At 49.1% G+C, this 142,888-nt stretch overlaps 2 protein-coding genes across 6 annotated transcripts; one reads left to right on the forward strand and one right to left on the reverse strand.

The window, feature by feature from the left end:
* Positions 1-35,262: 35,262 nt before the first annotated feature.
* On the reverse strand, positions 35,263-72,196 carry Sfxn1 (sideroflexin 1). 5 transcript variants are annotated; one of them, XM_076856324.2, is made up of 13 exons: positions 72,117-72,159; positions 64,319-64,581; positions 60,805-60,976; positions 51,797-51,967; positions 50,538-50,636; positions 49,030-49,105; positions 48,397-48,482; positions 47,360-47,487; positions 45,014-45,063; positions 40,927-40,999; positions 40,080-40,129; positions 39,494-39,541; positions 35,263-37,327 (listed from the first exon to the last, which is right to left on the reverse strand). In XM_076856324.2, the coding sequence occupies exons 3-13, from the start codon at positions 60,966-60,968 to the stop codon at positions 37,298-37,300; spliced, it is 975 nt and encodes a 324-aa protein (XP_076712439.1). In that variant the 5' UTR covers positions 60,969-60,976; positions 64,319-64,581; positions 72,117-72,159; the 3' UTR covers positions 35,263-37,297. The 5 variants fall into 5 exon arrangements, with proteins under 5 accessions (XP_076712439.1, XP_076712436.1, XP_076712440.1 ...); XM_076856321.2 differs by lacking the exon at positions 64,319-64,581 and having other exon boundaries at positions 72,117-72,196; XM_076856325.2 differs by lacking the exon at positions 40,927-40,999.
* A 24,971-nt stretch (positions 72,197-97,167) lies between these two features.
* Drd1 (dopamine receptor D1) lies at positions 97,168-98,505 on the forward strand. Its single transcript, XM_076855664.2, has one exon. It carries the CDS (start codon positions 97,168-97,170, stop codon positions 98,503-98,505), a length of 1,338 nt encoding a protein of 445 aa, XP_076711779.1.
* The last annotated feature ends 44,383 nt before the right edge of the window (positions 98,506-142,888 follow it).

The following is a 142,888-nucleotide window of genomic DNA, read 5'->3' on the forward strand; positions in this document are numbered from 1 at the left end:
CTATAAAACAGAGACTACAGCAACACCTACCCCTGGTGTGATTGGAGGACAGGGTGAGATAATGTGGCCAATTGCTTGTAGCGCAGGGTTGGTACACAGGACTGGCCCTGGTCAGTGATAAGAGTCCCCTTCACTCAAGGAGACAAGGGAGGAAAAGAGGAGAAGCAGAACAAAGAGCCATGTGACCCCACATCTTCTGTGGTGACCAGGAGAATAGAGGGCCTGCCAAGAGCTCAGAATTCCCGAAGAAAGTGGAAATGGCGGTGGGGCGGTTCAGGGAAATCTCATTTAAAATGTAGCTCAAATTCCTTGGAAACACTGTGGGCATCGAGCAGAACACATCTGCGTGAATCTGCAGTCCAGGCCACTGGTCAGCAACTGCTATCTGAGAAAACACCGTCCTGCTGGGTGCAGTGGCACATGCTTGGAATCCCAGCGCTAGGGAGGCTGAGGCAGGAGGATCGCCAGTTCAAAGCCAGCCTCAGCAATGATGAGGCCCTAAGCAACTCAGCAAGACCCTGTCTCTAAATAAAATACAAAATAGCGCTGAGATGTGACTCAGTGGTTGAGCACCCCTGGGTTCAATCCTCAGTACCCCCACCTAAAGAAAACAAAAACAGCACCCTGAAACCTGGAGGCGTTGGCTGCCTTGAGGAGCCCCGCTGGCTCCCTCCCTCCACCTCTGTCTCTCCCTTACTCTATGTCAGTGGCTAATGCTGAAAGATAAGGACTCTTTAAAACCTAGCTGCAGTGACATTATCACACCAAATGTCAACGTGTTTCACCACATACTCAGATTTTAACACTCCCCAGTGGTCTGTCTTATGTATTTTACGGTTTGCATTTTAATTCTGTGCTTTCAAACCTTTCTTGAGATTTTGGCCACCCCAAGGAGATTTTCTTATGCCTTTCCCCAAATTACAATTTTGCTTCCCCTGTGTAATTTTGGTATCATGGATGTGCTGTAAAATCGGTCCTCTGTATCCATGGGTTCTGCATCCACAGACACCACCCCCAACTGTGGATTAAAAATATTCTTTAAAAATCCATCCATTGGAGCTGAGGCTAGGGCTGGTGCTGGGGCTGGGGCTGGGGCTGGGGCTCAGTGGTAGTGCACTTGCCTGGCATATGTGAGGCACTGGGTTTATTTCTCAGCATCACATATAAATTAATAAAATAAAGGTCCATCAACAACTGAAAGAATTATTTTTTTAAAAAAAGTCCATCTTTTGAGGGCTGGGGATGCAGCTCAGTTAGCTAGCCTAGCATGCACAAGGCCCTGGGTTCTATCTCCAGCAAGAAAAAAAAAAATCCATCTATTGAGCATGTGTAGACTTTTCTTGTCATTATTTCCTAAAAAATACAGTACAGTGTCTACTTACATTGTATTTACATTGTATTAGGTGTCATAAGATGGTTTCCAGTCCCTGGGAGGGTGTGCGTAGGTTACAGGCCAACGCAACACCATTTTATGTCAGGGACTTGAGCGCCTGTGGATTTTGGTGTCCTGGGCCCAGGTGAGGGAGGGTCTTGGAACCAAAGCCCTGCAAATACTGAGGGATGACTTGCATCTCTTTGTATCCCGTGGTCCTTGGCAGGGCCACAGACAGTTAGACAAGCTCAGAATTCCCACTCCCAAGAAGCAGCGTTTGCTCGCTTGGGGTGATTGCACCCCCAGGTGTATTTTCGTGGGATCCAGATACGCTCCATATAACAATCGCTGAGGTGTTTTCTCAGGGTTTTTTGTTTGCTTTTTGTTTTGAACGTGCTCAGTCCTGGTCTGGAATTCCCTGTCGGAGTTTTCCGGCCGTGTATCCCAGGAGCTGTTTGGCTTGCTCCTCTGACTCCTGTGTTTCTGGAACCTGGTGCTGGATGCGGTCAGGACTTGATCTGGGTGAGGATCGCAAGGAGACCCCTGGATGGGAGCAGAACGGATGGTCCAGGCTGCATCCATCAATGCCTTAGGAATTTCTCCCCCTTAAAACTAGGTGGTTGCTACCAGCTAGTCAATTCCTCGGATGCTGGACATTTTGGCATTTCCTAAGGGCTGACTGAGGGCACTCCTTGCAGAGTCTATTTTAAAGCCCCTCCATCTAAACACGAAGGTGAGAATGAAAAGTTCAGCACTGGTGGCTTTTGAGAGGCCAGCCGTTTACTAGGAGAAGTGACATCCATGCATCTCAAGGCCTGTCTGTAGCATGGGGTGGGGGCATGACCCCCAGGAAGCTCTGTGCTGGGCCTTCCTTCTTATCAAGCACTCCAAGGCCTTCTGCCCCAGTGTTTGGGACGCAGGGTTGAGCCTGCAGGTGGGACTTCCATTCCAGAAGGACCTGCCCTTCCCCGCAGCTTTGACTTCTCTTCCTGCCTCCTTCTGTGGCATGACCAACAACAACATCGGGCTGTTGGTTGGCCTGGGACCCAGGGGCCTGTTTCACAGAGAGCCCTGGAGGACAGAGGCTGAATTCCTGCTGGGACCAGGAGCCTGCACCTGGCTCATGCACAGAAGCCTGAACGAGGGGTTCCTGGGGCCAGCTTGTGGCTTTTCTGTACCCCCATGGGGCAGTTAAGCCATGCAGGCAGATTTGACCAGAGAGGAAGGGCCTGCTGCCCCTGCCTCGGGTCCACTTCTGTCCTTCAGAGTGAGTGTCTTCCAGGGCTGCGAAGTGGCTGCTGGAGACGCTTCTGCCCTCATTCCTGCCACTTTCAATGTCCTCCCTTTCCCTGCTGCAGATGCCGGGTCAGGGCCCAGCTTCCTGCCGTCTCCCTGCAGGGGTGGACACTGGGCCAGGGTAATCTCTCTGGGGATGGACATTGGAGAAGCAGCTTCAATGTAGTTCCAGGGGAGGGGAGAGAAATAACCTCTCTAAGAGCCAAGTCCATTGGAAGGGAACAAAGGCCATCTGAGCATACAGCAGGACTGCGGGGCTGGGCGTCCAAGGCTGTCCTCCAGTGCTGGAGGAGCAGAGCTCCCCGAGGGGCACGGCAGAGCCTGGGAATCCAAGTAGAGCTCAGAGCAGGGCTTCTCCCTCTCTGGCTGGCATCTCTGTCACCCAACTCCGCAGTGACAATGCACAGAGGAGCCTTTGGGTGATCTTCAGAGGGCTGTGACCCAGTGAAACAAGGCTTCATTAGGGTGGCTTGTGTGGGGCAAAGGACACAGGGAGGGCAGGGGACGGTTCTGTGCCAGGCACTTTTGAATCATGGCTCTCGTTTGATTCCTGTAATACTTGCATGAAGTAGGAAGTCTTGTCCTACGATCTGCCAGACGCTGGGGATCCACTGCGGCTGACATACCCCACAAGCTGCCTATATTTGGTGCTGACACGAAGACAGCCTTCCAGACAGTTCTCCCAACCTGTTCTCTCTCCATGCACCCACATGTTCACACATCTAACAGGTGTGCACTGAGGTCTCGCCTCAGTGATGGTTCACGAAATGAGGATGTGGGAGGACGAGAGCCAAGCATTCAGCAGCTGGGTGACCTTGGAGTCCCTGCAACCCCGGGATGGCAGCTTCTTCATGTGTGAGATGGCGTCACTGCTGTCTCCAGGACTAGCGAGAGCCTGGCACAGAGCAGGGGCTCAATAAAACCCTTCCCTTACCTCGGGGCTGCAGAATCTCATCTGGATGGTACCATGCCTTGGGGGCATTATGAAAGTGGCAGGTGGCTTTTGTGTTCACAAGGATCATGAATGCTAGAACTATTGTGGTCACAGGGAAGAACCACCTGCCTCCCACGGACCTGAGAAGGTCCCAGCAGGCCAGAGGGCTGAAGTGCAAGTCAACAGCACTTCCACATGTTAATACGGAAAGTCTCAGACGCTCTGTGGAATCTCAGGAGTTGGGAGAAATTTCGAATGGAGGGAGGGGTCCGAATGGAGGGAAAATCCTGTCTGGAGGTGACTGACCCTTTTCTCTTTATGTGCACCTGTGTAACTCATGGTAGACCACCGTGTTCCTGTCCTGGATTTAGATGAACAGTGTTTCCAGACAGCAGTGCAGCTACTGCAAAAGCAGCCCTTCAATATTTGTTATCAGAGACTGAGAAATAAACCGTGTTCCTTTCCAGGAGATACAGGAAATGCAGACTCCAGCCAAACTGCATTAACAAAGATCGCAGAAATATTTGAAATGACTGCTGCTCGATACAATTTTAATTTTCTTGGAGGTTAATGAAAAGAAAACCAAGTTCTGGAAATCATACATGAACATGATTGATTTCAGATCTGTCTGCTATTTCCCGAGTTCACCCTGATGGGAATTTCAGCTGGCCACAGCTGTCCTCCAGTGTCCAGTTTGATTGCTCTTTTCCCTCCCCTGTGTCCTGTCTTCCCTCTAAGGGTCCAGATTCCCAGGGCTTCGGGACCGAATGTGTGCCTCTGCAAGGACTAAAGTGTCAGGTCGCAGGGCCGCTGCCCTGACGGTGTCACAACAGGGGGAACTGACCGGACGCGATGCTTGCCATCAGGCGCTCTGATGGGGACAAGCCACCTCTCCTCATCTTTTCCACTTGTCTTGCAAGTTAGTGGAGCTTCCCCGACAGCCATTGCCTTTCTCTTACCACCTGCGGACAAGTCTATCTGTCTATAGGGACCTGCCACAGTGTCGAGGCTGTCGTTGTTGACTTTGTGGAGCTGGACATGGAACCAGGGCTTGGCTGGGGAAGCGCTGGCCTGTGGAGCCACCAGGGCCCCCGGACACTGGTATAAAATCTCAGGTCCGTCCGCCTCCGCCCCTCTATTTCCCCGAATTTCTTGTGCCTCACGCACAGCATCGTATCCAGACTCACGTGTTAGGAAGCGGGATGGCAGTGGGCTCGTGGAACTGTGTCCCTGATATGTGACGCTGAGCCCCCACGTATGGAAACACACATTATCCAATGTGCTCGTCTACTTCCCATTATTACTGTGAAATAGGTGTGGCCAAGGGACGTAAAAGAAGCGGGGTTCGTGCAGCTCCCAGTTGGAGACACTGACAGTCCAGGCAGCCCTGGGGCCATTCTGGTGAGTGCCCCTGGCCATGTCACCTCATGGCCCTGCCGTGGAGGCAGGTGGGCCAGTGAGCAGAGCTGGGAGACAGGAAGCCAGGGACCAGGCTGGTTCTTCTGTAGTAACTCACACTGTCCTATTCTGTTTAAGGGCTGCACCCAGTGTCCCAGTCCCCTGGCACTGGGCCTTCCTTAATGCCACCTCCCAACACCACCATGCTGAGAATCAGGCTCCCCGAGGAGAAACCCTGGGACAAGGGTCCACTGTGCTTCTCTTTTGCTAGCAAAGCAATAAACCCTCTTTTTTTTTCTTTTCTCAAAACCATGTCCTTGGTGTTGGATTGGCAGGGACAGGGACCGAGCTTTCGGTAATACCATCAGGTCAGAAGGGCCGTCCGAGGTGAACAGCATGGACCTGTGATGTGGGGAGGACCCTGTCCCGGGTTCGTTTCCCACCTCTGTGCTCCTGGAGGGACCCAGGTGCGTGTGGGGACAGGAGGCTGGGAGGGAGGGTGACTCGCCTGGGGCCTCCCGAGCATGAACCTTTGGAGGGCCCTTGCCTACGTCACGGGGAGAGCGCTGAGATCATGGCTACCTGAGTTCACATCCTCCCTCTGCCACCTTCTGTGTGGCCTCGAGTAGGTGGCCCAGGATGGCACCTACCTTCAGGGGTTGCAAGCGCCTGACCTCCCGGGGAGCCTCGTGCCATGACTTAGAAACCTGTTGTTTACCCGACGTTTTTCTTGAGATCAGTTGCGAGGTTCAAATCCTCCCTTCAGCCTTGTTCGTCCGTGACAGGGTTTGCTCATTCACTTTCACATAAATGCATGGCTATTGAGAAGGGACGGCCACACTGTCACACCTTGAGGGGGGCGGGGATGACTTTGGGACCTACCACCCAGTAAGGAAGCCCGTCTCAGTCCCCAGCATCCAGGGAACACAGGGCGTCGTCCTTAAGTACCTGAGCTCAAGGTTGAGGAAAGAGTCCTGGGACGGGGCTGCAGCCCCGTGTCACCTCCCAGGCCTCAGGGGTGAGGATGCCTCTGTATTCACCGGCACTGCTGCCAGCGCTGGAGTCTCTGCGGGGAGACTGCTCTTCTGTTTCTGCTGAAGTCGTGCGTTCCTGAGCTATTTGGTTTCTTTCACACCCGCCCTTGCTAGCGGGGGTGGCTGCGATTTTCAGGCTCTGGCGATAATTAAAATTTCAAGTGAGTAAGAGCTGAGGCCGCATCTTCTGGGAGGGGATGTGAAAGGGCTGTGTGTGGGGGGGGGTCTGCAGCTGCTGGGGTGGGGGAGGGGCTAGGGAGGGGCCTGAAAGGACAAGGACACAGAGCTGCCCCAACTGTCCCCACAGGGGCTGGGCTGCAGCCGGGTTCCTCCTCCATGGGCTCTGTCTTTCCTGACAAAGCCCTTTGGTGGCCACCGGCTTCCTACACCAGTGGTTCTCAAAGTGAGGCCACCAGGTCAGGGTGCCTCCCTTGGGAGTTTGTTAGAAAAGCAAATTTAAGCTCCATTCTAGACCTACTGACCCAGAAGCCCAGGAAGTGCCCAGAAATCTGTTGACAAGCCCCCTCAGGCGGTCCTGGTGCTAGCTCAAGGCCCAGAGCCTCTGCCCCCACATAAGCTCCAACTTCATCAGCTGGCCAGCCTGGACCCTTGGGGTCTGGCCTGGACCTGCTTTGGGGTGGCAGCCTTTCTGCTCTGGACTTCAACCAGGGTTGAGGCAGGCCTCTGTGCCCTGGACACGGTCCTGCACCCGTGCTGGCATGCTTTCAGTTTGTACATGGGGTCATTGAGACTGTAAATGAGATGGCTGTGTGGTGGCCAGCCCAGGGCCTGGTACAGAACAGGTCAGCAGTAACTATAATGACCATTTAGCAACCCTCTCTGTGCCAGGCACTGTTGTGGACAATTAGGGCCTGACCTGGACTGGCCCCCAGAGGCTCCTGTGTGGAAGTCTCCATCCCCCATGCAGCAGTGTCCAGGTGGGGCTTTGGGCAGCGATCACAGTACTGGGCTGTTGGAGATCAGGAACAGGTCCTTGTTCCCCCGAGTGAAGATAAAACACTGGCAAGCGGCCGAGGAAGTACAGAGAGCAAGTGCTCTTTAACAAAGGGACAGAAACTGACTTCTCCAAAGACTGGGAGCCGAGACCGTGGGAGGGGGGCGACTTGCTTTCCAATAGACCCAGCACCCCTTCTTTCCTTACCGTCTTTCTCTCTTCCCCACATGCGTGAATAGGAGCCTGAGCGAGGAGGTTGACCGTTGGCGACCCAGAGTCGGAGGAGCACCATCAGGAAGTCGGCCATTACTAACCCGTCGCTCCTTCTTTGGTAACCAGGGGCCCCCTCTCTCTGGACCCCGTCCTCCCTTACCTTCACTGACTGCCTGGCCTTTGCCCTGCCTCAGCTTGCTGAAGCACGGGACATGGCCTGTCCACTTAAGCCGGGCAGGGCTGTAGGGGAATGGCTTTTTGGCAAAGAGAGTGTGTTGGGGCCAGCACAGGCCCGAGGCCCGGCGGCCTCCACCTAGAACTGAGGCTTGGCTCGTGACCCGGTAGCATCTGGGTCCTTACGCAGGGAGATGACACTGCTGAGGCTCAGGAGGGTGCTGTGCTGAGAAAGGCTGCCGGGCGGTGAGGGGTGGTAACCGGGCCCTTCTGCAGGCTCCTCAGGATCCACGCCAGGGAAGATGGCCGCCCGGGCCGAGCTGGGAAGTCACGCCCTGGGGACAACTCGGTGATGGCAGTGGGATTTTCTGGCAGATCCAATGCAGAAGGTGAAACAAGAGGAGGGTGACGGTGACGCCAAGGTCTCTGCCGAGCTGCTGGAGAAGGTGGAGGCCACACACGGACACGGGGCGCTGTGGCAGAGCCTGACTCTGAGGGAAGGCTGAGTGGGCACAGGCTGCCCCGCAGAAGCGGTGAGTGGACATTCAGGAGGCACCCTGGCCGTGGGAACCTGGGTGTGACAATGACACTGTCCAGCAGGCCCTACAGGACCCAGCTCTACAGGGGTCTGGCCCTTTTCATGGTCTTTAACTGAGTCAGTGACAAATGACGTTGTCCTAGGGATGCAAATGAACGTCACCCTGCAGAAGCTCTGACCCCTGCCGTTGGAGGCCAGATCGGCACTCACTGAGGACTCATTTCAACGTAGCCGATTGGCTGTTTCTTGGACTCTCCTTCACCCTGATGTCACATTTGATGGGTTCTTCATTACGAATGAAGTAAATAATAGCTTTGCCACTTTTCCATATTGTATTTGTACGGCCTCATGATCCTTAAAAACGATTCTTCAACAACCGTGACGTTTTCAAGGCCAACGTGGCCTGGACTGGGCCAGGAATGGGGTGGGGGTGGACAGAGGAGGAGCAAAGAGAACGCCTCATCTGCAAGGGGTGACATCCTGCCAGAGCGAGCTCAGCTGGAGGGAATTTTGCTGGAAGCCTCAGGTCCTCTGATGGATTCCAGCATGAGCAGAATCGCCAGCCCCAACTGAACCAGGAAGAGGGTTGGGGAGTAAACTTGGCTGTGCTGTTGTGCTGGTCAGGAATGTCCCTGAAGGGCCAAGTGTGAAGGGCGTGGTCTCTGGCTTGATGCTCTTGGGAGGGGGTGGACCTTTTAAGAGGTGGGGCCTCAGGGAAGTGAGGTCATTGGGCCCGGGCCCTTGAAAGGGGTTATGGGAACCTGTTCTCTTCATATTTTTCTCTCTTTGCTTCTCCACCATGAGGTAACAGCTTTGCTAGGCTGCATGCTCCCTGACTGACAGTGAGCTGCCTCCACATAGGCCCGGAGGCCATGAAGAAAACTGACCATGGACTGAAACCTCCAAAATTGTGAGCCCAAATAAATCTTTTCTCTTTATAAATTGATTATCTCAGGCATTTGTCATAGTAACAGAAAGCTGGCTGACACAGGCTGCATGTAATAGAATGAGCAGAAGTTTCTTTCTCCCTGTGAAAGAAGTGCAGACATCTGAAGCAAGCTCACGGCCAGCTTGACATCTTCTCAATGTCTTACAGGATGACAACCCCTCCTGTTTTCCTGCTTTCTTATACTCAGCAACCTTCTGTCCTCAAAGTCACCTAGATATCTATTACGGTTCCTGAAGCTCAAGACATTATTTTTGTATTCCGGGCGTAGGGAAGGATGAAGCAAAGGACATACTTCCTCTATTTGAAAGGAGTTCCAGGTAACTCTACATAATACTTCTATGGGGGCAGCTGTGGGATGCAGGCATGTGGCCAGCTTGTGGCCCCCCCAAAAAGGGACATTCTGCCTGCAAAGGAAGCCAATGTGGGAAAAGCAGGCTCAAGAGAAAGGAAGTCATAGAAAAATCCAAGTGACATCCAGTAAGTTCCATAAGGACTCCAGGGCCGGCCTACTCCAGGTAAGAAGCCCACAGACTCCTCCCTGTGCTGACGGGAGCCAGTGTTGGTTTTCTGTCACCGAGGGAATTCCGAGGGCCTCATGCAGGTGGTGACCAGCAATGAAGTGCTGTGCCCTTGGTCCTGGTCTAGTCATTTGAGCTGGATTTGCTTTCCCTTTGCTTCTGATAGCTTGATCCATGGCAGCAGCCTGCAGAGATCGACCCTCGGCCAGACAAGGCACGAGGCGTCCAAGAGTGTGTGTGTGTGTGTGTCCGTCTTTGTCCACTGGTGCCTGGAGTGTGGGGTTCAGAAGTCGGTGAGGAAGGGTGCTGGGCATGGCTAGCGATGTCTACCACGAGCTATGAAGAATGCAGGTGCCGTGCGACATCCCTGCCAGTGTGGATTCATGTTTGATTGATGCTCTCTGTTCCAAATCAATAAGAGGGATCATAATGACTTCCCAAATTGGTTTCCTAAATTGGTGCCACTTAGCCCAGTTCAGGAATTGGAGATGGAAAGACTTGTGGCCAGAGGTGCCTGAGGCCACTGGGGCCAGGGGAATCCACAGCTGGGGCAGGAGGCAGAGGTCACCTGCTCCACTGGGTGGTGTTGGGGGCAGATCACGTTCCTGGCCAGGGCACCTGTGGCCGACGGGCAGTGAGACTGAGCCAGAGGCCCCCTGGCGTGTCTGCAGGAGGCGCAGCCCATGCGGCCATGGGTACTCAGCGCTCTGGTGGCACTCATCTTCCTGTCCTCCCTGCATGGCGTTCTGCCCCGGGCTCTGCGGTTCTTGTCTCATGAGGGACGTTGCTATAACCAGCCTCCTGGCTCCCCGGGCCCTGGTGATCAGGCCCTTCCCCACCTGCCTTCTTCCCCGTCCTCGGGGTGAGGCCCTGTGTCCTGGCTGCTGCCCTCCAGGCTGGGAGTCCCCAGGCTGGGAGGGCAGGTCCGGGCTGAGGTGGCTCAGCTCAGAACTCCACACGGGGCCTGGAGACGTCTGTTGACTGTATTACCAAGGACCCCTTCACAGGGACTCAAGGCCTCTGGGAAATTGAAGGAAGGGTGGGATTCCGAAAAGCCATCCCCCCACCCCTTCCTCCATTTTCCTTACTCTTCCTCTCCTCCCTCCCTTCATCTCCCACAGAATTTCAAGCCAAGAGAGCCCTTGGGGCCATCACCCTTGGCTTTGGGGGTGACCCCTGCACGAGGCCTGGGCTGGGGCTGGGCTGGGGGTGCCGGGTCTCCTGGTGGACTCCCTCCCAGGAAGCTGTGCGGCCCAGGACGCTCTGAGTCAATTAGAGGCACTGTTTACATGCTAACGCCTGTTTTTCTCTGAACTTCCTGCAAATTGGACTGAATGTGCTAAATACATAATGAATCTGCTAAACTCTTTAATGCACTCGCAGTACTTATTGATTTCCTCGTTGATTACATATAATTTGCTGAACTGATTTGGCTGTGTGACTTGAAAGGCATTGGGGAAAAAAATCTCTGTAATTTGTCACTCAGCTCACCCTGGACTTTAAAATGAAATCCAGCCAGATACAATTTTTAAAAAGTTCCAGGGTTGTGATCTGGATTGTTTTCAATGGATGGCACCACGTTCAACACAGCACATTTTTTTTTACTGAGTCCCAATTACGTGCAGGCCCTGTGGGAGCTACTGGGGTTTCACTGATGAACAGGGGGGGTGTGTTTCCAACCTTGAAGAGCCCAGCATGGGGGTCCCTGGGGTAGGAGGGCTGATGGACAAGCCCAACAGAAGGAGGGCATGGAGGAGGAGCAATTGGTGAACACCAAATGTTTGTCTCCTTGTGACAGTGCCCTTTGTAACTCCTCATCATCCCTCGGAGCCTTGACCCTCCTCTTCCACCTGGGGCACCACCGAGTCAGAGCCCCCTCTTGGGTTGAGATCAGGTGTTAGCTGGGTCCGAGGGAATCTGACTTTCAGGTGGCTGTGGATCTTGGCCTTGAGCTGGTTCTCTGTGGAGTTCCCCAGGCCAGCCCCTGCGGTAGGTTCTGCCCTGCGTCCCTCCCCCCTCCCTTTGACCAGTGCACCAGGTTTCCTTTGAGAGCTCCCCTCCCGCCATCCTTCCATGGGTCCTGCAGGAGCCAGGATGCCCACCCACCCCCCCCAGCCGAGACCTGGTCCTGCAGCCTTGCTCCGGGAGCACCTCCATCAGCCAAGTACCACACAGGACAGAGGACAGGGAGGGGCCGAGCCTGCCCCAATTCCCTGATGCGGAGGTTCTTGTTCCCCTGGCTCTTTCCTTCTGCAGTCTTACCCAACAGTCCTTTTCGGGGTTGTGAGGCTGAAGCCCTTGAGGTCGGGAGACTCTGCCATAGAAGGGCTCACGGAGTTGCTAAGATGCTTGCCAGGAGGGGCCAGGGCCTGGGTCCATCCCTGCCATGGCCAGCAGCAAGGCTGGGAGCAGCCTGAGAGGTGGCCACCGACCTCAAGCTACTTCATAACAGAACTTGGGGGAGGAGGACGTGCTGTCACACTGATCCTACAGCAGCCAAGGGTCAAGGGGTGGACACACAGTCCTGGGGTAGGAGGACTCACTGCTTCTGCCTGGCTGGGCTGTGGACACCTGGGTGGGATGGACTCATTCAGGAGTGAGTGGCCTCCCTTCTTCTGGCCCTCAGCTGTTGTCCCATCAGTGTCTCCTGTCTCCTGCTCCCCATCCTCTGGCCCTTGGGACTATATTTCTGACTTAGGGTTTTTTCTCCTAGGGTCTAGGAGCTGCTCATAGCCAGGCTGGTTTCTTTTGCTCGTTATCCTGCATGATGGGTCCCTGCATGATGTGTTAGACGGGAAGGAGCTTCCTCCCTCCGGGCAGAGCAGTGCCTCCTCCCTGGCAGGACTGTGACTGCAGCCAGCCCTCCGCAAGGATGTGCCCAGGACTCAGATTCCAGCTCCGCCCCAGTCCCGCGCCGAGCTCTGACCCTGGACATCTAACCAACCCACTAACATGGCTGCTGGTGGACTGTGCATCCAAGACGCTGTCCTCTGTCTCCACTGTCCCCTCAATGAAAGGCATCACTGCCTGACCTTCATTCCAGCCACCTGTCCATCTTCCAGGGCCTCCCTGCCTGGCTGCTGCGACTCCAACGTGGTTTGTCCCCTCTAATGCTCGTGCTAAGTTAACCCCCACCCTGAGGCACTGAGGAGAGAAAACTGGGTCACTGTGGTCTTGAGCAGGGGCCTTTGGGAGGCGACTAGGATCAAGGAGGTCAATGGGTGGAGCCCCTGGTCGAGTCTCGGTGGCTTTACAAGAAGAGTCAGAGACCAGAGCACACAGCCTACTGAATGGGCAGTGTGCCCAGGGCCTGTCCCTCCACGTGGTGGCCTGAGCCTCAGGACTCTGTCAGGATGAAGGCGGCCAGCAGGCGCAGGACCCCCACCTCGCTCCTGCACAATGGGAACATGACCCCAAATCTACTGGGCACGTGGTGTTGTGCTTCTACTGAGGGAGACAGACTAGGTCCTGGCCACCCAGAGGACCCAAGGCTCCCTGGCAAATCTCCTCATGCCCCTGCATCATGCCCACCAACTCAGGGGAGGCATCTCCTGCCAGCGCCCTGCTGACCATGCTCAGGTGCACGCCCTGCCCTCCTCCCTGATGGCTGCCAGGGTCCCCTCTGCACTTGGGACGTGACCGGTGCCCCTGCTGCGTGCGCTGCTCCCTTTCGGTCTTCACCTCCCGCCCTCTTGCCCGAGTCCCCCTGGCCTGGCTGTCCTGAAGCCCACGGGCCCTCTGGGTCTTTCCCTGGGTCGTCACATGCCTGGAGTGTGCTTCTTGCCGGGACCCCAGGCTGCGAGGTTTAGTGGGACCAGCACTCCGGGACCCCTCGTGGGGCAACGCATGGCAGGTGTTTGGTGGCCGTGGGTTGGAAGAGCGCGGAAGCGAAGGGCTGGGGGGCTCGGGCGCTGCGCTGGCTCAGCAGACTGGCTCCCTTCCCCCGGGCGCCAGGACTGGCATTTCTATGGTGCTCAGAACGTGCGCCAAGGCGCAGGGTATTTTAGGTAAAGGGGGGCGCAGTAGAGTTCCGCTGGTGCAATGCTTAAAATAAACCCTCTTTCCCTTCCCAACAGCCCAACAGAAACGATTCCCAGGACCGAGTCCAGGAGGGAGAAAGGAAAGGTGGAAGTTGGGAATTTTCAAGCAAGAGATATGGTGGGAGAGGAAGTCGAGAGTTTTGATGAAGTCCAGATATTTTAGGAGTGCAGGATTAAAAAGGGACCTAGCCTTCTATGCTAGAGGTCCTCTTGTGTTCACCGCCATCACAAACCCCTGGGAGTTTGGTAAAGTTGGGGATTAGGTCTGGGCGGGTCTACACCTTACTAACCACCTGTTGGTGCTCTGACCCAGGAGGTCACCAGCCCTGACCATAGCCACTGAGAGACAAAGCAAGCCTTACTTGCTTCCTGGACTCGTCTCTGCAGCCTCCCTCCCAAAGGCGGCCATCCTCTCGGGCTGCCCTGGAGGTGGCCACTGGAAGTCTGAATATCCAAGGCTCAGGGGGTTTTGTGGCTCTTTGGGTGCAGGAGGATGAGAACAGCATTCTCGATGCAGAAGGTGCAGCACAGACCGGTGAGGACAATTGGTTTGCAGCTGGATGGTGTAAAGTCAGAGCACTGGATTACAGGAAGGTGTGAAGAACCTAAAACTCAAGTTGCCCGTGGAAGCTAGACCCTGGAGGCCTTGTGTGCCAGATGATGAGAACTTGTTGAATTTTCAGCAGAGAAAATATTAACCAAACCAGCATGGGGTGGAGGAGGATGATTCTTGTGTGGCATGGTTGATGCAGGACACAGTTTCTTTCTCTTTGTCCCCTCAGTCAGCATTAACTCCCTCATATCAAAAGATAGATGCAGCAGCTCCAGCCCCCATACTTCCCTCTTAGTCTTCTTAAATGCACAGAAAGGGTCAAAGGGCATATCATTTGCTATACTTGGGTCAGGTTCCCATGATGACTAAGGGAGTACAATATTTGATGGGCCAGGCTTGGGTCGCATGTCTGTGTAATCAGAGGCAGATTCAACTTTCCGGGAAACAAAAAGACTGATAGTGAAGGGCAGGGATCCCTTAGAAGGAGATTTACGAGTCAGTTTAGAATGATGTCTTCCAATATTTTCCAGTATCTGCTCTGCTCTGAGACGTATGTGTTGCGGGAGGAGGCCACAAGCCCCTGGGTGGCAGCGGCGTGAGTGCTGGGAGGGGAGGGCGGGCATGAAGGCAGGGGAGTAGCAGGAAAGGAACGTCTCGGAGAGAGGCCACAGTGCTGACGCTGGGCGGTGGGTCTTGGCTTTGCTACTGCCGCCTGCGTGGCCTTGGCCTATGCTCATTCTTCACCTGCACAGGGCACATTCCCTTCCGAGCGAGTGGCAAGTTTATGCACAGTTCCTGGTGTGTACTAACAACTCGATAAAAGAAACAGTGGCAATATGTCCTTGATGTGAGAGCAGCATTACTTGTAGATGAACCATTAATTCAATAAGTGGTAGGAAGGGAGGGAAGATAGTTATAATATCAATTGCAGGAAGTGCCCTGATTTCAGAAATGGTAAAGTGTGAAAAATAAAGTATCTTTGAACTGGGGAAATGGATGCTGATGACAGTGATGGTGGTGATGAAGTTGATGGTGATGATGATGGTGGTGGTGGTGATGGTGACGGTGGTGATGATGATAAGTAGGCAGGCAGGTAGGCAGTGGGTGAGAGCACAGACTAGACATTTTCAGAGTTGTGCATAAATCCTGGTTCTGGCATTCAGTAGCTGCCAATATCGAGAGATGTAAACTATGAAAAGAATCGAACATGTGGTCGCTTCCTTTCCTGTCTTCTCTGTGCTGTTTCCCTTTGACTCTCCTGTCGCGTGACACTCCAATTCACTATTTTTGCCTTCCTTTACGTAGGAAAAATACACACATTTGCATTCATTCACTTTTTTACATGTTTCATAATCCAATCGTTTTGCTATTTTGGGGAAATTGCTTCCAGAAAAGTAGAGGGAAAGAAATCATTCACATTTCATTCTTGTCCACTAAATATAACTTCTTTACCACTTTATTGCTTTTCTTCCCACCGGGTCTTTCTGTGTGTAAGATTTTCTGGGTGCTGCTGCTATAATCATCCTGGAGTTTTAATTCTGCATCCTGTCCGTGGTGCTGGTGATGACCGCTCTCCCTACATAGAGCTCTAATGACCGCATGGTGGTTCATCACGTGTCTGGAATCAGCTCATTTAATCATTTTCTATCTTGAGCATTAGGTAGTTTCCAAGTTTTCTCCAGGGGTTGATAACATACCCATGAAAACTTTTCTGTGGAAATTACTTCATATCTCTGAGAGCATTGCAGGGAGACAGTCTCAGATGTAGAAATGCTGGGACAAAGTTGGGACATGTTTTAGGTTCTTGATTGCCAGAGATGACTTTTCACGATGACTCCAGTGCTCTGATCTTGTAGATAGCGGTAAGTCTTCTTTGCATTGCTCAGCACGTCCACAAACACACTTGCAAAACCACACACGTGCACACACATTTAGCGTTTGCCATGAGTCACTTCTGAGACAGGAAGAGCGCTGTCTTTGTAACTGGGGAAACTACCCTTTAAGAACTTGCTGTCTCTGGAGCCGCATGAGCAGGATCTAGGCTTAAAAAGGAGCAGACTGGCAGTGGAGACGCTGTGTGTGTGTGTGTGTGTGTGTGTGTGTGTCGGGTTCTGACTCAGCCCCTGGATTTCAGTTTAACTCAGTGCTTCCCTCCGAGATCAGACACGTCCTGCGTGGAAGCTCTCTCCTCCTGTGCAGTGTCCACCCGGGCTCAGATGTTCATCCCCCAACACCTTCCATCCAGCCCAGCTCTTGCTGAGCCTGAGGCAGGTGCCTCTCTCAGGACAGTGTGCTCTAGAACTGCCTTTCACCGGGGGCAAGGGGACACCTGGGATGAGAGAGCAAACATTTAGATTTCTTACAGGTTTTTTTTTGTTTTTGGTACTGGGACAGAACTCAGGGACACTGAACTACTGAGCCTCACCCCCCAGCCCTATTTTTTACTTTATTTAGAGACAGGGTCTCATTGAGTTGCTTAGCGCCTCGCTGTTGCTGAGGCTGGCTGTGAAATCAAGATCCTCCTGCCTCAGCCTCCTGAGCTGCTGGGATTACAGATGTGCACCACCACACCTGGGCCTCTTATAGTTTTTATACTATTTAATTGTGAAAAATCGTATACATCCAGAAGTGGACACACGATGCCAATGAACAGCTTGATGAATTATTCTAAGGCAAACTGCCACGTGACCCCGAGCCAGGCCAAGAAATACGAACGGTCCATGTTGCAGAGCTTCCTGTGCTTCCTTTAACTGTGGCTCTCTCCATCTGGCTATGATGAGCATGGTCCTGACCACTGCAGTCATCACTTGATTTTCTTTAGAGCTGTTTCCTAGGTAGGTAACCTGCACACTATAGTTTAGATTTGCATAGTTTTGAATTTTCTATAAGTTAAAACAGAAGTATGCATATGACTTCTTTAGCTTAAAAATATGTGCTTAGTTTCCATCCAACCTGTGCACCATTTTCATTGCTGTATAGTGTTCCATTGTATAAATATATCATAACTAATAGAATCATTCTGTTTTTACAAATTGCGGTGCCTGTTTCTTTCTTTTGTAAATAAAGTTTTATTAGAACACAAGTATGCCCAATTTTTAAAAAAATGTTCTCTATGGCTGTTTTCACTCTCTGGCTGTTTTCACTCTCTGGCTGTTTTCACTCTACCATGACGATACTGGGTGATTGTGGCAGAGACTGAAGAACCCACAGGGCCTAATTGCAGTTGGCCTCTGGCACTGCCTGTTGGTGTGTCTCTGCTTATGAGTTAGATCCACCACAAAGGGAAGATAATTGAGAAAGATGTGGCGTCTGCGCTGACCACACGCAGACTTCTTTGTTATCATTATGCCCTGAACCCTGACCTGCACACCAAGGGCTGGTGTTGATTGCATTGTGTTAATCACTGTGAGCCTGTGGAGGTGACGTAAGGTGGGCGGGGGGGGGACCTGCGAGGCTCCATGCAGATGTGACACCACTCTGTAAAGGGACTCAGGCATCCACAGACCTGGGTGCCTGCAGAGGGCCCTGGACCCAACCCCACGGACACCACGTGGCGCCTTTGGGTATTTGGCTTTGGCAGAGAGAATCTCTAGGCCCCCTGACATTCCACAGTTGGTGGACATTGGGTCCCTTTCATTTCGGGTTTTTCCTCTGTGCACCGACCAATACCTTTCTCTTGTGCAGTTACCCCAGGGTTATCCAGGGCGTATCCCTGGAAGTGAGGCTCTCAGGCCCAAGGGGCTGACCCAAGAGTGCTCTTCCACCATGCAGGGCGTCTCCTGCTGCTCTTCATCACGGACTTCAGAGTTCATGACAAGGGACATCGGGCCTTTTCTGTCATATTTTGGCCCCATGTTTCCCCTCCTGTGAGTTTCACGTCCACTTTACCCAGCCTTCATTTGACTATCTGTCCCCATGAAAGTTGTCAGAATAAAAGTGGAGTCAACCTTCACATCAATCAAAAATAATACATGACTTTATGTAGGGACGGAAGGAAAGGACCTCATGCACCGTGCCCGATGACAGAAGGAGTCAGGAGACTCTCCCGGGACCACAGCCTCACACAAAGGCCACTGTGATCTTACAAGTAAATGATTTCTGCAAGAATGTTGGCTCAGCAATCTCCTGTCCAACCCTGGGCTGATGCCACCGTTGGAACTTCTCTCTGTAGTCAGGATAACTGGTATACCTGATGTATGTGACCCTTTCATTTACCTTTGAAAACCTTGGTCTTGGAGCTAGGCATGGTGGTACAAGCCGGAAATTCCAGCTACTCGGGAGACTGAGGCAGGAGGATCACAAGTTCGAGAATAGCCTGGGCAACTTAGTGAGCCTTGTATCAAAATAAAAAAATAAAAAGGGGATGCATGTTGTTGTGGAGCATTTCTACAAAAAAAGAAAAGGAAAAAGAAAAATCATTTCATCTCCCTTTGCCTCTTTGCCCACCTCTGTTCCCACCGCGGAGTGCATTCCTGGAGAGCTCCCTCTTTCTGGACCCCCTCCCCCTCCCCCCTGCTTTGATTCTGGTAAAGACCTGTTGTACTTGATCCCCAGGAGTCCTCTGTACTGTTCTGGGGTCAATCTCACGTCCTCCACATGCTTCATGAATGGTTTTTCCTCCCCTTTGACGATCTTTTCACTTCATTGTTGGTCATTTTTACTTAGAAATTTTACATTTTAATCAAACTGACTCCTTTCCCAGTGTTTTGCACTTTTTATATCTTATCCAAAAAATAATGTCTTACTCTGACATTAAAAAGTGTTTTTCTATAATTTCTTCTAGGACATTTTCTGCCAGATTCATTATAAACAGGCATCTATGTCCTTTACAGAGTTCTGTGAAGTGAAGCTTTATGTCCCCAGGTCCAGAGAGCCCAGTGACTTGGTCAAGGCAGCACAGCAAGTGAATGCCAAAAAAATGGAGTCTGATGAAGACCCCCTCCCAGACCCTGGCTCTGAGTCCTCTCCGGTCACAAGTTTGCCTCCTTCTTAGCATTCTAGAGGTGGAGCGCTCAGTTCAACTCTGTTCCCTAGCAGGGGGAGTTAGCTCTCAGAGAAACAAGTGGGCCCAGGGGACTTGGCCAGGGTCTAAGGGTGAGAAGTGCCCACCTTTGCTCCTACCTGTGCCTTTGTGGGGCAGGCGTGGCCAGGCTGGGAACCACGGCACACCCGGCTCCTCTGGGCTGTCAGAACACCATGCCTGGGTGCCAGGCCAGGCCAGCCTCATGATTTCTTGGAAACTTTGGCCAGATCAGCCTCCGGGCTCAGCCTCCCAGATCATTGTGTTATCACAGCAGGGCTTGAAGGCGGGGCCTTCCTAACAGTCCTCTGAGGGGTCCCCCAGAAGTTTGCATCCTGCCTCAGGTCTGCCTGTGCTGCAGGAAGGTTCCTGAACATTCCTAGCTTGCTCCCAGGAAGCCGTCCCCAGAGGACCTGGGTTTGAGGGGGCCTCTCTGGGACTGGCTGAGCGGGCCCCAGTGGCTCTGTAGGACACAAGAGAACCCATGTCTCTTGGACACCTCTGTCAGGGCTCAAGATCTGCCATGAGCCCCAACTCCTCAAGTGTCTGGGCCTCCTAACGGGGTTGTCTGTGGTCATGGGACTAAATCCAGACTTCCCTGTGGTGGTCCAGGATCCAAATATGTCTCTAAACCACAGAGAAGCTTCCCCTACTTGGACATTTCACCCCCTAAGGAAAGAAGCCACCATCATCATCCCGCAAATGGCCCCCCAAAGTCCCATGCTGGAGGTGCCAAACCAGGTGCAGCGTTTGTGACATTTCTGGAGAAACACCTATTCGAGTCCGTTTTCAATTTATTTACTTATTTCATCACTGTGACTTGAGTTTTTGGTGTCATTGATGAGAAATCATTGCCTCATTTTAGATCACAACAATTTACCCCTATTTTTTTTTTTTTTTTTTAATTTAAGAGTTTTATGGCTCCAGCGCTTGGGCTGGGTCTTGGATAGATTTCAAGCACGTCTTTGTGGATGGCTGGAGGTGGAGTTCCAATGTCACTCTTTCACACAGAAAACCAGAAGTTGTTGAGAGGGTGGCCCTTTCTCACCTCCAGGGCTCTTGTGAGGACGCTGAGCAGCAGGAGTGAAGAAGGAGGTGGGTTACCAGGTTTCCCTGGTAACTTGGCTCAGGTGGCCACCGGGGCCTGGGCTTCCTGTCCCTCAGTTCCTGCTGTGCGCAGAGTTGACCAAGGCGTAGCTCAGGGTTCAACAGGGAGTTCCTCGCTGTCCCAGAACTTCTGAAACGAGGTACCCAGAGATGGGAACAGGGAGAGCTGGCGAGTTCAACAGCCTCACTTTCTTGGGGAAGCGTCTGGCTCTTGGGGAGAGGCCATCTGCCTCCATAGCTAGCCAGGCTGGCCCCCGAGCAGCCTCAGCACTCTTTGCTGGGTCTCTTATGCAAGAACAGAACAGGCCAGGCCTCCCTTCTGGCCAGAGTCCCCAGGGCAGGCTACCTCCCAGGACTTGAGGTTGGAGGAGGAGCGGGCCACTTCTTTGGCACAGTCTCGGCAGGAAATAGAATAATGAGCACTTTTCTTCTTAAACTGAGCCTAATTGCAACATGAAAAATAATTACAGCTTGTGAAAATGCAAATGTTTAAGTCAGCTTCCAGTCGCTGTCTCTGTCCCTGTCTCCCGTCAGGAGCAGCTCTTGCTCTAGGCCACATCTTCCCACCCCTGCAGGATGGACGGAGCCCTGGCAGCAATCCTTAGGGAGTCATGCCATGAGGCAGGTGGTCACAGGTGTCTTAGGTGAGAGGGCTTGGGATGGGCCTTGGTAAGACAAGGTCCTTGCTGGAAGGACCGGGGAGCAGAACAGAGACAGGAGGCGCTCGGGAGGAGGGGACAGTGAGGGAGGAGAGATGGTTCTTCCATTGACCTAGGTCTGAGAAGTTCTCAAGAGGGAGAGCACCACCCAGGACGAGTGGGGCTCTTGGTAAACACTATAGAAATGGGCTCACAGGTGTGTCAATCAAAGACAGAGATTTATTTAGGAAAGAAGAGACACATTCAAGATGCCATTTCAAGAGTGAGACGCTTTTATACACTCAGGGGAGAATGTGGGCCATCTTGAGGGTGCAGACACTTTGGGGTTCTCAGGCTCTTCAAGGACACGTGTGAGGGAAGGCATGGAGGTATACGAGGGTGACCTCAGTCTGATGGTCACAGGTGGCTTATGGTGGTCTGGCCATTCTCGGGATCCTTAGGTGGATGTGGTTTCCATATCTGATGAATAGTAACACTGGAAAGTCTCCTAAATTGTAGGTTTCTTAAAACCTCACATCTGTCTTTGTTTGATTTATGTATCGTGTATGCTAATTAAGAAGGCAAGAAGTCATTTTCATAAGTGAGTAAATTTATAGAAACTCTAAGATTTCCAGATTTCCAGGAAGTGAAGGCGGGGGATGGGGGGTGGGGGGAAGAACTTAGCTGGGGAGCTTTCCACTTCCTCCTCTCCACCCATCTTTTATTTTTTCTGTCTCAGCCTCACTATCACAACTGAGCAAAGAAGGATCCGGAATCAGGTTGTAATCAGGTTGTTGCTAGAACCAGAGAAGGTGCAGGCCACGCCCCCGTTGTCCTGTGCTGCACGGTTGGTAGACCGCAGAGGGCAGCGATGTCGGCAGGAAAGGTAGGTTCAGAGCCAGGCCCTGGCCTGCCCAGGCTTGCGTCCTCCCACCTGGGGCAAGAGCGGCCACTGTCCTGAGCGGCTCAAGCTCAGCTGCACCTCTCCCCTGTGTCCCAGAGGCCACTCCTCAGGTAGGTGGGAGCCCTGGCTGCAGAGGCTGCGGGCGCTGGGGACGCAGCGGGCTGGATTAACCATGTGCCGGTCCTGCGTCCCTGTCCTGGGGTCCCGCTCTGCCTCGTTGCAGCTTCCAGGTGACCTCCCAGACAATCTGCCTTCATGGTTGCAAGACTGTGGTCACAGTTCTCCAGTCTAATGGGAGGGAGGACAGGCCACCAACAAGACGGCAAGCTCCTGCCCCGACTTCTGTTGTGTCTATAAAGTGTGAAACCACCCTACCAGTCAGCATGGCCAGCCCAGGACCCCGGAGCTCACTCCTCAGTCACCACCCCAGAGAATCTTGAGCCATTCCCCACCATGTCCATGGATGCTGACTCCAGTCATCTTACATCTTGTCCCCAAGCTGTGTCCTGTCTGTGTGGCGGGGTCTCTTCCCTGGCGATTGGGAGAACTCCCAGAGGACCTCAGGGCCACCGGGTGTCACTCCTGAGCTGGGACACTAGGTCACCTGGTTTGTTCCGATGTCGACTGAGGCTATCCTGTTATTCCCTAAGTGTTTGGGGGGGGGGGGGATGGGGGATTGAGGATGACACTCCATCATCTGTCTGCTCTGTGTTTGGCTTTGCCCTTTTAGACTGGGCCATACTGTCCTTGAAGCCGGGTCCTCGAGGGCCAGGTGGCTCCATGTCCTCAGTCCCTCACATTCACGTTCCCCAGGTTTCAAGCCTTTCATTTTCTGTCTGAGCCACTCAGCTCTCGAGCTGTGCATCTCACAACCCACCTGCTTATATTTTCCTCTTTTCCAAGCCTAAGAAGCTCTTCCACTCCTTCTCCTCCCCCGTCTGTCCCTCCCTCTCCCTTCCTGTGCATCCTTGCCTTTTTCCAAATCGCTTTCTTTGTGTCCTAGTAAACCAAAACAACAACAACAAAAAAAGACAAAACTGAAACATAGGATTCAATCCCTCTCCCCAGCCCTTCACAGGGATTTTCCTGAACCCTGCCAATCTCAACCTTTTCATCGGTAAAAACGAGAACACGTCAAGAACTTTGAAAAGATTGAATAGATGGTAGGAATATTAATCGGCATCTCTGCATCTCCAACATATGGTCATAACATTGAAACTTAAGTACATTTTCCAAGTATTTTTGCTTCCATTTATTGGATACCTTTACAGTTGGTTTTGTTTTTAAACATGGATGTGTATTCTGAATGTTTAAAATTTGACTTTGAATAAATATCCGCCCACATATGGGGTGAGGAGAGGGAAAAAAGAAGAAATCAGAAATCAAGTTGTTTTTTTCCTTCAGAGCTGCCCTTCAGAGGGCTTGGAAAGGTAAAGGCTTCAGGCTTTTAGATTCAATCACCTCTTTTATTATGCAAATATGTCCCCTCCGAGTCTGCCTGTCAGGTAAGACGGAAGGAAACCCTCTCAGGAGGAACAGAGCTGCAGGATGCAGAGGCAGAGGTTGGCAGTTTCTCCAGCCCCTTTCCTCAGAAGCCAGGCAGCCCTTCTCCCAACAGCCCGCTGGCTTTCTTTACCACGTGGTCCATTTTCCCTGCTCCTACCTGTGAGTCAGAAACAAACCCAAACTCCAGCGCTGGCTCCTGACCCCGGCTCCCTCTTTCCAGCTCTCAGGGAGAGGCTGCCTGAGGAAGGCACTTTGCTTCTGTGTCCTGGGGCTCCCATGTGCTGAGCACCGTGCCTGGCTGGCTGTGCTACCAGCCTGTCCACCCGACGGTGGCACCGGGGACAGGCTTGCTCTCATTGTCGTCTTTTGCTGATGAAGAACGGGAGACTCACTCACCCAGGTAGTCACTGGGCTCTTCAAAACAAGGATTTAACCCAGAGGTGGTTTAGAGTTAAAGTCACACTAAGCCGCATGTGCAGAATCCCGTGGGCTTTGAGACAGGGGCACAAACCTACTTTATAAAAAAATTTAAAAAATAATAAAAAAGAATTAAAAATGTTTAATTGAATGCACAAGGTGTTGTGTTCTATCCCCAGCACCTCAAAAATAAAATAAAATAAAATAAAACGAATAAATTAATCAATACACTAAGATAGGATATTTTCAAGGTATACAATGTGATGATTTGATACATATACATACATACACACAGGTTGTAGTGACTGCCCATGAGACCAGGGCAAAGGACAGGGAGCTAATTATCAAAGGAAAGGAAATGGAGAAGCACTCCTCCCACCTGGCTGCTAACAGCCCAGCAGGGAGGGGAAGGATCCCATTCTCCAACACAAGCAATCACCCCCTGGACACTTTTGGTCAAGTCAGCTAGAAAAGAGGAGGAGGGGACATGAGAAGAAAGGAAACCTAAAATCTATAAAAGACCAAGACACTCTCACTCCCTCAGGCACCAGTTCTGGACCCCCTCCTCTCCAGGTGTGGGATCTTCAACACCAGGTGAACAAGGACCCAGTCCTGATTTTCAAGAACAGTTTCACCACAAGCACAAAGTAATAATTGACACATCGCCTACCACCCAGGCTGTGCATTAGAGCTGAGAACGTGTTCATCTCACGAGGGAAAGTGATTGCGCTCTGCCCAGCGTGTGTGGCCATCTCCCCAGCCCCAGCCCCCAGAAGCTATTATTTTGCTCTCGGTTGCTAAGAGATCTAACCTTTTTAGAATCGTCTACAAATGAGCTCATGCAATATTTGCCTTTCTGTGCCGGTCAAGCCTGATTCTTGTCATCCTGGACTCTTGAGTTTCCAGAAGCAGAGCCAGACACAGATTGCTGCACAATGTATTCAAAGTTCAAAGGAAGGAGTGAGTGGATGGGTGAGTGCATGGACACCAATCTAAGAACAACCAGGAAGGTCCAGCAGAGGCAGTCTGCGCTTTGGATCCAGGTGTCTGCGGCTGGTCTTCGCCAAGTTCAGGGCTTGCAGTGCAGCCTCTCTGGATCTAGCTTTGTTCCGCTGACAGATGGTGCCAGAAATGGGAAACAGCTCCCTCTCAGGGTTGTGGGGGGAATCGATAAACTAATTTGCAGGGAAGCTCTGTTATTCTGTAGCCTTTTGTCAAGATAATCTGAATGCAGGACCATTCTCCACTCCAGTTCTAATATACAAATGGTTACTTAGGCTTCCTGACCAAGAGGAGGAAAGTCCTCCAGGGAGCCCCTTGGCCTCTGTGTCACTGAGCCATTAGCTCGGCCTTTCAGAGTCTGGCTCTGTCCACTCACTCAGCAAGTCTCTGGCCCACTTCCAGTTCAACTCCGGTGGAGGCCTGATGCCAGAGTCTTATTTTGTGAATTTGAACCCCAGCTCTGCCTCTTAGAGGCTCTGGGATCTTGGGCAAAAGTGTCTTGCTTTTGTTCCCTACAAAACGGGGGTATTGATAACCAATTTTACGAGATGCATGAGGGTTATGTGCTCAGCAGTCTGTGGGACACAAAGTCCTGAATAACTGGTCGCTTCCCTTCTTTCCTCTGCCTTGAATCATGGAGTCTGTTCAGAAATTAACTGAGATTCGAGTGTCCTAGGAGACAACAGAAATGGGATTGAGTTGTCCTCAGAGTTGGTGACACTTCAGTGGGTAGCACAAGATGGTCACCTTGTGATGCATGCTGGCCATTAGATCATGACAATGGTCACTGCAGCAGCGGAGACGGACAGCCTCTCCCCACTCCCTCTTTCCTCTGAGCTGGCTGGAGGCTGACCACACTCTCCACTGCACCAGCAGCTCTCTGCTCTGTGAGGGCTTCCTTCCTCATGCTCATGCCCACACATGTCCTGTGGGGCTTGTTACTGCCTCCCAGGGTGACCTTTGCAGATGGGGCTGGGAGCCTATGGACACCTGCTTGACTTCTTGCCTTCTGAGGCACGGGCTCTGGGTTCCCAGAGGGCCTGAACCCCACAGTGCCTGCAGCGGGCATCCCCTCAAGGCGAGGGCTTTCACTTTCCCCTGTGCTTCCTGGGAGGGCCTCATGAGCCCACCAGGACCCTCTTTGAGGAACCCTGAAGGAGAAGGTAACTGTTATCGATTGGGTTTAGAAGTGTTTCCCCCAAAGCTCGTTCTTTGGAAGAAGGATCCCCAGTGCAGGAAGGTTCAGTTGTGGGGTTTTCAGACGCTGATTAGACCTGTGACCTCATCAGTGGATGGATTAATAACTTGAATGGACAACTGTGTGGTAACTGAAGGAGGTGGGCATGGGTGGAGGCAGTAGCTTACTGAGGGCGTGATCTGGGGACGAGATCTTGTCCCCGGCTCCTCCCTTTCTCTCTGCTTCCTGGCTGCCCTGAGGTGAGCACCTTTCCTTCATCTTCCCCTCCCGCCATGATGTTCCACCTCATCTTGGGCCTAGAGCAATGGAGGTGGCTGACCATGGACTGAACCTCTGGAACTGTGAGCTCAAAACAAACCTTTCCTCCTCTGAGTTGTTCTTATTGGCTATTTACATCACAGAGAGGAAAAGCTGACCACTCAGTAAGTAAGCTATTTCATGTGCTGGTTCCATTCCAGGCCTGTGCTGAGTATTGACAGACACCCGTGTGTGTGCTCCTCAAGGAAGCCCTCTGAGGGTCTCTGTGGCTGTCCCTGTTGAGAGCCACAGCCGAAGCGGCCCCAGCAAACTTCCGGCTGATTGGCTCACAGGGGCCCCAGCAAACTTCCAGCTGATTGGCTCACAGCGGCCCCAGCAAACTTCCAGCTGCCAGCTGATTGGCTCCTCTGTGGTGATGCTCATTGGGCTGTTTCCCCGCCCTTTCAGGCCATGGAGCTGCTCATTGGGGAACTCTTTTGGCTCCGCCCATGCGACCCAGCCAATCGGCCTCAAGAGCAGGAGGAGTGGGGGTTGAGAGGCTCTCCAGAAGCTGGTGGTGGCTGTTGGGCTCTGAGGGAATTCCTGAAGAGCTCCTGTGGTGCTGCGTGTGTTCTAAAAATAAAGTTCGATCCTGCTTGATAAGTGGCTTGTGAATTGTGCCCAGCCAGACTGTGGCAGTCCCCACTCGGTAGCTGAGAAAAATCAGGGCTCTAAGAGGTAAGTAATTTGCAGTTCCACCCAGTGACTTAGCTATTTTACAAGACAGAGCATGTGGTCCAGGAGCCATTGTGCCTGGCTGGCTCCATTCCCACAGGTTTCTTCCATCCACTTCATACGAGGAGCCCCAGATTCAGAGGAGACTGTTGTGGCCAGCTCCTTGGAGAGTAGAAATGAGCAGAGAGTATCTGGGCCGTAGAGAGCTCTAAGTCAAGAGTCCAGGGTCACGAGGTACAAGTGAAATCGGGACTCGGAGCAATCAAAGGGCTAATGACACCTCCCTCAGGTCCCTGCCGAGGCCATCACTGTGTTCCTGTGGTATTACTAGAGCTAAGAGGTAAGTTCTTTAATGAAGGCTACAAAGTACTGACAATTCCTTCCATCTAGGGAAGAGCTCTCAGCCTCCTCCCACCTTCCACTGGGCTGAACCGCATGACTTACTTGGGTTAATGCAACATCCACAAACAGGTCACAAACTGGACAGCAATAAACTTGGGATGCTGTCCTGAGGTCGCCATGCAAGGGCTGGTTTAGCTTTGCAGATAAGAGGCTGCATGGGGGAGCCTGGTAGTGCCACAGCCTACAGAGAGCTCCAACTGCCATGTGAGGCTCCCTCATGCTTCCCAAAGCCACATGCAGCTGAGTGAATGAGTCCAGGAGAAACTAGCATGGAACAACCCCGCTAACCCATGGAATCAGGAGACAGCATAAGTCCTTGGTGTTTCAATGCACCATGTTTGGAGTGGTTTGTTATGCAGCAATAGCTAGCTGGTATATATGCAGCAAAAGAGCTCTGACCCACAAAGACCTTCCAAGGAGAAAAGAGAAGCCTCTGAAGCTTTTGGTCCACTGAGGACCAAAGATGTTTCCTAGGTATCGCCCTCCATAATTGCAAGGGGTCAGGAAAGTCAGAAGTTCACATTACAGAGCAGAATCCAGACAGTGTCTCTCCTCCATCCTTCTGCTCACAAACTAAGCCTCCCAGCATCAGGGAAATGAGACACATGAGCATCACTGAACCAGATGTGTAGCAGCTACCAAAGATGAGAGGAATCCTGATGTTACCGCAGGTGAGTGCTGGGGTCATGCACATCTGCAGGGATCCAGTGTGACAGACTGCAGCCATCTTGGTCATGACCTGGCAGCACCCCAAACCCCAGGACGAAGTCCTAAGGCAGTCAGTCAGGCACGATGTGCTGGCTATTGACACCTGGACTGTTTCTTAAGGATGTTGGGCAGACTGATGGTTCTGAGAAAGGCCAGGTACCTGCTAGCTGGTTGAGGCCCATTTTGTCCAGCTTAGCATATAAACCCCTCCTCCTGTCGTGGAGCGTGGGGTCCATCTGCATTGCTGCTGTCCAAGACATGCTTCTGTCCACTGTGTGTGATCCTGGGTCTACTTGCCTCCCGCAACTCCTTCCATCTCTCTGTGCCTTCTGCCATTAGCAGCTTGTTCCCTTACACCCTGATGGGACTTCTCTAATACCCCCACCCCACCTGAATATGTGTGTGTGTGTGTGTGTGTGTGTGTGTGTGTGTGTGTATAGGGGAGACGGGGGAGGAATCTTCTTAAAGATGCACCAGGAACTTAAGCTTTTAACGTCAGTCATGCTATTTGTGTGTGCTTTGATTTTGTTAATTAATTAACACTTTCAGTTCTCACTTATTGAGAAGCAACCATGTGCCACACACATGAAAATCTATCAGAGGAAAAAGGTTCCTAATTTTCCCAAAGGTGAACCAGGAGCAAAGCCAAGATTCTTCTCAGAGAGGAACTTAGAATGATCTAAATTAGGGCCCTAAAACACTAACTCATGAAACACAAACTAAGACATTTCAACTGAAAGATGCTCACAAATTAAACTTATTTTATTTTTCCTATATTAATGTAATAGCTGTTGCTTATTGTGAAAGCACAAAAAAGTAAAAAAGACAAATAAATAGCACTTGCAGTTTCTCTGTCACTATTAATATTTTGGTGTTCTTCTTGGTTTCATCCTGGTTCCAAACGGAGTCATTTTCACTGGGCTTTGAAGGATGAATAGGAGTTTACCAGGTAATCAAAGATACAAAGACCTTTCAGATAGAGGAAATGGCATGTGCAGAGACCCAGAGACATCAAACAGCATGAGCATGATTCATAAAAGCTGATGAGGAGGGATAGGAGGTACAGAGAAGGACACTGACCTGGACAGGCTGGTAGAGATGTGGTCAGGGGAGCCCCTCTAATGACAGGTTAAGGAGCTAGGAGTTTCTTTGAGAGGCAGTGGGCAGAGACCAAGGGCTTTAGCAGGGAGTAGGAGTGCTCCAGCGGCATGGGAGGTGGGCCAGAAAGGGGAGTGTAGGGGCAGGAGCCAGCCTACCCTCAGCCTCAGGGACCAAGAAAGAGATGCCTGGGATTCTCTGTCCTCAGTGGAGAACTGCTTCTTGTGCTGACAAGAGTGCAAAGAGATGGGCCTGTTGCTAGGGTGCATACAGGTGCCCTGCAGGATACAGACCTGTCACCAGGTATGAAGGTATGTGTGTGGGGCAAACCCCAGGTCTCATTCCAGTGCATGGAAATGACAACAGAGCAGAGTCGACCTTACAGGGGGGTTGATGCAACTAAGTGAGAATGAATGTGAGGCTCTTGCACACCCGGCACATCCAGAGAAGAGCCAAATACAGTCAGCTGTGTCCCCATCTGCATCACCATCAAAATTTAAATGCTCACATCCAATGACCCAGCCAATCCCTCTTCTGGGAGCCTGTTATAGAAACACCACTCAGGATACAAAGCTGCACACAGATGTTGAGTACAGCCGCAGGAACATGGAAATGACCTAAATGCCTATCCCGTAAACACAAATGTTTGCATATGTACACACGGGGCATCGATGGGAGCAAGTTGGACACAACAGTGACCTCTGTGAGATGGGGCATTGGGGGCTGGGGCTGAGCAAGGGGAAGCTTCATTTCATCCACTTTTGTGTTCTACTAACTTTTTCCTCCCCTCATTTTGGAACTGGGAACGGGACCCAGAGCCCCACATGCTAGGCAGTGTGCACAACACAGCTGCACCCCCAGGAGTCTTCTAGGCCAGAGAGGCCGAAGCATGAGGCAGAGAGAGGACGAGTCCAGGTGGAGCAGGGAGCAGGTGCAAGCCCCCAACAGAGCACGCTGAAGCCTCCAGACGTCCATTCTTCAAGTTGCAAACTCCGTTCACCCGGATTTTTTTTTTTAGAGCCACCTTTGGCAGCGGCAGGTGAGTTGCATCTTGGGAATATCTGTTGCTGGCCTTCACTGAGCAGTGCAGGTTCCCCCTCCCAGGCTAGCCCCACTGGAGTCTCAGTTGTGTGAACTTGGGGCAGATGCGGGCTCTGCCCATCCCTGCTGTGGGAGCTGGGCTGAGAGAGGTTCTGGGACTGTCGCAGCCAGCTGGTCCTTTGGCTGGAAGCAGTAGAGAGCCTCATGCCCCAGCTCATTCTGCCCTTGGCTGATCTGTAGCAATTTCATCTGTGAATCGGGGATGACCAGAGCAGCTGCTTCATGGGATTGTTGTGAGATCAAATGCAGTGCTATCCAGGGCAAGATAGTGCTCCTTGGATGCCAGCCACCACGCTCTGTAAACTGGGGCCCACTGGAGGCGGAGTGGATTTAAGTGAGATAATGTAGTCCATATGCCTAGCTCTAGGCTAGACACTCTCACTATTGCATTGTGTTTTAAAACACCACCTGGCACTCTCAAAGTCACCAAAACACTCCAAACCATGTTTCTATCACTGGAACAGAAGTTCTCAACCCTGGTTGCAGCTCAGAACAGGCCTGGGGAGCTTAAAATACTGATCCCCAGTATTGAGACACAGTTGGTTGGGGACAAGAGAACTTGCTCCTCACCCAGGCAGGAATGTCCTCTTCATGCTCAGCAATATTTAATGATGACTTTGCTTCCCACCACTGCCCCTCGGGGCGCCCCCTCCCTCCAGAACAGCCTCTTTCCCAGTCTCCACTCACTGCTGTGGGGGACCCTCAGCCACTGCTGTCTCTGCTTCTCTGCTTCTCTGCTCCTTGGTTGGGATCATTCCTGGGTTGCCCACATTGCCTGGGCCAGGGTTAGCCCTTCTCTTTCTCACAGACCTTCTCTCTGTTCTAGAAGTGGAATTCCCAGAACCTCCCCCTTTCCCTAATTCCGGACCAAAATCACTATTCCAAGTTTGTAGCCCAAGTTTGATTTTTTTTTTTCCTATTTCAACAGAATTGGTGTTTTCCACTCTATTTTTAGTTTATTTAAAAAAATTCTTCCTTGCATAATACCATCTTTCCCAGAGATGTTATTTTTGTAATCAGAATAAAATACACTTTTAGTATCAGAATAAAATGCATTTTGTTACAAATGGGAACAAGAGGGCAGAACTTCCTGATTGCAATCAAACATGGACTCCCTGACACTGGACACCGGCTGGGCAGTCCTCCTGGTTGCTGAGCTGATCCTCCAGCTACACGCCAGTGGCCTGCTGTCTGTCATTGCAGACATCATTGCAGAGAAAGAGAGGGACAAGACAAGGAAACCCACGGACTGGACATCGACTTAGGGCCATCCATTTATTGTTTCAATCTTTTTTTTTTTTTTTGGGGTACTGGGGATTGAACTGGGGGGCACTCAACCACTGAGCCACATCCCCAGCCCTATTTTGTATTTTACTTAGAGTCAGGGTATCACTGAGCTGCTTAGCTCCTCCATGTTTTTGCTGAGGTTAGCTTTGAACTTGCAATCTTTCTGCCTCAGCCACCCAAGCTGCTGGGAGTACAAGCATGGGCCACTGCGCCTGCCAAATCTTCACAAGGTTGTAAGTTACATTCATTGTCCCAACTTTACAACAGAGGAAACTAAGGTTCAGAGCGGGGAACTAGCTTGCCCCATGTCACAAAATGAGTAAGTGACAGAGGGAGGATTTGACTTCTCCTCTCATGCACAAAGCCCTTCAGAATGAACCATGACTCCATGCCTCTTCAGCGGCCCCTCAGGAGCCCCACTGGACACCCCCCCCTCTGGACATATCCTGCCATACCCGCCTCCAGGCGTGGACTTCCCCATTTCCCAGAGGCTCGCTGCCCTGCTCCAGTGAGGAAACCCTAGGCATCCCTCTGGAGCCAGCTGAAGTGCCATCCCCAGACGCCCTGGGCTTCCCCACCGCTCCCCAAGTAGGGTCCAGGCTCCTCTTCTACAGCCTGTGTTGCTGCGGATGGCGGCGAGGGCAAGGAGTGGTCCACCTTTGTTGTGTGTCTGCCCCGGCCCCTCCGCGCGGATCCAGGTGTCCTGTACAATGTACCCGAAGAAACGAAGAAACGCAGGGGGAAGGGGGAAGCAGGAGCTGGTTCTCGCCTGTGGACGGCAGCCTGCTCGCCCAGGGGTTGTCTTGTCCCCGCCCGCTGACTTCACTTGGGAGATGCGCATTCGAGGCGCGGTTGGTGGTCGCAGGGGGCCACCTGAGGGCGACTTGGAGCTGTGTGCTGCAGCCGCCATCCTGCGGGCGATGCTGCGCCCTGGCGTCACCGTGGCTCTGCGGGTATGAGGCGTGGAGAATAAAGCGGGGTGCTGCCTGGAAAGGACCCCACGAGGTACTTGTTGCTTCTACTGTTCCCAGGGGCAGCTGGAGTCACGAAGGGCCGCGACTGCCTCTGTGTCCCCAGAGCTGGAGGCTCTGGGCTGGAGGCTGAGAGTCCGCCCCAAGGCTGCTGTGCCCAAGCCCTACTATGATAGAATCGCTGCCCACTCCTGGGAGCAGGGGAGACCAGGGCCTGCCTCCAGTTACAGCTGGACTCCGTGCCCTAACCTGATGGTTTCTGATGAAAAAATAGCGAGTTCAAAGCCAGCCTCAGAAACTTGGCCAGGCCCTGTCTCTAAATAAAATATAAAACATGGCTGGAATGTGGCTCCGTGGTTAAGCACCCCTGGGCTCAATCCCTAGAGCCCCTGGCCCCGAGGGGGGCGGGAAAGGAATAGGAGTGCATTCCAGGAAAAGCTTCCAGAAACTGTAAAGAAGATAAAGATTGCCTGGAAGCTCAGACACCAACTGTTAACCACATTGGCCTATGTCCTTCTAACTGGTCTTTTATCATGTCCATGCATTTATTGGGGATTATGATGTACATAGGGATTTTTTAAAAAAATAGCAGTTTGTATGTCTTGAGCTCAGAAATAGAAGAAAATATGTAACATTCGACAAGAATAAAGGAGAGACTGTAAAAACCACAGGTCATCCTACCATCCAGAGAGCCTTTCTTCCCAACTTAGTTTATATTTGTGTCAATCAACTCTAATGTCTCTCGCTATGTATATTTTGCAAGAATCCAAATAAAAAACATAACATTCTGAAGAAAAAAATTTATTCTTTTATTTTATATTTCTCAATAGAGCAGATTCACTTTATCTTTTTCCTGCCTGGAAATTTCTCACCATCTTCCAGACACATCTGCCAGCCTCCCTCTTCTTCCACCTCCCTCCACTTCCCCAACCCCCTCATCTACATGGGTGCCACTGGGGGAGGGGGAAGAGGAGGGGGAGCCGCCATCCTCCATGAATGATAGTGTCCACTTCTGTGGGGGAACTTCTTAGGGGTGAAGCTGCTTTAAGAGAACATATGCTTTTTTTTTTTTTTTTTTTTTTTTTTAAAGACCATTATACTCACACATGGTAGCTGGGTAAAATGCTAACAGAACCATACATGCATGGAATGCCATTTCAGTTCATGTCCCCCCTTCCCTCTCCTCCTGCCTCCCCCTATTCTCCTTTCTCTGCTCTATTGGTCTCTCTCTATTTATTTTTAATTGGTTCTTTGTACTTACATATAAAGGTGAAATTCCCTGTGCTGTATTTATGTATGCACATAACATGATTTTTAAAGAATTCATTCTGCATTTCCTCCTCTTTCCCATCCCTCCCCTCTCCCTCTCCTTCCTTTGCCTGATTCATCTTCCCTAAACCTCTGTGATAACCGGTACTTCCCTCTGTCTTCCTTTATTTTACTCTAGCTTCCACCTATGAGAGAAAATGTTCAACCTTTGATTTTCCGAGACTGTCTTCTATCACTTGGCATGATGTTCTCCATTTCCATCCATTTGCCAGTAAAGGGCAAGTGCTTTTATAAACTTCAATAGCTACCATCAAACTATTGCAGAGAAATGGCAGCAATTTGCACTGCAGCAGTCATGAGAGTGCCTGTTTCCCAGGAGGGTCACCAACAAAATGTTGTCAAGCTTCTGGCCCCTGGACTCACACAGCTGGGTTTAGAAGTGAGCAGGGGTGCACTGTTGGGTCTGGTGTGGCGTTGCCTGCCTCCTCACACTCACGGACTCCTCTCCATGGTGCAAGGGAGAAGTGGTATTGTCATTTCACGGATGAGACACTGGAGATTTGGAGGGCAGCCTGTCTGCCAGGTCTGCACTCAACGTCCCGGCCAGTGTCTTTCAAGCTTGAATGTCCTTTAGAATCCTCAAATGGCTTGTGAAAAGTAGGCAGGGCCCCACCTCCAGAGTCTCAGATTGAGAAAGTGTAGGATGGGGCCTAGGACAGGAAGTTCTGAGTTCTCAGAGATGCTGAGGCTGTAATCCAGGGACCACACTTTGAGAATCACTGTTCCTGCTCTCCTCATGTGGGACTCTACATGGACAAGACCTTGCTGATTTACTCTTGCCCTTGGTTGGGTGATCATTTGAACTCTGCATGTTTATATGCTGTATGCATGTGTATAACTGGAACTTTCAGGGTCTTCCAAATGTCTCAAGTAAGTTTGTGACTGATGATGTACTTCTTCAAGACTGCTTCCCCAGCTCCTTAATGGAGATGATGCTCAGAGGACACCACAAGGGAGTCACAAGGAAAGAAGGATGCAAACCACACTTGCAAGATTGGAAAGGCTGTGCTAAGCTAGTTAGAATGGTTCGTACTGATGGAGAAGCCATGATGTGTGTAGGAAAGCATAGGGTTACTCTCACTGAACGTTGCTGGAGGCACTCGACTGTGGGCTGGGGTGTCACCGTGGTCCCTTCCCAGCCACATTCTAGCTTTGCAGTTCAGTTATCCATGGTGCATCCCAGTTCAAATTTACTAAAAGGAAAATTCTAGAAATAAACCACTCATAAGTTTTAATAACATTTATGACATCTTGTTGTAATTGTTTGTTGTTATTACTTATGACTGTTGATCTCTTACTGAGCCTGATTTATGGATTAAACTTCATCGTAGGTATGAATGTGTCAGGAAAAAACAACACAGCAGCAACCAAACAGCCTACTTGAGGCTCAGAACCACTGGGGCTCCTGGGAATTGTCCCCTGAGGATAAGGGGGTTGACCATATGTGGGGTTCAGGAAGGTGGGACACTGGGAGTCCAAAAAGGAATATATTTTTCTTGAAGGGATAATAGGAATATTTTTTCATTAGGAGTTCCTAATGGAACCACAATTATTAAGTCTGCATGGAAGGTAGCAGCCACTATGACACACAAATTGTCTTGTCCTCTGTGTACAAATAAAAGAGAGAATTTATTTTCATTCTGAGTTTATTTAACATTTCGATCAGTTGAACTGAAATAATACATTGACTCCAACATGGGCAAGACGCTGGGCTAACACTGAAACGGTAACTGCCAGTCAGTGACAGCTCACCATCCTGACTCTACACCTTGTCCACGGAAATTAACTGTTTACTGTAATAAGCTTATTGCACTTCATGTGGATTGTTTCCTTCAGAAAAGGTATTCTTAAAAGATGGGTTCCTTTGTTCTTTTTTTATAAAATGTGATTAAACCATACAGTTAATATTTCTACATAGAAGCATTAAGAGTCTGAAGCCTCAATATCCAGGTTTAAAAGGACAAGCCTCAGCTTCGTGGTGCCGCTCCCCAGTGGTTTGGCCGTGTCCCCCCAGTGTGTGCCCGTTCTCGGGAGCCGGCAGGCTTCCAGCCAGTCACTGGACCATCACAGAGTGCATGCTCTGCTGGCGCCGGGCTAGCTGAGGGGTGGACTGAGAGGAGTGGGCACAGCCTCGAGGCCCCGGCTTCTTACCAACAGCGCTTTCATGGCATGGAGATCTGCCTGGAATCTCAGGCTTTTTGTTGCTTTTCAGAGAGAAGCATCGACAGTTGCAAAGTCTGCCCAAGGCCAGAACGCCATGGGGAAGCGTTTTGCTGCGACAGCAAATCCTCAAGCAGGAGATTCTAGCGGAACGAGGGAAGTCAGAGCTTCGGATCTGCTCATCCTTTCAGAGAAAAGAGGAACACAGACACAAGGCACCGCAGCTTTTCTTTATCAAGAAACTGTTTGCACACACTGTCAAGAGAAAGGGTCCATCAAAAGTAAATAGTTTCTAGATATTTTTTTACACTTACAAATCTCTGAATTACAATGACATTGAAGTACATCAATGAACAGGTGCCTTGGTGAACATTTACAGACTGGAAATCATCGGTTACATTACAGACTCGATGGGAATGATGGAAATCACTACCGTGATGTAAACAGTGGCCCGCGGTCCAGCCTTTTCAAACAGGAAGGAATGTAAGTACCATAGTCAAGTAAAACTCACAGTTACTGATTTATGCACATGTTAACTCTGTATCCTTCTGAAAGCCACAGAGGTCTACAAGGATGGCAGGGTGAGCCACGCAGGGAAGGGGACCGTCACTTCTAGGAAACCAGCCAACCAGATTCATGCCGCCACATAGCCCAGGCACAGAACACACTTCCAAAATGAGACATTTGCTATAGTTAAGCTGCTTGATCATATGATGGAAATAACTGAATATAAAGCCAACAACTGCAAAGTAAGATCAACATGTCTATAAGAATAAAATCCAATAAAGAAAATGCACCGACAATATGGATGTGCCTGTCGGTGGGGCGGGGGCGGGGGGTGAGATGCTTGGCCTGGGGCTCTACTTCCGGAGTCTGTGAAGGAGCCTTTACCTAAAGTTCCAAGATCTGCACCACCTACTTCACCCTTGCCCTCTGGCCACACAGGAAGGAAGCAGTGCTCCCTTAGTACTGAGGGTGAATGTCTATACTCTGCCTGGGACTTCTGCCTTCCCGGGTCACTGCTGGGATCTCCTGGATGGAAGCAGAGTGGGAATGACACTTGATGCTTTGGATCACCTTTGCGCTGACTGAGCATCTATAAATATCTACCAAGCCTATCCTAAGTGCCTACTCTACGCCTAGCAGTACCTTTTAAAAACCCTTGGCACAGGGCGGGGTATTGTCTTTGAGAAGCAGTCACTGTGAAAGCTACAGGGGGGTGTTCTCTAAGTCATCATGATTCAAACGTGAGGGAGCCGATAGATGTCAGGCCACTGGCCCGCACCACGGGCAGCGTCCTCAGCAGCAGCTTTATCCTAAAAGGCTAACGTGGAGTTTGGAGAAGCCGGAACCCAGGCTGACCGGACCTTCCTCACGACATGGCTACACAGGGCTTGCAGCGGGCAAGATCAGCTGTCGAGGTTTCCGTCCCTACTTTACAGTCCCTTGTTGAAGTACACGCGCTGCAGCTCAGGATGGCTCTCTTGGATCTTGGCTCGCAGCTCAGCCTCCAAGCCTGTCACACTCATGGAACTGGGAGGGGGAGAAAGGACAGGGTTACTTTGGGGGCCAAAGTATGAGACAGAACTAGAAGAAGCGGGGAGAGGAGGACACACAGGTCTGGAGACCCAGGGCTGGTGCAGCAGAACAGTCCTCCCGAGGCTGCAAAATCTAAGTCCAGCACCTTCCACAAGATGGATGTCACTAACGATCACAGAAACACAACTCCCAACACCTCATCCTTAACCTCTGCTATTGCTAAGGGCTGAGCAATCTGTGGAAGTATGCAGAGGTGACACTCAGGCCTTCTGTGTCGGGGAAGCACCGTGTGGCCATGCCACCCCACCTAGGAAAACAATGCAAATTCACTACTGACAGAAAGACTTGAGCACTCGGCAGGTGTCCAACACCAAATACGTGTGTGTACTAGCACAACTCTGTCTACTGCGCAATGACACCCGCTCCCGCAAAACTTCAGGGAATACCAAAATGTACCAGAAGGAAAAAAAAAGAAAAAGAAAAAAGGAAAGGAGAAAAAACCACACAGTGGGGGGTAGTGGCCACGCCTGTGATCCCAGCTACTTGGGAGGCTTAGGCAGGAGGATCACAAGTTCAAGACCAGCCTCAACAACTTAGCAAGACCCTGTCTCAATGTAGAATTTAAAAAGGGGGCTGGGATGTGGCTCAGTGGAGAGCACTTGCCTAGTATGTACCAGGCCCTGGGTTTAATCCCCAGTAACAGGAAGGCAGGGGTGATTTGAATGCATTATAGCAGCAAATATATTAAACTTTATTTATTTTGCATATACATATTTGAGATGTGGTAACATATAAGCTGGAGAGTCAGGATATGAATTTGTATGAAAATATGTAAAAAGAGTAAAAGAAAAATTATGAATATAGAAAAAAAAACTTGGTTAAAAACCCCACAGTGGCTATTTTGCACACAATGGGATCGTGAGTAACCTTGATAATGACAATGATTCCCAGGTATAGATGGTGATTTTGGAGAGCCGGACCCTGGGACGTGAGCGGCTATGGAAAACTTCTCACTTCTAACTGGAGTTTAAATGTTGGGAGGAACCCAACAAAACCAAGGCTAGGTGGGGGTTCTACATCTGGAATCCCTCCAATCTCAGAACTACAGACACTGCTGTTCTCAAGGCTCCTGGGTCCCTCTTTATTATTCACACACAGTATGTCCCGGCCCCTGCATGTGAAGGCAGCCGACGGCCACTGGTGCACACGTGCCATCTACCAGAGAAACGAACAATTCTCAGGTTGAGCCTCAGATTTGGGAGTTTGTGCAACGGATGGGGCATGAATCTCTCAGGTAGAGATGAGGAACATCCTCTGCCCTGATTTCCAGAACAGTCTGAGGCACCCTCTACAAAGCGTGCCTCTCTGTGGCTATTAGGGTGATGAGTTCCCTGCTGTGAGAATTAAACCTCTACCCACAACCTGGGTCAAGGACAGAGGAAGAGCAGGCAAAAGGTGGCATCTGTTTGGTGGGGGGACCCTGAGGAAGTTCCTTCCATGGTCACCCCGAACCTACCTTGCAAGGCCAGGGCAGGAAGGACCTGCTGGCCATGAAGGAAAGAGCAAGGCAAAGGCAAGAGGTGTGGACATGGAGGCACACCCCAGAGCAGAGCCTCGAGCCTTGGTGTGAACTGAAGGGGAGGCCTGGGCGCAGACGCAGCTGATCCTGCACCAGCCAATTTTGACTTATATCACAGCAGACCCAAGCGCAGCTTGTGATAAATGCACATGCCTAACAAGCTTTTAAGGAAAATACCAAGCGGGAAGGAGGGATGTAAAGCAAGCCCAGAAATTCCCCAGCCAAGCGCATACACCTGGCTGGGGCTGAAGTCCCGTGCCTGGTCTACAGCTGCCCTGGCCCGTGGATGGACCCCAGTGAACCACACTTGCATTTGATGCAAGCAAATCTGCAAAGTTAACCTGACTCTTATAAAACATTGGCACATTTTTCAGACTCAACAGTAGGGGGTGGAAAAGAGCTGGAGAGAGGCTTGGCAACTAGGACTGGGTGGCGGGGGTGCCTGTCACTCCTCCTGGAGCCCTTAGCCTCACTGTTTCCGTGAGTCTCAACGCCCTCATCCACAAAGTGGAACACCAGCCTTGTCTCCCACTGGTCTCTAGGGTTAGGACTCACAATCATCCCGAACAACAGAGACAGACCTTTTCTGAGGAAACAGGGCACAGCACAGGGGCGTGGCAAACACCAAGCTTAAAAAAAGAGAGAGAGAGAGAGAGAAATCAGAGTTTTGAAATGGTCAGCTTCTCAGATTGTTCTTTTATTTTATTTTTGTAACAAACCCCTTTCTTTCTTTAAAACATTAGATGACCTTACAAAAATATGTCCTGTTCACATATATTTTATTATCTGAATTGCCAAAATAATGAAGCAAAATGAACCAAAAGGAATCAAACTAAAACCCAAAGAGATAACAGGAATTTAAGAAGTTCCCCCAGTCGCCCCAACGGCTGTGGGTTTCTATAGAAGCAGCTTACTTCTCTTCCATGAGCTCCGGAGGTTCTGGGGTGGTCTCCTCTCCAAAGCTCTGTCCACCCTTTCTCTTACCTTCATAGGTGGTGTCTTTATTTTTTTTTAAAAGAAATCAATTATCTAAAAGAAATCTCTATGCTAACTACCCTGGCTGATCACCACTCATGGCACGTGGGTATGAGTTATCACACTGCTTCCCACAGACACACGCACAATTAAAAACCAAATTTGTTTTTTTGAAACGCATCTCCTGCTCACCAGAAGCCCACGAGGCCAACTTGGATGGGCGCGCTCAGCCACGGGAACCTCTGTGGAGAGACACAAGACGGTGAGTGCTTCTGAGAGGCCCCAGAGAGTGCGCCTGCCTATAGCCAGAGGGACGCTCTCACAGCACGGGACCCAGGTGCAGGGCGGTTAGTCGGCTCGGGCAGTGCGTGCATTAGTGTTGACTTCGGGTGGCCCTGCGGTCTGTTGGGAACACAGGTGCAGTCCAGGGGCTTGCAGTTCCTTTCCCCCGGATGCACAGCCGAGGGCTGCTTATTATACAAGGGACATAGGTAAACAGCCACCACTAATTATGATTGACCTCCTGGCTGGGGAGACTGTACTGCCTGATGTGCTCCCTTCCAGCCAGCTCCTGGAGGTGGGGAGAAGGCAGGCGGCTCCCAGGCCCTGAGCTTCAGTGTCCTTGCTAGGATGAAAAACAGGCATCCTTGTGCTTCTCAAAGTGCGCGGCCAAAGAGGCACCAGAGGACCTCAGGGAGCACCTAGACCTTCAGGGAGCACCTAGAAGTGCCCGGGGCAGGGCCGAGACTAGCAAGCACGGCCAGCGGCCTTCGCACCTTCCACTCTCGGTTTTAGTAAATGTCAGTATGGCCAAAACTCTGTCTGGTATAAAATTCGTTACCGGTCACTTCCTTTTTAGTGAAATACAAACTTTGTTAGATCTTTAGTCTTCAAAAAAGGAGCAGCACCAAGAACAAAGGCAAAGACCACGACACACAGGTTATGCCCCGGAGGCCGGGAGGCGGCAACCAAGCCTGAGGGGGTCGAGACCTGCAGCCACAGTGAAGGGCCAGCACAAGCATGCGGCAGGGAGGCGTACCCTGGTCCCCATGGAGACTCCTCCAGCGAAGAGGAACAGCAGGAGGGTCAAAGTAAAGGGAGAAGGGCAGGGACTAGAGAGAAAGGGAGAAATGTCGTCAAGAGGAGACGGATCCACGCAGGCTATGCAGAACCCCCGCCTTCAGACAGAAAGGACAGAGGGGGTGCCACTGAAGGTGGCTGTGTCCTGGGGAGTGTGTCCTCAGCAGCTCTGTCTTTATGCCAACAGCACAGAGCATGCAAACCCAAGTGGCTGCCACACCACCAGGTGGCATAACCCCGTGGGACTGCCATCATCCCCGTGGCTCATCACAGACCAGAAATGTCCTCCTATAGCACAGGACTGTCTCGGGCAACTGGCTGTCTGATGCAGAGTTCCCGTGAGGAGGTGGCGAATCTCACCCAGATGTCCCTAGACATGTGATACCTGGGCAGGCACACAGCCTTGACAATGGGTGGAAGCCCTTCCAACAGGCATCTCCATTAGCTCATGTGGTCTTGATTTTAATTACTGCAATAACTAAAAGGACTTTTTTTTTTTTTTCCTTTGGACTGGTGGTTGAACCTGGGGTTGTTTTTACCCCACAAGCTACACTCCCAGGCCCCCACCCCTTTTTTGAAACACCAAGTTGCCCAGGTTGACCTCGAATTTATGATCCTCCTGCCTCAGCCTCCTAAGCTGCTGGGGTTTAGGTGTGAGCCCTGTGCCTGGCTGCTGGTTTGTTTCCCGAGTGAGTACTGACGGAGTTCTTCATGCATTCTGGATGCAAAACTTTCCTCCCAGTCTGTTTCTTGTTTTTTTCATTTTCTGTACAGTTTTTGAAGAAAGGAATTTTAAAAATTTGATGAAGGCAAATTTATCATTTTTTTTCTTGACTGGGCTTGAATTTTGGGTGTTGTTTAAGAAGAGATCTTTGATAACCAGTGCTCCATGTTTTCTTCCAGTACTTTTATGATCACAACTTTTATATTTATATTCTATAAACATTGAGGGCTTATTTTTGTACGTGGGTCTATTCCCCACATATTGCCAATATCCCTGCCAACCTAAAATGTCACAGCTCTCCTACCAGGTCATGCTGTGTCCTCAGGAAGCTTGTGTAGACCACACGTATGGCTGGTCCTGTCTAGGTGATTGTCCACCTGCCTCAGCTGGGTAACAGCCCCTCTATGCTCCATGCCGTAGTCACCGTGCATGGTGACTACAGCCACCTTTTGTCCTGGGCCCCTCTCCTCTACCATGCTGTCTGCTCCTGAGAGCAGGGCTCGTGCCCTGCTTCTGTGACTCAGGTCCCTACCACGTTCCTTGGCATCCGATGGGCACTCAGGAGGGGGCTAATGAATAAACAGTGACCAAGAATGAAGAAACAAACACCACCATCAATCAGCACAGTCCTGAAAAGCCATCGATCGTTATTAAAGGGAACAGAAAAGAACCACATTTAAAAGGAACAAGAACAATTATAGGACCCAAACTATACCAATTTTATCCCCAATGAGAGTGTCAGCAAGAGTGACCTACGTTAAAAGTGACAACAGGGCCCGTTCTTCTAGAAAACCGTTTACAAAAGCACCATGATTTTAGTCAGTGGACTTCTTGGTAGCTGTAAGATTTTCCATGAGTCACCTGCCCATCCTGGGCGCCTCTTCCCAGTGCTCCACTTGGGGAAAGATGGAGTGTAGGGAGGATGACTCATGCACTTGCTCCCCACGCACTGTCGTTTAAAAAGCCCGGATTGCTCAGTTAGTTGGAGTCTGCAGAGGAGGGTGGTCATGCGAGAGGCAAAAGCCCAGATCAGTGCGTCCTTGCAGAGGAGGCGCACCTGGCGTGGGAGCCAGACCCAGGCAGACTCCGCAGCGGGGGCACGGTGCCCCGCCATGGGAATGAGCTCTGAGTCTTGTAAAAGGTGTGCAGTGAAGCCCCCCTTTCCAAGCAGGGTGTGAAAATGCTCTGCACACGGAGAAGTGTGGACATGGATAAAACCAGCTCTGCAAATACGGCAGCGGTTACTCTACGGTTTGAAAAACCATATCGATGTCCCTGGTTTGTGTTCATTTTAAAACTTTTTCTCCCTCGAAGTCTGAACCACCTCTTCTAAGTCAAGCAGAGATGGTCAGATGGACGTTTTCTCAGGTTTCTTAAATCATGAGGATGTCAAACCTGATGGATTCCAGCTGACCATATCTTGGGTAGTGCTTAGACAAGTGTTGCCCTAGCCTATAAATGAATCCTTTGGGAGCTTTAAACCATTAATCATTCCCAATCTTGGCACCAGAAAGAGATCTCAGCAAAACTTTTTTATGAATCTTCAAAATACAAATTTGTCAAAGAAGAATGTGAAATGAGCCCACAGTTACAATCTGGTGTGCACACAGTCCCCCTTATCCACAGGGACCCTCCTGACCCCAGTGGGCGCCTGCAATGTTGGGTGGGATGGAACCCACACACCACATGCTCGCTTCTCCTGTGGGACAGTTCGGACACATGGGGCAGTCTGATTTCTGAGTTATACACTGTGATCCAGTGGCCAGCGTCACTGCTCTGTGCTTCAGGGCCATTAAGCAAATTAGGGGTTACTTAACACAAGCACTGTGGTACCATGACTGCTGATTTAATGACCAAGATGGCTGCTGAGGTTACTGGGCCGGTCGTGGGAGCAGAGTGGATATGCTGGACACAGGGCTGACACTGCCCAGAAGGGCGTACAATTTATAATTCATGAGTTGTTTATATCTGGAATTTTCCACTTAGTGTTTTTGGACCACAGTTGACTACAGGTAGCTAAAATCATGGAAAATAACACCAGAGACAGGTGACTGCTGTTTCAAGAGATTGCTGCTTGAGTATAGGTGGAGCTGTTGGTATTTCTGTTCATCTAGTGATTAAGGTTGTCAGAAACCTACAAAGGAGACGGATGGGACTCGGATTTTTGCCGGTCAGCTTCCTGGGGCAGTGCAGGGTCTGTGGACTTCCTCTGGGAGCCGTACAAGGAGCAGAGACAGTTCGACACTGCAGAGCGACTGTTCTCTGTGGCACCGTGCACGCTATTATGTTAAGAACCGCAGGACTAGCGGTTCCACAAACTACAGTGTGGGGACCACGATGCTCCATGTCTCCAAAGCTCTCAGGAACAGGAGAGGAGTGCTGGGGAGGGGGTCCCCCCGGACGTGGGCTCGGGGCATCCATGGGCAATGGTCTGGGAGTGTCTGTCAAGTGAGGTGCTCACTAGCACTGTTTTTCCACAGCATTATTTTCTTGGCTTATTTTTCAAAGCATGGACTTGAAGAGAAAGTGCTCACCTACTGCTTGCCTCAGTTTCCCCACTGGGACCCCCAGAATGAGATCCAGGAACACGCCCCTGACCTCACACGGGAGGTTTGGTTTGTGAGCGGTGGCCTCTCTCCAGAGCTTCACAGTGGCCCTTGCAGTTACAGGTTTGCTGCTAAGACTCAGAAGAGCTCACCCATGGGACCTGCCGTGTTCACCACAGCACACCTGCCCTCCCAGTGAGGACCTGGGCCCCTGCTCCAGGCAGGTCCAGCCACAGCAGCTTCCCAACACAACATACCCTACTCGTCTAAGAACTGGGAAACTGAGGTGGATCAAAGTGGTGCTCACCCCGCATGGCGCAATCCAGGAAGGACGCTGGCCGTGGGCCGAGACGTCCCAGTTACAGCTTCAGTTTCAATTTATGACAGCTTTAGGCCTTCAGGGCACACAGCTGATAGATAATGAATCATCTATACACAGCGGGGTCTAAGTCCAGTTCCCCAAATTACATCTTCATTCCTGACACTAATGACAGGGACCTATGGACGTAATCCAAACTCACGCCATCTACTCGTTTCACCTAGCTGGGACACAACAGGTGACATGCAGCCCCCAGGACCCTCTCAGTGGCAGTGCTCTTCATTTAGGAACACTGCCCCAGACATCTGAGGTCAGAATGGAATGTCCCCAGCAACATCACCGCGTTTACATAAGTGCCCAAGAGACATGGACCTGCCCATTCCTTACCTGATGCTGGGGGCAGGAGACATTGTGGGGGTGGGGGGAGGGCTGAGGAAGGGCAGCAGCCGGCACTCACCTTCAGGAAGGCCTTCTTCTCCAGAGTGTTCATGATAAACGGAGGGATGGCTGGGAGAAAGCACAGAGCACAGAAAGCTCGACTGAATGACTGTTTTCGGCTCAATTGGTTTTTTCAAAAATTCGACAGAAGGCTTATGTCACTCGGGCTGTTTTTACATTGGCAGAGTGAAAACTATTTGTAGCGATTCTTTATTAAATTTAAATTTGTTGATGATGGCCCACTGTACATGCATCAAACAACTGTATGTCGCATGCATCTGTCCAATTAAACCAATAATCATAAGATAAACAAACTTAAATTTATAAAATTGCAGAAGTTCGCAAAATAACATAATGCTCTCTGCCAGCTGGAAAGGTCTATAACCTTGAAAGGAATTCTACACAAAAGGCAACAGCATGGGCATCAGGAGTGATGCCCCCACAGCCTTCCTTGAGTGTCCACCATGCATGCAGGACAGCTGGGGGATCCTGCCTGGAATCATGCAGAAGTTGCTTTAGTATGGACTGGGTGGGCCACCTGTGAGCTGGGTGACCTAGGTAAGGCTGCCTGATTTCTCTGGGCCTCTGTGTTCTGTTCTCCTGTCTATCAAACAGTGGGCATTATGTTAAGCTGGTGGCCATGACTAGACCTCGGGTGCAGGGGCAACATCTGGGACCTGGGTGGCAGCACTGGCTCATTAGCTCATAGCTATCCACGTATTTAAGGTCACACCAGCTGTTTCAATGCAGCTGACAGAAATCCTGTTTCTTTCCTGGAGATCAGTGTTTACAATAACCAAGTTGCTGGAAATGAACTTCACTAGGACTTACGGGGGAAAAGCCTAAACCCAGAGCAAGCGAGGACCCTAAGTGGGAGTGGCCATTTGGTTCCCAAAACCACGGGAGCCAGGGCTCAGCAGGCGTGTCCAGGCAGCTCTGTGGCCTCCTCACAGGTAGCAACAGGGTCTGGCTCTGGGCTCTAGGCCTGGAGTTCACACTGTGGCCTCCTGGGCGCCCCACAGAACACCTGGTGTCCCCACATGGCAGCGGAGGTGCCTGTGTGGAATCAGATGAGGCTGACCTTTTCCAGTCAGCTGGAAGGCAAGCACAGCTGGCCCTGGCCCTCAGGGTTGTGGGGGACCCCGGGGGTGCCCAAACCCTGGACGTGCAGGTCCCCTGGAGAAGGTTGGGGTCCATGCAGGTGACGTTCCCACCTCCTCCTGTGTACTTAAGGTCACCTCGAGATTACATGTGCCGCCTGGTACCACGTCCATCTCTGTGAGCAGCTGTCATGCTGAATTGCTTAAGGAACAACAAAGGTAAAATCCTGCCATAGTCCATGCAGATGTGTCCTCTCTGCAGGCTCATGAGGGGTGCAGGGTGTGTGGCTGTGTTCAAGGCGGCCTTCACACACCCTCCCCGACTTTTGCTGCCTAGTCCTACTTGGCTGCTGAAGAGCATTCACAGTGACAGAAGGGATTTAGAAACAGCCGCAGGCGTGGTGGGAAAGCCTGACGGTAGCTGATTAGGTAGGCTTCATCTGAGAGCTTCCTCTTATAGCCAAGTGCTCTTCGCATGCAGCTTAAGTGATAAAATTAAACACACGAATTTCTGTTTTGTTTCATTTCTTTCAAAGACTGAGTGAGTCTGGGAACCTTCTCTAGGATTCCTGTCTCAAGGCAGCTTCCAGCCACCTTACAATGAGCAGGACACTCTCAGAGGAACTGAACACAGTGCCGGCTTTGTGGCCACACTAGCTCCAAGCCCTAGAGAGAAAATAGTCACTTGGCACACACTAACAGCTGTTCTAAGCATTCCCATGTATTCTGTGTTCCCAGGGTTTCCAATGGCTACAGATGAATCTTCAGGAGAAGTTATTTGTCTCCATTAAGTTTTGGGAATTCTAAGATTTACACAGATCAAATTCCTTCTCTTCAAATCCTCACCACTTGCACTATGTCACATGGTCCAAACACCCAGTGCTATACAAACTTTGATGCACAAAATTATTAAAAATATTGCACAAAATCTTTAGAGCATGTGCATACGAGTAAATTCTATGTTTAGACAGGTAAACATTTTATCCCCAAGACAGCTCGTTATACACTCATTTTATGTAGGCAAATATTTGCCAAATTCAAAGAAATCCTAAATCTGGAACACAGTTGGTCCCCAGCCTTTGGGATAAGGAATACCCCTGCACTAGGTGTTCATTTAGTTGTTATTTTCTGCAGTCACCACCAGAGGCAACTTTCCCACAGGAGAGTGACTTTGCACTGCCTTGCTGTAGCTGGGACATGAGAAGGCTCCCGAGCCTCCACGTACGGGGTGAATGAAGGGACGACAGAGACGCAGTTCCACTAACCCATGCCGGGGGCCGCCATGAGAATCCTGGAGACGACCACCTGGGAGATGGCCTGCTGTGCCGCGTTCGCTGACTCGCCCAAGCGGTTCCCGTTGTCGTCGGTGACTGGAATGCCAGCTTTGAGCTCCCTGCAGAACCAAACACAAGCAAAGGTGCCCACACGTGCCCTCCTGCAGCACCCAGGACAGCGTTCGCTGGCAAGATCAACCCTGCTGCGTCCAGAGCCCACTCAGGCGTCACTTTTGGCACTGACAAATGTATTTTTAAATGCCATGAACAGGTTCAGTCCCCTCTGACAGACAAAGGGAAGATAACACTACCACACTTTAAAAAGGTGTACCCTTTCCAGTAACAATATGCTCTGAAGACTAGATGTACTAACTTGAGGATAAGGCTAATTTCCATGCTCACGTATAGACCTGAGCAACTTTCCAAACCAGGGGCAGATATAAGGCAAGGCACAGAGTCGACTAGCTGCACGGACACAGTCTAGACCACAACTCTACTGGAGAGGCAAGATGAGGCACTAACACTAAAACTCCAACTGTTACCCTGTTTTTCGTTTTCCATTCCAAAATGCTTTTTCTCGTTCTTTCTTCTCCTTTAATTTTTTCCAATTCTAAAATAATACTTTCAAAAGTACATATTAATATTACTTTAAGCTCCAAAAGAAAGCCCCAAGGGAAAAAAGGGAACCTATTTGGAGAGTCAGCTTCTCCTGCATAGACCTTCTTCGTGTAACCCAACCTCAGCTCAGCGACAGCTGGAGCCATGTCCTAAGACCTTGGTTACAGAGAGCAGCTGAGCTAGCCTCAGCCTAGGATCTCACCAGCCTGCTCTGATAACTGGCAGCCCACGGCCAGTACTGCCCCATGCACCTACCCTCACCCCAAGCCTGGAATACTTTGAGGCACATTCCAGATCACACTTAATTTTATCTGTACAGTAAAAATATATTTTGGGAAATTTCAGTGAAGCCCATTATTATAAGAGATGTCCTGCCAGTGCAGTCCTTTGGGAGCCAAGGCCGGCCTTACCTTTGACGCATCAGTGGGATGTTAATACAATTGGCAGCAGCCACGGCAGCAAAGGGCACGAAGCGTCCTATGAGTGGCGACACATGCTGCAGGAAGGTGACCGGCAGCGTCAGTTCCCCTCCTGTGGCCAGGTGGGCTCCCAGACCCTCCCAGACATGCTGTGAGCCCCGGGCATGCAGACACACAGCCACCAGCACCTAAAAGTGGTTTCCTTGGGGAGTTTTTGCTTTCCTGGTATGGGCACACTGGGACAATGCACACCCCTGGGGTACATCAGCAGCTTGGTATAGCTGAAGGCACGTGGGCTCTGGAGTCCCAAAGTCTCAATGTTTGAGTTCAGATACTGCCTCCTTCAGCTCTTCAGAGGCCGGCGGCCACCACACAGCCTCAGGGACTGCCAGGATGGGGCACTCAGAGGTTAGTGTACAGGGCCAGGCACAGGTGACCATCCTAACTGGTGCCTTTGGTGATGGCCCTTCCACACTCACAGGGGATATAATAAAGCATGCAGCTGCAGATAAGGGTGGAACAACAAAGTCAGGACCAGGACACTCCTGAGAAATACCAGGAGACTGGAGCCAGAGAGGTGAGACTGCACTGCCCCGCTCTGCCACTAGATGGCAGCCCAAGTACCTTGGTCAGCGCGTTCAGCCCCAGCGCTGTGGCCACAGCTCCTGTGGTTGCAGAAACGTAAGCTGTTCCCAACTCACTGAAAAGGAAAAAGGAGATCACATAAATGACAAGTGCTGTCAAGAAACTGGCACTTGGGCCTGGGGCTCAGTGGTAGAGCACTTGCCTAGGACGTGTGAGGCCCTGGGTTTGATCCCCAGCACCACATAAAAATAAATAAATAAAATAAAGGTATTGGTATATAAAGGCATATATATATATATATATATATATATATATATATATATATATATATATATATATATATATATATATTTTTTTTTTTTTTTTTAAGAAGAGAAACTGGCACTTGATTTGAAGAAACATGGGGAGAGAAGAGCATGATAAAAAACCGGAGTCCACAAGATGATGCTCTTCACCACTATACAAGAGGAGGAAACCAAGAGAAGTGGGCCCCAAGGACGGGCTTCTTCAGAGACAACCCCAGATGGCAGACAGCACACTAAGCCTCCTGGTGCTGAGAGCAGGGCGCGCCGGGGTGGGCCAGCCCAGCGGCCAGGGTGGGCAAACGCTGCGGCTAGGTGCTAACCACAGAGACACTTCCCTCACGTTCACACCCACACAGAAAGCAGGACATAGCGCTGCCATTCTTCCAACACCGCCTTGGTGGACAAAATACCACAACGCACGGGCTCACCCCAGACAGAGGGCAAGCAGCTGGCTCTTAGTGGGGATGGACACTGCTGGGTTGCAGATTTCAGTATCCACTGGATGAGAGCAGAATGGAACTGTGGCCTTTCAAAGGTAATTTTGAACCACCAAAAGGAAAACATTTTCTTTTAAGTGTTACACAAGCTACACTAACATTTTTGTTCAACCTCTATCTTTAGCTCGTTTTTCTCTTTCTTCTACCAGGAGGCAAACTTGTGAACTCTCTGCTTTCTGTTGGGCTCCAGAGACAAAGCAGGCACAGGGTCACACCACCATGACCCACCTTGATTTCTGCAGAGGCCACACTGTTGACTTCCCTACTTTGATGCTCGGGGCTTTGATGCATGCACACTTAGGAGAGTAGAGCGTGCCATTTATCAATGGTCAGACCTGAGGGCTCCCCAGCCTGTGCTCTACAGGAGCACCAAGCTCCAGGGTGCATGAGAGATGCCATCCTACCAGTGCTACTAGCAGCAGGAATACTGACAGAGAGGGCAGGTGGAAGGGGGCCTCTGTTTTGACCCAGAGGGAGGAGAAACTCTACTTTAAAAGATGTTATGCAGATTTCTGCACAGCATAAACAATGTGAACAAATGTATCTTTTTTTAAATGTATCTTCATTGTATTTATTTTTATGTGGTACTGAGGATTGAACCCAGAGCCTCGCATGTGTTAGGTGAGCGCTCTACAACTAAGCCACAACCCCAACCCCAACAAATGCATCTTTTGAAAAGTAAAGTATTACCACTTAATCAGATGGGCACTGGGGAAGCAAGAGGAGGCAGAACCTGAGAGCTTACCTCATAGTGAGAGGGGCATCTCCACTTCTATTGGTGTAATTGACGATGGCATTGAAGGACTGGTTGATCCACTGCCAGAACAGGACAGCTGGTGTGGTCCTGTAACAGAGCAAACCACCCCTCACCACCTCCACCTGGGACCAGCTACGGTGCATAGCGACCGCCAAGAGGAGGGGGCGGAGGGGAAGGCTGGGGCAGAGGCACAGGCCACAGGCTCAGGACCTGTTTGGTGGCTTTTGTCCTCTGATCAGTCTTCTCATTTCCAAGCTCAGAGGGTTACTATGCGATGAAGGTAAACTGTAGAGAGCCTGGCACAGAGGGACCATAAACGGCAGGTTCCTCCTCTTGAGCTGAGCAGTCCCAGCACCTCCTAGCTGCAGTCCTATGTGTTACTGTGTGTCCATGTATGTGTCCAGGTCGACCTGCACCTGTGCTTACACCTACATAAGATATTTTATATCCATATTTATATAAATAGGCTAAAAGGAGAATTTGCTCTTAGACTCTATTTTCTTTTGGGTCTAAGATTTAGGAAAAACTTCAACTTCCCTTTGAACAACAAAGAAGATGCTACTTAGCAAGAGAGAAGGTAAAATGGATCTTTAAAATGTTTATTAAAGATAGATCTGCTGCTGAGCAGAGGTCAAATGTTTACACCAAATAGAACTAAAAGTGAAATGACATATATTTCTCCCCAGTGCAACAATACCCCTATTTTATTTTATTTATTTACTTTAGTTGGTACCACGGATTGAACCCAGGGGTATTTAACCACTGAGCCACATCATTAGCCCTTTTTTTTTCTTTTCTTTTTTTTTGAGACAGGGTCTTGAGAAGTTGCTTGGGGCCTCATTAAGTTGCTGAGGCTGGCTTTGAACTTGCCATCCTCCTGCCTCAGCCTCCTGAGCTGTTAGGATTATAAACCTGCATCACTGTGCCTAGCTCCCCTATTTCATTTTTAATCATTTTAAATTTTATTTTTGTTGAATTTATTTGTAGAGTATAACATGCTGTTTGATATCCTTCTGAATAACTAAACCAAATTCATTGACACACTCATCATCTATATACTTAGGAAACAGCATTTAGGTTTTAGACACTTACATATAAATATACACTTTGAAAAAAAAGACATGAGGGGTGCGGAATGCTTGTGCCACAGTGAAACCATTCTTATGTGAATTAAAATGCACTGATCAACACGGGTGCCCTGGGTCTCTGGACAAGGGGCAGCCAGCCGGCCGCAGGGCACAGCTCACCTGTAGAAGGTCATCATACACCCGGTGATGGTCATGTTCATGGGCACCTGGGCCGACATCCGCCCGATCAGGATCATCTTCTCCCCGGTGTCAGGGTGGAAGGCAGACTCGTACACGTACTTGGCTCTCCACAGCTCGTTCTCTGTAAGACCCGGAGGGACAACTCCTTGTCTAGGGACAGGACCACAAATAACACGGGGCGGCTCACTTCAAGTCCTCACGGCGCCCGCACAGGCCTCGGCACGCTCACACCTGCCTGCCGCAACGGTGCTAGCTTAGTTCTCAGTTGGCACTGACTTATTTGTATATTTATGCCTTTTTGATGCCGGGGACTGAACCCAGGCACACTCCACCACTGAGCTACGCCCCAGTCCCTGTCGGTAAAAACGTTAAAAACACAAAGGATAACAAGTGCTTAAAATGAACACTTCAAACATATTCATCTGAAATTATCTGTAATTTGAATTTTTTTTTGAAAAACTGTATACCAGAGAAGTATTCAACTTTGAAATATTCTTTGTTTTAAATGACATTGAAAAATGTAGTTTGAACTTTGCAAACTCTAAAATATTTTAACCAATTAGACAAAAGCTATGGCAATCAAGAACACTAATTCATTTTAAACCTGTAATTTGGAAACCTAGCTTGGGAAGACTCTTTAGTGTAAAAGAAATGTCAGGCACATCATTTGTTATTTCTTCTCTCTGTCAAAGGAGTACCTGTCCATTGCCAGAAATTCAGAAAATGTACAAATTCATCAGAGCGATTAAATCACTGCAGCCTTAATGCAGCCTGGTGAGCAGCTTCAGTCTCCCTCCCAGGGTCCATATGCTGAGTGTTTACGTAAAGGCGGGGCACCAGACCTGCTGCTTCAACACCACCTTTTAAATTCAACAACATTTTGTGAATGCTTCTGTGCCTACAGATATTAGTCATCTCTACTGGGTTGAACAGTGTTTTCCCCAAATTTCATGTCCACCTGGAACAATAGAATGTGACCTGATTTGGAAATGGGGTCTTTGTAGATGCAATTAGTTAAGATGAATGCTACTGGATCACAGTGATTGCTAAGTCCAATGAATGGGGTCCTTAGGGAATGGCCATGTGCCAACACACCAGGAGGCCACGTGCTTTAGGAGGTGGAGCTCCTATACCCACAGCTCAAGGCCAGCAAAGCATGCCCGGAGCCAGCAGGGCTTAGGGAGATGCAAGGACACTGTCTCCTCTCCAGGCTTCAGAGGGAGCACCCGAACCTAGAGGCTGAATTTCTGAAGTTTTAAGCCACTTAGCTGGTGGTAAATTGTGGCAATCTCAGGAAACAAACATGACACCTTTTAAATGTGCACAGAATCTGCTGTCTGATTTTAAAACAAAGTAGGATTCCACTGCCCTGGTTTGAGCATCTGAACTGCTGAACTTTCTTCCTCTGTGAAGGATGAGGAGCACATACAGTTCCCTGGCAAGTGAGTCACCCCACTTGTGAGATTGCCCAGAGAGGAATGTGCAAGGTGGCTGATACCAAGGCTGTGCACCATGCTAAAGCTTCAGCTGCGTCTCCATCTTGATCATCATCAGCAGCAACAGCAGCAGTGCTGATATTTTAGTAACTTGTAAGTGTATTTTATATGTGGGGGATCACTAACCCGGGTTTTCACTGCTAGTGTGCTTTCTGCCATCCTGGATGATTCTTTCCTATGTGGCCAGGGAGGGGTAGGTGAGGCTCTGCCTAGAAGGTCTGACTGTGATACAGTCGTGCAAATGTCCACCTGTGCTTTCCACAGTTCAGAACAGTGATTTCCCTTTTGTCGCTAGTTTTTTTTTTGCTTAAAGTGTATCCTAACATGTGAACCTGTGAACCTTGCTTCACCTTATCTCCCAGGTGGCTGCCTGCTCTGGGCTGAGATTTCCTGAAGATCAGGCCTGCTTCCTAGACCTTCTCCTGTGTTCCCATTTATCTGCATATTCTGACACCAATGCCCACGATCTTAACTTATCAGTCCATCGTGACTGTTGCTGAAGCAACTGCAACTCTGACAGGGGAAAAAAGATGTCAGTGGCGGGAACACAAGGTTAAGGGAATAATTCTATAAAATGGGCCCACTGGGCTGACCTCCACATGCTTTCTATTCCAAGAAGCAATTTACTTGCAGCCCTGCCTGGCCTAAGTGGACAGGATTCGTCAACATTTCTCAACAAACTACCAGTTATCTGCAGGAGAAATGCAGCCTGAAATAACGTTGGAAGGAGGAACCCAAGTTATCCTGATGGGCAGATCTTTGTAATCCCTTTCACAGACTGAATCCCAGAACCCAGGGAGATGAGGATTGCTCCTAACCATAAAGTCTGTAACAATTTATGGTTAAGAATCCCATTAGAACTGGTCAGCATGGGCCAAACGACCTAGAGTTGTCATAGCAGTGGGGACTTAAAATCTGATGTCATGCTGCTGTCAGTCAAAAGTCAAGAGGTGGGCCTGGGCAGGACTCTGGAAGCTTCTCTAGGATCCCCAATAAAACAGGAGTGCAGGAGAAACGCTGTCCCTCTTGTCTCTGAGAAAACCCACTCCCTCCCTGAGACTGTCCCCTTTTGCCTTTTCCATCCTTTCAATAAGTTTTATTGCCTGTTCTTCTGAGCGACATGCCTGGAATCTTTCTGACTGGATCACAAGGATTGGGGCTTGAAAGAGATCATTGTGCTGCCTCAGTTTCCCGGAGGACCCCAGCTCTGTGACAACTCACCCGTTCTTCCTTTTTTTTTAAAATGTCTTACACACTCATTATTTATTCTTCCAGAAAAACCTTACAATTATCTTGTAAATTTCATAGGTGATCATGAAATTTACAAGATAATTTATCTTGTAAATTTCATAATTTTGACAGACACCCTGTTAACTAGAGAGCGGATACTGCCAACAGTGCTTCTAAACTAATGGAGAGGAAGGCGCAGGGCTGTTCCCCAGCTTCACGGAGCACACTGCAGTGCAGTCTCCCAGGGACACGCCCTCTCGGACGTGGAGAGATGTTATGGGGAAAACAGTAGGGGCCTGTGGTCAGGTTCAGGAAAATAAGTTAAACTGCTTCTCTACTCCTCGACTTCTTGGGAATTATGGAAGTGACATACACTTATGGGATGTGGCACCCTCAGGAACGGAATGTGAACTTTTCCAAATCCAACTATAGAAACCACCTTCCTCTCCTCCCCTCCTCCTGTGCTGCACCTTTGCAAAGTCATTCAGGAAGTTCTGCTCCGGCGGCTCATCCCCTACGGCTCATCCCCTACGGTGGGGCAGGCTGGTGGCCTGTGAGCTGTGCCTGTCAACTCTTCTCTTCCTTCTGGTGCATGCTGGGCAGTGCCTCGCCCGGGGCTGATGGACCACTCCTGGCTTTCGTCTGCATTTTTCTGCAGCTAGTAACACTCCAGGTCTTCCCAGATGCTCGCTTGCTATTCCCAGCATTACTTTGGGGAAGTGTTGTCTGTCTGCTGCGATCTATCGCCCACCTTACAAACTGTGTTGTCTTATATTATATTCAAAAAGAGTTTTGTTTTTTTTTTTCCATCTTCTGGGTATAAATCCTTTGTGAGATAAGTTTCGTGCAGTCTGTGAGGTGCACTTTTGCTCTCTAAATGGAGTCATCTGCATGGAAAATCTTTTACGTGTGAGGAAGTTCATTTTTCGATGGTTTTGTTCCTTTTTTTCCCTCCCCCTGTGCTCAAGTCCCAGAGAACCTTCGCATCTCCCAAAGCCACGGAGGAGCTCTGTTTTCTTCTAGGGATCTTTCCATGTCAGCTTGGATGTTTGTTCAGGTCATCGTCACCGTGAGCTGCCTTTGGTTCGCCGTGTACAGAAGGATGGACGCTCACTTTATAGGACTGCCCGATTTTTCATTGATCGCAGCCACGTTTTCTCGTGGATCATCTTGGTGTAAAATCAACTCGCTGTATGAGCTTGGACCTATTTTAGGAATCGGCATTTTGTTTCATGGTCTGTGCTACAGTTTGGATGCTGAATGTCCTCCCCAAAAGGCCTGTGTGTGGAAGGCTCAGTCCCCAGGGTGGTGCTATCGGGAGTGGAGGGCTCTCTATGGGGGGCCTGGTAGGAGGTCTTCAGGGCATTGGGAGCATGCCCTGGAAGGGGCTGTGGGTTCTTCTCATCCTTTTCTTTTTTTCTTGTACCCTGGCCATGTGGCAAGGGATTTTTCACTTCACCACATGCTTCTGCCAGGATGTGTGCCGTCCCACAATCGAACCAAAGAAATGGTGCAACTGGTTATGGATTGGAACCTCCAGAACTATGAGCCAAATAAACCTTTTCTCCTTCTAAGTTGATCATCTCAGGTATTTTTTTATAGAAACACAAAGCTGTCTAGGAATGACAGTCTACGTGTCTACCTTTGCACCAGTTGTAGGCATTTTTACTGTTAGTGCATCAGGTCTTGAAATGAGGTAGGGTAGTTCCTCAACTTTGCTCTTTCTCAAAATTGCATTCAATCACCTAGGTCCCCTGTATTTCCATGTAAAACTTTTAAAATCAGCTTGCAATTTCTATAAAAATCCTGCTGGGATTCTGAAGCCACATTGAATCTATATCAATTTGGGAACAAATGACATTTTAATGATTAGGGGTTTTCCAAACTATGAACACGGTATTCTCTTTTCATGTAAACAACAAACCAACCAAGGGATTCCTTTTCGTAATCTCTGTGTTGTGTGCTTTGGCTTTACAGGCATTTTACACATTTTGTTAACGCAATCTCCAAGTATTTACTATTTTTGTTGTTTTTGAAATAGCATCATTTAGATTATTTCCAGTTTACAGCTGTTAAATGCTACTAGATGAAAATAAAATTGATTTTAAATACTGATTTTGTGTCTTGTGACCTTGACAAACTCAGTTCTCCTAGTTTTTATGTATTTGTATTTTTTGTGGATTCTTTCTACACGGGTTCGCTGCTGTCTTTAATTCTGCTGTTGATCTTCTAGCACCCCCAGCACAGAGCTGAGGAAGAGCCCTGGAGACGGACGCCCCGCCGGCTCCCAGCCTCAGGGGAGCTCGCTGGTTGTTCACCACCGTGGGTGACGGCCCTGGCTTTCCCTTCTCTTCCTGGTCTGCTGAGAGTCTCACCACAGAGGCCGCTGGGTTCTGTCAGCTTCGCTGCCCCTGTGGCGATGAGCACCTGGTTTGGGCTCTGTGGTCTACCGATGGAGCTCTGTGGACGTGGGGCCAGCCTTGTCACAGGCAGCTGGGGCACTGCTCCAGGAGCTGCCCTCCACCTGGCCAGCTGACACCTGGGCTATCTGTGAGGGATGCCATTACAGAGCTGCTGCTTGAACCCCGTGTGTCAGAAACTAGGGCCCTGTCGATGGAAGAGGAAGAGTTTGCCTCCTACTTTCTGGGTGATCTGTGGGTGAGCGGCTCTTCTCGGGGAAAAAAAACGTTTTCCATTTGCAAAGCCAGGTTGCCTGGGAAAGATTTTGGATGGTTTTGCTTTTTATTTTTCTATTTGTTCTGTCTCATCTCTTCCTCACCCTTTCCCCCTCTTTCCCCCCCTTCTTTTGAACAAATTTTGGTTGTTTATACTTAAAAAGTTAAATATTTCACTAAGATTTTCAAACTTTTTAGCAAAAAAGCTCCCTAGTAGGTTTTATTTATTTATTTTGATCCCAGGGACTAAACCCAGGTGCTCAACAACTGGGCCACATCCCCAGCCCCTTTATGTTTTATTTTGAGACGAAGTCTCACTAAGTTGCTTAGGGCCTCGCTAAATTTCTGAGGCTGGTGTTGAACTTGTTATCTTCCTTCTCAGCCTCCCAAGTTGCTAGGGTTGCAGGTGTGTTCCTCTGCACCCTGTGGTAGACTGTATTTTAATACCTCTATTTCTTCCTTAGGGAACTTTCTTGTTCCTCTCGTCTACTTCTATGTATTTATTTTATATTGGTTAGACTTGCCAGAGGCTTGGCCTTCCCTTATTCATCAAGGAATCAATTCTCTCACATGCTTTTTGGAAATTATTAATTTCTGACTCATAGCAACGACGTCCCCTCCACTGTCCTTGCAAGCCAGCTTATGTGGCCACGAGCAGCAGGGACTCTGTGGTGTGACCCTCGGGTTCCAGGGTCCTTCTGGCTCTAGCAGGAGCTGCAGTCTGTGCCTCAGCTCCTCTGCCTGGAATGCGGGCAACATCTCGTTGGCCTCTCCTGCTGCTGAGGTGCAGGTGGGCAGCAGGAAGGGCACGGGCGGGCCTGGTGCAGGGCTCGGATGGGCTTGCTCCCTGCACTGCTCCGCTGTGGTTCTGATTTCTCGGGCTGCAGGTGGGCCCGTCAGTGCCAGGCTTTGCTGGTGAGTCACAGAGATGTGGAGAGAGAAACCGGCCGGCAGAGCGCACTCTGACTCGACTTCTCCAGGTTTCCCAGGTTGTTTCTCATTGTGTTTGCTATTCTACTTTTGGCTAAAGGGAGTGTTTAGGAAATGCTATGTGCCCCGAGGACCTGTCAAAGACGAGGAAAGCTGTGTAAGGATTTCCTACGACTACTGTGTTTTAATCAAGTCCTATTTTTATATACTTTATCAAAACCATTTTTTCCTATCTATTGGCCCTGAATCATACTGCGTCTGATTTCCTACAGGAATCCTCTCCCTTTCTATTCCACGTGCCCTCTCTGCCCTCAGGAAGCGGGGAGGAGTCTGCCTTTGCTGCTCCTGCACTTTTGTCCTCTGGGATGAAGACAGTATGTGCAGCACCCCGCCAGACTCCGGCCCATGGGCACTCTGCACAGAGGGAGGGGCTGACGGAGGGCCAGGCTTGCCTGCTATTTTAAGGATTGTCTTTACCCACTTCATGGATGCTTGTAGAAATTCCAAGTTTGTTACAGATGACGTAAAAGAGATCATCAGCTGGCCTTGCTTGAGATGGGGCAGGTCTCTGGAATCCAAAGATGTTTCCTTCCTGAGGCCCCGGGTTCCTCCTTCAGAGCATCACGCAGCCCACCTCCACTCGCCCTCCTCTACGCCCTTCCGAGATCTCCTTCACCCCTTTCTCCTTCACCTACCCCAGGTGTTACTAGCCATGCCTGTGGGCGGTGGGTGGGCTACCAGAGGTGAGAATACCCAGGCACGCTGAGCCATGGACTGCTGCCTGAGGCCACTGCCCCTGGCCCTGCAGAGAGAGTGGGCCGATCCCACCACACCCTTGGGAGCACCTAGGGTCACTCTAGACCCTACTCCACCTGTCCAAGGTGCCGCTTCTGTGGCTAGCTTCACAGCCGCCTTGAGGGACAATTTTGAATGGCCTCTGAGGTGCCCAGGTCTTGGCCATCCTCCTGCCGCTCTCTCCCCAGCCTGCACACGGGTCTTGGCACCCTGATCCTTTCTTATGGCTTCTGTTCCAGATTCTCCAAGAATAGAGAACGTTCCCCAAGTTTCTGAACCGTGCTGACTGCGAGGTCATCCTTTCCTCCTTGTTCAGAGCTTTTCACAGGCTCTGGCTGTTCTGATGCCTTGGTGGCCGCGTTTGACCCCTGGCTGAAGCTGGCCACCGGCCTCAGTGGCGTGGCTTGGGTGCAGGGCTTCTGACAGCACTGTCCCCAGCTTCTAGTGCCCCTCCTTAGAGCAGGGGCTGGCACTCCTCCCCACAGCCAATGTGGCCTGCTGGATCAGAGACTTTCATATTTTTTAAAAGAATTGTTTAAAAAAAAAAAAAAAAAGCAAATACTCAAAAAATTAAGAATACTGTGCAACAGTGTGGTAGCCTCTGTCGCTGGGTTAAAATACGACAGAACCAACCTAGAAAGAAGAAAGACATATTTTGGCTCGTGGCTTCAGGGGTCTTGGTTCATGGTCACTTGGCCCCCTTGTTTTGGGCCTGTGGTGACAGAGGACACCACGGCAGGGCTGTGTATTGTAGGAGGCTGCTCACCTCAGGGCGGCTGGGAAACAGAGAGAAAGGGGTTGGGGTCCCAAAGCCCCCTTCAAGGGCACGCCTCCCACAACCAGCTTCCTATCCTAGTACCTCCCAGGGTTTCCCCTCTTCTGAGCAGAGCCTTACTTGGCTGGGGACCAAGGCTTGGACACAGGAGCTTGTGGGGACTTTCTAGGGTCATACTAGAGCAGGGGCCCTCTTGGTCCACAGGAGCACTTCTCACCTCGTTTTGTAGGAAAATTGCCAACTGCTGCCTCAGAGTAGCTCCTCCTGGGCATCCCGGGGACGGCTCGAGACTTGCTGCCCCTACTCTGCAGACATCGAGCCCCTGACATAAAGGGGCTGTGTCTGCTGCGGCCCTGCACCCCCCACGCGCTTGCTTCAGGTCCCCTCTAATAGCCTGCCATCCTGATTCCATATGCACACCAGGTGAACAGCGGTGACACTGCTGTGTTCAGGGGATGAGGACGAGAACACAGGTCTGCACATGTTCACGACAGAGGCAGGATTTGCCTTTGTTATTTTTGACATCTTCAGCCCGTGGCTGGTTGCATCAGTGGCTCAGAGCTGGTGTTGTGGGACTGCCTGCGTCTACCCAGGTGCCACTCTGTCCTCACACCTGGCACTTGGCTGATGGGGCGCCTCCCAGATTCACAGCCCTGAGCCCCGCTCTGTGCTCCCCTTCCGACGCCTCCCTACAGACTTCTACCCGCTGCGCTGTATCTCCGAAGCAGGGCCCGCCCCTGATTCACAGCAGTGTATCTTTTGCACTATGCTGTTTCTGTTCAGAAATGAAAGATACTGTGGGTGGTTGTAGCCCCAGGGGTGACCATAAAAGAAAGGAGGTGGGTCAGGGCTCACAGATGGGGACCATGGGCAGCAGGAACGTGTGCCCCATTTTTAGGCTGCCCAGAGTCCCTGCTATGAGCTAAGGTTCAGCAATAGGGGGATGCGACAGACTTCCTGATTATTTTTGGTAAAAAGAATTTCATTGTGAAACAAATACTGCAAGATCACCAAGTGAAGGTTTAAAAGCAACCAACATGTTAATCAATTTACACGTTAAGCCAAAAATGTGGTCACTATCGTCACCTGTAATCATGGACTATTCTCTTTGCGTTCTCTAGTTGCTCATCCGTTAACAGGACGTTCCTGGGATCCGTCACGGTGAAGAAGTGACTGGCTCGTCCCACAAACGTGCTCTGATCCCATCGAGGTTCCTCGATGTTGATGTGCAATGGCAGTTCCCCAGACATCGTCCCGCCTGCAAAGCAAGAAGACCATAGAAGATCCACCGTCACCCCAGACTTTTGATCCTCAACCTGGTCTTCAAGGTGGATTGGCTCTTTCTGTTTATAAGCATCATTTTGGTATAAGTGGCAGAGAGGCCACCTCAGCCAAAGCTGACTCTGTCCCCAAGTCTCAATGCACCTTAACCAAATGTCACTGATTTTCCACACACTTCTCTTTATAAGTACACAGTATTATGCCACTCCTTACTTGATGGAAACCTAAAAATAGGGAAAAATAGAAATACAAAAGGGTTTAAAATAATATCCACAGTAACAAGGTCTGGAGTTGGAAATGCCAGGCACCCAGGTCTGCCTGCTTTCTGCCCCTGGGGGCAGAGGTGACTATGCATGCAGAGAGCACAGACGCCAAATGTCAGAGTCCAGCCAAGACACGGGTTCACTTGGCCTGTACAGCACATGAGTCACTAACAAGAATCAAAGGTGCCAGGTTACCTTCTTCCAGGTTACCTTCTTCCACGTACCGGGCACAGAGAGAAGAGCACCCGCTGCAGCCTGAGATGCCCTCGCAGCATTTCTGCCATTTACAGCAAAATGATGTTGATAAACAGAGCCTCGCAACCGTTACTTTTTCCCCTTAGTAATTAACCCGTTTCTCTGAGTAACATATGCTTATTTTAGAACTGCACTGTGTGCGGTAGGACATGCTTATTGTAGCATTCTGAAAAATACAAGCTTGTTATAGAAAATAAAGAATAAAGAAACAAAATCGCCCACAGCCGAGCTTCTCAGAAGTAAGCACCGTGCATGTTCCCATTCACTTCCTTGCAGACATCTTCTGGACACATTATCATAGAGATTGACACAATAACTTAATACTTTAATATCATTTAGTTCATGACAACTTCTATGCCATTAAATAATCATTTGAAGTAACACCTTTAATCTTGATGCTGCCTCAGTTTTCCACCATTATATGTGACGCTGCACTCTTGTCTGAGAATTTCTTCCCCTGACTGATGATCTTAAACTTGACCTTGAAGTCTGATGTTAACAGGTAGAAGGACCTACCCATTCGGAGGGCTTCAAACCACTGCTTTCCTGTGCCCATTTCTATTTCCGTGTGTAATACCTGTTCAGATCAGAGCTCTCTTTCTTAGGTCATTGTTCATTAAGTTACTTCTTCAGAGCTTTATGTTAAGATGTCATCTGCATGCCAGCCATGGTGGCATGTCTGCAATCCCAGTGACTTAGGAGGCTGAGGGAGGAAGACCACAGTGTGAAGCCAGCCTGGGCCATTTAGGGAAATACTGTCTTGAAAATAAAAAGGCTGGGGATATGGCTGAGTGGTGCAGTGCCTCTGGGTTCAATCCCCATCATCTCAGGGAAAAAAAAAAAGTCAGATGCAAATGCTAGGCACTCTAGGATTTGATAAAATCTCCAACACGTTCTGTGGCCCACTGGATCAAGACTGTGAAGGCTAGTTAGGGCCACAGCGAGGAGGAACCTAGAGAATGTGAAGCCACCTTGGCATTACAGTAGCAGCAGGGACAGTGACAAAGCAGAAGTCAGGCCTGCCCCTGTCCAGGGCGCTGGGTCCCAGAGAAAGCCAGCTGCGAGGCTGCTGGGATTACCTTCCTCCGAGGCCGCAAGGTAGCTAAGGTGTGCCACATGGCTCCCTCTGCTGAGTGACCACTGCTTTCTTATCTCCTGGAGAAACCTGGTTCTTTGTCTCCACAGGATCAGAAACTTTGCTCCTTGGAATCTCAACAGGAGGAGTGAAAGTCTCCACCCTGGCACAGAGCAGGGAGTGGCTCTCCAGCCCCGGGCAGCTCAGGTCAGGGGACTTGTGGACCCAGCATTCCCAGTCTACCTTAACTCAGCAGTTTCCAAGGACACAGGGATGCAGGTCCACGCTGCAGTCACAGTGCAGCCAGCCAGTCAGGAGGACCTCGAGGCCCACAGCTTACTCCTGCTGGTCTGGGCTGACCAGGGGATGAGCAGAAACACAGGGACACACGAGCTCAGTGGGAGCAGGTCCCTCCTCCTGCCTTCCACCCCCGTGTCCTCTCACAAGGGTTATTTGGAAAGAGGTTTCTATTGCTTGGAAAAACAAGAAAAAAGGGTCTTAGGAGCAGATGACCCTGAGAACTAGGAGATGATTCAGGAAAGTGGAGAAGCTCTCAGGATACCCTGGGTCGTTTTCCCTCCTCAGCTTCATCAGTCAACCTCAACGTCCATTTATCTAGGTGGGGAGGGCAGCTTTGTTTTTCTAATTCCCAAATCCCATTAGAGACAGTATTTTTGTAAAAAAAAAAAAAAAAAAAGAAAAGGAATTTTGAGAGAAATGAAAACAATTAAGTAAAAAATTAGAGCCCCAAGTTTTATTATTAGAGTCAGTAGACATCAAATGACTCTGTCAAACTGTTGTTTAAAGTGCTCGAGGCTAATTTCCAGCAGTTGGACCTCGTGATCGACCTGTGACAACTCACTCTCTGGCTCCTGCAGGCCATACTTGGAACTTATAATGACGTGTATGGTGCGAAACCTGTTTCGTCCTGATGTGTCATCGAAAAATGTCAAACATCATCACAGGACTGAATAGAACACAAAACCTGGCACGACTTCCTCCCATTTTTTAATAAGCCCACAAAAAGTTTAGTTCCCTTCCCTCTAGTAGATCACAATTTAAATAAAGGACAGAAGAAATTCTTTGCAGGAAAAGTCTGTTAGCCTTGGTTTTCTTTTCTTTAAATAAGGGCTACAAAGCCTGCGGGCAGCTCTCCAATTCTGTGACAGGCTCTTCAGCTACTTCAGAGAACAAGGAAGACACTTCCTGCCCCAGCAGAGGGGCCACTGGGCTCCCCCTGGGGGAAGGGGGAATGAGAGGCAGACAGAAGAAGGTCACTCCTCACAGTGGAAGGTGCCCGCGGTTTGGGAAAAAACAGAGTGGACATGAAGGTAGGCCGCATGTTCAGTAGGGCAGCCAGAGCAGGTATGGCTGGGAAACAGTACTGGAGCAAGAGAGAGGACTGGGAGGAACTGAATCCTGTGGGCATCTGGGGGAAGAGCATCCAGGAAGAGGGAATGGACCTTGCAAAGGCCCTGAGGCAGGCAGATGTCCAGTGTTTTTAAAGAATAGCAAGAAGGCTTATCTTGGGGGAGGTGAGGAAGAGGGAAGTGAGGGGAGAGGGAGAGGGAGGGAGGGAGAGAGAAAGAGATAAAGATACACAGAGAGAGGGGGAAAGAGAGGATCAGGGGAGGGAAGAAGGAGGGAGGGAGGGAGGCCAGGGGAGGCCAGGACTGGGGTCAGCCCAGGGGAGGCCTTTGCCTTCTGATCAGAGGAATGAAGTCACCTGACTTAGAATTCAGCAGGGCGCCTCTGGTGCTGTGTGGGGAGGTGGGGAGCCAGAAAGGAGCAGATGGAGCAGTGGCGAGGTGACAGCCACCCCGGAATGGTGCTGGCTGGGGCGCGGCAGGGAAGCCACCGGAGGGCTGGATGCCAGACGTTCTGCTGAAGGAGCCAACAGGCCTTCCGACAGCTCGGCGCGTGGGCTGTGGGAGCAGGAAAGGCAGGACTTCCAACGATTCCGGTGGAACCACTGGAGGAACAGCAAGCCTGGGAGGGAAAATGGGAAGTTCAGGCTCGAATGTGCTAAATGTGAGATGCCAAAGGGCACCCAAGTGGGGCACCCAGGCAGTGGAACGTGGAGTCAGAGTTCAGGGTGGCGGTCAGCGGGAGGAGGCGGTCAACGGGAGGAGGCGGCAGAGGCAGATGGCAGAAGCAAAGGGACTAAGGGCTGCACTATGAAAGTCAGGAAAAAGCCTGAACAAAGGTGGCCGGGTGGGAGGCCAGGGGCGTAGCATCCTGCAAGGCAGGAGTGGTGAGTTCTTAGTAACCTTGTGCCAAAGAGCTCTTGGTGACCGTTACTTCGTTCTGGGATAGTAAGGAGGGGTGGCACCCCTCCCCAGGGGCCAGTATGGCAGACAAGACACTGTGAAGACAGCTACCTTCGCAACTTCTAAGAATCCTAAGCAATGGTGGCAGTGAGTGTGGAGAGACGCTGGGGTCTCCCTGTCCCTGACTGGGACCTGTGCGTTCCTGCTAACCCCCTGGCACAGACAGTGGTTCTGGACTCACCAGAAACCCGCACAGCCTCCCAAAAGACAAGCACTACCCCTTCTCCTAGGAGCACAGGCACAGGCTGGGCGTGCGTGAAACTGTGAGCAGTTTCCGTCCTACATCCTGGTGTCCCACCCCGCCCACCACCGCCCGCCCAGTCTTGAACCAACTGGGATGCCTGCCAGGGGCAGCTGATCCCTAGTTTTCCCAGAAAATCAAGCACCAAGTAATCCTTCTTCCCTTTTAACTAAATTCTCACTGTGCATATTTTACAGATGAGGAAAGCAAGATTCTGAAACGTCATTCATGGGCACCCCTCACCTGCCCAGCAAGGGAGGAGACAGGGAGCTGGCTCTAACTGGTCTTCAACTCCAGGTTAACCCACCTAAGTTCCGACACTGGAAAGTCTCATTGCTGGCCTTGAACTTGTGATGGGCAGAATAAAGCCTGGAGACAGAGAAGATGCTACTTTACACCTGGAGAGACTTGGCTGTCGTAATTAGCCCAGGATCCTGAGGAGGAGATTATCCTGAGTACTCAGGTGGCCCCGCGCAATCACAGAGCCACATATGGAGAAGGACAGGCAAGGGGGCTGATGTTGTACGAGGTGACAAGCCAAGCAGTGCAGGTGGCCCCTGGGAGCCAAAGAAGACAGACAGGGACGCTCCTGAGGACAGATGTTAGGCGGTCCTGCCCAGTCTGGAAAACTGGCCTCCAGAGCACTAAGAGGCATTTTGTCTTTTTTAAGCTAATAAATTTGCGGTCATCTGTTAAAAGCACTAGGAAAAAATACAGCACCATTTCACCAACTTAAAAGGATTCCAAGGTGTGGTGCAAGCCAGGTGTGGTGCAATCCCTAGGTCCTGAGGCAGGAGGACCCAAGTTCAAGGCCAGCCTGGGCAACTTGGACAGACCCTGTCTGGGAACATAGCTCAATGGCACAGCATCCTGGATTCAATCCCCAGAACTGAAAACAAACAAAAAAGAATTCCACATGACACCATACTGGCACGAGAAATACCAACGAGACCCGATCCCTTGCGCCCCAGCCTTGGAACTGGGAGAACAATCAGGAATGCCATGCTAGCATTCCTACAGAAACAGCTGGTCTCGAACCAGATAGAATCTTGATTAGCTATGACCTCACGCTTCAATTAGATAGGCCTTTTTCACTCATGAAGTTACGCCTTCAAGCACGCGAACAGTTTCCCTTTCTCCACGCCAAATAAGTGGGTTTTCATCACCAGCTCTCCTGCCTTCTTATTAACTTGCCCTATTTCACGATAGTCAGTGGGGCCCAGGCAGCACACCTGGGGCAGGGAGTGGCTCTTAGGCTTGGGACCCCAAGGCACAAAGCACAGATGGAGGAGAGGACCCCAAAGTGAGGCTGGGGTCTCCCGTGGTAGGGTCCTGGAAGCTCCACTTGGCTGGATGCTGACAAGGGACAGGCGGCAGTGTTGGCTGCCCCTCAGGACATGCAGCATGCCCCCTTCCTCCTGCCCATCTGGTCAGCTGGCAGTGTGCTAAGCACCCTCTGGCTGGTAGAGGGTCTGGGCACTGAGGCTGGCACTGGAAGATCAAAGTCTCCTTAGAGAAGTGCTCTTACCACACCTCAAAGGGCAGGTTGCACACAATGCCAGAGAATGTTCAAGAATACGGTGTACGTGAGCCCACCAGCTCTGCAGATGGCATGCAGGACCAGGACGCAGTGGAGAGAGAATGTTCTCTTTGCCATGTCTTCCTGAGGCTGTGGCAGTTGGGCAGCTCTGCTGAAATGGTGTTTCCCGGCACTCGGAGCGGCTGCAAAGGAGACCTCCAGAAACAGTGCAATGCCACCTTCTACAGGGGAGCTAAGCAAAGAGGCCCAGCGGAGGCATCTGCTAGCCAGTGGCCAGCTGGCGGAAGAACTGCAGCCGCCAACCACCAAATGCTACGGTTCACACTCCCTGTTGGCAGATTACCGATGCTCCAAAATTCATTTTTATGGTCTGAAAATAAAGTGGAATGGGGAGCATAGAGGAGCGGTGGAAGCCATCCAGGTCCAACTGGCAACAGAGACATCAGATGGAACAGCAGTGGGGAGACGTGAAGTGACCCATCTTTTCCATGGAAGCCTGACCAGCTGAGCTGGGAAATGTGACTCCAGGATCTCCTTCATGGGTGATTTTAAAGAAAAATTGGAATAGTAAAGGTATTAAAATTTTTATGAGAGAGAAAAAATGGGACTAAAAAATTTTTGTGGTTGGCTGATGCCACTTGAAGCAAGGTGATTTTAAGTTACTTTCCTACTAATGACCATTAACATCTCCTAATTGCTTACTCTAAGACAGGCTCACAATGAACTAACGATGTCAGCTATTTGGAACCATGATGATTGCAGCATTATGTTGTATTAAGATAAGCCAACAGATTATCTTATGTGTTGTTGAGAGAGTGAACTCTTCAAAGGAAATTGAAACCACTTGTCCTGCAATTGGAAAGATGTCAAGATGCAACAGGCAGTAAGTCAAGAAAGCAAACACAGTCCACGAAATACAGCCTCTTTCTATTTCCCCAAGGCATCTGCAGACACCTTCATAAAGCTTACTTAGTACACACAGGCAGCCTCCAACTCTGCTGAGAAAGTCTTTAACTGAGTTACTAGATTGCTAACCTGGGCAAACGGTAATGAAAACCTTTTTAAAAATATCCATATCAATGGACAAAACCTGCTTTGAAATTTGCATGAGCTCCAGTTACAGGGAAACCAAAATGAGTGGCATAAGGAAGATTCTGTGGTCACGATAGGTCACATGCTATGGGGCCCACTGGAAATGCTGGCTAAGTCCATCTTCCTGAAGGTGCTATTTAAACTGTCTCCATTCTGTGAGGCACCCTGCCTCTCTTCCAGGATATATACCTTGCCTGATACTGTCGGGATCTCACAGCAGTGTAGGCAGAGGACCAGCCTGTGGCCCGGCATAGGGGCACCTTCTGCCACATGAACGCACACCCTCTGGAGAACACTGCCCCAGTTAGGACCATCTGAAGCTGGCAGAGCAACCCGTGGGCTGGCTTAGCTTGAGTTACTGGCTCCAAGCCACATGGTTCCAAAGCTGGCCACCAGTTATGTCACTTAGACACCCTGGATGGAGGGGTGAGAGGGTGTTGAAGAGCTACTTGGGTAGTAGTCATGAGCCTGTGCTTGTGGAGACCATGAATCTGAATTCAAATTTCAGCTCCCCAACTACTCGGAGCCCCACACACTTTAATCAATGGCTCCAGTATATGCATCTTTATCCACAGCCTAGGAATGGCCTACTAATAGCCATTACCAGTCACTCACTCCAGAGCCTAAGGGTCACCACAACTCCTGTGACAGAGGGCAGCTGGCTGGCGACCCCTGCTCCCTTAAAAAGTGTCGGTGACTTAGGAAAGCATTCTCTTAGGGATGTGATCCTGCAGAGCAGAGGTGAATCCAATTCTTAAGCAGCCTAGGATCAGTAAGCCCAGGAGACTCGAGATGGAAAGAACATAAACGTGGAAACCTCTTAACCTGAGGAAGCGGGCCTGCCGCCCTGCAGTGTGCACAGGCCTTGTGAGAAGACACAGGGCAGCCCAGGCTGGACAGGCTGTGGTCCTGTCGGGCAGCCCCAGCACTTCTGCCTCCGGGGCTGCTTGTGCCGGACGCTGAGCCTATTCCTTCTGGCCGGCTCCCTGGGCCCCTCCTGAGAATCGACCCTGACACCTGGGGAATGGAGACTGGACTAAAACAGACCCGAGGCCTGATGCCACTCCCTTTCTGGGCACATCACTGGGTGAGCTGCTGCACATCACTGGGCGTCAGGTTTCTCATCAACAGAATGAGAAGGGAGTAGGCTTGCAGCTGGCCGGACTGTGAAGCTGAGGCGTGCAGGAGGGCTGAATGATCTCTAGCCAAGGTAAAGCTCCGAGCAAGGCGCTTCCTGGAGATGGAAGCTCCCATCCACCCTGGTGGCAGCCTTGCCCCCAAATGCCACGGCTGTGGGGAATGCCGCTTGCTGCCCAGTTTCCCAGAGGTGATCAGAAAAGACTAGGGAAAATAATCTCCTCCTACATAAACTGCATTTCAAGTTTTTAGCTACCTGCCAAGGAAACCTGTAACCACAGGGATAAAACTAATTTTCCAAAATCACAAAGAAAATAGGTTACCAGGGAATGTGCTTTCTGAGGGAATTAGTCACAAAGACCTTTAACCTTGGCTAAAGATTAACAACAACAACCAGGTCATTAAACTGGAAACTTATTGTTGGTTAAAATTACTGTGGGTTGTTTGTTTGTTTTTGGTGGTGGTGGTACTGGGGATTGAACCCAGAGACACTTTACCACTGAACTATATTCCCCATGCTTATTTATTTTTTATTTTGAGACAAGTTCTCACTAAGTTGCTGAGAGACTTGCTAAATTGCTGAGGCTGGCCTTGAACTTGCAGTACTCCTTCCTGCCTCATTCCTCCCCGCACCTCCAGCTGTTGGAGGTTACAGGTACATGCCACTATACCTGGCAAAACTACTGTACTTTGAAGCATTTAAGAAACAGTCTATTGCTCAGTTTGTTTAGTTGGGGACAGGCAGGTGCAAAACCATCTACCAAGGTCACTGTTGTCCACTGTCTGGGGGTCAAGACTGAAGGTCAATCATGTTCCAGACACAGAGCTTTTCATGCATTATCAGACTGCCAAGTCCTCATTTACAGCCTTCCAGGATATTTCCTCTATTTTACACAGTTGCTCGGAGAAATTAAGTTCCATGCTCAAAACAACACAGTCTAGAGTGGCAGTTCTGACTTTGTACCAAAGTCTTGATCCTTTGGAGTTTAGGGGTGATGTATCAGCAGAGGACAGTCACAACAACTCAAGGAACCCAACAAGTAATCTACTAATTTCTGTTTGGCTTTGCAGGTCATCTGTATGGGCATTCCTTCCCACTGGGTGTGGCCACGAAGGAGATTAAATGATAGAAAGTGAATCGCAGGCCAGGAATTGGATTAGGTCAAAGAGCATTTCCACTTAGCAAGAAATCTATGCTGCATCTCTTCCCTGCTCCAGGGATGGTGCTGCATGGAGACAGGGGCCTGCCTGGAATCAGGGAGGCATGAGAATTACTGGCTCTCAGACTAGCCCCCCTTCACGTGGCTCTCATCTTTCATTGCCTTTGAAACATCCATTCAATTAATGTTCATATTTTAGTCAAGATCAACTTTAGTTTGAGTTGCTGAAGCACTATCTTAGGACAGGTAAAGTTCTTGTCCATTTGAAAAAATAAATGAATTAACCTCCATTTGAGACAGGGCACCAGTCAGTAAAAATGATAAAGGGCTAACAAACTATTTTCAGTATCCAGCTGAATGTTCTAATGCCCAAAGATTCAACTCAAAAATTCGATATACCAAAGACCACGAGAGGGAAAGAGCTGTTCCTTCCAAGCTGGTACTTTTCTGTGCCCATCCCCAGGGGACCACAAGAGTTCACAAAACATTAAGAGCACTCTGGGCTTCTCACAGTTCTGCAGGAGGGCCGCCCCTCACTGGGCAGTTCCTCTCTGACATCTGCAACCACTGCTGTCTCTTCCCCCATCCCTGTGGCCTAAGGGCCTGCTCCCTCCATGGGACCCTGAATACACACTTAGAGCAATCCTGACAGATTCTTCTTTCCAAACACTATCTGTTTTGCAAATGAGGCACCTGCAGTCCTGAGAGAACAAAGGTCCTGTTGGGGGTCCTCGAACTTCTCAGTAGGGCCTCCCCCCAACCCTCCTCAACAATTCTCTCTCCTTTATCAATCTGAGTGCAAAGCTGGAAGATCGGAAGAAAAGGGCCCTCTGCACCTGCATCCTAATACTGTCCATGCCCCCCTACCCTGGCTCAACCAAACAGGGATGAACAGAGAAGACAAAGTCCAGAGGCAGCCAAGTCAGAACTGAGAAGGTAAGGCAGACAAAGGATGAGAACCATGAGAAGAGTATGAAGAAAGAGCCACAAGGCTCAGAAGGCAGCTGCCCCAGAACTGGTTAAGTGCTGGAACCCTGCAGTGCAGCCAAGCTGGGCTTTTGCATACCAGCACTCAGCAAGGGCTCACTGAGGGCCTACTTGGCAGAAGCAACTGTTTGGTGGGAGGCAGTGGGGGAGACAGGTTAAGCAAGACCAGCATAGGCCCTGTTGGCAAAGAGAACATACCACAAATACAACAAGTTTATTTCAACTATTGGCAAGTGCTGTTACAGAAAAAGCACAGAGGTAACAAGGGTTTGGGAGGGGGCAGTTTTAAGCAACATTCCCAAGGGAGCACACCTTTGAGGAGGGAGCACCCAAGTTAGAACTCTGAGGCCAGCTGTGCAAACTACCTCGGAGGGCTGGAAGTATGTCAAAGTAGAGGGATCTAAATTCCCTGGCGCGCGCTTCCTAGATATGGTGGTAATTGACACTCTGGGAAGGTTAGAGCCCAGCGACACGTGGCAAAGATCAAGAGAAAAGTGCACAAGTGCAAGGTGCCCAGGGGACCCCACAACTCCAAGAATCCACTTCTCAGCACGTGTCTCCCCATCAGTCTGAGCTCCAGGGCAGAGGCCGGTGGTCTCCTTGCCGACCACCGAACCCGTCCCGCGCCAGGAGGAGAGGCCAAAAGCCAAGAGCGTGAAGGGCACAGGGGTCGGGCCACCTGGTCACCTAGCAATGGCTCGCGCCCACCCCATGGTGGCCTGTCCTCGTGGCAGCCATCTTGGGCGCCTCCAGCGGAGAGTTTCGTCACGCCGTCGCGGGGGACAGCAGGGCAGGGTGTGGACAGAGGAGCCCCTTCCCACTGGGGGCGAGAGCCACCACCGCGGGACCCCGGGGTCCCGGGATGCTGGTGATGGGGGCAGCCAGGCAGCCAACGGCAGGGTCCCCAAGGCGTAGGAAACCCGGTCCCGAGGCGTCCCCGGCCCCGCGGAGGGGCTTCCGGCTCCGAGCGCACCGGGTCCCCCCGCCCGCGCCGCGCCTCCGCCCCTCCCGCGCGCCCCCCGCCCGCCGGGCCGCACCTGCGACTCGCCGCCGCCGCCGCCCGAGCCGCTCTGCGCCGCCTCCGCCGCCACCGGAAGCGCCAAAGGCCCCGCGCGCCGCTCGTTAGAGCGCGTTCCCGGCGCGCGGTCCCGTGGGCGCGCGGCCCGGTCCGGGAGCCACGAGGCCGGGCTGGGCCCTGGCGCGGAGGCTGCGCGGGAATTCGGCCCGCGGCGCTGGCGCCTTCGCCTGGGTCGGGGCGCGGTTCTCCCGCCCCGGTAAGAACCCGCGCCCTCCCCGGGGCGGTCCGCTAGGCCCAGCCGTCGTCCGCACCTCGGCTCCCCACCCGGGACCGCGCCTTCCTCGTTTCCCTATCCCCAGGGCCTCCGAGCACTCCTTCCTTCCAACTGGCGTGTCTCAGAGGGCGGCGTGGGGAACCGCCGCCACGGGGTGATTCTAAGTGGTTACCAGGGCCGAGAACTCGTGGTCTGCAAAAGTATGACGCCAGCTGCTGGGTGAAGGGCGGGCTGCGAAGGGGAGGCCCCGACGGAAAGCCGGGGATCATGGAGACCACCGTGGCTCCAGCAGAGAGAGGGTGTCCCGGACCAAGTTGGTGCCAACTCAGGGAGCAAGATGACATGGATCCTGGGCACGTTATAAAGGGCCAACTGCATGATGTTCACGGATAGAAAGATTTCATTTTTAATTAATTAATTTTAATTAGGTCTATATGACAGCAGAATGCATTTTGATTCATTGTCCACAATTGCTGCACAACTTTTCATTTCTCTGGTTGTACACGGTATAGCGTCGCACCATATGTGCAGTCATACACGTACCTCCGGTAATGATGTCCATCTCATTCTACCATCTTTCCTGCCCCCGTGCGCCCTGCCCCCCACGTTTCCTCCCTTTTGCCCAAAGTTCCTCCGTTTTCCCCATGCCCCCCCCCCTCCATTTTTAAAGACAGGAATTCAGCTGGACATGGTGATTACGTCTCTAATCCCAGCTACTCAGGAAGATGATGCGGGAGGATCTCAAGCTTGAGCAATTTAGCAAGTCCCCGTTTCAAAATAAAAATGTGGAAAGGGCTGGGGATGAAGTTCTGTGGAAGAAGACCCCCAGGTTCAATCCCTAGTACTGCAAACAAAATGAAACAACAACAAATTAGATATATGTGTACAAATATAATATACACTCTCCCTTCTCACAAAGAACCTATAAATGCAGTGCACTTTCAACAGAATTCTGACACTTGTGTGTATGACTCTGTGTTTGTGTGTGTGTATAACTTAACAAGTCAGCTGTAAAATGTATATGGGGAAAATAAAGAGCCTGAAATAGGCTATAGGCTAAACAATTCTGAAGGAAAGAGCAAGGTGGAATGACTTGTTCTATGGATATAAAAGATAAATAAGAAGGGTAGTACCTCAGTATCAGGGTCAACAAACCTTTGCATGGGCAACTAGAGGTGCCACTAGCTGTGCACCCCTGCATGTGTAAGACCCTGTTATGACAAATATTTGTTAGACAATGCTGGCATGATTGAATCCCAACCTTGGACCACATACAACACTAAATTGCAGATGGATCCACATGTGAAAGAGAAAACTTCCAAAATTTAAGCATTATTTCACAGCTATTCTGGGTGGCATTCCTTATCCTCAGAATTCCTACGAATATTAATCAACTTCTATGCTAGGATCCAAAAAATTGACGCTGGGGGCAGTGGGACTGGTGACACATAACTGTAATCCCAGTAGCTCTGGAGGCTGAGGCAGGAGGATCACAAATTCAAAGACAGCCTCAGCAACAAACAGGCACTAAGCTACTCAGTGGGATCCTGTTGCTTAATAAAATACAGAACAGAACTGGGGATGTTGCTCAGTAGTTGATATCTCCTGAGTTCAATTCCTGGTTACCCCTCCCCCCAAAAAAGATTGAAAACAAACAAACAAACAACAAAAAAGAGATTCTTCCCTTCAAGGAGCCATGGAAACATGTATTTAAAATAAATGAGAACAATCCAATATAAAACCTGCAACAGTGTAAGAGTGGGATGTATCAGCTAGGTCTACACAAGCACAGAGAAGGAATTGAGCAGGCTGGCCCAGAATGGGTAGACTAGTAGCTGGAGATGTAGTTGATACAAATGTTTCAGTTATCCATTGCCACAGGAATGCCACATTACAATCAGGAAAGTTCATGGTTTGCAACAAAAAACATTTACTTTGTTCCTGAGTCCCTGGTCTATGGGTTGGCTGCACAATTTTGCAGACTTGAGCTGGGCTCTGCAGAGCTTACTAAGGTGTCCGTGATTTGAATGCCACATTACAATCAGGAAAGTTCATGGTTTGCAACAAAAAACATTTACTTTGTTCCTGAGTCCCTGGTCTATGGGTTGGCTGCACAATTTTGCAGACTTGAGCTGGGCTCTGCAGAGCTTACTAAGGTGTCCGTGATTTGTTGCAGGTTGTTGATGGCAAAGGCTTTGCCAATCCTGGCGGAGCTCTTATATGTTTGGGGCTTCCACTAAACAACTAGTTTGGCTCTGCTCTCTGTCTCATTCCTCCAGTCTCCTTGCCACAGATAGATAATTGACGTATTTGTATCCAGCACACCTTTCTGTAGCCAACCTGGGTTGTAGCGTTCCAGCACCCCAAATTCTTCTGGGGACCACGGCTCCTCCCTCATTTCATTTGATCTGTTTAGATGGTCAGTCGTGGGACTTTATCTTCTCATGTCTTCCCCAGTTATGGGTATGTGACTCAAGCTGGGTCAAATGATTCTGAATTCATCTGCAGATGCTGGGGTAGAGATGTCACTCCTCCCCTGGCCCTCTGTTACACACGAACACATTACCAGGGCTAGTCAGGAAGTGGAGCTGAAAGATATGAAAATTTGGCCTCAGTTTATGCCTTTGTCTCAGCCAGTCCTGTAGCTACACCTATCTCTTAGGCCTCCTGTTATAGGGGCATGAAATCTGCTCCTCCTTTTCTTTTTTTTTTTTTTTTTATTCCTTTCTTTTACACTGTGAGCTCTTTTGAGTTAACCTTGACTGGAGATTTCACAGAGGTGGTGCATTTGAGCGAAACTGAATTTGAAAAGATAGGAAAATGGGGTGAACCAAGGAGGAAGAAATGTGATGAGTTTCAAAAAGCAGAAAGGGGTGGCTGTATGTATCCTGGCGTTGAAGGACTTTCAGAGACAGCTCCTGTGGAGCTACGAGGCTATTTTTGTTTAATACCGAAGCTGAACATTTGGGGATTCTTGCTAGCCTTCCATTGGCAAAGGTTGTAAGTCCTCTGCACTTGCCTGTGGACTTTGAGCCGCTCGGGGCTGGGCAGAAGCGATGGTCAGCAGAGGTGGAGGGTGCTTTGGGCACAGTGCAAGTTCAGCCTGCAGAGCCAAATTGCCCAATGTCCACACAGGCTTCATCCTGGTGGCAATCCGGTGGTAACCCATTATTTTCCTTCTAAATTCACTTCAATGAAAACTTTAAATTTTAAATTATATTTCCAAAGTTATACTTGATGATAAAAAATACATAATCATATCAATTTGAAAAGAATGAAAATGTACAGGGACACACTCAACTGCATTCCCCAGAAGCCTCCCCAGCAAGGAAGGTTTTAGTCTATTTCCTTGCAATATTTCTCTCTTTTCTGGCCCATCAAACCTCTGTTTGCCTGTGTTTGAGTTTCTGTCTCCACAGTCATGGCTGGGATGCAGATGGCACAGTGCCCCAGGCCCCAGGCGCTGCAGGCAGGCCAGCCTGCTTCTGTTTCCTCCTGTGACCTGATGGTGTAATGCCAGATTCGTGGGACCCGGATAGACCTCCAGGAGCCGAATCCGATGCAATCACACAAGAGTCTTTATTGCAAGCTCGAGCCTGGACTCACAACTGTTCCAACACAGTGGTGGTCCCAGGGAGTGAGCCCCGATCCTTTGTTCAGTGAGATTTTATAGGTTTTGGGGGGATACTCTATGCATCACAACATCACACAGCAAATCATTTCACACTGCGGGAAAATCAAACAACTCTTAACTTTAAACATTCACTGGCGGGAACAAGTTGGGTAGGGGTGATTGGTTAGTACAAGAGGGGGATTTCTTTGAACTGATTGGTTTAAGCCAGGAGGGGTGTACGTGCTAAACTACATGGTTTCCCAACATGTTATCAACCACCATAAACTCCTGGGGGCGTCATTTGGCATCCCAGGTATTTTCCCTGTCTCATGCTGATTGGTGGTTGCTATGGGTCCTCACCTAGCCTAACTGAGTCAGGGACACCTGGAGCTGCAGATCTCTCCTGTTATTTGCAGACAAACAACTCAGCAGGGTGGGTATGTGCTTAGGAGAGCTCTGTGGGTTTTTCCAAGGACAAGGGTCACATCCCCTTCCTTGGACAGGCTTTGAAGTAGAAGCTGTTTTAAAAAATGGAGTTACATCAGTTTCTCAATGGGCCCTGAGACCCCAGACAAACTGGTACCTCAAGCTCCGTGCCTTGGCTTCTTCCTCTCTGAAGTGGGTGGAGGCTGATACTGCCTCAGGCAGGGATTGTGAAGATTGCCTGAGATTCTGCCACACAGAAATTAGCATGAGAACTGCTACATATCAGAGTTCCAACTTTCTGACTTCTTTAATCCTCCAGAAACCTCTGTGGACACTTGTGTCATTACACTTAACTAAAGCTTGACATCCCTGTTTTTTTCTCAAGCCTATGAACCCTTTGAAATAAGAAACTCATTTTATTCAACTTTCTGTCACCAGGGTCTAATGACACATCTTCTGAACTCAGTGTTTGCAGAATATGTAGTTAGAATCATGGTACACACATTCTACCCTCTGCTTTCTTGTAGTTTATCAACACTTTCTCAGTTTGCATTTTATTCCTCATTCGGGACTTCCTGAACATGGATTCTGCATTAGTAATTCTTGTAGGGGATCAACAGTGAAAGGAAAACATTTACTCCCCCCACTTTAAAAAATATTTTAAATTGTAGATGGACACAATACCTTTATTTCTGTTTATTTATTTTTTTATGTGGTGCCGGTGTTCGAACCCAGTGCCTCACTCGTGCAAGGCAAGCACTCTACAACTGAGCCACAACCCCAGCCCAGACATTTACCCCTTGACCTCATGCAGTGGATGGTCCAGGAGGTAAAGTCAGACAAGAAACAGAGAATAAATGAAGTGCGTGGTGTGTTAGGAAGCGATGTAAATAAATTAAGAAGGGATGGCAGGGACCTTGGTAGGGATGACCCTGGGGAAGATGCCGTTTCTCCCATGAACTGCTGGAGAGCAGCAGCATCACCATCCGCCCTGCGAGGACTCCTTTCCTACCATCCCCCGGCTACACGTATGCAATTCCGAGTACTTTTCTCAAGTGATGGAAAGACCTGGAGATTCTCGGCCCAGCAACTCTGCAGAGTCGTTTGGAAGAAGGGAGGCAGAGGATTGACTGTAATGGAGTGCCCGCTGCAGGCTGGGCATACTATCACACACACCGGCCACTTGCACACTCATCTTCTCTGTCTTCACTGGAACCCTGAGAGGGTAACTACTTGTGTAGGTCAGAGTTCTCCAGAGAAACAGAACTAAGAATATCTCTGTATTTGTATTTCTCTGAATACTATCTCTATCTCCCTCTCCCCATTCTGTCTTATTCCTCTCATGCACAATCCATCCTTCCATCTATCCATTCTATCCTTCTATCTATCTATCTATCTATCTATCTATCTATCTATCTATCTATCTATCTATCTATGTATCTATCTATCTATGTAACTATCTATCTGCCTATATACCTATCTTTCTGCAAAGAGATTTATTTTGAGGAACTGGTTCACACGATTGTGGTTGGTAAGTCCAAAACCAGCAGGGCAGGCTGGAAACTCAGACAAGGGTTGATGTTGCAGTCCTGAGACTGACTTCACTGAAAAAGTTGATTTCACTCTTAAGGCCTTCAACTGGTTAGGCGAGGCTTGCCTGCATTATCCAGGGTAACCTCTTTAAAGTCAACTGACTGTAGATGTAAACCAGATCTACAAAACTCCTTTCCAGAACAACGTAAGTTTGCATTTGATAAATGACTTGCTCAGTAGCCTCGCCAACCTGACCTGTAAAACTAGCCCTCTCGTTCCCTGATTTTACATCTGCATTTCCATCTTGTCTAAATATCCAGTCTCTGGTCTTTTGGAAATTTGAATTGCACCACGGATCTCTTGCTTTAAAATTCTCAACAGCTTCCAAGTAGTTGCTGAGACAGTTTCATGCAAGCGCCTGACACAGTTTGGTATAATTTCACTCTCCTCCACATTTCACAATAAAGCCTGAGGTTTCATCATGACCTATGGATGGGCCGTCCCAGTCGATCCTGGAGTGTCATGGTCCTTCCTGCCGTGTTTCTCTGTTGTCATGAGGCACCCCTTTTCCCCCTCGTTCACATTTCCATCACCTGAGCAGACCAACCTGCTCCTGCCTCAGGGCCTCTGCACCTGCAATGTGCTCAGGTTCGAAGTCGCCTCCTCTGAGAAGACTCCTCCCAACTCCCTGTCTGGATGGAGCTGCCCCCCACCCATGCACCCTGGAGCTCATCAATCTTTTATTTCTTTAAGTACATTGTCTCTATCCAAAATGACCCAATTTATGTATTTGTTGACTTGCTTCTTTTCTTTCTTCAACTAGAATGTTCCAGCACAAGGGCAGGGATCCTGTTCCCTTGGTTCCCAGGGGACCCTTGATTCCTTGAAGAGCTCTGGGCAGTCTCCCTCTCGAGTCTGCCACAGAACCGCTGTGGGAGGGGCCCTGTGCCCCACCTCTCAGCACTGGACAAGAGTCACAGCTGCACCAGGAACTGGCTGCTGTAGTCACTGCCCGAGCAGCCTCGGGGCTGGGGGCAGCTGAAGCCACATGCCAGTCACATCAGGACTCCCCGTAGAGACTGAAAGCGTTGCAAACCCTCTCGTGCCCTCCCCAGGCAGTACGGGCACATCCCAGATGCCACACCGTCCCCACGGCCTTCCCTGGCTCTCCACCACCCCGCCTCTCCTTTCCAGCTTCTTTCCCTGTTCTGAAACTCCACCTACACGGGAGCACACAGAGTGGGCTTGAGTGTGTGTGTGTGTGTGTGTGTGTGTGTGTGTGTGTGTGTTTGTCTGACTTCTTTCCCTTCTTCGTTTTTATTGATTTGCTGTTTAACTGGTGCATACAGTGATACATGAAGGTGGGATTCTCTGCAACGTGTTCATATGTGCCCCTGACCTGGGATGCTGATACATCCTGCTGCCAGGGGCCATGGCCAGGGCCCGAGGAAATTCCAGAAAGAGACCAGGGAAGCCGAGTCTGAGAGGGCAGAGAAGGAATGGGCCACCAAAGCTGTTCCTCAAGAGGAGTGCTGGGCGGGGGTGGAGCACAGGGACAAGCAGGTTTGCAGGATCCTAGCAAGGTCCTTCCCAGCCGTATCTTTCCACCCTGGATATGCACTGGAGCCACCTGGCGGACTTTGAACACCCCCTGCCTCTTTTGTTCAGTTTTCCTGTCCACACCCCATGTGTGTTACGCCAGAACCCCTAGGGGTGGGACCAGGAATGTGAGGGTTTAAAAAACTTCAGTGGGTAGTCAAATGTATTTGCTATAGAGATGGGCCAGGCACTAGAGAACCTGCCAATCCCAGTCTCGGGAGCTGGGCTGTGGGGACTTCCTGCAGAGCTGACCACATGCCCCTTAGTGTGGCTGGAGGTTTGCTCAGCTTCTCACTGGACATATGCAGACTGCAGCCCTCAAGCATTCTGGCTTTGGAGTGAAAGCCCAGTGTGTCGCACACACAGAGCGTCTGAAGAACCCACAGGGCTTTGGCTCTTGGTTTAAAACTAAAGCGATGCCAAGTATCTCTTGGAAGCCACTTATGTTTTTAAAGTTGGTCCTGGAAGCTAAAGGCAGTATTGATTATTCTGAGAAAATGGAACCACTCTATTATGGGTTTAAAGAACTGGTTCATTGGTGAAGCTAATCTTAATATTATAGGGTAGAACTCAGGAAAAATAATACTCCACCCCTCCCCACTTTTTTTTTCCAGGCTAATACTCACTGTTCTGACTCCATACTCTTTGAGAAGCAGATCAATCCATCCATCCTTGCATTTACTGGGTACCTCATCCATGGCAGGACCAGACAGGCACCCGTCAGTAAGATGATTCTCTTTTCAAAGTGCTCACAGATGAACCCAGCCTAATTCCATGTTAAGATTGGGAGCCATCTCATTACAAAGTCATGAGAAGTTAATTTCTGTTTTATTATAAATTACTGTGATTTCTAAACTTGTTTGGAATTCCTGCCCGTGCCTTGAACTCACCCATGCCTGGCTCCCCCTGTCCAGATAATAACCCTCTCTGAAACCTCAGTGGTGCCTCATAAACTCTGATGCTGGGATCTGAATTGACTCCCTACCTTGAAATGTCATGCCGTGTAGACCACTAACCTGCTCTCTGCCTTTGTATTATGCTTGTCCTAATCCTGTTATCTGTAAGTTCTCAAGACACCCCCCTTTGCAACTCTTTGTGCTGTAAAATCCTGTTCCTGGAGAGCTGGGGGCTGATCTCTAGCCCGGTTTCTACGGAGAGACAGTCCTGGCCAGCTCTGGTGTACACTAATACAAGCTTGCTTTAATTTGATTTAAAATTGGAGTCGGTGGTCTTTGCGTCGTGGTTTAACACTCACAATAAACTCATGCCTGTGTCCAGGGAGTGGAGACAGCTGGCTGAACGGGCAGAGCAGGCAGGTCCAGGGGTATTTTACAGGGGATGTTCAGAGAGGCCTCTGTGCGGAGATGACATTGGTGCAGAGACCTGGCAGAAGGAAGGAGAGAGCCACACTGGTATCCGGGAAGGAGCAGTTCAGGTGGAGGGAAGAGCACATGAAACTTGCCTCAGGTGTGTCCTCAAAGAGCCATTTGAGTTGATGTGTAAATTCCTGATAAGGATCTTCCACTTGAATTTTTTTTTTCAGAATCTCTTTCTCTTTATTAAGGTGATCTTTCTTTCTGAGGTCACTCCTCACATCATCCTTTACTCGCAGATTAGTTTAACTGTGTACATTCTAAACTTCTTAACATGTCTTCCACTGTGACATCAACGACTTCTCTTATTGAAGCATCATGGTTTGTTTGGGGCGATGTGTTACCTGTTTTCTCATGCTGATTGTGTGTCTTGCCATCCAGCAGTGTGGACCTGGGACAGTAGAGTTTCCACCCTGTTGAGAGCCACAGCCAAAGGGGCCCCAGCAAACTTCCAGCTGCCAGCAAACTTCCAGCTGCCAGCTGATGATTGGCTCACAGCGGCCCCAGCAAACTTCCAGCTGCCAGCTGATTGGCTCCTCTGCGGTGATGCTCATTGGGCTATTTCCCCGCCCTTTCAGACCACGGAGCTGCTCATTGGGGGACTTTTTTTGGCTCCGCCTATGCGACCCAGCCAATTGGCCTCAAGAGCAGGAGGAGTTGGGGGGGGGGGGGTTGAGAGGCTTGTGGGAAGCCCGTGGTGGCAGTTGGGCTCTGAGGGAATTCCTGAAGAGCTCTTGTGGTGTGGTGTGTGTGTTCTAAAAATAAAGTTCGTTTCTGCTTGACAAGTGGCTCCTGAATTGTGCCCAGCCAGACTGCAGCACCACCCTGTGGACTTATCCCTGGAGGGAGGCAAGTAATAACAACCACCAGCGCCAAAAATTTAGAGCATTAAACCAAATAGCTCCTGCTATGATGTCTGCAATGTGAATTGTCACCATAAACATCCATGATGTGATCTGTTGTTGCCCTTGGTAAAACAAAAGCACTTACAGTTTCAGATGGTGAACAGGAAGAGAGCAGAGTAGACAGAGGATGTGGTGATCATGAGGAAGGAGGAGAGAAAATAGAAGTAAAAAAAAAATGAAAGGAAGAGTGAAAAAAGAAAACTAACAGATTGGCTGTTAATAGAAGAAAAGAGAGAATCAAGGAAAACAAATAAGTGAGAGAAGAAAAATATCCATAAAGTAAACATTAAAACTAAAAGAATATAAGAACACCAAAATGTACCAATCAAGCATCCCAACCCTCAAAATACTGATCCATGCAAATAACTACCTTTGAAAAATACTAGAAATGAGAAAAAAGAAACAAATATGTATAAGTGTCTGCAAAACATTCAGTCACCATTTCACAATAGTGAAAAGAAAAGAGGGGAAGAAAAGACCCTGATGAAAATTAAAGAATAATTATTTCTTTTGGAGTTGAGAACATTCTCAGCTTCCCTTCTCAGCCTTGTTATGTGGGGTTGCTGGGGGGCGAAAGGCGGAGCTCCTGGGGAGTGGGTTTAGGCTCAGCTAGGCTCCAGCTTCTTCTCTGAATGTTGATTAGTCTGGAGATTTTAAGTGGGCCCACCTCCAGGACCCAGGAGTTGCTGGTCCATGCTGGGAGGCTGTACCCAAGGGGTCTCCCCTGGGCTCCAGTCGTGCAATGGAGGAGCCAATCCTTAGTCCCCTCTGTCACCCACAGGCCCCAAGTTTCCTGGTCTCTCAGGTTCAGTCTCCAAACTCCATCACTCCCACCCCCACCCTTTTGAATTCCCAGCCAGGCATGTTTCTCCCAGCTGGTACCACAAGCCGCCAGTCTAGAGGAGGAGGTGGGGAGCCAGCTGGGTGCACCCCGCCACCAGTCTTCCTCTGTGTGAACCTCTCTTCGCGTTGGATTTTTCTCTTGGTCACCGTGCTCACTCTATGCCATGTGCTATGGGTTTGCCAGGCCTGTATTTTGGGCCCACCTTGGGTTTGCCAGGAGTCAGCTCCCCCAGCTGCTGGCCCCTGGGCGGGACTCTAAAGTGGTTCCTTCCTCTGTCCTCTGGGCAGCCGGGAGAGATGCAGCTTCCTTCCCAGACTAGGATATTGTGCATCCTGCCTTTCAGGTTATTGGGGTCACGTCTTTGACCTCTGATCATCTCCCAGGCTGCCACAGGCCTCCTAAAAATGTGGTTCCTTTCATTCCGTTATCCCTCCACTTTGCCTCTGGGGGAACTGCTCCAGCTGAGGCCACAGGGGAGGCGCAGTGACAGGGCTGGGCATTTCTTCCTCCTGTTATTATATCCAACTACCTAAGTCCCAGGTCTGCTCTGGCTGCCCAGTATTAATCCCCAGGAAGGCCCCCTCTTCCCCCACCATGCTGAGAAGCTGCCTATCTGCTTTCTTGGTTTCATGCCATGAAGAAGCCAGGAAAGTGACCCCCTCTATCCTGCCATCTTGACACAACTGATGAGCATCTTGATGGTAAGGAGACCCCAAGAGGCTGGGAGTGAAAGATGTTCAGGTTCCAGCAGGCACACGCCCAACTTTGTAGGAATTTCAAGAGGAATTCTATACTGACTGATGAGTTAAGAAAGGCACTCCTATCTGGGATGGAAAGAGACCCAGGCTGACTGAGATTACAGACAGAATTCCTGCAGGATTTCAGCTCCCCTTGGACAGCTGCATCTTTGTGTAGCATAGACTGTACAACTGGGTGTCACAGTCCTCACTGCAGGGCTGCACAGGAAGGGGACAGGCTTGCTCTGAGTCAGTGTCACTTGTGTGGCAGGGCCCAGATGCTGGCCCAGGTTTCTCCCCTCAGGCACAGGCATTTCCTCTTGTTCCTGTCTCACTATACCCTACATCTCCATCCACAAGGGGAAAGGTTTCTGATGTGATTTAGCTCACCTGCAGGTCAGCCCTGGACATTTCTGGCTGTGCACAGTGTGTGGAAGCTCGCTTGAGGAGAAACACCTTGGATTTCTTTTGGTGGACAGGTAGGGGGAGAAAATCACACATATTTTTTGAATTACATCAAGGACAAAAAATGGGGATATTTAAAAAGAGGCTTGAAGAAAAAATGCCTGGGGCAGTTTATCCTTGTGATAGCTAAGACACTCAAACTTTTCAGCGTGAGTGTTTTGCCTTGTTTAAAGATGCTGATAGTTAATTTAGCTGGAAAGAAAAGTCATTCAAGGTAATATCTAACAGATCTGAAAGTAGCTAGATTCCCTTAGCCACAGCACTGCCTGCCAGGTGGGAATCTGAATTAATTTTTTTTTAATATGTCTGTGTGCTAAAGTGTGGCTTGATTCATTTGGGGGACATGCCACACTGAAGTGTGCCAGAGCTTGGAAGATGCGTTTGGATCTTATTTCCACTTCCCTGATGAGGGTTGCTTGTGCTCCCCATGGGTCAGCTCTAGCCAGTGCCATGTCCCTTGGGATTCTCCACTGCAGACCACAGGAGCCCTTTCTCCTGGTGTCGGCACAGGAGGATTTGTTAAAGGATATTGGACAGTTTGAAAACTTCCAGAGTATTTAAGAATCAGACACAACACAGCTGGGAGAAACAGCCAATCATATCAACCCCTGTTCTAGCAAAGCTAGGGCTGCAGTCACCACCTGCCACTAGGCACTTGGTGCAGGGGCTCGGCCACAGAGCTGGCCAGGGAAGCCTCTGTCTGCTGGTGGCCCTCCCTTCCGCTGCTTAGGGTCCTAGCCCAGTTCACTGGTGCATCAACCAGGCTGGAGCCAGGCCACACACCTGTACCCCACTGCAGAGGAACCTGGGGAATGCGCCTGGCAGCCAGCTGAGAGGGCCTGGCGTGGATGCCTGTGGAGCCGGCTTTCAGCATTCTGCCAGATCCCTGCCTGAGTTTGGCAGAGACCGTAAAATCGTTGGAGCAGAGTCTGTGTTGTCCCTGTTCAAGGCGAAGCTCCAAAGTGATTTTTGAGCCTGCTTCCTACTTTGGCTAAAAATCCCATGTCCCAGAGCCTGGTGAGCTGCTTGGACCTCCCCTCAAAAAGAACTCGCTGCAAGAAGCAGATTCAGCAGACAGCTGGAGGAGCTCGAAGACTTGTCTTCCCTTTGGAGAAGGGCCAGTCCTTTCAGGCAGCCCCCAGCCATACCAAGCTCTGTGGAAACCCAGGCCCTGTCCCTGTCCACCAATGCAGGAGGCAGGTCTTGGCTCTGTAGCTCCTGATGGGTCGCCCAGGTGGAAACCTGTGTTGGGTCTGCATTGCCGTCCAGCCCCTGCTCCCTCCTCTCTGTGTCCTGCACAGGCAAATATCCCCCCAAACCTCTTGCTTTCCTAATTCTGTCCCAGCGTCTGCTTCCAAGGGGATCCAAGTGACACATGGGGCTTTGGCAAAGAGAACTGGCAATCATCCATTAAAGATAATGGAGTGTTTATACGCAATTTCAGTATTTCCTCTCCCTTTTAATCTAAGTCTAATCCAATAGAAACTTCCATCATCTCCACTTTCAAAAATGCATCCTGAGTTTCTCTTCTTCCCCCCCCCCCCCACTAGTGCTGGCCCCCCACTCAGAGCCTTGCTGCTTCTGGCCCTGGATAACATGTCGAGGATCCTGAAACAAAGTATCCCAAGCCAAGGGGCATGAGGAACAGACATGAGTGCTTTCATTGTTCTGCAGCCGTAAGGTCAAGGTCAAGGTCAAGATGGCCACAGGATTGCTCCCTTCTCAGAGCTGTGGAGAATCTGCTTGGGTGGCTTGCTGACAGTCTTAGCCAGGCCGTGGCTCTAGAAGCATCACCCCAGGGCTGGCCTGGTCTCCACATGGCATTCTCCTTGTAGGCGTCTGTGTCAATTTCCCTCTTTTTATAAAGACACCTGTTGTGTGGGTCAGAGGCTCTCCTCGTTCCAGGGTGGCTTCCTCAGTTCACTACGTGTGTAAGAACCCGATTTCCATGCAAGGTTGTGTGCTGGGCAATGGGTGTCACTGCTTCTGCACCATGTTTAAAATGGGTGATTACTATTTTTAATTTTGCAGTGCTGAGGGTGGCACCTAGGGCCTTACATTTGCTCAGCAAGTTCCCTGTCACTGAACTGATGCCCAGCCCAATTTTTTTTTTTTTTTTTTTTTTAGGGCAGGACACAATTCAACCTACAATGGGCCTGGAGGAGGCCTCTTGTTCTCCGTGCTTCCTTTCCTGGGTTTCAGAGTTCTGGGTGATCTTCTAAGCACTTGATGGGCTGGGTTCTCGCTGTCCTCCTTGTCCTCTCTCAGGCCCCTCTCCTGCTCTTGTAGGCTCAGCAGGGTCCTCCCAGCTCGGGGCTCCTTGGTTGGCTGCTCTGCCTCCTCTGGAAGCTCCCACCCTGCTCTTCACCTAACTGGGTCTTTCTTTTTGCTCAGGTCTCAGCTCAAATGTTGTTTTTTCCAAAGAGGTCCTCACTGCCTACTAGTGAGGCAGGGATCCACTTGGAACTTAAGAAGGGACACCAGTCAGGATAGGCAGCACTGCTCCGTGCCAACAAGGATCCCCAAATCCCAGTGACTGACAAGAGCCACACGTCACCCAGGACCCTTGCAGCTCCCAGGAGGTCTGTGAAGGTTTGCTCTGGGACATGCTTTGGTGGACACTCTTTGCCTGGAATGTTACTGGGCTTAGGGTAGAGACGAAAGAGATGGTGACCATGAGCCTGTTCTCAAGGCTTCTGTCCCTCGTCACTGACTGAACAAGCCCACAGACACTCTTGAGTTCCACCGGGCACGGGGCGGGCAGTGTTCTCCGGGAGCAGCGCGTCAGGTCCTGGGGCCTGAGGTCAGCCAGCTGGGAGCCGATGCCCCCTCCCCTAGGCGGCAGATGCCTCGAGGAGGGCTAACTTGGTCCTCCAGAAAGGCGCCCCCTTGTGTGTTTTCTATTTCTTCTTGTTTCCTTTTTTTTTTTTTTTTTTTTTCATAGCAATCATGGCCACTGGAAATTGTAAATAAATCCACATTTATTTAGAGATGGTGGGTCTGATGTTGCTCAGTGGCAGAGCACTGACCTGGAATGACCAAGCCCTGGTTCCATCCCCAGCAGCACGAAAAACAGAGCACAAGCAAAAAACTGCATGTGAGTGTGTGTGTGTGCGAGTATGTGCATTCATAAGTGAACCCACAAACTTGAAGGAGCAGGCAAGAGCCCAGGTTTTGTTACCAGACAGAGCTTCCTGGGAGTCCCAGCCTCCTGCTCTTGGCATGAGAATCAGCAGCAGCGTCCTTCAGTGTAAAACAGGAGACTTGGGCACAGAGGGCACTAGAGAAGCAGGGCTCCCTCCCAGGCTGCTGCTTCCCTGTCAGCCTTGTAGGTTAGCATGTGTTTATTGTAGCACATACGAGCAACAGCATCACATTTATTATGCTGCGGAAAATACAAAACAGTTTTTTTTATTATACTGGCTTTGATTCAGAAACCACATCCATTTGGGATTGACTGTGTTTTTCAGTCACCTACCTACCCCAGTTAATTAATCTTGAAACTTATAAATCAATTAAAATAAATTGATTTAATTAGTGAGCTCTTGCTTTGCTATCTCGTCTCATACGTTCTAATTAATGAGTCATATTTGGCTTTAAAAAATGACATTGGTTGTTAGAGTGACTTTTGTTTCCATTTGTGAATCTGTTTTTTATGCCTTTAAGTAATTAACACATCTATTTTTCAGCAATGATAAGTCCTAGGTTGGAGCAGGGGCCTCATGGGAGGTCATGGGCGGGGGGTGGAGGGGGGTCACCCTTGGAAGAGATCAGGAGCTCTCACAGGACTCCAGGAGTCCCTACAAGCAGGAGCTGTACAAAAGAGCAAGCCTGGCCCCAATTCCGCTGATTTCCTGTCTTCTTTGGGGTCTTCTCTCTCACATGCATCCACCTGATGCCCTCCAGAAGGCCTTTGCCAGAGCAAATCAGACATCATTCCCTGCTCTTGAATCCCTAGACCTGGGAATTAAATAAACCTTTCTTAAAAAAAAAAAAAAAAGTACCCCATCTCAGTTCTTTTGTTATATCAACAGAAAATAGACTACCATATACAGCCATTCTTTACCACAGAGAAATTAGGAGTTTTGGAGTCAGACAGGCCTCCTCTTCCTCCTTCTGATCACATAGGATCCACTTGTAATTGACACACTTGTAACTGGACAGGGTGCTGTAGCACTAGGCTTGGGAATGAACAGGGGATAAAGCATGGGAGCTTCTGGAAGCGAGAGCTGCATGCACAGTCTCCTAGCAGAAGCAGCCTGCCCAGGGGTGGAAGAACAATGACGGGAGGAACAACATCTCCTCCAATCAAGTATCTTAATCCTCTCTGTTCTGCTTGGGATTCAGAGCTCATGGAGGAAGTGCCTGGTGCACCTTCTCAGGTAGTACATCTGCCCCTCAGTTCGGGTGGGCAGGCAACGGTGAGACCACCAGAACGCATCCAATAAAGAGCAGGCTATTCCCCAGGAACAGGGATGTTTTCACCAGAAAAGTGGATTCTAGGCTGGCAAAACGGACAGGTACCTGCTGGGCAGACAGCCTTTGCAAGAAAAAAGGTCCAAGCATGACATCTCCTGACCTGTGCCTACCTCCTGGTTTCAGAGACAGGGAGTCACCTCACCTGCCAGCAGTCTTGTGGGGCTCCTAGTAACATTCGCATTTCTTGGGGTGGAACTGGAGGCCAACAGGGTGGAGAAGCCTGGCTATGGGCCCCTGGGTAGACATTAGTGAAGCCGCCCTTCTAGCCCAGGTGTGTCTCATCCAGGTGGTCCCCCTGAGGCTGGCCATTGCCTCACGGGGTTAGGACACCTGGAGTCGGCTTGGAATAGAAGGCAGTTCTGTTGAGGGGAGGAGAAGTGAGAACCAAGCTGGAGTAGGGGAAGGCCTGGGCTCAGGATTCCCTGGGTGAGCTAAAGAGTGTCACCCCCTGGGCCCCACAGAGCAGCTTTTGTTTCTGACCAGCACTGACCGCTAGCCTGAGTCTACTTCCACACTTGCTGGTTTGTTGTTTGTTTGTTTTCCTGCAGCCTCTCCCCTGAGTTTCATGTTTTCAATAAATGGTCTAGAGAAGACTCTCTAAGGTGACTCGGATAGATTGTATCACAATCTAAGCAATTTGTGTGAACTAGACTGTCTTTTTTCTTGCCGTAAGTTATGGTTTTGCTAGTAAGTGCATTAATTTTTTTTTCAACAAAATTGAAACTCATGGCAATTCTATATATATATATATATTTTTTTTTGTGCAAAAGATATCTGTCATTCACAACTAAAATATAAACTCTGAGGATTAGGATGCTGTTGAATTTACTGCTGTCAACTTAGTGCCAGGAAGAGAAGCCGGAGGTAACAGACCCCCAAGCATTTTTCTGGAATGCAGGCTGGCGTGGGACCCTTCCAGCCCTGCTAAAGGTGTGGGCGTGCCTGCAACCCCAAAAGGTTCAGTTGGGCTTGGCGCACTCCAGGCATCTCCTAAGACTGAGGGCTGTGGATGGGAAGGGGACACCAGCCAAGGCAGAGGCATGGCCAGTGTGCGAGTTGGCTCAAGGGCAGACAGGGCCCAACAAAACCACAGGGAAGCTAATATCACCGAGCTGTTCTCCTCGGCCAATCCTGATTTTCCTCGTCTGCCTCGATTCCTTTGCCTTTTTAGATTTAAAACCTAAAATGTTGAGAATAAAATTTTGAAGTGGAGACATTTCCTGATCTCTGCTTCAGACGAGATGGAGTCACAGGGATTGAATTTACCTCTCCCCCTGGAACAACCGATAGCAGGACACACCACATTACACCTTGGTCTTCAAGATCCTGGACGCAAGGCACCAAGACAGCGATCCTCCAAAGACAGGAGGCAAGGGAGATGAGCTCAGCTGTCCTGGTTTCCTACACAGGCTGTGGTCAGGGAGGGAGGACACAGAGGAGTCAGTTAGCCTCCCTGAGTGAGGCCGGGGAGACAGGCAGGCCAGCTGAGGCTGTGCAACGGTCCTGGACTGGAGACCCCGGGGTGAGGCAGAGAAGGCTCCAAAAATCTCAGACTCACCTTTGAGTCTCATCAGGAACTAGCCAGCACACCAGAGCAAGGAAACAGGGTGGCCACCAGAGGGAATCAGATGTATCATCCACCCAGGGCCAGGAACAGTGTCTGTCGCCACCAGCTAGACAGGAAAACCTCATGCCTCAGGGACATTGGGTGGATTACACAGAAGAACTTGGCCCCATGGTGCAGAATAATTAGCCCCAACAAAGCACTGCCCAGACCTGGCTAATAAATACCCAAAGCAAGACCTGTAAGGATTAGACTGTGTTCTAGAGCAAAACTCATTAATTTTCATAAGGGTGTCAAAAAGAGGTGACATCCAACGAGATAAAATTAATAATATGTGAATTCCAATAAAAATCAATAGGCATGAAGAGAATTAGACAAATCTGAGGAGAAAAAAATCATCAGAGTTGAGCAGGGGTTAGAATTAGCAAAGAAGGACATTAACATAGTTACTCTAACTATATGTCATTTATTCAGAGAGGTCAGGAGAGACGTCGGGGGGGGGGTATAAAAAGGCACTAAATGAACTTTGAGAGAATATACAGAACTACATCTTAGCAAGAGATCAGACACTGCAGAGGAAAAATACTAGTTACCTCAAAGGAATGGCCACAGATACTCTCCAAAACGAAGAGAAAAGGGAGTCAGAAAGAGGGACGGGGTCGTGAGCCTCAGGCCAGCTCGAGCACTTGTGCTGAGATGCCAACAGGGAAAGGCAAGAAAAGAAAATACTGGAAGAAATAATGACCCCCTGGGCTGGGGATGTGACTCAAGCGGGAGCGCGCTCACCTGGCATGAGTGTGGCCCGGGTTCAATCCTCAGCACCACATACAAACAAAGATGTTGTGTCCGCCGAAAACTAAAAAATAAATATTAAAAAAAAAAGAAAGAATGGCCCCAAATCTCTAAAGTTGACAGTCAGCTCATTGGTACAGAAAATCTGAACAAATCCCCAGCAATTCAGGGTGAACAAGACCAAACCAAGGCACATCTTGAGCAGATTGTCCCAAGTCAGTGACGAGGAACAGTCTGAAAACCGCCAGAGGAGACACCATGTGATGGACAGAGGAGTGACGGTGCTGAGGGCAGGTTCTCACTGCAGAGACAGAGCGGCCACGCCTGAGTACACCTGCAGGAGCGCCTTAGTCTAGCTTTCCACACCTGGAAGACCCAGCTTTAAAAAATGAAGGCTCATCGAAGAACTTCAGAGACACCAAAGCTGAAAAAAATCAGTCCCCAGCAGAAGGAACTCCAAGAAACATTGATGGTAGTCCTTGAGGTGGATGATATCAGATGGAAACTTGGACCTACGGCAAAGAAGGAAGAACGTCAGAGATAGTACATGGGAAATATATATTTATTTCTCCTTCCTTAGATTTCTTTAAAAATAATTAACTGCTTTAAAGGACATAAAAAGAATGCCCTTGTAACATTCTTAACTACTCATGGAATGGTATCCTATCACTTGAAGGTAGATATCTGCATATTTAATTCTATGAGATGTAAAATCTGTCAGTCAGTTTTCTATCACTGTGACAAGATACCTGAGAAAATCAACTTAGAAAGAGGAAAGTGTTCTTTTAGCTTACAGTTTTAGAAGCTTCAGTCTGTGGTCACTTGGCTCCCTCATTTCTGGGCCTGTGGTGAGGCAGAATGTTATGGTAGAGAGCCTGTGGCAGAGCAGAGCTGCCCACCTCCTGGCAGTTAGGGATGGGGGAGAGAGACAGGTGGGTGCCAGGGACAAGAGATAGTCCCCAAGGCCCTCCCTCCAGTAACCTACTTCCTCCAACCACAAAGGGCTTCCTGCAGTTTGCACCTCCTCCCAGGAGGACATTCAAATTACTGATCCATCAAATGGACTCGCCCACTGATGAGGTCAGAGCCTTCACCATCCAATCACTTTCCCCAAGCCCTGCCTCCCAAAGCTGCTGCATTGGGGACGATGTCTTCAATAGCTTTCAGGGGAGATTCCAGATCCAAGTCACAAAAAAAACTCTACAGCAACTATGAATATAACCAAGAATCACAGAAAATAAGCATAATAGGGGAGAAAACAAAAGAGTTTAAAAACTACTTAGGGGAGGGGTGGGGGGGTGGAGAGGGTGCAGCTCACTGGTAGAACACTTGCCTAGCAAGCGAGCAGCCTTGGGTTGGTCCCAGCATTGCCCCAATCCAAAAAGCAGAAGAAAACAAAACCAAACCCTATTCAGTCACTTTTATGGAAGGGGGGGACAGGAAAAACGTGAGGACAGGAAGATGTCACAATGGGAGACTTGTGGCACAGGCCGCTATCTCTCCACTGCTGCTGCCAGCCGAGGTGTTGATTTTTGAATGGCTTTAAACAACCTAGGTGTTGATTTTTGAATGGCAATAATAACTATAGGAGAGGAAAACAGGACACAGGATTGGGAATTTTGGAGAACAACTTACATTCATCCCCTGAAGCATGCGGTTCTGTTAGTTGCTCAGGTTTTGTAAGTTACTCGGGGCCAGCCCAACGCTTTTTTACCAACACCATAAGCAGTCATTTTGGGCTTGAAGTCAGCTTTAAAAATCCTGAACCCACCTACAAAGATCATATGAGACACTTGACAGCTCCACTGTTTTATTTATTCTTTTATGAGATTGAGCTCCCCCTTGGATAGTGTGCCTTCTGTATCCATTGACTTTTACAAACCTCGAATAAAAATCTGTTGAAAAGCAGCCTTTTAACCCCCCACCCCCGTGGTGCATAAATCACCAGGCAGAGCTCAAAAGACATGCCAATCCCAGGAACAAAGGTGCTTTGTGTGGGTCCTTGTTCCTGGGGAGAGCTGATGCTAATACCTGCCTGCATTTAAGAGTCCTGAGCTTGAGGCTTTGTGGGGAGACTTTTTACAGAATGAAATGAAAGGTTTGTGTTTTACCTTGCTTCAAGGGAGAAAAATTGGAAAAACCTCCAAATCTCTAGCCAAACTGTGAGTTCCTCTGAAATTCACACTCTGTGCAAAGTGAAAGTGAAGGGAAAATGCGAAATGAGAGATGGGAGAGTGAGAAGTGAAAGATGGAGACCAGGCAGACCTACCTAAGAGTTTATTTGTCAGAGCTGACAATTAAGGCCATCTCTCTATAGGAGAAAGAGGCAACACAGGCTTTACTTCTGGGACTTTTATGGGGCAGGCTCAGGAATTAGAGCTGGGCAGGTCCTAATGTGAGCAGTTAAGGGTGGGGTTGGTATGAGGGAGTGGTGAGCCTTTCTCAGAAATGCCCTTGGGTGGGACAGCGAAACTTTTCCCTTAAAATGGCGACTGTCACTTAAGATGGCCATCCAGATGCTAAGCAAAGACCTTATAGAAACCCTGAAATTTTAGCTGCATTTTACTTTTTCCTCCTCCCTCCACTATTATATTCGAAGGCCAGGGACCTACATCTGGCAGAAAGGGATCTCAGGTGTCTGTCTTTGAATTATAGAGTTGTAGAGAAATAGTCCAACGCTCTTCTTCTCCTGGATCTCCCCCGGCCTCTCTTTGCGTTCACAAGTTTCTATTTGCTGCCTGGCTTTCTGGGTCTTTCTTGTAGGCTAAAGCTAAAGAGGAGATTTGATAATCTGACATTAAAAATGACGAATTTTCTTGGGGTTGAAAATATGTCTCATTCACTACACAAGTGACATTGTTGATCTGATTTCCTGGGCCTGTCAGGTGAGGGAAAAAGGCAAAGATTGGCATGAACTAGTTTGAAAGAATGTCAAGGATTTTTCCAGCAATGAAAGAAAATTCCTTTTGAGACGCTGCCCAGTTTAAGAGAGATGCAGACATGAAGTGTGTTATGAATGGCATTTCCTTTCAGCAAGATTTTGGTCAATAATGATGCTTTATAGCAGGTATATTCTGCCTGTTGAGCTGGTGCTGCGGAGTCCAATGCCCCCTGGAGACTCAGTCTCTCTGTGGTTGACCTGGCTCTAGTGGGTAGAGTATCGGGTGTTGCAGGGTCTTTGTGTGTGGGGGGCAATTCTCAAGGACTGCCATTACACAGAACATTCATCCCTCGACTTGATCTCATCCTGCCCTGCAGACCCTGCTGCCCTGATCTAGGGGTGGGTAGCCTGTTCTTTGGGGGGTTTCTGCCCCTGGGCCCTGAGAAGCTTTCCCTGCCCACATGGAATATGCAAGGGAGCCCCACCCCTTTCCTTGTGCTGTCTTTTATCCCAAAGTTCCCAGCTTTCCAAGGTGCTGAATCTGCCCCCTCCCCCCTGCTTATTTCTGGGCAATGGTAGTAGAAACTTCAGGATGGGGAGAATGTGGGGAGCAACATACTTGGGCTCACATGGTTTGAACTAGAAACATCCTTTAATGTGTGTTTATTCCTAAAAAGGAAAGAGAGATGAAATAAAGCATAAAGAAGCCTGGAGAAGGCCTGCCTTAAGTAAATGATCTGGAAGGGTCCCATTATACACACTCAAGGAATGTGGTTCTTGGGGCATGAATATGGAAAAAATTCCATGTGATTATGTCTGGGGTCCTGCATGAGACACTAAGGTTGATGGAAGCAGGACAAAGTGATAAGCACAGGCAAAGGAGTCTGTCACTCATGCGGTCCCTCATCTAAAACCAAGAGGTAGTGGGTACAGATTCATTAGGTAGAATTATTATCTAGGTCCAAGATTCTTACAGAGAAAATCCTGTGGTGTGTGGTGATCATGGAGGTGAGAGCATATATACTCACGTCTATTTTAGGATTCCTGGAAGTTCCTTGCCCAGGAGGGGCTGACTAGATCCCAGGTTTGGCCCCATGCTTTCTGCAACCAGCATCTCATTTAAGACTTGTAATCACCCTGTTATATCATAGAGACAAAAATCTAGGCAGTGTGACTTCCCATCTCCAGGCTTATTCCCTTCACACGGTTATGTGAATACAGGGAGGCACCATGATGTCTCCATTTTTGCACAACTAGTGCAAATCTTGACCTATGAGGCACTGCTGGGGGGTGACAAGGGATCCTGGGAGCTCTGCCAGGCCTTCCTGTGAGCGTCTTGCTCTGTCTACTACATTAGGTAGTTATTAGTTCGTGGCTTCTGGTTCTAGACTCAGTTAATTTGAAAGAACACTCAGCGGCCAGGCCACAGGCTGGGCGCCTCCTTAGCTTTGGAAATTGCCCTGGCCTGACGCCTGCACCTTCCCGAGCACCCTCTCCTACCCCGCCAAGCGGAGTTGAGCGGTCCTAGGTGCAGGGATTGTGGTACAGAACCAAACGAACGTCAATCAGGACGGTGCCTGGGACACAGGCTGCTCAGCAAACGCTTGTCTCTTCTCTCTGAGAGTCAGGCTTGCCGCTAGCTTACCCGGACACGGGAGGACACCTGTTCACGAATGGCGAGCCAGCCAAAAGAACTTTCCGTCCTTATCGGCTTTTAGGGGTATTTCAAGCAGAGGAGTACCGAGTCGGGGAGACGGCTCCTCCCCTCGCCCAGGTTTTCAGGCAGTAACCGCCCAGGAGGAACAGAAGGAGGCGCTGGTCCTTTGCAGATTCCGGGCCGCGGCGAGGGAGGTCGAGACCCGGAGGCACTGCGGGCTCGGGAGGCCGCAGGCGCCGGCAGAGGGCGCCCCGGGCCCACGCAGTGGAGCGCGTGGCGCTCGGGTTGGGCGCTCGCGGGCCACCGGGCGCCGTCTGCAGACCGGCGTTGACCGCAGCCTGGGATGCGCGGGCCACTGGGCTCTCGCGCGAAGCCAGCGTCCTCCGGGCGCAGCGGCACCGCCGGAGCGCCGCGCTTCCCGACCGCGGTGAGTACCCGCGCCTCCCCGACAGGTCGCAGGCTAGATCCGGGCGCTGGGACGCGGCTGGGGGGACGAGCGCGCCTGTGGTTGTGTTTGGCGTGCGTGGGGGAAGCGGACAGGCTCTGGCTCGGGGTTTTGGGTCGAGTTTGAGGTTGACCCCTAGAGGCCAAGCTTCGCGTACAGGCGACTTAGGGTTACTTGAGGTTTTAATGTTGGGATTTGTCCCGAGGGCCTTGCTGTGTACAGTCCAGGGGTCCAGGAACTGGCCAGGTAACCAGTGAGCGCAAGCGCTCACCTGGGCGTCACCCACCCCCTTTGCAGCAGCATCATCCAGGGGAACCACGTGTGGCTGTCACCCAACTCTGCCTGTCAAGCGCAGCCCGCCCCTAGGGCAGGGGAGGGAACGCGGGGGCCGGGAGGGCTGTGCCCCGTGGGAACCCAGCCGGACTGAGTGCCTGCCCGTGCCAGCTCGGCTCTCTGTGCCTCGCGTTCCCACAGCCTCCTGAAAGGCAGTGGGCAGCGCTGTAAGGAGGCTCAGGGTCCTGCCCGAGGGGGTGAAGGCCGCCCCAGGGCGCCCAGGCTCTGGGCTGCAGGAGGGAGGGAGCAAAACTGCCCCAGGGACTAGTCCTGGGGTGCCCTCTCCCAGGGAAGCTTCAGGAGCCGGTAGCTTTTTTCTTGGTTCCAGTCGCTTGGAACTGTCTCTAGGGGCTTCTGGCAGTGGGGCGGCGCCTCTCCTCCTGGGGCCTGGCCCAGGGTCCCTTTCACGGACCCGCCCCGGCAATCTTTGCGTAGCCGGAGCCGAACTCCCGCTGCGCGCGGCTGGTCGGACTCTGGCGCGCTTCCTGGGCTTTGTGGAGTCAAGGCGCCTTGCGAAGTCCACTTTCCGAGCTCTGGGGGCTTTGAGAGAGAGGATCCAAGGCAAGGTAGGTGGCTTTGACAGGGTCGCCCAGCTAATGACTGGATTGGGTTTGACAGTGAGCAAAGATGCGATCTGCTGAAGTCTTGTAGAACGACTGTGTTTTTCCTTTGCTTTTTAGGGCGTTTAGAGAGCTGCGGAGGAGAGAGAGGGGCTTGGAGGAACAAGACATGTATTTTCATCTGCGTCTCAAAAGAGGAGAATTCTCTGTCCCCACCAGAGAGGCTGCAACCTGGAACTGTGACTGCAATTGACTGGCACAGCAGAGGCCTGGGAGTCTCAGGGTGGATGACTTAGAATATGTGCTAAAAAGCCAGTGCTTTCCTTGGGGAATTTAGGGGCCAACTGGTGGTGGTGGTGACTGTGACCTGAAGTGAAGGAGTCAGAAGACAGCTAAGGGAACAGCGGGAAGGGACAGGGGGCTGCCCTGGATTCCCCCTGAAGCTCCTGCTGCCCCTCTCTAATGGAATGCTGGTGAGGTTCTCTGCCAGGGGAGCCACTGGTGAGTGGAACAGTGGGGTCTGACGGACCCTCATCCCTGATTAAGAACTGGAGGGGTGTCGGAGCCCTGAGGCGCTCTCCTTCTGGAAGATGGCTCTGAACACTTCCACCATGGATGGTGCCGGGCTGGCGGTGGAGAGGGACTTCTCCTTTCGTATCCTCACAGCCTGCTTCCTGTCACTGCTCATCCTGTCCACTCTCTTGGGAAACACTCTGGTCTGTGCTGCTGTCATCAGGTTCCGACACCTGCGATCCAAGGTGACCAACTTTTTCGTCATCTCCCTAGCTGTGTCAGACCTCTTAGTGGCTGTCTTAGTGATGCCCTGGAAAGCTGTGGCTGAAATTGCTGGCTTCTGGCCCTTTGGGTCCTTCTGTAACATTTGGGTGGCCTTTGACATCATGTGCTCCACTGCCTCCATCCTCAACCTATGTGTGATCAGTGTGGACAGGTACTGGGCCATCTCCAGCCCCTTCCAGTACGAGAGGAAGATGACTCCCAAGGCAGCCTTCATTCTGATCAGTGTGGCGTGGACTCTGTCTGTCCTCATCTCCTTCATCCCCGTGCAGCTCAGCTGGCACAAGGCCAAGCCCATAAGCCCCTCCGATGGCAATGCCACCTTCCTGGAAGAGACCGAGGACAACTGTGACACCAGATTGAGCAGGACATATGCCATTTCATCCTCCCTGATAAGCTTTTACATCCCGGTAGCCATCATGATTGTCACCTACACCAGTATCTACAGGATTGCTCAGAAACAAATACGGCGCATCTCAGCCTTGGAGAGGGCAGCGGTCCACGCCAAGAACTGCCAGACCACCACGGGGAATGGGAAGCCTGTCGAGTGTTCTCAATCAGAAAGCTCCTTTAAGATGTCCTTCAAGAGAGAGACTAAGGTCCTGAAGACCCTGTCCGTGATCATGGGGGTGTTCGTCTGCTGCTGGCTCCCCTTCTTCATCTCAAATTGCATGGTGCCCTTCTGTGGGTCTGAGGAGACCCAGCCCTTCTGCATCGACTCCATCACCTTTGATGTGTTCGTGTGGTTTGGGTGGGCTAATTCCTCCCTGAACCCCATCATTTATGCCTTTAATGCTGATTTTCAGAAGGCATTCTCCACTCTCTTAGGATGCTACAGACTGTGCCCTACATCGGGTAATGCCATAGAGACAGTTAGCATCAATAACAACGGGGCCGTGGTGCTTTCTAGTCATCACGAACCCCGAGGCTCCATCTCCAAGGAGTGCAATCTGGTTTACCTGATCCCGCATGCTGTGGGGTCCTCTGAGGACCTGAAGAAGGAGGAGGCAGGCGGAATAGCCAAACCACTGGACAGGCTGTCCCCAGCCCTGTCAGTCATATTGGACTATGACACTGATGTCTCTCTAGAGAAGATCCAGCCCACCACACACAATGGACAGCATCCAACCTGAGCTCCTGGGTGAGCCCAGCCACACGCAGGCAATCTGAGAGCTGGAGGAGATTCTTTGGGGGTTGCTGCTAAGGTCTGGTGGGACTGAGACGTCAGGGGGACCTCTGCCCTTTTGAACAGACAACCAAGTTTATTTTCAAATACATTCCACTGTATTTTCCGTGTTTTTCATTGCCCATCAAACAGGGATACATGGGAGCCAACAGGGACATGTCTTTGGCTTCAGAATCATTTTTGAAACTTATCTTAGGATTTTAAAAATAGGGCAAAGAATCAGCAATGAACAGCTTCATTAAAATCAAAGCTTTCCGAAGGGTTGAGTTTGCTGTATACAAACAGGTGCTAAAACTGTTCCAAGCAAAGTTTTCAGATTGTAAAGGTAGGTGCATGCCTTCATCAATCATTTCTAAAAAATAACCGAGCCTTACAGTAGGAATGACAATGCTTTTTTTTTTTTTTTCCAGAACGGAGAGATGTTTTGTTGATATTGGTTTTATTTATTTATTGTATTATATGGATATTTTGAATTTATCATAATAAATCTATATTTATCATATTTAATAGGATACACTCGAGTTATCTGAGCTTGAACTGTCCATTGAACTAGCACTTTATAAACCACTGAAGCAAACACAGAGTGAGGTTGCACAGGCTCATGAGCAACTTCTGGAACCAGCGCAGACTGGCAGGACCTGCAGCTGCGATGGTCCCTTAGGATGCAGGGACTTGAGTAAATCCAAGGTGAGAAGGACAAATGCTGTGAAGGCTATTTTTTAGTCCAAAAAGATTGTGAAAATTTTTAAAAAAGCATAGCTACTTGTGTGTTTAAAACATGGCCAAGGCTGGTCCCAGGAGCGATTGCAGTTCCGAGGGGCCAGCTCAGCCCTCGGGGTACCTCTTAGGCGGCTGGGAGGTGCGGGAGGCTTTGTATTTATGTAAAATAGCTGGCTTCTGGGCTCCTCTCACTGCTCTGCTTGCGTGTCCCAGAGCTTTTCTGAGCCAAATGGCTGTCCCAGGTAGAAAGATGCAGGAGGACCGTTTGCTGGGTTCTTGTGTCACAGCCGCCCCACCGAGGGACCCAGCTGGAACCCTGTGTCTTCACCTTCCCAGCTCAAACCCAACTGCTCAATCGGGCTCCTCCCTTTGTGTGCTTTGATCTGAGTGGAGGACCCATTTTTTTTTTAAAAGGTCTTTAAATGTTAATGGTGTCCTAATTAAGGAGCAGTGCCTCATTCTCTGTGTTAAGTGCCCCTAAGCCACAGCGGCCCGCCCTGCTCACAAAGGCTGCTCCTTTCTCTGAGCCTGGGGATCCTGTCACACCTGGACTGTGGAAAGCACCGCCACAGTCTCCCCAGCTGCTCCCTTCCTGGCTAGTGTGGGGGTCCCAATGGGGATGTGGAAATGTTTACAGTCTTCTCCTGATGAGCAGTTGACTGATACGGAGATGACATTGGTACAAAGGACAGACATCTGCTGAAAACCCTCCCGCATCGGGTCTGTGACTTCTGTACTGTGAGTGTTTCCTTCATTTTGCTGCCTGTATGCTTTCTTACATCTAATAAAATTATTTTGTGAACTCAAATCAACCCTGAATGAGCTGTGTTGCATTTGTTAGATGCATTTTAAAAACTAGACTATTCAGGTATACAAGTAAGGAAACAAGGACATTTCCAAGTACATGTTACTTTTTTTTCAAATTGAAAATTTCTGTTTCATATGTCATATTCTGCCTTTGAATATTTAAGCAGAAAACGTTTTCTGATTTGTTCTCTCTCTCTCTCTCTCTCTCTCTCTCTCTCTTTTACTTCTGTCATAATTTTTTTTGAAAAGATATCTTTCTTCATTTGTGGAATTACCCTGTTTTTCAAATTTGAAAACTTTATGATATTGGCTTTTTCTTTCCAAGACCCTATTTCATATAAGGCAAAAATTTCAGCCGGGCACAGCCAAGAATTTTTTTTTTCCAGAAAAGATTGCAGCTTGTTATGGGTTTGTGTGGACCCTTGGCTAGGAGCAACCACTGTATGTGTGGTATTCATTTTAAAAGTCAATTATAACAGGACTTTTTTTTTTTTTTTTCTGGAGAGAAGATGCAGATTGTTATGCTGGGCTTATCAAATGTCTCACAGGGCTCACCCCTAGGTCCTGCTTCTGAGTTAGCTGATATGCTTATTTTTTTTTTTTTTTTTCATTCCCAGGAAGGAAAGGGCTCAGCAGCAGGTGATATAGAAACTCAGGGTTCAGTTTACCTCTCGGGACATCCCAGGGCAGATGATGTTTTAAGTCCCACATCAGCCTTCCCAGCATCTGACAATCACACCCCCAGGGAGAGCCCAGGAAGCGCCACACCTTTGCTTTCTGCCTCCTAACTTTCTGAATATCTGCTCTTTAAAATTTAATTTTATTCTTAAATCAGAAACACAAGCCACAGTGCTCAGGCAGAGTCACCGAAACACAGAACAAAAACCTTCACTGAGCCAAATGGTGAAAATGGGTGCTTTGTTAGAAATGATGTTAAATAATGGTAACATTGAGCACACCTTGAGTGAGACTATACTCTGGGTTCCTGGCATATTGGATTGACTAAGGGCATCTTATAAAGTGTTAATTCTACTGACCGAATCTTCCAGATGATTTGATTTCCAACTGAAAGCAAAATTACAGTAGGACTTTCATTTTTACTTCTAGCTCTGGCCATGAGCCTTATGCTGACTGTGTGTGAAACACTTTACCAGGACAGAGACGATTTCTGAGAACTGCTCTTTCCCTGTGTCCACCAAAGAAGCTGTCCTTCCTCATGGCATGCAAGGCTCTTGCTAGTGACCGACAGACTGAGCTTCCACTGGTAGATTTGAGGTTTACTCAGGAAAGTCCCTGGTTTCCCTTGGGATCTCTGCAGGTCATGTCCTCTGAGTCTCAGTTGAGCTGATCTGTTAAATGGGAAGAGCAGAACTTCTCCATTAGCTTCTTTTTCAGAGGAACTCCCCACTCCAGAAGCAAGTTGACCTGTCATCCAACATTGGTGATTTTCTGAACCCTCCCCTCTCTCTGGGGACTCCATCATGATTTCTCCTCAGGCAGAGGCTAGCAGCGTCTTAGAATATCTCTGCTTTCCACATCCCAAGCCCCTGCACAGGGAGCCAGCCTCTTGGGGCCCTGGGATGCAGGAGGCAGAGGCTTAGTTTCAGATAGACAAGAGCTCCCTGCAGGGACCACCTGCAGTCCATATGAACTAAGCCAGCGCTTGCCTCTCTGAGACTGGCCTGTGGTGCAATAGAAATAAACATGCAGGTCCCTGAGGTGACAATGAACTGGCATCTGGGAGAGCCCCTGCACCAAGTCCTGGGCTCGCTGGTCCTTTCAGGATCCTTGTTCTGAAGAAGGGATCCACCACTTAATATCTATTGCACCAGTAACAATGGACCTGCTGTCTTTTCACAGATTTGCCTGGTGGAGCAGAAGTGACTATTAGGGTACATGTGGTTTGGGATTCTCCAGACACCATCATCTTTGCTGTGGTGATCTGGTATCCCAGAAGCAAGGGGCTTTGTACCTCTGCATGGTTAAGAAAGTTGATTGAAGTTAGAGACTGAATAAACCTGTGCTCCACGTTTTAGTTGATCCAGTCTCCTTATTTTGCAGAGATCGTTTGAGGAATAATGAAGTTGTTGGCCTGCTGATTCTGGGCTGCTAAGTGTAGGGCCGGCTAGTCTGCATGACCTGGTCACTGTTGTCCGTTGAAGGAATTAACCGGGGAGATCACCAGCCTTTGGTACCCTCTAGATTGCACGCACCTCTTTGGATTTGTTTGTGATTCCCTGGATAGAAAACATGACAAAACAGCCTGTTTACTTTCTAGAGGATTGAGGATATGGTGAGCATTACAGCACAAACCACATTTCTAAGATTTCACTACCAGGCCAATCTGCACGGCCTTCTGTCACATTAAATAACTTCCATGGGATGCACAGAATTAAAAAGGCAGCATTTGGACTTTAGTCTGTTACATCATTCAAGATTTGGGAGTTGTAATTTAAATAGCAGAGGCTCAAGAATAATCTCTGATTTAAAAGGGCTTAACTTTCTAATCACTATGAGAAAAATCTACAAAAACCAGCTAGAATTTTTCTTGTGTTCATAGAACAGACTGGATCAGCTCTCAAAACTGGTAAATTTTTTCAACATTGCAAAGGATCTGCTCTGAGCCATGTCCTCAGAACTGAAGTCCCCCTCCCTCCTGCCTCCTGGAGCCCAGATGCTGTCCTGTGGCAGGTGGAGGTGGACTCTAGGAGGGCTGAATGGTAGGCGGGAGTTTCATTTCACTTAAACTCACGACAATGCTAACTCATATCCCGTGAAAGTAAGTTTTCTTCATCTCTACGATGGGAGTAGATGAGATGATTTCTATGCTCTATTCTGCTTTGAGATGATGAGATGTGAGAGATGTTTGGGGCCAAGTCTGACTGTGAGAGGTTCCCCTGGATGGAATTCCCAAGGAAGGCCCCATTCTCTTTGCTGTGGGAGAGCTAACATAGGGATGGAAAATGCAAACAGGACCCCGATGTGCCTTTGCTTGCCCTTCTTCAATGGCCCCCAGCCTACTTTCAGGAAAAAATAAATGGAACTCATTCAAGGCCCCTGGTGATCTGGCGCCTGTGGTCTCTGCAGCCTCACGTGCTGTGGTTACCCCATGGCACTGTCCCGTGGGCGTCCTGAGCTTTGGGCTGTGGAGTCCTTTCCAGTTTTCACGCCTTTGCACATGCCCTGGCCCCTGCGGGATGCCTTCCTGCTGTCTCTGTTTGCCCATCCCTGCTCGTCCTCAAGTTCACAGGGATTGAGAGGCTCCTAGGCATGCCCGAGAGAAACTTCCTGGGCTTGCTGTGCCTCCGCGCCCCTGGCCTCTTTCCCGAGGCCTATGGCCCTTGAGAGACCATCTCCTCACAACCCGCTGTTCTCCCTGGGTCAGGAGCAGAGGGGACAAAGCTGTCACCATCTCCTTCTCTGTGCATATCCCTAAGTTTGAAGGCCTTTGGGTCGCTCATTGAACATGTTGGCTGAACAAGGGAGCGAGCGAATCAGAACAGGAACACTGACTGGAGCACAACTTGAGTGTGTGTGTGGTGTGACTGACGTGTGGGACAGTCTTCCAGGCCTCCCTCACTGATGCCTCTCACCACCTGAGGCTGCAGTTGCCTGGAGCTGACCGGCTGTCCAGTGTCCGTCATACATATGACAGAAAAAATGTCATATGTAGATACATACATACTGGTGCACACACATGCAGACACACGTATGTATACACACACACACACATGCACATGCACATGCATATATGCACATAATTTGATACAAACTGTCAGTAACGACCTTATGGAGTGTTTTCTATGATTTGAACCATGTGCTAGATGTTAAGGATGCAGAAATAAACCAGGTACTACCCCCATCCATGAGGAACTTCCGAGTGGTAAAAAGGGAGGAGACAGATATGCAGCTCAATCAACCTCAGAAATGTTCTGAAAGCATGATGCATGGGGAAGGAAAGGATTTCTTCTGGGTAAAGCCAACAGCTCTGCTATACTGAGCCTCGGTGATGGCGAGGCTGGCCTTGTGCCAAGTGCCACCCTCCTGGGGTCTCACTACATTCTTACAGCCAGCCTTCCTCCCACAGGGGCACTATCAGCATCACCAGACCAACAGTCAGAGGAACAGGAATTCCTGTTCAGAGAGGGTATGTGATATGTTCAAGGACACACTGCTGGTAAATGGTTGGGTCAGGCTTTGAATCTAGGGCTGTCTGATTTCAAAGCCTTTCACTGTGACCTGTTCTATTTATTAGAATATAGTTCTAACTAAACAAGTCATTTCTCGAGGGGATTCTAAGCCATTTCAAATATTGGTGTATTAGAAAACACCTGTCACTGACACAAGCATTCATGAAATATGGGGGGAATGGTCTGATGAACCCCTGTGGACCAGTCCTGTTCCCCAGCCTCAAACACTAGCCAGACGGGGTGCACGGTCTCAGACAGAGTTGGATGAGCAATGGCAACAGGAGGTACGTGTCTTGGGGTGGAGTATAATGTTTAAGACAAGCAGAATTTTAAGGCATTTACATTTCAAAAAAACATGACCTTGGGGAATTCAAGGGTAAGGAAACAGAGAGAAGGTCTATTTAAGGGCAGAAATGTTCCTACGCTTGTAGGTCAATTTGGTCAGTGTGGACTTCCTCAGTTTGTGTCCACAAACATTCATCCACCCCTGCCTGGCTCAGCTCTGTTTGGGAGCCGGTGATGGCGGGAGGGGAAGTTCATGGAGAGCTGCTGGGGCGCCAGGGGAACCGGGCACAGGCTTGGGCAGTGGGTGGTAGCAGCAGGGGTGAGAATGGCTGTGTAGGAGCAGAGTGTCTGCAAACATGGGGCCGGGGAAACGTGCTGGGTGATTTTTCAGGATAGAGGCATGATGGAGAGACAAAGGTTTGGCTGTCAACTTACTTGATTGCTTTGGGGTGGTCTCCTCTGCAGAAGCCCCTGTGGAGGGCACCTAGAAGATGAACCTGGTCACTTGATAATCACTGAGTGTGAACAGGAGCCCCTCCCTCCTCCACACCCTTATTCCAGCCACCTGCACTTTTAATCACGCTCAAATGCACTGTGGTGACACCTTTGCTTCTCTTCCAAGTTGGACCCCTTGTTTGAGGCACATGTCAGGTGTGAGCCTGGTGGAGCCCTTCCCTGGCCCTTCCTTCTGCAGCCTGGCAGCCCCTGCAGGGTCGTGTCCTGGCTGTGACCCGTGACTCCCTGCTTCCTATAGCAGTGTATTGCCAGTGCCCAGCATTACCAGCACACAGTAGGCACCAAGTGAATACTTTGTTAGACAAATGAGTGCATTAGTAACTATACAGAAGGTCTAGGTAGGTGTTAGACACATAGCTTCATTTTTCACCATGGGGGTGACTCTGCTGGGGTTTTGAGGGCTGACTTTTTCTGCTAAATTAGGTTTCTCCATCATTGACACAGTCTCAGGAAATAATTAAATAGCATTTAAATGGCAAGCGGGGGCTCTCCCTCATATCCTTGTGTCTGGATAGCGATTCACCTTTTTACACAGAAGAGAGAGGAAATGTTAACCAAATGTCACAAATGTGTCCCCAGATTATCTCATGCACACATGCTGTGGAGACTGAGTTTCTGGGTCAGATGGATTCAGCATAAGCATGTTGACTGTGATTAAGGTAATGGCCGGCCTAATTCTAAGACGGGTTTAATGCACAGTACTGTTAAACTGGGGAGGGAGTGTGCCCACCACGATTCTGCCAAAGCAGCTGTGGCTTTTTGCTAGCTTGATGGTGTGGTCTCTCTAAAATGGTGTGTTCATCATGGACATAAGAGGATTAAAGAGGAGCCACTCTTAGAGGGAACCGGGGGCATAAGGTGATCGTTTCAGCCTGTTGAAAAAGCCCGACCCTAATGCTTTCAAGGGAAAGGGAAATTGTAATGCCATTTTTGGAGTAGCATCTGTTGGCATCAATATTGAAATGAAAGCTTATTTGCTTGCTCATGGGACTGAGCAGCTTAGAATGTCTCACCTGGATGAAGCTCTGTCCAGCAGCAGAGCCCCTGGACTGGGGGAAGGAAGGAAGTGGACGCTTTCCTGTCCTGTTCACAGCATGTAATGTGATAGGACTAGGGGAAGGGGACTTTGGAAGGTGCAACCACATTTTAAAATGTGCACACGATGGGACCCAGCTTAGTTCCTTAGTTCCTTAGTTCCTCCTCGCCCGTGTCCTCAGAGACAGTGTGTACAGGTGCACATGGCAGCCTTGCTGGTAAAAGCCAAAGGGAGACAACCTAGGTGTCCAGTAATGGGGGAAACAATAACTAAAATGTAGGGCATTGTAGGAGTTCAAGGAAATGTCTTCATCCTCTGAGGGCTCACTGAGCACAGTGGTGCCTGCCTGTAATCACAGCAGGTTGGGAGGCGTAGGCAGGAAGATCTTGAGTTCAAAACCAGCTTCAGCAAAAGAGAGATGCTAAGCAACTCAGTGAGATCCTGTCTCTAAATAAAATACAAAACAGGGCGGGGGATGTGATTCAGCGGTTGAGTTCCCCTGAGTTCAATCCTAGGTACTGAAAAAGAGAGTGGGAGGGGGCATATTATAGAGGAAACAAGGTGTAAAGATTTATGGACGGCCTGGAGGCCATCACATAGTAAAATTGCCCTCCAGCCAAGGTGATTCTGATGCTGATATGACATAACCTTTTCCAGTAGGGAGGGAGGCATGTAGAGAATTTCCAGGGGGAGAGTAATGAACTTGGAGAACATGTAATCAAGTGTGCTTGGCCCACAGGATGGATAACGGGTGAGAAATGGTTCTCTATGGGACCAATAGAGAGGACGCTGTCAGCTGTGTTGAGAGACCTCGGCTTCTTCTCCTGGGGCGGGAGTTTAGTTAGTGGAGCTCAGGGAAGGGATGGAGGGAAACGCTTTTTCTTTTGGCAGTTCTAGACGTTGGCACCGGAGGGCGCTGTGAGGAGAGCTCTGTGCCTGGAGGTGGAGTGGGGCAAACTGGGAAGGCCCAGGGACTGTCCTGGGGGCGGCGGTCCTAAGCCCCCTCAGGACAGAAAGCACTTGTGGTTGGGGGATCACGTTCTGATTTCCAACACCATCCATAGTATGTGGTAGTTAAAAAGAAAGGTGGATTCAAATACACTAAAAGGAAGAGTTTTTATGACGTATAATGAAGTGGAAAGGCAGTTTGCAAAACAATACAATGTGATTGTTTTTATTTTAAAAAAGTGTAAGAAGTATTTATTTTTATGCAAATACATAGAATGAGATGAGGAAAAGGGACCCCTCAGCTGACTAAATAACAGAAGTAAATAAATGAATAGATCTTGCCTTTAAGTGTGGGCTGCTGGGGGTAGGGGGGGACTGCGCCCTCTCTGGTTGAGCTTGGGGAGGAGCCCGAGTTGGGGGCCTTTGCTTTTCCTTTGCACGTGTCTTGGTTTTCATGGGAAGCTGGCGCATGGGTATATTACAGGGTAGCTCCGGCAATGATCTCTAGGATGCATTGCTGACCGGGTCAGGTGAGGCAAGCTCTTGTCGTGGTCACTGTGCTGACGGGGAGTCGGGCTGGGGAGGGCAGTGGAGGAGGGTAGCCAGGGCTCAGGCTGTCCTGGAGAGAAGGCCAGCAGTGAGCATCGTCCCTGAGCTCCTCTGTGGACAGCTCCTGGCCTGGCTGAGGTTCATGGTCAATTGACTGGTGCAGAGCGGGACCCCGAGATGGGGCCCAGGTCCGCCCCGTCACAGGACTCCTCGCCACACTCTGGGGTCTTCCTTTCTTCATACACAAGGTCCTTTCCTACTGAGCTTCCTCAGAGCCGAGGATCAGAACAATTTTGTGGATCAAATGCATTTCATTTAGAAAATGGCGGACGGTGCAGCCTTTACATAGGAGGAAACAGGTTCCCTGCCCCGCTTCTGGGGAACGTTGGGAAGAATTCTTGGTGGTGGGGCTCAGGTTGGAGGGTCAGTGGGATCTTCTTTCAAGCCCTCTATTCTGCCCGGAGGACCCCCTGGGGGAGTTGCTATTTCAGGCCTTTAGAGACCCCCTGAAGTCCCTATGCTCCAGAGCCTGTTGGCTCACACCAGGTAAGACCCCCCATGTTCCTCTTAACTACTAGGAAGACATTCGTATTTCTATAATAGCAAGAGCCTATCACCTTTAAAAGGCCAGAGAGTGAGTTAAGTGCAAGGGCCACCCTGGCCATCACTGGCAGAGTGGGCGTGGCCTGCAGTGCCCCATAGGTTGCAGTGCAGGCCAGCAGGTCTCCAGTGGTGATGTGGAGGTGGAGCCTCCTGGGAGGAGTTAGGCCACGGAGCGTGTCCTTAAGGGAGTTGCTGTCGCTCTCATGGGACCCAGGCAGGTCTGGCTCCTTGTTGCCACGCGATCTCTTCTCCACATGCCCTTACTATTGTGATGCCACACACTGGGAGGTCCTCTCCAGAGGCTGAACAGATGGGGCTGCCTAGTCTCAGACTTTCAACTTCCCCCAAAACTGTGAGCTGCATAACCTCTTTCTCTATAAAGTACACAACCTCAGGTATTTTGCTATGCCAAATGAAAATGTATCAATAGATTAGTACAATGGTGAATAGGCAGTTGTGGAGAGAGAGGTTGTTAAGTGGAAGGCGTTCAATTATTTCAAACACAAGTTTGTATGGGAGAGGTCTTTGGTCCTCCTCTCAGCAAGACCGAGTTCCCTGCTGTGGAGAGACTGAGGTTGTGTGTCATGCGGACTCAGTTGAGGCCCCTCTGGCATCACAGTGACCAGCCATGACAAGGGAGCCGTCAGCTTGGTCATTTTTGGTCTTCACCCTGATGTATTTGACAGAGATTCCAAATTCACCAGAGAAGGAGGTGGGACAGTGCTAAGAGCCACTGCGGCAGGACAGTGAGGGTGCAGGAGCAGGGAGACTGGTGGAGGGAGAACCTGTGGAGTCTCAGAATTAGAACTGGCATCTGACTTTTAAAAAATAGTTTATTTTAGAAAAGCTTTAGATTTACAGAACAAATTAAAAATGCAATTAATGAACAAATACTGACAGGTTATTATTAACCCAAATCTGTAGTTTAATCAGTTTTCCCTAAGGTCATGTCCTGTCTCAGAATCCATCGAGAGCACTGCATACCCCTGGCCACTGTGCCTCCCTGGGCTCCTCCTGACTATGCCTGTGGTTGCCGGGTGACATGGCTAGTCTGTGTAGGACAGTTACTCTCCCCCTCCCCTTGGACACTGTACCTTGAAAGACACCACTGTGTGCAGCTCAGACAAAAGCGTGGTTTTGTCTATACGAACTGTGTCAGCTTCTGCCTGGGACATGCGTCCATTCCCTGTGTTTGTTTATTCAATGACCTCTCGAGGTATCATGGACGTGCATCATGGACGTTTGCGTTGTATTTGGAGTTATAATCCCTTGGTAATTTATTTTGTTCCTCGAATCGCCAAGCTGGGGCACTTGGGAGCCCTGTTTGTTGGCTCCTGGGTCCCTTTGATATCATTCCATCACTGTGGGATTGATTTTTCCCTGGTACTTTTTTGTGCTTCAGCTCATCTTGTGTGTTTCCTGCCCCAGCTGTAGAATCAGCCCCTTCTCGAGGACCCTGGCTGCTTCCACTGAGAGGGTATTAGAGGCCAAGACCTGGGCACCAGGTGTGCTCATGGCTCCTGGTGCCCTGCTTTGGGGCTCTCTTAACTGACAGAGCAAGGAAACACGTGCACCTATTTACCTGTTGTATATATACATACTAGGAAGTAGCTTCTGTGTGGCCGTTTTTATCAAGTTAAACGTGATTTCCTATTGGAAATTGGAATTGGCCGATGACTCCAGTTCAAATCCATTACCCTGTGGGCATTCCAACTCTCTCCCCCTGTTTACCTGCACCTCCCACTCTAAGAGGCAGGCAGCTGGCTCCTGTCCCCTTCCATCCACCCACTGAACGCTAGTTGCTCAATTACAGTGAACACGCACAGTGGTTTCAGAATGGCTAATTCACACTCCAGCGGAAATCCACTTTATTGAGTGTTAGGGACATGCTTATGTACTGTGCCCTTTGCTTTAATCTGACAGGCTCCACCGTTTATGAACTACCCAAGTCGCTTTTCTCCTCTGCCCTTGTCCATGCCGTTGTTCACACGTCTATAGTTAGATTCTTTTGTCACAGTCTGCAGTCCATTCTGGGATTCTCATGGACAAAAGTGTTCATGATCCATGCCTACACAAGCAAGCACAGGAGAGCAGACCCCATCTCCCATGCAGAAGTCAAAGTGATTCATACAGATAAACCCACCCTTTAAGGAAGATCTGCACATAATGATGTCCTTCTAAAGACCGGGATGTGTGAAGGGCAGGGGACAGTAAATTTGCAGTGGAGAAACCTGTCTAATATTCCTTCAGCCTGGTAATAGTAGTAAGAGGTAATAAGAGGTTGTTAGTATAAATTCTAAAAAAAAAAAAAAAACAACCCTAAATGATGATTTTAGAGTATTCCATACATGAAGGAGCACTCGGTGCTGTGAAGTTCAGTAGGATTTGAGAAACACGTGATGTTACGTATCTGACATTACTGTGTCAAGCAGGATAGTTACAATGCCCTGAAGACACCCTGAGCTTCGCCTGCCCGTCCTTTACCCTGACGAGCCTGGAGTGACCATGGATCTGCTTTCTCTCCGTGTAGTTGGCTTCTTCCAGATTGTTACATAAATGGATTCCTACAGGACTTGGCATTTCTACACTAGCTCCTTTCCCTTAGCAATAAGCATTTGAGATTCATCCACATCTTCCTGTGGCTTTCTCATTTCTCATTTCTCAGTAGTTTTCCACTGCATACACCTACTGCAGGTTATTATCTCTTCACCTACTGACGGGCATCCTGGTTACTTCCAGTTTTTGCTGATTACAAAAATCTGCTCTAAATATTTGCATGCAGGTTTTTGTGTAGATACAACTTTTAAAAGCAGTTGGTTAAATGAAACATATGAGTGCAACTACTGGGTCATGTGGTAAGACTGGTTAGCATTATAAAATCATCACACGGGCTTCCAAAGAGGCTACACTGGTTTGCATTCCAGCCAGCACTGCATGAGAGTTCCTGTTTTTCCACATCTCACCAACAATTGAGATAGTCATTTTCTCTTTTTTTGGTCATTGTCATAGGATGATGACAACAATGCTGTTGTTGTTTTAATCCTAAGTTCCCTCATGAGGAACGATGTTGATCATTTTTCACATACTTATTTGTCACCTGTCAATCTTCTTTTGTTGAAGTATCTGTTCCCATTTTCCGTCCATTTAAAAACTGGAGTATTTTCTTATTGTTGAGTTTTTAACAGAGAGCAAAAGTATCTTTCAGAGAGCAAAAGTTTTTTTTTTTTTAAATCTTTAAAAAAATAACGTTATTGTGTGTTTCATACCTTTATTTTATTTGTATATATTTATGTGGTGCTGAGGATGGAATCCAGAGCCTCATGCATGCTAGGCAAGCACTTCACCACTGAACTACAGCCTCAGCCCTCATAGAGAAGAAGTTTTCAATTTGAATAAAACCCAATTTCTCAATGTTTCTTTTATGAAATGTTCTTTTGATGTTGTATCTAAAAACTCATTGCAAACCCCAATGGCACATAGATTTTTCTCCCATATTTTCTTCTGGACATTGTTATAGGTTAGGTAGACATGATCCATTTTGAATTGATTTTTTTTGTGTGTGTAAGATCTAGGTCTGGTTCTGGGCTCCTTTTCTTCCACCTCTGTATATCCATGCCAGCAGCCTCTGGCAGTAAGATGAAGCAAGTTGCCTTTGCTCATTTGTCAAAGATCGCTTGCCTACATTTATGTGTGTTGTCTCTACATTATTTTGTCCGTGGACACGTGTCTATTCTTTTGCCAATACACCATTCTCTTGTTTACTCTTTTTTATAATCAGTCTTGAAATTGGGTAGTGTGACTTGGTTCTTTTCACAGTTATTTTGGCTACCCTCTGCCCCTTGCATTCCCATGTAAACTTTGGAGTAATTTTGTTGCTACCTGCAGAATTAGTTGCTGTGATTTTGATTCTATTTGCTTGGAATCTATGTATCCAGTCGGGAAGAACCAACCTGTTAACAACATTGAATCTTTAAATTCCAGAACAGAATCTCTCTCCACTTATTTATAGCTTTGGTTTCTCCCTTCATTGCTTTGTGGTTTTCTGCATACAGATCTGAAACATATGCTGTTAGATCTGCAAGCATTTCATCTTCTGGTGCTCTGGTAAGGGAAGAGAACTCTTTGGGTTCCAATGGTTCATTGACAGTGGACAGGAAAGCTGCTGACTTCTGCAAAGGGACCTTGCAAGCTGCAACCTTGCTTGATTCACTTTAATCCCAGGAGGGCCTCTTTTTCTTTGTAAAAGTCTTGAGGTTTTTCTACCTGGATGGTCATAGCACATGTGACAAAGACAGTCTCCTTTCTTCCTCTCCCATCTGTAGGCCTTGTGTTTGCTTTTCTGGTCTTACACATTAGCTAGGATTTCCCGCAGGATGTGAAAGAGAAGTGATGAGAGAGAAAGATCCTCTCCTTGTTCCTTATTTTAGGGAGAAAGCACCTCTCCTCCTTCATTCAATCTGAAGCGAGTTGGATGATTTTTGCGGATATTCTTGATAAATTTGAGCAGGTGCCCCCCCCCCCGCCCCGTATTCCTACTTTGCTAAGGGTTTTTAAAATCATGAATGCATGATAGATATCATGAAATGCTTGGGTGAATCAACTGTTTTTTCTTCCTGGATTGATTTTTGAATGCTGAAAAACCCTTCACACAGAGGGACAAATCCCATGCAGTCATGTCAAATGTTTCCTCTACACTTTTGCATTTGGTTTGCTCATGTCTTCTGGAAGACGTTGGTGAGCCTGCATCAGGAACAACACTGGCCACGGTTTGACTCTCCTGAAACATCTTCACCTGTGTTTGGGTGCTGGCGGGGGCCCGTGTGGGAGGGGTTGTCAACTTGCTATTTTCTGTAGTGATTGGGGGGGGATGGGCACTGTTGCTCTCTGACACGTTGGATAGGATTCATTTGTGAAACTCTCCCGACTCAGTGCTTTCTTCTGTGGGAGGTTATTAATTATTGACTTGATTTTTAAAAATAGATGTGGAGTTGCCCAGTTGCCTCTTTCTCTTTGAGTGAAATTGGTGGTTTATGTCTTCATTTCATCCACGTCCTCAGGTTTGGGCCACCGAGTTGTTCACAGTGTACATCATCCTTTGAGTTTAATTTCCAAGAACCAGTGGTAAAGAAAGAGCCTTTTTAATTTCTGATGTTATGATTTGTATCTTCCCTCCTTTCCTTGATTTGTCGTTTTTATCAATGTTATTGATCCTTTCAAAGAACCAGCTTTCAATCTGTTTATTTTCCCCTTGTTTTGTCTTCCGTTTCACTGAGTCTGCTCTGATGTTTTTGGCATTACTCTCCACTCATTTGCTTTACGCAGACGTCGATCTTGTGTTTCCAGCGTCCTAAGGTGGAAGCCCTGCATGTTGATTCCAGATCTCTCTTTTTCTCTCATATGCATTTGGAGTTTGGAATTCCCCCTGAAGAATCTGATTTTGTTGTATCATGTGTGTTTTGAGAGTTACATTTTCCTTTAAGAAACTTTTTGGTTTTTGATTGAGACTTCACCTTTGGAGTATTTAGAAATGTGTGCTTTCATTGAAGAATATTGGGGGGTGTTCATCTTTCCATTGATGATTTCTAGTTTCCCTCCACTGGGGCGTGGGGGCCTTCCTCCTGGCTTCCTGTTTGTTAAGAGGTGTTCCGTATGGAATCTCCATCAGAGCTGGAGAAGGGTGTGTATTCTGTTCTTGTTTTATGGAGTATTCTGCAAAGTTTTTACCTAAAAAATAGGCTAAGTGGCATGACCAGGCCAGAAGCAAGTCTGTCTGCCCTCCTGCAGGTTGCTCATGCCAGCGGGTACCTGGGCACCAGGGCTGGCCCTGGGGTCTTCTCCTAGGTCACCTTTGGTCTTCTCACCAGCTTCAGGACTTGGGTGCTGTGGATCAGCAAACCGAGGCTTGAAAAATAGTCAAGTTGCTGGTCCCAGGTCTTTCTGTCATTTGACGCCATGTCCTAGGCCTGACAGCAACACGTCTGCTCTTTCCAACGAACGCCGTCACCCCGGATCCCGGGGTCTAGGATGATTGATTAATTGGAGTGTATGGAGGATGAGCTCGCCCTCCTTTTCTGTGTAGCTGAATTAATCCGTGTAGGAGGCAACAAGACTTCTACAGGTGAAAAGAAAAGTCATTTTTAATGGGAACAAAAATAATGTAGGAGGAACCAGGCAGGGAGGGATTAGTAATGGGGCCTGGGCTAAAGAATGTGACATCTGAAGTTGAGGGCAATTAGGAAAAAGTTTTAGCTTCAAAGGAAATTAAGTGGTTTGGAGAGGGGAGAGAGTTGCTGTACTTCTGCTTTTACACGCCCCGCATTGTGCCAGCGCGTCGGCGTTGGTTTCCTCATTTGATGACCTGAGTGGCCTCCAAGTCCTCATGGCCCACGTGTCCTTCCTCCTACCTCCAGCTCACAGCATATGAGGCTTCCCAGGGAAGAAGAGGACCTCAGAAAACGAAGTGGTGGGGAATTTGGGCAGGAATATAGGACGGTGATTGTGCATGTTGGACTGAGGGAAATTTACCACCAACGGTCTTTAGGAAGACAGGGGACAAGGGATTAGGCATTCTGACCATCAGTCCCCAGGGGCTAGCACGTGAGTGGGCCTTGATGGAGAAGGGAGGGGCTTCCTCTGGACAAGGCCAGGGTGTGTGTGGAGGCCAGGCCCAGGTTCTGATGGAGGAACGAGCAGCTTGGCCTATGACCCCAGTGGACCCAACACTCTGACTCGTTCGCTTCATGCAAATCCTCCAAGAATTCAGAGAGCTCTAGGAAGAGCACATGCGATGACCCTGAATTACCTCCAACACAGGCTCCCTGGATCGTAGACAGCCGGGGTCTGCGCGTGTGTGGCGATGCGCTGAGAGAACTGTGGAAGGTGGATTTGGCGCCCCCCCCCGCCCCGCCCCGAGCTGAACAGAAATGTCCTCACCCTCTTCAGTGTGCAACTGGAGAAAATAGTGTAGGACCAGCCATGTAGATGCTTGTCCAGGTGGATGGGCCTGGATGTAGAGAGGCCTCATGCACCACAGAAGCTAGGGAGCCCACGTTCCTGGGCCAACAGATGGTGCCACACTAGCCTCCTTAGGTGGAGTGGACACCCTGCAGGCACGGGGATCACTCTGTGAGGCAGGAAAGACATTCTCCTGAGAGGCAGTGTCTGAGTCCAATTGGGATGCTCTAATAAAATATCATAGACTGGGTAGTTTATAAACAGCATAAATCTCTCTCTCACTGCCTGGAAGTGGGAAGTCCAAGATGGAGGCGCCAGGACATCCAGTGTCTGAGGAAGACCCCTTTTCTGGTGGATAGGTGGCACCATCTTGCTGTGTGCTCACATGGCTGATGAGGGGAGGCAGCCATCCAAGGTCTCTTTTCACAGACACCAATCTCGTGAGCCCTCAGTCACCTCTAGAACACCCCACCTCTTACAATGATTATATCAGTAATTAGAATTTTGAGGGGACACAGCATTTAAACCACAGCAGATAGGATTTGAAAATTAAGGAAAATACAGAACTTAAGTTAGTGAAGTTGGATTTGTCAGCAATATAAATAGCAAGCGCTTTTCCTTGCAAATTGAGAAATGTCTCATGACTAATCCTTTTCCTTTTGGGTGATGGTGGTGGGCACAGGTGGTAAATGGTAAGTGTGTTCTGGATACCAAAGAGAAAGGACGTATGTGTGTGGTAAGACCCGCTACGTAGTTCTTTCATGACCCTCTGGGACCCAGCACAGATTCTGCCAGCAATTCAGCTCAGTCCGGTTTTGTGGCAGATTCACCAGGAAGGGCAAGGATCTCTGTGAATGTTTGCTAATGGGCAGGTGAAGGAGTGAATAAGTGGATAGACCAGGGGTGCGTGGGCGGGTGGATGGGTGGGAGGGTGGCTGCAGTGGTCAATGGAGTGTGCTGTCATCTGAATTTCCGGAATGTGGGGTCAGCAGCAGAGCTGGACCTGTCCCGCTGTTGTGTGTGTCTGGTCATTGGAAGCCTGTGGGTAGTATTCCACTGGACTCCGAATCTGGATTGTGGGCGCCATGTCTGTAATTTAGAACTGGTGGAATGCCACCTTCTCAGCCGTTTCTCCAGCCACAGTCACTTCACTACTCTGAGCCTCAGTGTCTTCATCTCTCAGGAGGGGACCAGAATCTTTGTCTTACCAGGGTGTGTGTGGAGATTTACAAAAGCAATCATTATGGCTAATTCATAGGGGCGGGGGGAGAGAGCACTTTTACTGTACACCAGGAGCCAGATTCTTGCAAGGACACTAGAGGTATAAATAAAAAATAAAATAAAAGAGGAAAGAAGCAACAACATTTATGAATAAAGAACACTCACTAGTAAAATGAACTTGGAGCAAATTGAAACTGTAAACATTTTGCCATGAATTAAATATATAACACAGTGATAGCGTCTGAAAACAGCCATGATGAAATAGCTCAGAGGGACCCTGCAGGACCGAAGGAGAGGATGAAATGTGACCTGGTCAAACTCAGAAAAAACAGGAGAAGGGAAAACCAACCTTTATAAAAATAAGGACGAAATGGGGAAGAGCCCTGGTGTTGATAAACACTGGGGGTCCAACACAAAGTCCATAGGAAACAGAACCGAGAAGAGCAGACCAGTGAAAGATGAGGGAGGGAGCTTGGGACGGCTAGGCAGAGGCAGAGGGAGAGGCCAGGCACAGAGGTCGACCCGCGCCTACCTGGAGGGCCAGAGAGAGAACAAAACAGCCCCCAGAATAAATAAATATTAGAGGCAAAAAGCAAGATAGCCTTTCAAAGTAAGATGACACTCAAATCCCCAGATTGCAAAGGACACACGTGCCTGTGAAAGGCGACCTCGGTGGCTGGTGCTGACACCCCCTGGTAAGGTACCGTGGGTATGAAGGTCTGTGACAGCTCTGCATACGTAGGACTTCTTTTCCCTCATCCCCAGCTGGTGGCAGGTTTCAGCAGATCCACATTCAACTTCAGATGAAAACAGAGCAGTGCCGAAGCGATACTCAAGGAAAAGAAGCTGACACCGTCCAAATGTGACTTAGAGAGACGACAGAAATGACATTGAAAAACCATGAGAGCTCATAGATGGTGCTCCCATGAGCCCTGCTCGACGAAACACATGACAAGCTTCAGCACGCCTCATGGTTTCTAAGAAATGATACACAGGGTTGATAATGAGGATTCTACATGTTGGATAACAGAACCAACACTAATGTGGTCCTCGGTTGGTGGCACAGAATGTACATACCTTAAATTGTGAAACACAGAAATGACAAGTCTCAGAAAAACCAGGGGCAGGAACAAGGAAGAAAAGAAAACACGTTCATCATGTCATGTAATAGCTGGGAGTAAAATGATATTTAGAACTAAGTAGCAGAAATACAAAAATAATAGCTGGCTTTTGTGTATAACCACCAACCTCCAGCGGGGTTGGTCTTACACTCATCTGTCACTGTTTGGGCTGATCCAAAGCTGAACTGTCAGGGAGCCTTGCTTGGGGCCATGGACCATCTGCGTTGGGCTCCGAGTTGTGGGTTGAGCTGAGCTGTTGGCCTGCGTTAGCTCTGGACCCAGGCGGGAGGGCCGCAGCTCCCCAGGGGGATCTCACAGCACAACCTACCACTGGAGCACAGCTGGCCAGGCCAGCTGCAGGGCACATTGCAGGCCTGTGCTCACATTGTAAGCGCTAACATGCCATTGGCCAGATGGAGTCCCATGTGGGGCGGGGGGAAAGGGGGAGAATAACACAATGCCCTGGAAGGAGGACTGAGGACAATACCCTTGTCATGCATCTTTAAATGTAAGCAGATAGAAGTACTACCAAAGGTGATACTAACTAACACTTGGTGATAGAACTAACAGATAAATAAAGACTAAAGGATTTTTTTATCATTTAAAATTTTTATTTTAAAGCTAATCACTAGAATAACATAAAAGCCCTTCTAAACACCAAAAGAAGTATCTACAGGAAACAAAAGGAAGAAAACTAATCAAGAAACAAAGAAAACTCAGTTATCTCCAGAACTCTGACCAGAATATTGCCTGGTGTTGAGGTTCTAGTAGGAAGGGTGCAGCCATTCACCCATACCCCTGGGCGTCGTGGGGAAGTTGCCTTGTGTGGTGAGACTGCAGGAGGAACTGAGCTGGCTGCAGCTAATCTCAGAACAGGAGGTGGTTTTGCTTACCTGGTTGACTGGATGTAATCACAGGGTTCTATGAGGGAAGCATTTTAATTCGATGCTGTCCCCTTTATTGATTACTGGATTTACTTCTTGCACTTCTTAGGAGTCTTGTTAAGGAAGCCAGTGCAGAATGTCCCAAAGAATCCACATAATCCTCCTAAATCCACATAGGTGAAAAGAGCAGGGTCGCAGATGCAAAGTCAGCCATGAAAATGAACTATATTTTTTATATACTAGCAATAAGCAATGGGAAAGCAAAATTTAAAAAAAGATGTATTTTTAACATCTCCAAAAATACTTAGGTGAACACCTAACAAAACATTTGCAGAGTCTGTGGGCTGAAAACTATAAATGCTGACAAAGGAAATCAAAGAAGACCTAAATAATTGGCAAGACTTGCCCTGAGGACACGGGTTCTCCCTTTGAGGTCCACGGATCTGATATGCCTCCAACCAAAAGCCCAGTGAGATTAAAAAAAATAGATAGGTTCATTCTAAAATTTGTGTGGAAAAAAGAAAAGATTTGGCATAGCCAGAACATTTTGAGACAGAACTTAGTTGCATTTAGACTTGTTTAAACGTGTAGCGCTGGAGGTGGAGTGAGATCTGTGACGGGACGGGGTGAAGATGTCCGAGCGGAACTCAGAGTTTACCCCAGGGAAATGATACTTCATTCAGACAAGACCCTTTACGTGAGGGCAGGGGTGTCGCCCAGTGGCAGGGCACTTGCCTGCTACCTGTGTTTCAGGCCTGGGTTCAGTCCCCAGCATCACCAGAAGCCAAACCCCTTCCCACAGACGTTCATGGTAGTTCTGTGAACAATCCCTGCAAACTGGGAACAACCCAAGTCCCCTAAGCAGGGGACTGGTAAACACCTGGAGTACACACCCCAGACACCGACAGGCAGGCCCTGGACGCGGGCAGCATCGTGGGCGCTGGGGTCCATGGAAGAAAAGCTTACATGGGGTATATGATTCCACTTATGGCTTTATGAGGGAGGCAAACTTATAGGGACAGGGAAGACTTCAGGGCTTGTCGAGGGTTAGGGACAAGGGACAGAATGACCACAAAGGTCAGGATGGGGACACGCGGTGATGGAATGTCCAGCTTCCTGACCAGTGTTGGCGATTGCCTGAGCCTGGACGTGTCCAACCACGCAGTGAAAGTCCGTCATGTTGTACATTAGTTAAAAGTCTTAAAAAAACCAAGGTTAGTAACTCAGGCAACAGAAACTCTAAAGATAATCAACTAATGGAATCAAAAGCAAGTTCTCCCAGAAGTATACACGACAAAGCCTCTAACCACTTGCTTAGCCAACTAACTAATCAAAACGAAATCAAAAACAACAACAACAACAACAAACAAACAAACAAAAAAAAAACAAGCTTGCTAAGTGGAAAATCCCATCAGAATAGGAATTTTTAAAATTTTAATTTTGAAACCGACATGAAATAAATTATTTTCTAGGAAAAGTGAATATGCCAAATCTGATTTTCAAAGTTAAAACTAAATAAACCAAACATAATGAAAGATTAGAAGGAGCTACTATCTCATCCATTTAAAAAGCATGCTAAAAGTTTTCTGGGGGAATTTTACCAAACTGTGATGATGGAGACCCTGATAACCACCACAGGAAGCAGGTGGTTAAAGTTGGCATCACTTGTGAGAGACAAATAAGCACCTGCCCCTTGGAGTGATGTACCAAGGAGGACAAGGGACCACTTCTCGGGATTCCTGACAACAATGCATATGTGAATACCGGACACACTCCAGCTGATAAATGTCACTAGAACCCAGAGCCCTCACTTTTCAGAAACATCAAGGTCACCAAAGACAAAGAGGAGGAACTTTCCCAGGCTAGACGGCAGGGGCCTGATGCCTGAATGCACCCCTGACATTGGATTAAATTCTCAACAAAATAAAACACACAGTTTTCTATGAGAGATTATTCAGAAAGAAAACTGATGAATTAGAAATAATTTTAATAAGCTTTCTTGAAAATTGGCACAGCAATTGCATTCATTCCTGGCCAGAGTATGGTAATTCTGTACATAAGTACATTGTGCAATGATAAAACCAGGGTCATTAGTATTTCCATTTTCTTGAACATTTATCCTTTGATAGTGCTGGGAAATTTCAAACTCATCACTACTAGCTCTTTATAAAATTTATAATAAATCGTTGTAGACTACAGGCCCCCTACTGTGCTGTTTAGACCTCTACAACCCATTCCATCCATCTAACTGTATTCTGGTTTCTTCTTTTCTCTAATGACAAGTTACTTCCATTAAATCAATTTTTTAAGCCCTTAAATATGAACGAGACTTTGCAGTGTTTGTGTCTCGGTCCCTGGCTTGTTCCAATTAACATAATGTCCTAGTTCCATGTCACAATGGACAAGATGCCATTCCTTTTTTATGGCTGAACAATATTCCATTGTGTAAATATCGACACTTTATTTATTCACTCACCCTTTGATGGACAGCACAGTGATTCTATACTTTGGCTATTGTGGATAGTGCTGCCATGAATCGGGAGTAGAAGTATCTCTTTGAGGCACTGATTTCAGTTCTTTAGATATAATCTATTCTTGGGATAGTTGGTCCTTCCAGTAGTTTTATTTTTACTCTTTTACGGAACTTCCATACTTTTTTCTATAGTGGCACACTGATTTACACTCCTGTCAATGGTATATGAGAGTCATGTAAGAGTTCCCTTTCTCTTTGTCCTTGTTCCTATTATTTTTTTCTCTTTTTTAAGTACAGCCATTCAATGATGTCTCCTTGCCCATCTATTTGCATTTCATAATGATTAATGATGCTGATTTTTTTTTTTTTTTTGGTATTTGGAATTGAACACAGAAGTGCTTAACCATTGAGCCACAACCCCAGCCCTTTTTATTTTTTATTTAGAGACAGGGTCTACTATGTTAGTTATGGCCTTGCTAAATTGCTGAGATGGGCTTTGAACTTGTGGTCCTCCTGCCTCAGCCTCTCAAGCTGCTGGGATTACAGGCCCGAGACACCATGCTCAGCTTGATTTTATATTTGCTGGTCATCTGTGCATCTTATTTTGAGAAATATCCATTCAGATCATTTGCCTCTTTTTTCCTTACATGTTCTGGGTGTCAGCACTTATAGAGGGAATAGTCTGACATATTTTCTTCCATTCTGCGTTTCTTCTCTTCATGATGTTAATTATTTTATTTGCTTTGCAGAACTTCTTAGTTTATGTGGCCCTATTTGTCTGGTTTCAGTTTTTTAAATTTATTTTATTTATTTTTTAGTTGTGCTTTTGTTATCTTTCTTTTCCAAAACACTGACTTTCTCTACTGATGCTTTTAAGTGTTTCCTCATAGTAGTTTCAAAATTTTAAGTCTTGGACAAAGACACAGGTCTATGATGCGTTTTGAGTTGGTCTTTTCATAGGGTGGGAGATGGGACCCGGTTTCTTTCTTCTGCACAGGGTCCCTAGCTTTCCCAGGACCACTTGTTAGAGAGACAGCCCTTCCTCTGGGGGGTGCTTGGTACCTGTGTTGAACATCGGTTGGCTATCTGTGTGTGCATTGTTTCTAGTTCTCCGTTCTGTCCTGCTCAATTCTGTGTGGTGTTAATGCCAGCATCACGCGGTGTTGGTTACCGTGGCTTAGCAGTCTGTTTTAAAGTCAGATATTGTGATGCTTCCAGCTTTGTTCTTTTTTCTGAAGGTGGCTTTATCTATGCGAATTCTTTTGTGTTTCCATGTGAATCTTAGTATTGTTTTTTTCTGTTTCTGTGACGAACGTCATTGATAGTTTAATGAAAGTTGCATTGAATCTATCACTTAAGAGTAGTAAGGTCAGTTTAGCAATATTAATCCCTCCAATCCACGGGACATCATCCACGGCTGTGTGTGTCCTCTTCGATTTCTTCATCAGTGTTTTGTGATTTTCCCTGTAGAAGTCATCCACTTCCTTGGTTACATTTATTCCTAGGGTTTTTTTTTTTTTTTTTTTTTTTTTGTAGTTATTGCAAACAGGATTTATGTCTTGCTTTCTTTTTTGGTCTACACATCCATCTCCTTCTGCCCGTGAACCCTGATGCTCCCTGTTCTGCCTTTGGACTTGGACCAGGCAGAATCTGGGACTTCCTGGCTCCCACAGTTATGTGAGGCTCCCATGAACCTCAAACGAGACTCCCCACTGGGAAAAGCACAGGGAAAAGGCGATCCAGGTGGCAGTCAGGTCACAGATGGGTTAAGACGGGTCAGGCTGGAGGCAGCCTGCTGACTTTGGTGGCTGTGGGATTTTGAGGGCCTTGGGAGGTGCACAAGGTGCTCCGTGTTCTGGGAGAAGGGCTTGGGTGGAGAAAGGAGGCAGAGCCAGCCACTTGGGAAGTCCCAGGGGGACTTGCAGACCCCGCTTAACCTGCAGATCTCTGGGGAATTCAACAAACACCCATCCTACAGGACTTGCCCCCAAGGAGCTGTCCCCGAGGGTCTCTCTGTGGGAAGAAGGGGAGGGGCTGAGACATGCCCCTGAGAGGCCAGAGGGAGGCCGAGGCAGGGCCTCTTCTCCTATTGGGGGCTCTCAGAGGGTTTCCCATACAGTGGGCAACCCTTCCTAAAGGGAGTGCGACTGCCAGTTTTTTGTGTAGCCCAGATGATGAAACTGCATTCACCAACTACTGCTTCCTCTGCAGAGCATGGTGGTGAGGAAGAGAAAAGAAAAAAGTCCCAGGCTTCATGTTGATCCTCAGAAGCAGGAAGAATTTGCTCCATGATGAAACATAGTGAGTCCTGCAGACACTTCTGGGGCCTGTCCTGCTGTAGTTCGGGTCTTGCTGTGGAGAAGCCATTACTGGGAATTTTTAGCCCTATATGACTTCACAGCTCCGTAAATCCCACAGCAGCAGTTCCCGGGAGCTGAGCATCTGCTGCCTTCTGGGTGCTTGGCCAGTCGGTGACTGATGCACAAGGTAGTTCTGTCCATCCTCACCGTATAGTGGAGGACACTGAGGCTCAGAGAGGGCTGTGTAACCTGTGCTCAGGTTACACAGCCACCAGATCAGAGGTTTGACAAGGTCTGTTGTTCTCAGAGAGTGATATGATAATGATAATGTTCCTTTGGGATGAACAAAGAGAATAAGGAAAGGTCCTTAAATTAGGAAATATTTGTTCCAGATTTTAATGCGTTAACTTTTAGTGGGGTGTACCGTGCGTGAGATCGTGAGATCTGTAGCCACAGGCCAGGTCTGGTGTCACCTGTCCGTGTTGCTGTCCCCCCTCCGTTAGCCCACCCTGCTGGCCACAGGCTGACCGACACCCCACTGTCGGCTTTGGAGTCCTCCTGACTTCTTCGTTGCTCCAGCTCCAGCTCAGCAGGAACCAGCCTGAGCCCCTCCAGCGGAGCCCCCAGCACTTAGAGCAGCCTGCCCATCAGAAGCCTCCCATACCCTCTGCTCTGCCAGGGCTGCCATCCACAGCAGTCCCCTTCTGTGGTGACAGCTCCTCATTGTCACTTGGGGGAGCTGCACCTCTCCCACTCTTGCCCATAGTGTTCAGGTGACTCTGCCCCAAACTCTGGGCCAAGCCACGGTCTAGGCTGTCTGGTTAGTCCCCTGATTATGGCAATAGCTGCATAGTTGGGCACAGGACTGAGAGCAGCCAATGGGACTCTGTCCTGAGACTCTGTTACAGCTGTGATAATCCGTCATTCACTGGAGCTTCTAGAAGTATCAATGAGGCAAACATGCATCTGAATAAAGTCAATCTAGAAAAAAGTAGGGCTGAGAAGTGGAGCAAGACCCTAGATCTAGCTCTTCCTGAAGCTAATATTCTCCATGGACTTCCAAATACCAGAGCCAATAAATCCTCTAACTCCATTGGGTTTCTGTCCATTTAGTTAATTGTGACTAATAAGAAAATTGAATAGAATAAGTCCCCTTCTCTGTTTCAGTTTCTTCAATAAGAATAAGAAAATCATAGTTATTTGACCAACAAATTGAGATGATAAGGTGAAAAGATTAAAACCCCCATTGTTTTTCATTATAAAAATTCACGTTCTATCTATTAATACATATAAACGTATCTATTTTTTAGATGTTGGTGGACCTTTATTTTATTCATTTATTTATATGTGATGCTGAGAATCAAATCCAGTGCCTCGCACAAGCTAGACAAACACTCTACCACTGAGCCCCAGCCCCAGCCCCTCTATTTTTATATATTACATATAATACATATCTATAAATACATACAATACCTACTCTCATTTATTAATCAAGTTACATATAAGTGTTTTTATAGGAATGGATTCATACACTTATGGCTATGGATCATGTGTTTATATGTCAAGGTTCAGTAGCTCCCCCTTATATACAGTTTCACTTCCCATGATTTCAGTTACTTGTAGTCAACGGCCATCTGAAAATGTTAAATGGGAAATTTCAGAAATACAGAATTCACAAGTTTTAAATCGCATACCATTATGAGTAGTGTAAAAAAAATTTCACGTCATCTGCCCAGGATGTGACTCTTCCTTGTCCAGTGTGTCTATGCGGTATGTGCTGTCCTGCTCCTAGTTGCTAGCATGTCTTGGCTCTCAGACGAGTGCAGCAGCATTGCAGTGCTTGTGTTAGAGTAACCCAGAGAGGGTAATTGTGTAACCTGATGCTATGCTAGGTCAAGTCTGTGGTGTTCATTCCACTATGATGTAGAACCACCTCATCTTGCACCATCACAGGAAGAATATGGGTGGGTATGGTACAGCAAGAAGTATTGAGAGAAACCAAATGCACGTAACTTATTACAGAATATCGTTACAGTTACCCTTTTGTATTATCATTATGGTTGTTAATCTTGCCATGCATCAGATTTTGAAAACATCCACCCGCCTCTGCACAGGTTTGCTAAAAGCACAGACGGAGAATCTGCATATGACGCACACCTGCTCCACAAGTGTCTGTCGAGGGATTGAGGCTAAGGGTATGTTCAAAGAATGGCTCTGGAATTCAACTCCATTTGCCATTCTGCATCCACTAGTAAGTAGTGGCTCCTCTGTGGCTGGGACGCAGAGCTCCTGCAGGTCTCTGACTGCCCCTGCTGATCTCACCTTCTAAGCTCAGCATGGATGCTGGATGCAATGAGGAGGAAGGAGAGGAAGTTCATGCTTATCGTGCTGTGGTCTGTGTGGCCCTCACCATAGCTGCCTCAGCATCCACGGGGGGCCGTCCCAGGACCCCTGGCTGCGGGACTCCAGGTGCCCTCCAGGCTCCCTTCTGCTAAACAGTGCAGTTCTCTCACTGAGTCTCCCACAGCCTCCCGCGCACTTGACAGCATCCCTAGGTTCCCAGGAAAACCTAACAGAATGTAAGTGCTCTGTGAATAGCGGCTGTGCTCTGTTGACGAGGGAGTGAGGACCAGAGGAAAGCTCGCTCACTTAGTACAGATGCCATTTTCAAACCTATTTTTGACAGTGATTGGGGAATCCAGGGGAGCAGAATCTGCACATTAAAGGGCCAGCTGTGCTTAGTTCTCCCACCGTGGAGGGAGCCTGATCCCGCTCTCTTCCAAAACCACTGGGAACTCACATCTCACCCAAGAAGCACGTGATACGAATGGGACAGGAATCCTTCCTGACGGCCTTCACTCAAATTTTCCCCTACTTCCATTCATTCCCCGAGGTGACGTTTGTGGGGACACAGGTTAGCTTCCTCAGATGCCCTCCACAGTGTCCTTCCTCTCCTGGTGACACCTCACCTGGGTCAGGTCACCCCTCCCCTTGGGGATTTGGATGTGGCATTGTGCACAGGGAATCTTGGGATGGGGCTTCCTGAGTCCCCGCCAAGAGCCACCTGGTGTGATGGGGCCGTGTGCGCTGGGGGTTGTTTCCTTGTGGAGCAAACCTTGACGGCCGGGGGGCTGGAGAGGGATGTGAGCAGACAGAGCCCCTCCTCCCCCTTTCCAGGCAGTGATTGGAGGTCCTCTCTCTGTCCTCAGCTCCCCTGGCCCCGCCCCCCACCCCGTGAGCACCCTGCTGAGTCTTCAATCCCCTCTGAAGTGGCAGCTGTAGGTGGCCCTTCCCCTTCATCATCAGTATGTCCTCATCTACGTTGTAGGCATCTAAACCCTTGCCTCAGACTCTGCTTTCCAGACATGGACTAAGACGAAAAGATCCAGCTCGTGGTTGTAATGCTGTAATGCTGAGGACCTTTTAACTTCCTCTGGTCCAGTGACCCTGGGGAGAGGGAAGGTCTCCCTCCATAATGTCCTGTGTTGTGGCAGTCAGCTTTCTGTCGCTGTAGCAAATTGCCTGAGGTCATCACCTTAAAAGGAGGAAAGCGTTCCTATGGCTCACAGTTTGGGAGGTTGCAGCTCGTGGTAAGTTTTCTGTGGTGTTGGGCCTGGGTCGAGTCCGCATGCCATGCTGGGAAGCCGCTCACCTCCCTGGCCAAGAGTCAGAAAAGAGGAGGAGGCTCTGGGGGCAGGAGGCTCTGGGGGCAGGAGGAGGCTTCGAGGGCAGGTCCCAAGTGGCCTAACTTCCTCACAAGGCCCAGATCCTGAAAGTTCTGCCACATCCCCGTAACACCAAGCTGAGCCCAAATCCTCAACCTGCAGGCCTTTGGGGGACATTCAGGTCCAAACTATGGCATATATCCTCCGGTACGAGTTAATGTTTTCATCTGTGCCGATTAATTTTATGCGTCCACTTGGCTGGGCTATTGTACTCTGTTATTTGCTGTGCAGGTATTTTATCAGCAGACTTCTTAGTAAAGCAGGTTAGCCTACATGCTGTGAGTGGGCCTCCTCCAATCGGTTGAAGGCCTTAGGGGAGCTTGAAGGCCTTAGGGTAGCGGTTTATCTGGGAGAGGAAGTAATTGTCCTGGACACCAGGAAGGTTTCTAGCTGCTGACCTGTGGATTCAGACTTAGCCCTGGAGCACCCAACTTCCCGAGTCTCCATACGCTAGCTGCCTACAGATTTGAGTGGCTACCCCTACCAAACATGAACCAGCTCCTTGCCATGAATCTCCCTCCCCCCCCCCCCATCTCCTCCCTCCTCCACTTTGTTCTGTTCTCAACTCCAGTCCCCTAGCTTGCTGCCCAGTGTCTGCCCATCTGACGTTCCAGGCTTGGAAGGAAAGGTTCCCTAGAGGAAGGGCAGGTGCCCCTCGCCCTGGCAGAAAGGAAGAGATGCTCTTGCTCATTCTTGGGGGCTCCGTGTCTTTTCTGGACCTCGCTGGATGAGCTCTTCTCTGCCGATGGTCTTGGGCTCTTCTTTATTTCAGGTGGTCGCATGAGACTCCTTTATCTCTAGGAGTTCAATCCAGCTATGACCACTAGGGTCCCTCGGTTCCTCTCAGCTGCCCTATGTGACAGGGACCAAGGCATACTCGATGGGGTCCTTTCTCCCACCTGACTGATTTGCTCCCTGGAGGCTGGCAGCCCTGCCCTGGCAGCCCACCACACCCTCACTACCCTGGAGGAGGGGTGGCCCCAGGAAGAAAGCCCTCACCGGTTGGGAGGAGGGGGCTTCTAGCATAGTTGTACCCCCAATGAGCCTGCTCCTTAGTCCCCTCCTCCATTGCCCTCCTCTGGGGCTCTCCAGGTTGGGGAGGGGAGCCCCAGAGATGATTCTTCAGCCTTGAACGGCGGCAGGGGTCCTTAGTTGGAAACGCCATGGCCGACTGCTGCATGTCAGTGCACGGGTGAAACTCAGCTTACGAAGCCTCCATGCGCCCATCGCTACAACTGCGCTACCACCCTGTGATGTTTATGGTGCCAGTCAAAGCCTGTTTGTCACTCACCACATAGCCTTCAGCTGCTACCTACACTCTGAGCTCCAATTTGTCTCTTAGAAAATTGGGAGCGACATCATTGACCGCCCCCCCCACCAGTGTGGCTGCAGGGATCAGAGCTGAGCTCCAGCTCCAGTGCACAGGGCACCCCTGGTGGGCAGGGGTCTGAGTTGCTGTGCTCTGTCGTGCCCCAGGGGCGATCAAGGCTGAGCCCCTGGGAGGACCACAGTAGGACCCGAGCACTCACACCTGCACTCTGCTTCCTTTTAACAGGACTCCACAAACATGAAAATGAGTCTCTCCATTAATGCAGTTTAATTAGTAAAAATTTTAAAAAGGCACGAAAAAAAGAATAAACCCCACAAAATCCTAACACAATGGTTATCATTTTGAAGCTCTTTGAGGCACATTTTACATAGTTGTAATCACACTGAAAATAAAATTGTGTACTCTGACTTATTTTTATAGATATTGTATTATAGACATTTTCTATTTTATTATATATCCTAATAACTATAATTTTTAATGACAACATAACATTTGAGTGGATAAACTGTAATTTACTTGGCTGTTTTCCAATTCTTTGACATTTAGGTGGTTTCTATTTTTTCTTTTTGAAAAACTGAGTCAGATAGGGCTGTTTGTTGGCAAGTAACGGAAACCAACCCCTAGGCAGGAGAGGGGTTTACTTGAAGGGTGCGGTTGAGCTCAGGAGTTCCCGAGGGGTTGGAGAAGCAGGTGAAAGGGCAGCACTGGGGACGGCTTTGGGCCTGAGTGTCAGGCGCCCGTGGCCACTGGGTGCGGCTCTGTCCTGCCCTGTCAACCCGTGGCAGCAGAGCCCCAGGAGAGGAGCCATTGCCAGCCCACGAGGAGAGAGGCTGGGTTCTGGGCTCAGCAGGATCAAGACGGTGCATCCTGGGGAGAGGCCTACGCCCCCCAGAATGCAAGTGCACCCATACGAGTGGCCAGTGAGCTGGTCTGCACTTCACGAAGGCTCCTTCTTTGCATGTACAGCCCTTCCCAGGGCTGGGGCTGTTTCCTCCATGGAATTTCCCAGCGTGGAATGTCTGGGTGAGAGGGTGGGACTTTTGGGTTAGCTCTTGATGTCCATTGTCCAGTCCATACATGGAAGTCCAGGGGTGCCCATACTAGGAGTCCATTGCCCTTTATAGATGTGGGGTCTGCATCGACCCACACCAACTGTGCGTAGAAATATTTAAAACATTGCTTCTGTTCTGAGCAGGAGCAGACTCTTGTCATTACTCCTCACACTACCCCGTGTAGCCCCTGTGTGCCTGGCGTTACACTATTGGTATTTGTACTAGGAATCCTAAGTAATCAGAAATGATTGAAAGAATCTGAAAGGATTGCATGGGCTGTATACAAATACTATCTTAAAGAAGGGTCTTGAGGGTCTCTGGATTTTGGTTTGGGGGGTTCCTGGAGCCAGTCCCCTGTGGACTTCCAGGAGCACTGTAATTGGGAGGAGTTACCAGTCAATTAAAATGGGCAATGGAGACTATACCTGTTTCTGTATCTCCTCTGTTATGCCACCGATCCTTGGCTTCTGTGTGTGCACTTCATTTGGGGTTGTGTATTGTCTTTCCTGTGGAAGAATTACTCATGATGCATTGCCCCCAATTCTGGGTTCAGGACTCTGTGAGAGGGAGACCCCTGTCACATGAGACAGAGATCCTTGAGCACGTGCACCCTCCTGGATCTGTAAGATCCCACCCCCGCCACGTCCCTTACTCTTGGCTCGCCCACGTCCAATTCCACATCTATAATTTTGCATGAGTGATTTGCTTTTTTTTTTTTTGAGCCTTTCCAAAGCCTTCAATTTAGTTTCCATTTGAAATAGCAACTCTCTTATTTATCCCACTCCTATTTAATTGGTTTCAAAAATGTTTATTTTAATTACATAATTAGAAAAACAGTTCAAGGAGAGCTAATGGGTCTGGGAACAAATGCAGCCCATTCTTGGAGGCAGACAGCTTCGCCGTGGGAGCACTGGGACAGAGCGTACAGGGCGTCCCATGCTGGTGTGAGAAGGACCCAGTGGGCGTCAGCCCTGCTTGACAAGGGAGGGTGAGTTGAGCCTGGAGTTGTTCAGGAGAAATTCTTCTGTTGCAGTTTACAGGAACCCTCTCCCCTTCTTACATGATAACTGCAGACATAATAACATAATAACACATAACACAGTCTCACAGTCCAGGTGAGGCTAAGCAGCAGCACAGCAGGGAGCTGAGCCCAGATTCCCGAGGCTGTTCTTGTCAAGGGAGGGTGAGATTTCCCCATGTTTGTAATGCAGGCCAGCTCTGAATGGCTGGAAACCAGCTTCCTGTGTTCATGTGGTTGAGGCAACTGCAGGAGAAAGTTTGAGTTTGCTGCAGGATCCTGAGCTCCTGGGTCTCATCCTGCATTGAAGAAATAAATGGCCTCGGGGCAAGACTCATGGGCCCCTTGACTCATTCTGCGACAGTCTGACATCTGTTTGTGCCCTTCTGGGTCACGGGTCTTGGTGTCTTTTGCCCATTTTCCAACTGAACCGATGTTTTACACGCTGACATTGGGTGTCCTTCCTGGTTCTAGATGAGCCCTTTGTCAGTCCAGTGGCGGCTTGAAGACGCTTCCTCCCGGGCTGTGTGTGGCCGTGCTCTGCTCATCAGGGTGTTTCCCAAAGTAGAACTTTAACATTTTGATGATGTCCGATCTATCGATATTCCCCTCTAATTAATCCTGTTTTCAGCACCAAGCCCTGAAAGCTCGCTCTTGTTTTATTTTCTTCTATTTTACACTAAATCTGAAGCCAATTTCTAGGTAAGTGCTGTATAAGGAGGAGACTTGGTCAAGTTTATTTAGCCTGTGGATATCCAACTGTTGCAGCACATTTTTGAAAAAAGACTTTCCTTCCTCCATTGCTAGCTCTTCACTGTCAGAAGCAGCTGTTGTGCGCTGGCCCGTCTCGGGCCTGTCTTCTGTGGTGTGTGCCTGTGAGCTTACACACCCGTCAGTTCTACAGCTTGATTCCTGAAGCTGCATAATAAGGTGATACACTTGAAAATCAAATAGAAGGACTCCTCCCACTTTCTCCTTTCATGGAATTGTATTAGTTCATCTAGTTCTCCGTCTTTCCACACACACTTTAGACACACAAATGGCCAATAAGTATGTGAAAAAATGATCAACATCTTTAGCAATTAGGGAAATGGAAATCAAAATCACACTGAGATTTCATCTCACACCAGTCAGAATGGCAGCCATTGGGCTGGGGATGTGGCTCAAGCGGTAGCGCGCTCGCCTGGCATGCGTGCCGCCCGGGTTTGATCCTCAGCACCACATACAAACAAAGATGTTGTGTCCGCCGATAATTAAAAAAATAAATAATAAAATTCTCTCTCTCTCTCTCTCTCTGACTCTTAAAAAAAAAAGAATGGCAACAATAATAAATTCTGGAAAGAAGGTGGAGAAAAAAGAACACTTTGCGCTGCTGATGGGATGGTACTAGTACAACCACTGTGGAAATCAGTACGGAGGGTCCTCGAAAGACTGGACAGGGAACCACCATATCACCCGGTTCTACCATTCCTTGTTTTTTAACCTAAAGAACTGAAGTCGTCCTACCATAGTGATACATGCATATACATGTTTATAGCAGCACAATTCACAATAGCCCCACTATGGAGCCAGCCTGGGTATCCATCAACAGATGAATGGATAGAGAAAAATGTGGCATATGTACACAATGGCATTCTATTCAGTCATAAGCAAAAATAAAATTATATATCGGGTGTGATAGCGCATGCCTGTAACCCCAGTGACTCGGGAGGATGAGGCAGGAGGATTGCGAGTTCGAAGCCAGCCTCAGCAAAAGTGAGGCACGAACCAACTCAGTGAGACCCTGACTCCAAATAAAATACAAAATGGGACTGGGGATATGGGTCAGTGGTTGAGTGCCCCTGAATTCAGTTCCGGGTACCCACCCCCGAAAAAAAAATTAAAAAAAATAAAATTATGTCATTTGCAGGAAAATGGATGAGAGACCATTGTGTTAAGTGAAATAAACCCAAACTCAGAACCTCAAGAGTCATATGTTTTCTTTCCTATGTGGAAGCTACAGAGGGAAAAGGAAAAGAAAGTTAGGAGACGGGCAGGGTGGCATGAAAATGGAAGGGAGATCAGTAGAGGAGGTGATGGGGGTCGGGGGAGGGAGGCGGGAGGGAAGGGAGAAGCACAGGGAGGGACACTGGCCAAATTACATTGGTATAACGTGTGCACGTACCAACATGGGGCAGCGAATCCCACCATTACGTACAACAGTAGTGCACCAATACAAATACGGAAAGACATATCAAATCTTGAGTTGCACTGAAACTTCACATCAGTGGAAGGGTGGCTGATGACTTCACTCTGCTGTGTCCTGCAGCTCCTGAGGAAGGCACGTGCACTCTGATTCTGGATTTGTCTTTATCGGAGAGGGTCTTGTTTTACTATTTCTGAAGCACATCTCCCCTGGATATAGAATTCTGGTTTGACAGTTGTTTTTTCCAATGTGTAAACACGAGACCTTTGTGGTTGTTGAGAAACCCTCTGCTTCTCTAATTGTCTCCCCTTAGGACACCTCTGCTCTCAAGGTTGTCGTCCTCAGTATCCAGGAGCCAACTCTGCCACATCTTGCCATGCACGGCTGCTTTGGGTTTGTGGAGCTTCTTGGATCTGGAGGGTTTATTTATTTATTTATGTCAAATTAGGAAAAATTTTCGCCATTATCTGTTTGAATATCACTTCAGCCCCCTCTCCTCTCCTCCTCAGACTCTGATGACATGAATGTTAGATCTCTCCTTAGAGTCCCATGTGTCCCTGGATTGTGTCCACTGTCTGTTTTTCTCCCTGTGGTTAAGACCAGGGGGCCGCCCAGGTTATTTCCTCTGCCCTCTCCTCTCTGCTGTTGATCCTATCAGGGAGATTTCTGTTTCAATTATTATACTATTTGGTTCTAAAATTTCCACTTGATTCTTTGTCTGTCTCTGTGTTGATACCTCCTGTCTCTTTGCTCAACTTTCTCCTGGGTCATTTGTTTCAAGGGTCTTTACAGTTGCTTGTTGAAGTGTTTTGATGACTAACTCTTTAAGATCTTCATTGGGAGGTGCTAGTCTTTGCCACGTTAGCGCCAGGATCTGGTTCGGCCTTCTCTTGTTCAACTTGAGGTCTTCCTGGTGCTTGGTATGATGCGTGATGTTTCTTGTCATTGAATCCTGGACATTTTAGGTATTATTTTATAGGACTCTTGGCTTATTTAAATTTTGTGGGCTTTAGCAGATTTTCTCTGATCCTGCTCTGGCAGGTAACAGCACAAAGATACAATCTCATCATTGGCAAGCTAAGGTGGGACTCCTGTGTGTACTGAGAGCCAAGGAAAGGAGCTCCTTCTCAGCCTTGGGGAGGGACAGGAGTTCAGGCTCTTTACCAGGACGCCACAGAGGCCACCCTTGCAGGGCAGGGAGGACGCTGCGTTTCGGTCCCCTGTGGACTCCACTGCCACCAGGGTGGGGTTGGAGGGTGGCTTTTTCATCACTGGGCAGTGGTGAAGGTCCCGGCTTTGTTGGGTCACTTAGGAAGCTACCCCAGTGGGGAGAAGAAGGAGTATTTCATTACTGTCAGGTGGAGGTGTGTCCCCGCCATGCTGCGGGAACAGCAGTGGCTAGGTAGGGGCATGCATATGGGGCTGGTTGAGATGCCTTGTAATCGTCTGGTAAGTGCAGAAGTCTAGACTCTGTGCTTGGCCTCTGGTGGCAGAGGAGGGGGAGGGCAACAGCTGATTATTTTTTTCCTGGGGTTTGGCTGGGGCAGAGCAGCTGTTGTGTAGAGGTCTTCTGTCCTGCCAGGCTGCTTCTGTTCTGGTCCTTTGTCTAGAAAGAGTGGATGCTTTTTGTTTTGAGTTGTGGCCATTGGCATCTGCAGATTGCTAGCTCTTCTAGTAGAGGGTGAGGATCTGCTATAGTTTGCATCTTGAAGGTCCAAACGTTCGCGTGTTAGAGGCTTAGTCTCCATCTTGGTGCTCCTGGGTGGTGGTGGAACCTTTAAGAGATGGGCCTAATGGGAGATCTCAGGTGGTTAGGAACGAGTGCATGAAGGGGATTTTGCAACCCTTTTGTAACCTTTTCATGAGGTGAACAGATTTTACTTGGTTATACTCTCTCCATGATGTGCTACCCTAAACAGATGGGCCAAAAGCCACGGGGACACTTCTTCATGGGCTGAAACCTCCAAAATAAACCTTCCCTCTTTATACGTTGAGTATCTTAGGTATTCCACTATAGTAACAGAAAGATGATTGACAGACAGAGTGTGCCTCATCCAAAATGCTTGGTACCAGGAGTGTTTTGAATTTCAAACCCTTTTTCTATTTAGGAATATTTGCATAGATACAATGAGATATCATGGGGCTGGGTCCCAAGCCTAAACATGAAATTCATTTATGTTTCATATATACCTTTTATGCATAGCCTGAAGGTCGTTTTATAGTCTTCTAATTTTATGCATGAAACAAAGTTTCATAGTATGGAATTTTTTACCTGAGGTATTATGTCATGGCTCAAAACATTTCAGATTTTGGAGCCTTTTGGATCTTGGATTCTGGATTAGGGAGTATATAGTCTGGACATGTGAGGGAGGACACCCGGGAGCTCACTTGGTGGTTTCTAGTTTCCCTGGTTTCCAGCCCACCTGCCCCCTCTTTCCCCCTCCGGAGCCTTTTCAGAGTGCTATATGTGCTGCTCAGATTCTTTGACTCTTCTCTGTACTCAGCAAGAAGAACAGGGGAGAGAAGGTTGGCCCCACCTTCCTGGAAGTTGCATCCCCTGGAGTGCTTTTTGTTTCCATCCACTTAGCAGGAGGAATCAGCCTCACACAGTGTTTGCATCTGCATCTTTGACAGGGAGAGCAAAACTGTTTTGTTTCCCAATTTTCGTTTCATTTTGTAAATCTTGTGCCTTCTACCCATTTATGCAAAGGCCTCTTCTAATGGGTAGCTTGGTAAAAGAATTTGTTCTACCAATTAGTTTTTAGCTCTATGTGTGATAACTATTTTAATTCATTAATCTCCAGGGGATGGGATTATATGTGAGGGTTATATTTTAATTCTTATTTATTCTGGTAATAAGGCAATCTTTTGAAAAATTAATGAAGGAGACTCACATCATTAAACGTTAACTAGGTCAGCTCTTCTCGGAGATATTCGTATCGCAGAAGAGGAAAAATTAGTTTTCTTTCCATTTCTCAGTAAGACTGTGTCCTGAGGCCTGGGCTGCCTCTTCTGCCACAGGGAGAGGTAGGAGGTTCAGGAAGTCTTGGCCTGTGAGGGAGTCAGCACCCTGCCCAAGAAGTCCCCGGCCGGGGTGGGAAGGGGTTGTGACTTAAGGGGTGAAGGTACGGAGATGTCCAGTTCTGAAAGGACCTTCATAAGTACTGGGGTGGTGGTGGGGTTCTTGACATAGAGGAGGCTAGGACACTGCCATGGATTGAATGTCCCACCAAAACTCAAAAGGCAATGTAGTCTTCATTGTGAGGCATTAGGACATGTCTGAAGACACGAATGGTGTAAAAATCCTTTGTGTACAATCAGTGACTTGAACAATTGTGCTCTATAGGTGTACTATGAAATGAATTGCATCCTGCCATCGTGTATAACAAACTAGAATAAATAAATAATTTAATTTTAAAAAAAAGAGACCAAATACCTCTGGGGAAAAAAAGAATATGATAATGAAAGAAAATATTGAATGAAAAGGAAATAGACCTGGAGACCCATCATGCGAAGTGGAACAAGACAGTCCCCCAAGCCAAAGGGCAGATGTTTTTGCTGATATGTAGAAAGAAGCTAACCCACAATAAGGGGGGAGAGGGGAGGAATAGGTATTCAGAAGATTAGAAAAGGGGAGTGAAGGGAAGGGTGGGGAGAGGAAAAGGAAAAAAGTGGAATGAATCTTAAATAATTTTCTTATGTACCTATATGAATCCACCTTTGTGAATCTCACCCTCATGTAACTCCGTAAGAATGGGGTCCTAATTAGAATAAGATATATTCCACACTTGTATAATTTTATCAAAATTAATTTTATTCTCATGTACAACTAAAATAAACCAATAAAAACTCAAAAAAAAAAAAAAAAAAAAAAAAAAAAGAAGACCATCTCTCTGGCTGGCTGGCTCTGCCTCCCCCGGGCTGCCTTTCACTGTGTTCTGAAGTAAAAAGGGTAGAATGACACGGTTTGTAGAATCCAAATGCAAGCTGTGAGCGAGGCTGTCAGGTTTAATCATTTCCTGGGCACAGAGAATGAGGAGGGAGCTAGAACCTCACAGCCAGACTCAGCTCTCCTTCCTGCCTGCGCAACCCTGGAGAGACCAGAGGCAAGCGGTCCACCTGCAGGAGAAGTGGAAGGTGGGCAGCCGGGGAGCCAAGGGCAGCTGCTGTCCACCTGAACACTTTTTCATATATTTATTGTTTTCTATTTGTCCTCCTGCCTCCCGAGTCCAGAACGGGGAGAGGGACAGCTTTAAGATAGATTAAGTGAACAGATTTTATTATGACATGGTGATTAGATGTCCAGATTACTGAACTGAGGAAGCGTCTTGAGATGTAAAGAGAACTGAGATTTGAAGTGACCAAATTTTTATTACTGACCAGAAGAGTCACGAGAGAGTTGCTCTGTGGTCTGTACCAACACCACAGCGATGCCATTTCCTAAGTGGCTCCTGCTGGAGAGAAAATGTCAACAATTTATATTTTGTGGTGTTTCAAACCATAAGAAGTGAGAAGAAAAATCAATTGTTTTTGATTCAGACATTTACCTGAGTGTCCTCAGATCCCATGCTGGTTGCCTGCTGGCTCATTCCTGTCCAGTCTTCTAAACAGGGAATGCCATCTTTCTTCTCCCTGTTGGGCTTGCTGGACATCATCTTTATTAGCTGACCACAGAGCCAAGACAAGTTTGACCTCCAAGGGCACTATTGTCCTTATAGAAGTGCAGAATGAATCCTGTGTCCATGGCTATGGAGGCACAGATGCTAATGAAGGACATTGTGGGAAATTGCTGGGTCTTCTGTGGATGGACCTCACTGCCCATGAGGCTGCTCTTGAAGCTGTAGCTTCCTTCTGGCCACTGAGTCTTGATGCCATCAAGTGGGGGAGGGTTGAGGTCAAAAATAGACAAATGCGTTGCAGGGAGCCATGAGGCAGAGGGGAGGCAAGAGGGTGCCCAAGGTGCCCCCTTACAGAGGGTGGTCAGGAAAGTCCTCTCCTTGAGGTGGTCATTTCTGCGGGCAGTGCTTCTCCAAAATTTACTTTTGTTACACGCTTTTAAATTTAGATTGGGATAGAATCTACATGAAATCAGGTGTACCCAATTCCCCTGCTCAGTTCAAAGAGCGTTGACAGAGGTACGTCCTGATGTGACCACCAGGTTGCGGGACTGAATGTCTATGCGTCTCAGTATTCACAGGTGGAACCCTGACCCACAATGTGACGGTGTTTGGGGGTGGGACTTAGTGGGGGTAAACAGGGTCAGATGTGGCCATGCAGGCCTGGTAGGGAAAGGAAAGAGACCAGAGCATGCACTCTCTGTATCTCTGCACCATCCGAGGTCACAGCACGAGGGTGTCTGTCTGGAAGCCAGGAAGAGGCTCCTCCTGTCTTGGATCCTGTGGTCCCTCCACCTGGACCTTGAACTTCTCAGCCTCTAGCAGTGTGGGAAGCCAGTGTCTAATGCTATAGCAGCATGAGCTAAGGCTCATCCCCAGATACACATAAAGTTTGCTTCTGTCCCTTGTCAACCTGTCTCCAGCTCCCTCTCCTGTTCTGAGATGGGGGTTCAATTCCCCCAAATACTCTTTCTAGTTCTAGGAAATGACCAAACGAGGCTTGTTTTTAAATTTATTTGTTTTAATTAGTTACACAGGACAGTAGAATGCACTCATATACTTTGATATATCATACATAGATGGGTTCATGACTTTTATTTTTGACTGTACATGGTGAATTACATTTCTTGATTTTTCTAATATTAAGCCAACCTGCATTCCCGAGATAAATTTGGCCTTTTAAAAAACATTTTTCTTATATTTTTAGCATCACTTAATATAATTCATTACTATTTTGTTAGAGATTTTTGTGCCTATGTTCATTAGAGTTATTCATCTATTATCTTCTTTCTTGTAATGATTTTGGGGTTACTACCTGAAGAATGCTTATATAAAGAATATTTATTTTATTTATGTTTTGTGGTTGAAGGTGGGAGACCAACCCACCTCTGAAAGCTGCTTGAACTCCCCCTTATTGTTTGTCAGAATCCACATATCAGAGAGAACGTATGACCTTTGTTTTTTTTTGTGGGGGGGGGATTGGTTTATTTTACTTAGCATGACAGTCTCCAGTTCCATCTATTTATCAGCAAATGCCATAATTTCATTCTTATTTATGTCTGAATAATATTCCATTGTGTATATATATACCACATTTCTTTATCCATTGATCTGCTGAAGGGCACCAAGGTTGGTTCCATAGCTGAGCTATAGTGAATTGAGCTGCTATAAACATTAATGTGGCTGTGTCACTGTAGTATGCTGATTTTACTGAGGAGTGAGATAATTGGGTCAAATGGTGGTTCCATTCCAAGTTTTCTGAGGAATCTCTACACTGCTCTCCATAGTGGTTGCACCGATTTGCAGTCCCACCAGCAATATATGAGTGTGCCTTTCCCCCACGTCCTCGCCAACATTTATTGTTACTTGTATTCTTGGTAATTGCCATCCTGACTGGAGGGAGATGGAATCTCAGTGTAGTTTTAATATGCATTTCTCTAACTGCAAGAGATGTTGAACACTTTTTCATATATTTATTTTTTTTTCTATTTGTCCTCAACTTTGGCTTAATTTGCTCTTGTATTTTAACTTCTTAAAGTCTTAGACAACTGATTCTAGGGCCTTCTTTTAAAAATACTTATTTATATCTATAAACTTGCCTCTAGGAACTGATTTGGCGGCATCCCCATTTTTTAACATTTTTTTTACTTTATTGAAACGAAAATATTTTTAGTATTCTTTGTTATTTCTTCTTTGACTCATGGATTATTTAGCTATACATGGTCTATAAATATTTAGGGGTTTTTCAGATATCTTTTCATTGGTGGTTTATCACTCAATTCCATTCTGGTCAAAGAATGTTTCCATGTGATTTCAATCCTTTAGAATTTACTGAGCTCTGCTCTGGCTCCATGGGGGATCTAACAGTATTTTCCACGTGTCCCTGACTGGATTGTATACGCTGCAGTGGGGAGTGTTTTCTCTTTTGGGGACATCTTCCTTTCTTTCTTATTTCCTGTGGCTTCTGTGAGTTGAATGCATTTGGTTTTGACTGAGGTTTTGCCTCCCTGGCTGGTGGGTAACTCCAGCGTCCCCAGCTGGGTGGGAGCAGTGGTAACCGTGCAGGTTGCTGTTCCCCAGAAGCTTTGCACAGTCCTGTAGAGTCTAAGCCATGTACGTGTAAATTGGCACTTACTCCAAGACAGAGACAAGAAATGCATATATGATCTGAGTATTTTCTATGTCCAGCTCCCTCCTTTCTGATAAGTCTTCCCCCCAAATCCAGTCAACTCCATCCTCGAGTGTCCTGTCTGAATCTCTTCAGCTCAGTAAAATTTCTGCACTGTTTTGGTTTCTTCTACTTGTACTGAGTTCTAGAGATTCACTTGTGACAGGAAACCAATGCAAGCATAAAGTTCATCTTATTTACTTCTCTACTCTCAGGGAAATAATCATGTTTTTCTGCTTATTGTTTAATGTCTGAAGTTTTGTGTTTACATTTTGTCCAGGGAAGATTTTGCAGACATGGGAAGTTTTTTGCAGGCGAGTTTGAAGAAAGACTTTTCTGCAATGCACTAGCAAGTCTGTGTGTATGTGTGTGTGTGTTGGGGGGACAATCTACCCAGAGCTAGTGTGGGCTAAGGCTCGAGGCTGGGGCACTTGTCTTGGTCAATGAGGAGGCTGAGGTCAGACAGCACGCAGCTTGCTCAGGACCTCTGGGGTGGAAGGTGGCAGACCCAACCCACCTCTGAAACCTGCTTGAACTCTTTCCCCAGAGTCTCCTTGCCTCCCCGGTTGCTGTTATTAGTGAAGAGGTGATTTAGGGACTAACAGGTGGCACTTGTTGTCCCAGGAGAATTTTTGAGTTGAAAATAGAAATTGCTCCAACACATGCTTAGACAAGCATAGTTGGCAGATTCCTAATGGTTTAAGGGCACCGGGGGAATTTCCTGCAGATGGCTGTTAGCTCTGGTGACCGGGCTGCCTCACGACGTGATTCCTCTGCAGGGCTGTCCCCTGGGGGTCAGACACGAGCCTTGAGCCTCTCCTTCACAGGCCAAGCCACTTCTTCAGCTCAGTAGAGGTGGCGCCCTGGGCGGGGCGTGTGTGACTAGCAGGTTCACTCGGCTTTGGGTGCTCTGGAACGCCATTCCTGTGATCTGTTCTGCCCGGAAGTCCTGAGCTGGGGGCGCTGCTGCAGTGCTTCATGTGCAGGAAAGCAGAGCTCTGATGAAGGACTGGCCACATTCGCCTGGCTCCTGTGTGGTGGCCTCAGGGCTGCACGCCCTCACCCTGTCCTGCTGCGTTTTACACCTGTGTTGGCGAAACTTTGGGGCCCAAGGACCTAGAGTTAGCTTTTTTGGTCACTTTCCGAGAGTTGGGGCATCTCCCTTTCTTTCTTTTTCTTATTTCCTGTGGCTTCTGGGAGAAAATTAAGAGAAGAGAAAGGCAAGGTTCAGGGAGCACAGAGAGTCTACTGTTCCTCCTCCCTGAAGGCTGGTTCGCGGTGTGGTTTTGGTGTGGGGGGCTCGCGCACTGCAGGCTCTGGGATGTGGACGGGGAAGAGCACAGAGCCCAGGACACGTCGGGGGAGGTCTAGGTGCCAGTGCACAGGGGCAGGAAGTGGCGCAGGTGCCAAATCCCAGGAAAAGACTGATGCTGCTCCTCTTCAGCCACAGGGAGGGCAGAGGAGGCTGGGATGACTCACACCCCCACAGATTGACTGGGCCCTGGGAAGTCTGACTACTTCCTCTGCAGGCGAGTGACAGGGCTGCTTGTAAGGAGGATGACCGAGGGGCACAGGAAGGGGCCGTTGCTTGCAGGCTAATAAAGATCTCTAGGCTTACTACATGCAGACAGTGGAGGAATCCCTAAAAGTGACAATCCCTTCAGAGACCAAAGAAAGACATTGGCTCCCCTCCTCGCTCCCCTCCCCTCCTTCTCTTCTTTCTCCCCTCCTTCCTGTCCCCTTCCTTTCTTCCCTCCTTCCTCTGCCCTAGTGTTTACTAAGTGAGGATCTCCCCCATCCCCACTTAGCCCTCAGCTCCCCAATTTCATAGTTCTGTCTCCTTGGGGTTCAAAAAACCATGGAGAAGATGTACAGCTCTCTTGGTCTGAAAATTTTGAGAGTTCACTGAAAGTTGATGATAGCTGGAGTTTCCTGCTCCTCCCTCCCTTCCTGCCCTTGGGATTCTTACTGCGTACCCTGCCATGTACCCGGTTGGGTGTACACACAGCTAAGCCCAGAGATCCATGTCATAGGTACGCACTGACTACAGTGGGACCGTCCCCTGAATCCAGAGCTCTGGCACCTGCGTCAATCCACGCCACATATTAAGTGGCTGGGAAGTGATGGGACATGAAGGACAGGAACCCACAGACGGGGCCAGTGGCAGCATGTCCTCCAACTGAAGTCCATGAGCTCTGAGCAGCTCCAGGTGGATCTGGGCTCCTGACAGCCTGGCACCTGGGGAGGTAGTGACAGCGCAGTGACTGCATGAAGCCAGGCACAACCCCCATGTGCTTAAATACCTCTCCATTCCCTATGGTGCCTAATGCCATGTAAAGGCTCTGTGTATGCTTGTTAGACATGTTGTTTGGGGAACAATGACAAGGAAGAAGGTCTGCCTGTGTTCAGTCACACTTAGTGCTTTTCCCAAATGCTTTTGATGGGCAGCTGGTTGGATCTGCAGATGTGCAGCCTGCAGCCACAGAGGGCCACCAGAATTTTTAATGTACGATGCAGGCTCTGCTGCCTTCGGGACTGTCTCCAGGCCGTGAAGTAGCTGCCCACGGGGCTCTGGGACTTCCACAGAATCTCGCTCCTCTGAGCTGAGCTTCCAGGAGAGCCACTCTGACTAGGGGCTCCAGGGGGTTTGCAGTTTGCCCTTCTCTTCCTCCCCTAAGGGAGGGATGGTCTGGTCCCAGGTTTGGGCCCTTCTGCAGCCTCAAGACTTCCTTAAAGCCTCCTCAAGCTGGGCTCTTGCTGGTGAAGAGGCGTTGCAGATACTTGGATGCTAACAAGGGACTTGGAGAAGGTGCTCAGAGGGTATCAGGTTCGGGGGTGTGGCCGGAGGAGAAGGATGGGAGACAGAGCAACAGTGTTGAGCAGAATGCAGGCACAAGGCCCGAGGACACTTCCAGGTCTGGAAAAGCGGCAGTGTTTAGCAGAATAGACTATCCAAATCGGTCCTGCTATGGTTAATTGCACCAGGACCTGTGGAAGGAAATGATTCATTACAATCTGAGTGTTTGACTCTGTGGAATTGCTAACATTAATATAGGTCTGGATGGTGGAATATCATAAAATATTTAATATAAAAATATGTAGTGACATGAAGAATATTCATAACACCAT

The sequence above is a fragment of the Callospermophilus lateralis genome, chromosome 5 (assembly GCF_048772815.1).
Source record: "Callospermophilus lateralis isolate mCalLat2 chromosome 5, mCalLat2.hap1, whole genome shotgun sequence".
NCBI lineage: Eukaryota > Metazoa > Chordata > Mammalia > Rodentia > Sciuridae > Callospermophilus > Callospermophilus lateralis.

Coding starts and splice junctions, on each gene's coding strand:
- Drd1 (XM_076855664.2), top strand. CDS start 97,168: ATGGCTCTGAACACTTCCACCATGGATGGTGCCGGGCTGGCGGTGGAG.
- Sfxn1 (XM_076856321.2), bottom strand. CDS start 60,968: ATGTCTGGGGAACTGCCATTGCACATCAACATCGAGGAACCTCGATGG. Junction 47,488..48,396: donor ATCCCACTGATGCGTCAAAG/GTAAGGCCGGCC, acceptor TTGGTTCTGCAG/GGAGCTCAAAGCTGGCATTC. Junction 39,542..40,079: donor GTTGGCCTCGTGGGCTTCTG/GTGAGCAGGAGA, acceptor TCTTTTTTTAAG/CTTGGTGTTTGCCACGCCCC.